Raw genomic sequence first — 139096 nt, forward strand, 5'->3', positions numbered from 1 at the left:
CAGCTCCCAGGACGCTGTGCCCTCCCCTCCCGGCGCAGCCTCTGATTCAGGTGTCTCGGGGCCGTGCCGGGCTGCACGTCCTGCCCGCTGCTCTGACGCGGCTCGGCAGCCTTTGTGGCCTTGTGCAACACCCAGGTGACACGGGGTGACCCAGAAAGGCCCGTGCAGGGCTCAGGGGACAGCCGGGCCGGCTGGACACCCGGCTGGGGAGAGGCGTGTGCCCTTCGTGCTCGGGCTGCCTGCTGCAATCCGCGGGAAATGCAGGAGCAGCGTGGATAACCCCGGCTGCGAACGGACGGGACGCGGCTGTGGGGACAGAGGTGGCCGTGGCTGTCCCAGCTGCGGTTTGGGACGCGGCTCCTGCACGGGAAGCACGAGGGCATCCCGGCTGCCGCGCCCGCCGCTAATGACAGCCCGCAGCTAATGACAGGGCAGGAAATTAAACACAAAGCCAGCCGGAGTATCGGGGCAGAGCCGGGAGCTGCGGGGCACGGCCCGCCCGGGGAGCCCTGCGGAGGAGCCCGAGCGGCCCGGGGACACGGGGGGGACACGCCGGGCACCGGGACAGCGGCGGGGCAGCCCCCGGAGGGACACGCTGTGCCCAGCAAACGGGGACTGAGAAAGGCACGGCGGACAGCCACGGCCGTGGAGGCTGTCAGCTCTCCTGAGTTCGCTCGGGGCCAGCGGGGTCCCTGTGGGAGCTCCTAAAACCTCTGTTCACGGAGCTCCCTGCTCCGGGGACACGCACGCTGTGCGGGGAGAGAGGCAGCGGGCGCGGGATGCGGAGGAAGGAGGAGGAGCTGCCCCTGCCCGCTCCAGAGCTCGCCCGCAGGCAGGGATGACCAGGGAGCCCGAGGGATGGATGTCCTGAACCCCGAGGGATGGATGTCCAGGGAGCCCGAGGGATGGATGTCCTGAGCCCCGAGGGATGGATGTCCAGGGAGCCCGAGGGATGGATGTTCTGAACCCCGAGGGTTGGATGTCCAGGGAGCCCGAGGGATGGATGTCCTGAGCCCCGAGCGATGGATGTCCTGAGCCCCGAGGGATGGATGTCCAGGGAGCCCGAGGGATGGATGTCCTGAGCCCCGAGGGATGGATGTCCTGGGCCCCGAGGGATGGATGTCCTGAGCCCCGAGGGATGGATGTTCTGAACCCCGAGGGTTGGATGTCCAGGGAGCCCGAGGGATGGATGTTCTGAGCCCCGAGGGATGGATGTCCAGGGAGCCCGAGGGATGGATGTCCTGAGCCCGAGGGATGGATGTCCAGGGAGCCCGAGGGATGGATGTCCTGAGCCCGAGGGATGGATGTCCAGGGAGCCCGAGGGATGGATGTCCTGAGCCCGAGGGATGGATGTCCAGGGAGCCCGAGGGATGGATGTTCTGAACCCCGAGGGATGGATGTCCTGAGCCCCGAGGGATGGATGTCCAGGGAGCCCGAGGGATGGATGTCCAGGGAGCCCGAGGGATGGATGTCCTGGGCCCCGAGGGATGGATGTCCTGAACCCCGAGGGTTGGATGTCCTGAACCCCGAGGGATGGATGTCCAGGGAGCCCGAGGGATGGATGTCCAGGGATGCTGAGGGATGGATGTCCTGAGCCCCGAGGCAGGGACCGTGTCCATGCCCGTGCCTGGGTGCGCCCCTGCCGGGGTCACCGGGGACAGAGCGGCGGGGGACGGGCAGGGGGCAGTTCCCGAAGGCCTCAAAGGGAGGAGAGCGGGACCACCTCACCCCGGGGACTGCCGGTGGGATGGGGGCGAGCGGGGCGGGGGGCCCGGGGGCGAACGGGACGCGAACCAGCGGCGGCACCGGGGAACGGCGCTGGGGACAGGCACCGGGGAGCGGCACCGGGAGCGACACCGGGGAGCGATACCGGCAGCGGCACCGGCAGCGGCCCCGGGGACAGGAACCGGGGAACGGCACCGGGGACAGACACCGGGAACGGCACCGGCAGCGGCCCCGTGGACAGGAACCGGGGAACGGCACCGGGGACAGACACCGGGAACGGCACCAGGAGCGGCCCCGGGGACAGGAACCGGGCAGCGGCACCGGGAGCGGCAGCGGGGACAGGAACCAGGGACAGGAACCGGGGACAGGAACCAGGGACAGGAACCGGGGAGCGGCACCGGGAGTGGCACCGGGGACAGGAACCGGGGAGCGGCACCGGGCAGGCCCCGCCCCGGCCCCGCCCCCCGCCCCGCCCCTCCCGTGACGGCAGCGCCCCGCCCCCGCCGGCTCTTGCATCACGCGCCGGCCTCGCCCCCCAGTCCCCGGATGAGGCGGCCCCGGCGGGCGCGCGCGGCGGCGGCTGTGGCAGGGGATGCGCTCCGGTGAGCGGCGGGGCCGGGCCGGGCCCGGGGCTCCCCGGGTGGCCCCGGCGAGCCGGGCCGGGCGCGGCGGGCGGGGGGCGCGGGGCGGGCGGGCCGGGGGCCGGGGGCGCTGCGGGCCCCGCTCCGCGCCGCGATTGGCTGGAAATTGACAACGGGGCAGGGCCCGCCCCCGAGCCGCGCCATTGGCTGCGGGCGCGGCGCCGCCGCCTGCCATTGGCTGCGGGCGGTGTCGGTCACGGCGCGGCCCCGCTCGGCCGCCGCCCTGGCAGGTCCCTCCGCCGGGAGCGGGGCCGGCCCGGCCGCGCCGGGGCTCGGAGCCGCCCCGGGCCCTGCCCGCCGCTCTGCCGGCCTCGGCCCCCGGCCCGGGCCTTTTCCCGTCACTGGCAGCGAGCTGGACGCGTGGTTTGCCTCCGTTCTCGTAAAATCCCCGATCGATCATACGCCCGTTTCTTTTTTTCGGGAAGAAATTCCTCCCGGAATCGGTGCCTGGATGCTGGAGGGGGCAGGGAGTGGCGGTGGAGTCATCGCCCCTGGGGGTGTTGAGGGCAGGCCGGTGGAGCTCAGTGCCCTGCTGGCTGACAAGCGCTGTTCGCTCCCCGGCTGGACTCGCAGGTCCCTTCCTGTCTCCCGCCGGGTGTTCGTCCCTGATTCCCTCGGTAATTGCTGAGGGTTTCTCCCCGATTGTTTTCCTCCCCGAGAGCCCCGTGTGCTGTGTCTGAGCGGGCCCTCACGGCTGATGAGCGTGACCCGAATTGCAGCAGACGGGCTGGAAGGATGCGCTGGGAGCAGAGCAGCGACATCCCCGAGCCAGCCCCCTGCTCCCACCGGCACATCCCGGCAAGGACAGGGATGGGCTCTCCCACCGGCACATCCCGGCAAGGACAGGGATGGGCTCTCCCACCGGCACATCCCCGGGAACGACAGGGATGTGCTCTCCCACCGGCACATCCCCGGGAAGGACAGGGATGTGCTCTCCCACCGGCACATCCCCGGCAAGGACAGGGATGTGCTCTCCCAGCGGAACATCCCTGTCCTTCCCTGGGAACAGAGCCCTGCTCTCCCACGGGCACATACCTGAGCAGAGCCCTGCTCTCCCCTGGCACATCCCTGAGCAGAGCCCTGCTCTCCCCTGGCACATCCCTGAGCAGAGCCCTGCTCTCCCCTGGCACATCCCTGAGCAGAGCCCTGCTCTCCCACCCACAGCTGCTCTGCGCTGGGAGTGACTCAGGGCTTCTCTCTTCCCCCTGCCTTGACGTGCTCACAAGTGCAGGGGTTTGGCTGCCTGTGGCATTTGTTGCCTGAGAGGTGGTTAAATACAAGAAACTGCTGTAGAAGAGTTCCCTGGACACTTCACAAAGTGTCTTTTTTATTCCTTTACATTTTTTCCAACACCCTCCCCCCCAGGAAACAATTCCTTGTTGAGGAAGGAGTTGTTCCTGCTGAGAACTGCTGGCCTTTCCAAGGTCAGTGTTTTGTTGGAGATACCAGTAACTGTAACAGGAAGAAGCTGTCCCAAGGCAGAAAAGAGACTGGGAAGATTTTAGATATTTTGGAAGGGGCTGCCCAGGAAGGTGGTGGAGTCCCCATCCACCCCTGGAGGTGTTTGTGGAGCTCCTGGATGTGGCACTCAGTGCTCTGGGCTGGCTGACAAGGTGGGGATTAGTCAGAGGTTCACTTGATGATCTCAGAGGTCTTTTCCAACCAGAATGATTCTGTGCTTCTGTGTTTATTTATTTAAAAGTCAGTTTGATGTGTTCCTGGCTGGCTGCACAGACGGGCTGGTTGATGGTGCCAGTTACCTGTGCCTGCACAGGATGTGGCAGAGGCGGGTGAGGAGTGTGGCTCTGGGATTAATGGCTCTGCTCTGGAGGAGATCCCCTGTCCTGTTTCCTGCCTGGGCTGTGCATTTCTCTATTGTGGAATACGTGGAGGCAGAGCCCCGGTGAGAAGGTTTAATAATTTAATTAAACTTGTCACTGGGAGTCCTAGACGTGAAGGAAGAGGTCAGAGGCAGTGTTTGAGTCAGTGTTGGTCAGCCTTCCTTCCTCTTCAGGGGAAAACCCTCCCTTTTCTCCTCCTGACTCTTTAGAGTTTGCAGATGCCTAAGACAATTCCTCATTTGGTGGAGAAGGACAGAGAAGAGAAAGGAAAACAAGAAAGTGGAGAGAAAGCACGAGACTGATGATGTCTGTGACCTTGGTGTCACAAGGAATCTTGTCTGCTGCTGGCAGCAGACTGCCAAGAAGCACAGCACCAAAGCACAGTTTATGCCCTCAGCCCATTCCATTGGTTTTTTGAGGTGCCAGGAAAGTCAGAGTGCAGAAAGGAAATGGCATTTTTGCAGCCCTTGATGTTTGCGACACCGCAAACATAACCAAGAGGAACTGGGGAGTGTTCACAAGCTGCCTGCACTGCTCTGCTGCCCTGGCCCCGGGCAAAGCCAGAGCCATCAGAGCAGATTTTTCATGATGTGCTTGTGTCCCTGCAGGGCTCTTCTGTCCCCACAGCTCAGTGGAAGGTTGTGCTGGTTCCTTCTCCTGATCAACAGAGAGTCTGGGGGGTTACTTATGATATTCTGTTTAATATTCTGTTTAATATTCTGTTTAATATTCTGTTTAATATTCTGTTTAATATTCTGTTAATATTCTGTTAATATTCTGTTAATATTCTGTTCGGAGCCCCTCTCTTCTGGGGGCTGCTCTGGGATCCATTTTGGGGGGTATTTTTCAAATCCATTTTACCCCCCCAGCACTGGTAGAACTTCAGAGCTGTGAAAGCCACATAATTCAGTGCTCTTGGCAGAAATCCTGCTGAGCGCTTGTCCTTGGAGTTCCCTGGTCACTGTGTGGTGTGCAGAAGCATGTCACCCTCTGGCCACTGCCTTCCCAGGAGGTGTTGTCACCAGGATGGTTTGGATTGCTGGGGTGCCAGGGAGGCCCAGGGGGCTGGAGCTGTCCCTGGTGCAGGCTGTGTGCCACATCCTCCCGGGTAAGCCGCTGCTGCTGCCTGGGGTGCCCCGGCGTTCCTCAAGGACTGAACTGAAGGCAGCAGAGCTGGACGAGGTGCAGGTGGCTGGGTGGGTCAGAGGGGTTCAGGTCCTGGCAGCCTGTGCCAGCTGCCAGCCTGGCGTGGGTGAGGGTCAGAGCTCCTGCTGCCCACCACGCCTCACCAGCCTGCCCAGGAGGAGCAGAGACTGAGGCAGGGACAAGCAAATCCTTCCCACAGGCTGAACCTCCTCAGTTTGCTGTTTGTTCCTCTCTGTGTGGATCCATCCCTCTGGAGTTCCTGGGTACAGAGCTGGGAGCAAATTGTCCCCGTGCTCAGGCCAGGGTGTTGTGGGACATGCCCATCTCAGGGAGCCTTTCCTTCCCCTCTGCAGGTCCTGAAGCTGCAGCAGCAGCCCCAGCCTGTCCTTTTTTAGTCACCTCAGTCAGGTTACTTGGGAAGGAGCAGAGGTCAAATGTCTGCGACTTCCCATGTTTGTGAAAGCAAGAAATGTTTTTAAATAGAAAATTCTGATACTTTTGGTAGTCGTAGGTTGATTTCTGAGAAGAGGCTTTTTGCATCAGTGCCTTTCTCCTGGTTTCTTCTTCTAACCCAGGGCTGGCTCACTCTTCAAGGGTTTTCCTGTGACTGGATATCAAATATTTACCAGACAGATGAGTCCTGGCCATGTGGTGCAGAGCAGACATGTTATATTTGATTAACGAGGCTGTTGAGATAACAAGGCTTTGCTGTGTGGTGCTTGGTTTATCTTAAAGGCTTTTCTGAATTTGGCACCAAGTTCTGCAGGTAGGATTGGTTATCTCCTGCCTCCTGTGCTGCCCAAATGGGAGATGCAGGATTTATTACTGCAGCAGAGCGAGGAGCGTTGTGCCGACGCTGTGCTCGCTGACTTTCTTCTCTTGCTGAAGGCTCCCGTGCTGCTGTTGTGAGAGAGGAGGAGGCATTTGTTGTGGTTCACTCGAGAACATTCAGTTCAGAAATAGAACTGCAGGAGAAGGTTCACTTCCCAGAGGTTCGGTTTCATCCCAGCGATGGATGCCGGCGCACGTCCAAGCGTGGATGGAAATCCGCCGGCTCCCGTTCCAGCACGAGCAAAACAAGCCCAAATTGATTGGTGAAATCTGATCTGTGCCTTCTGCTTGTTTGTTTTCCATCTTCCAATAAGACAACGCATGTTTGCTCTGAGTTTTGGCTGAGCTGCTTGCGTTGCCTTGCTCTGAGTCTTGGTTGGGTTTGAGGGGAGAAAACCAAGAGCTTCAGGAGCTGGAGGTTACCTGTTGGTCCTCGTGGTTTGAGAAGGTGAAGAATGATGGAAACAAGATTTCTTCTGCTTTTCTGCCTGTGAATCATCAAAAAGGGGGAAGAGGAAGAAGAGCTGGCTGTGGACAGTCCTTCCTGCTGTGCGTGGCAGCTCTGGATGGTGCCAGCGTCATTGCCTCCGAGAGGGGGGACTGGCAGCCAGCAGGCACTTGGACATTTTGTGATAGCCAGAGTGGGTCGTTATCTCCAGAGCTGAAGGCCACATGTGAGCTTGGCAGAACTTCTTGATCAAGTCCTGTTTGAGCTGGTTGCTTGTTTAATTCCAGAGGTCAGTGGACACTTGTGGTGCCTTGAAGGGAGGGGGGATCAGCCGAGCGTGGCTGGGGGAGTTCAGCCCTGTGGTCGGTCCTGTTTGAGTGGCCTTGCTTTGCTTCTGCTTTAATTTTCATGTTTGGTGTCTGAAAATATTGGGCAAATGGGGTTGTGAGGAAGACAGCAGAAAAATACACAGAAAAACAACCTGTTCATGAAGATCAAATAATATTCGTTCTCTTTATATGGCAGTATTTATGAGCTGGTTTTAGATGGGAGAGCGTGAGGCCATTAAAATCAGGAGGAATTCTTTCTGCAGCCACTTGAGATGCTGCAGGTACATCTGGGGTGAATTGCAGTGCTCAGAGTCATCCCTGCCGTGACGTGTGAGGGACCGAGTGCCTGTGAGAGCAGGGAGGAGTGGATTCCCGCAGTGGGAAGGGGTGGGTCCCAGCTGGGAGTCGTGTTGGGTTTCAGGCCGAGTGTTTTGGTCTTAGCTTTCATCCCAAGCGTCGCTGCAGTCCCATGGAGAGCCTGGGGAGCTTGTTTAAGGTACTGTGTTACGCTTCAAGCCGTGGTTGTGCTTTCATGGCTTAGCTGGAAGGTGGCTCCAGAGAGGTTTGGGGTTGGCCTTGAATGCAAGATTGCTTAAATTACTAGAAAAATCCTGTCTGCATGTCAGTTTGGTTGTTTCTGGTGCATTCTTGAGCCTCTGGCTCTCGTGATATCTGCAGGATACTGCTCCTCTCAGGTTAAGGATGCTTTCGAGGTGGGAAAACAGATCTGTCCTGTACAAACCCCTCTGGACTTAGACAAGCTCTTAGCCTCCACACTGTGTTTTTTTAGAGTCATTGCAGCGTGGAGAAGTTCTTTCCTTTTCTCAGTGGAGTGTTGCTGGGTCCTGCTGCCATTGTCGGGGGGGCTTGAAAGGAGCCCCCGGTGGTCTGAAGGTAGTTCTTGTCTGGGAGCAGCTTTGGAGCTGGAGCTGTGCCCACGGAGCTGTGTTTTCCCAGGGCACTGTGTGAATGCTAAGCTGTGTTGGAATGAATTCGAGTGGGCAGCAGCATAAGCCTGCTCTCATTTTCCCTGGAAGACGCTGCTGCATTGTCTTGTCTGCTCCCTGAAAGCCTCAGTGTTGTTTGTCAAAGGCTGGATTCTGCAAGTGCCACGTATGCAAAGAAGCCCTGAATAGGAAGGACTGGCCGTGCTGGTTCTCAGCTCCTGACGGAATTCCTGGGGCCAGGACAACAGGCAGCAGGCCGAGGCAAAGCAGGTTTTGTTAAACTCTTGGTATTCCGTGGGCATCCGCTCTCCCACGCCGAGATGTGTGCAGTTGTCTGCCTGTGTTCTGATAACTCCCGGGATTTGCTCTCAGCTCGCACAGTCCATGCTTTTGTGGATCGTTCGGAGGGAATGGGCAGAGGCTGGCAGCGTGAAGGATTTTCCCATGGCCACGTGTGTGCTGGGAGCAGGTCTGGAAGTGTCAGCATCTCCCGGCTCCCAGGTTGTGAAGCACGGTGTTTGCAGGGTGGCTGTGTGCTCTGATCCCTTTGTCCTGCCCCTCATGGGACACCAGTGACAAAAAGCAGGGTAGGGTGCTGGAGCTCAGCGGTGCACGCTGGCGTTGGCATCTGCAGCAGGGCTTCATGCAGTCAGCAGATCCCAAATCCCTGCTGACGGCACTGGCCATGGGGGGACTCGTGGAGCAGGGGCAATCAGGACCCACCACCCCCCTCACCAAGCTGGATGAGAGAGCTGGGGAAGCTCTGGGTGGGTTGGGAAGGAAGAATTCCTGCCCGGAATTCCTGAGGCAGTGCTGGGCTGAATCTCCTCCCTCCGGTGTGTGGAAGGAGAAGGTGCTGGACAAGGAGTGGGGGGCAAACACACCTCCTGTCCTTGGGAGCCCCAGGCCGCCCCTCCTGGTCTTGCACAGGCTGCTGTGCTTGCAGGGATCCCTCACATGCTGATTTCCCAGGGTGTGCCCCGTGTGAGCAGACAGGAAGGAGTCTTGTGCCTTATCTCAGCTACTTCTAGGAAATGATGTAAGATGCTTCTTTGTACGAGCTTTTTTTCTAGCCACATCCTGAATTTTACTGACAGCCCGCTTGGCTGCTCACCTTTTGGGCCCAGCTCCTGCTGAGCTGCGGGAGCTGAGCCTGTGTTGTGTTTATCTGGTTTGTTCTGGGGTGAATGTGCTCCCTGCTGGTCTCAGCCTCTCCGGTTCAGAGCTGGTCAGGGATTGTTGGAGGGATTTGTGGAAGGGTTGGATCAGTGTTGACAAGTGCTAGGGACAGCACCCAGCAGTGCCCCGTCCTGGCAGTGGGAATCGCTGCCCAGGAGCTGCTGGGCACACCTGAGCTGTGCCAGTGTCTGCTCTGTGCTCCCACCGTGGGACTGCAGCAGCTGGGGCAGGAATACTGAGCTCCACATCCACAGCTTCTGCCCAGGGCTTGGGATTCGTCCCTGTGGAGTGACTGAGCTGCCTTGGTAACGGCTGATGCAAGTTCTCCCAGAGAAAACCCTGTCTGAAATTTGTGATGGGAACAGCTCCACAGATTCTTTCCATTTTCTCAGTGCAGGAGGGGAAACACCATCCGTCCTCCCGAGCCCTGACACGTTTGCTTCTGCAGTAGAGCCGTGCAGTTGAATGAACCCAGTGGGAGATTTGGGGTGGTTCTGAGGTGCTTGGCACTCCGTGCATCAGTTTGCTCTTGCCTCGTGGCAGCTGCAGGCTCAGCTGGAGAGCCAGTGTGCCAGTTCTGCCTCGCTGTGCTCGGCCTGGCTGCCCTCTGACGGAAGCATGGGATTGTTCTGGCCCACTTGGAGGTGTCAAAAATGTGGGTCACTGAGATACAGAACACATCAGTGTGACAATTTTAGCCCGAGGGGACAGAGTTGGCCGGGAAGTGATGGCTGTTAGAGTCAGGGCTTTTAGGTCAGCTCTTCTGATCAATGGGCTTGGTGCAGGCGTTGCTCACGGCCTCTGCTTGGAGCTTGGCTTCACCCCGTTCTTTTTTGGGGTGGTGAGGACACAATTTGAGGCTTGGCTTTTTGAGGGGAAAAAAAATGCCCTGAAGAGCTGTGGGATTGCCTGGGGAGGGCTCAGCAGTGGTGCATCTCCTGGCTGGGCTCTGAGCATTCTCCTGGTCCTGCTCTGCATTTTATCTCCTTCATCACCTCTGAGACCTGGCATGTGCTGAGGCCCCTCATGTCTTGTGTCCCCTAGATCATATAAAACCATAAAACCATACCAAAGGTCTGTTTGGTTGTGTTTCTTGTGCTGCCTGATAGCCTGGGGAGGTCCAGGAAAGCAGGATCCTCGTGGAGAGGGGATCTCCAGTGCCTTGGTGTGGGAAGCTTCTGTGAACACCTCCAGGCTGGGAACACTCCTCTGTGACGTGACCATGTCGTTTCAGGGACAGGCTGATCTTCCTGTGGCTGGCTGAGGCAGCAGGACCACGTGGATAATTCCTGTTACCTGCATGTGACACAGGGGGGAATTAGCCAGGACTTGCTGCAGGAAGAAGTTGAGTTTTGACCTGCACACAGAGCTGTTTGTGCTTACCTCACCTGGAGAGCTCCTCCTCCTTCCCTGCTCTCCTTGCAGCTCCAAAAGCTGCTGTGCTGCACTCACGGTGAGGTGGCAGGAGGCAAAATCTCTTCAAAACATTTCATGAAGTAAGGTGGAAACTGACAGCTGTAAATCTGAGTGTGTGACCAGCTGTGGGCCTGAGAGGGCTTGTGGCACCGCTGCAGTTTTGGTGGCAGCTACAAAACACAGCCAGACCTCCCGCCATCCTTTCGGGCTGCTCCACAAGGCCTTGCAGAGGCTGGGTGAGGTCCTGGGGCTCCTTGGGGCAGCTCTGTGTGCTGGATGAGCCCTGGAGGGACTCCTGGCACCCTGGCTGTGGCTGCCAAGTCCTGGTGCCCGGGCTGGGATGCCCAGGACTGGGTTTTTGGGGTGGTCTGCCCAGGTTTGTCCTGAGCGTATCCCTGTGTCTGTGTCCTGCAGGTCGTGTTGATCATGGACAGTGAAGAAATCCCTACTTTTTCCAGTCCAAAGGAGGAAACTGCCTATTGGAAAGAGCTTTCCTTGAAGTACAAGCAAAGGTATTGTGGATTTGCAAGCTGAATTTGGTTCTTAATGACCATAATTTGGATCTTAATGATGGCTGTTTAATCTGTTCCTCTGCGAGGCCACACCAAGACGGTTATTAGACACTTTAGAGAAAACCTGTGAGAAAAGAATTCTCTGGAAAGGATTTCCAGCTTTAAAATTTCCATCTCTGTGGGAGCTGAGTGTTTCCTGCCCAGTGTCACCATGCCAAGAACTGCAGGCTATGTTTTGAGCGTGTTTGAGCAAGAGCAGAGCCTTTTTATGATCATGTGCACCTTTATGTAATTAAAGTGCTGCCTTGAGTGGTATCTTGATGTTTTATCATCAGAAGGCGCCTTTGGGCTTGCCTCGTATCATTCCTGTTCCCTCAAGCTTCTTCTAGTGGAGTTCCTGGTATGAAAAGTGCCTGATTTGGTGTCTGCTGTGTTTTATTTGAGTGTTCCATGGCTCCTGCTCCTGCCTGTACCCGTGGTTTGCCTCTCTTGGGGGACACAGGGCTTTGGCACCACAAGTGCCCGGAGAAGCTGCAGCTGCTCTCTGGAGCAGTGCCGTGCCTCTGGAGGGACTGGGGAGTGGGCTGAGGGGTTTTTTTGGAGTTAAATCCCTCTCAAGTTTAAAGAGCCCAAGGTCCAAGTGGGTTTTTTTGTTTGGTTTGGGGTTTTTTGGGAGGGACATGTTGGGAATGTGGAGGGGCCTGTCAGTGTGGAGAGCCCTAAGCTGTTCTTGTGGGTCAGAAATTCCATCTGAGGCACCCCTGGATGTGTTGTTGCCCAAAGCCTCGGTGGTTTCCTCTGCTGCCTGCTCAGGGCTCAGCTATTACGTGTGGTAAAGATGCAAATTTAATAAGCACAGTATGTGAGGTGGCTGCTTCTGGTATTTAATAACTCACAGTGGTATGAGGTAGGCATGTCCTGCCTTCCTGACTCTGCGTGATTTTTACAAACTTTAATTTTCCAGCTAGTGCAGAGGTGCAGAAGCTGTTGTTCTCTCTTTAGCTGCTGACCAAAATATGGTTAAATGTTTGCTTAATTCATTGTCTGTTCCATAAAGTCTGCCAGCAGCGCAAGCTAATGAGCTCAAAGTGCTTCTTGAATGCTGGAAATAGCTTTGATTCCACACAGGCATTCAAGGTGGCTGCTGGGTTTGATGTAAGAGAATTAATTTCCTTCAATAGCTTAGCTTAATGCAATTTCTCTATTTTCCCATTTTTCTTTTTCCCCTTAGAGGTCTATGGATGACACTTAAGTGCTTTAAAACTCCCGTTTTTCAGCTTTTTCTTCTAGAAGAGCTTCAGGTTTTTGTGGTGACTTGGGAGATGCTGGCTTTCCCACTGATGCAATCCTCTCCTTGCAGCTTCCAGGAGGCTCGTGAAGAGCTGGCTGAGTTCCAGGAGGGAAGCAGGGAGTTAGAGGCTGAGTTGGAGGCACAGCTAGTGCAAGCTGAGCAGAGGAACAGAGATTTGCAAGCAGATAACCAAAGACTGAAATATGAAGTGGAAACATTAAAGGTAGGTTTTCTCTGTGGTAGAGCTGCTTTTCCTTTCAGCTACATCTTGGATCTCTTCTTGGATCGTCTGGGCTGCTCTTGGGCTCTGAATATCCAGATTAAAAAGGAGTTGTCTGGTTAAGATCCACACTGAAGCATGGCATGTACCCCAAATAAGGCCAGGGACGTTTCTGGCAGAATTTTTCTTGTTCACGTCATGAAAGTCGGTCCTGGAGTTTGTGCTGCTTTGAATTCCCCAGGCTGTGCCAGGAGGAGCTTCATTTGTTCCGCAGGGACAGCAGCATAGCAACAGGGCACAGCACAAGGGGTTTGGCAGGCCACTGCCTTGTCACCGTCTTTGCAAGCCAGTCTTGTTGCCCTCAGGGTCTCCTTGGCTTCACGAGACCCCAGAGAAAGCAGGAATTGGGTGATTGTGCACATCTCCAGGGAGCCCCCAGTCCATTCAGGCTGTGTCCGTGGAGCCAGGAGCTGCTGAGGGATCTGCACGTGCACAGGGTGCCTCTCAGGGGATGCCTCTGTGCTGGCAAGTGCTTGCCTCTCCTGAAATCTTGAAAAAGCATCATTTGGGGCAGTCTTGGCTTATTCAGTGAGGACAGAGGTTAGGAATTCACTCGGAGGAAGGAGGGTTTATGGGATTGCTTTGTGTCTCCAGTCCCAGCTTGCAGGGTCAGGATGTGTTTTGTGAGCTCAGTAGTTTCTCCATGGGCCTTCAGAGGGATTTTGGCAGTGAATTCTTCTGTGGGCCTGGAGGTTTTGTGGCAGGTTTCAGTGGCCCGTTTCTGCCATTGGACACATCAGAATTTCTGCCCTCGGGGTGGGTGCTGTCAGGGCAGAGGCACAGAGGGGAGGCTGGGCACTTGCCTTTCTCCCTGCCTTCCTGGAGCAGCTGTCAGTGCAGGCTGAGGGGAGCAGAGGCAGGGATGCATCCCCGAGAGGCAGCTGTGCCCTGGGGAGGTGGCTGCTGTTCTGCACTGTGGCCAGCTCTGGGGCTCACAGCGTGTTCCTTCTCCCTCTCCAGTTTCTGCTCAGCATTACCAGCAGTCCCAAACCAGCATTCTGCACACAGAGTGACACTTCTTGTCCCCTTTTCGTGCTGATGGCTTGGCCGGTGCCAGCAGCTGATGTTTATCTCCCTGTCCTTTGTTTCAGGAGAAACTGGAGCACCAGTATGCCCAGAGTTACAAGCAGGTGTCGTTGTTGGAGGATGACCTGAGCCAGACAAGGGCCATCAAAGACCAGCTGCACAAATATGTGAGGGAGCTGGAGCAGGCCAACGATGACCTGGAACGTGCCAAGAGGTGAAGGCTGCAAACCTCCTCTTCCCTTCAACTTTGCACCACAAAGATCTTTTCTTTGCTACTCAGCTCCAGCATTTCATTGCTCCTGAAAGGGAAAACACCAGAAAAACCCCAAACAGCCCCAAATTTCAGATTCTTTGAGCAGTGCAGTTGCCCCTCACCATCAGCTGGTTGCTGTTGCAGCAGGAAGGGGCAGCGTGGTCTGTGCTCCTGTGAGGAACAAGCCCAGAGCCAGCCAGGCCACTGCACTGCCCAGCCAAGTGACTGATCTGTGTGTTCCTGCTGCCTCAGAGCCCCTTTGAAGTCAGAGCCTCCTGCTTTCCATAGTCCCTGGTAGATCAGCCAGGCCCGAGGAGTGTCCTGGTGCCTTGCAGAGCAGCTGGAGGGAGCAGCCCTGCCCTCTCCAGGTGCTGGAATGAGCAGGCTGCTGCTGGGAACACCAGTCTGGGAGGAGGTCATGCTTCCCTTCTGCTGAGTGGGAATCCTGCCATCGGTTCAGGGAGAGCAGGAATGAGCCTCTGGCCATCTGGAAAAGAGGTCTGAGAGCTGAGCCCTGTTTGCACAAGGCTCTTAGGCTCGTGGCTGACTTGGCACTGGTTTTGGGAGGAGTTGGGTCTGAGGTCGTGTCCCAGGGCTCTGCTGCCCACCTTGCCGGGCTGTGCCTGTGCAGAGCCCTGGCAGCACAGCCCCACCTGAGCTGGGCCCTGCTTGATGCTCAGCCTGGGAGCATGGCTGGGGGAAAAGGAGCCCTGGGCTGGCTCTTTCCCACATCCTTGGTACATCTCTGAGAGCCAGATGCTATCGTGTTCTTCCCGTCCTTGTCTCCTGTTTCTTTGATGACTCCTTTCTAAGAAGCTTTCAGATCTTACCTTGAGCACAGCCCTGCTAACATTTTCCTCCTGTTATGCTTTTGAATGAGCTTTTATGCTGGCTGAGCCGAAGAACCTAATATTCTGGATTTTGTTTCTAGGGCAACAATAGTTTCATTGGAAGACTTTGAACAAAGGCTGAACCAAGCTATTGAGAGAAATGCATTTTTAGAAAGTGAACTGGATGACAAGGAGTCATTGCTGGTCTCTGTGCAGAGATTAAAGGATGAAGCAAGAGGTATGGCTGGTCTGGGTGGTTTGGCTCCTGGTGCAGGGCTGGTTTGCTAAAAGAGATGTGCAGCAAGCACAGCTCATGTTTCTAGAGAGCCTCACATGATGAGACTTGAACTGCTTGCTTTAGGTTTTGCTCACAGTGTGTTCTTTGTATGGCCAGTGTCGCCAAAAAGAGAAATTTCCTCACTCAGGGCAGAATTAATAAGTGATGAATTCAGGATTTTTAACACAAAAATACTCTGTTCCACAGATATAAGAGACTTGAGGAAGTTGCTTCACAAGTTCCTCTTGCTGTGGGTTTATAGGAAGGGAAAGCACAGGAAATGACAGGGAAATGCAGGATAAATGATCGAGTAACTCTTAAAAGAAATCTCTCCTGTGTTCCTTCTAAGTCCCTTGGAAATTGCCTTAAATATATTATTTAAGATATTCTGGTAAAGGCTGTTTTTAGACCTGTGGGAGATGTTTGGGATGGAGTTCTGGGATAAGATCAGGAGCTGGGGATTCCCCAGTGGATTTCACGTTGAGGATGCTGGGGAAGCATTTTTAATGGTGCTATAAACTGGTTTCTCTAGCAGTGGGGGTGATCTGCTCATAGGCCTGTGCCAGCCAAAAATGGCTTTAGAGACTGGTGGTTTGCAACTTTGTTCCCTAAATGAAGCTTTCTGAAATATTTCCTCATCTAAAGCCTGGAGCTGAGTGCAAGAGCACACCTGACAGCAGGCTGGGATTTTTTGTTGTTGCTCTCCTTTATGAACCTTTTTCAAGCAAGTTTGTGCCCCAGAAATTGAGAGCTCTATTGGAAGCACGGGGATTTTGAAATAAATATGAAGAAAGAAAGTTTCTGAGGAAGTGTATGTATTGTAATGTGAGATTAGGGCAATAAAACTGGAAAAACCAGCAAAACCCAGGGGGCTGTTTTCTAGAACACTGGAGCAATCAGCAAAACAGACATCTTGTTTCTTAGATGAGTCATTTGGACATTTTTAGCATTTGTGAATTATTCCCCCTGTCAGCAAGCAGGAACAGTAGCCTCTAAAAGAACTGGTACTGTCCAGCTCAAATATGACATTTCTGATTGAACAGCCTCAATCCTCTGCTGGGAGCCCAGGCAGATTTTCACTTCAGCTCTGCTGTGTTACCTAAAATCAGCTGTAAATATTTGTTACAGCTTAAAAGCTGTGGTGTGCAGGTAATTCTGCTTTTGTACCAGACTGAGGAATCAGAGGTCTGTGAAAATGAAGCTGCTCTGCCCAAAAAGAAACATAATGTAATGTTTGCCATGTTTGTTTGGATCCTGCTGAGGATTTGAGAGATCCATTGCTGGGCTGTGCTGGCTGTTCTTGTAGCAAAAAGCTGTGGAAAGGGAGGGGATAAGCTGCAGTCTGGGGAGGAGGTGTGAATAAAGCCAGGCTTTTCTAAGGCCCAGTCCTTTGGACTGACCTCCAGTCTGCTTTTTACAAGGCACCAAGAAAGTGGGTGCAGCCCTTGGACTGCCTTTGGCTCGTGTGGATTATTAACTGGGAGGAGAGTGTAGGGGATGGAAACACGGGAGCAGCTCGCTGCTCTGCTCCCCCAGGCTGTGTTAGAGCAGGAGCTGGGCCCAGCAGCAGCAGCAGCAGCAGCTCCTCTTTGTGTCCAGCTGCAGTTTTGGTAACGTGGAGCTCACCCTGCAAATGGGGAGAAATCCTGAGGCAAATCAGCTGCCCCCATGCCAGGGACAGGGAGCTGTGTGGGGCAGGGCTCTTTGCTCTGGGATGATGGGATGATGGGATAATGGGATGGGGCTGCTCTGAGGGGTGACCCCACTGCTGGAGGAAGCAGCAGCAGGCACTAACCCAGGGTTGCCCCTCCCAAATGAACAGAGAGTTTGTGAGAGAACCAGTCACTAATATGGGATTTTGTGGGGTTTTTCCCTTCTCTCAACCCCCAGACCTGCGGCAGGAGCTGGCCGTGAGGGAAAGGCAGCAGGAGGTGACCAGGAAATCAGCACCCAGCTCCCCCACTCTGGACTGCGAGAAGATGGATTCAGCTGTCCAGGCCTCTCTCTCCTTGCCAGCTACACCCGTTGGAAAAGGATCAGAAAACAGTTTTCCTTCCCCTAAAGGTACCACCGGTGGGAACGGGGTCTGGTTGTGCTCCTTAAGGAGCCAGAGGTGGATGGGTGAGGCTCTCCCTCACTTCCAGGGCTGTGTGTGAGCCCCAGGCAGCAGCAGTGCATTTCAGGAGTGAATAGCCTGGCAGAGGACCGTGGGGCTGGGGCTCTGCCTCTGGGGGCAGCAGGGCTTTGCACTCTGCAGCCCTGGAGGTATTTGGGAAGGCAGGACAGTGCAGGGACTGATAATTCTGCTCCAGGGGGCAGCAGTGCTGGGTGAGCAGGGTCAGGAATTTGGAGTCTGGCCACTCTGACTTCTCAGGGCTCCTGTTTCCCGAGTGGGGCAGTGGGATCTCGGTCCAGCCCCGTTCCCATCTGGGGGCTCTGGGCAGTCACAGGGATTAGCAGTGGGAGTTTCAGGGGGGCAGGGGCCGTGGCAGAGGCAGCTCTGGCTGCTGAGATGGATTGCAGTCAGTAGCCTTGCAGATGGAGAGGGCATGAGCTCTGCCTGGGGGGCTGCTGGCAGCCAGGACAGCGGGCAGGAATTAAGCTTTATCATTTTCCTGCCTAGTGATCCTGTGGTAATTGTATGAAATGTCTGCAGCAAGCCTGTAGATATGTTTGGGTTTTGGTTTTTTTTTTTAATGTAGAAGCTGATTTATTTAAATTTTTGAAAAACCTGAGCTGTGGAGGAGGGAAGTAATAAGAGGTGTCTGTGTTTGCAGCTATACCAAATGGGTTTGGTACCAGCCCACTCACTCCTTCAGCTCGAATATCTGCGCTCAACATCGTGGGAGATCTGCTACGCAAAGTGGGGGTGAGTGCTCTGAGCTCTGCCTCTCCCTGGGGCTGCTGTCCCCGTGCTCGGTCACAGCACAGCCTTGGCCCCTGCTGGCTGCATTCTGGAGCTGCCAAATCATCCATTCACTGCTTCGGAGTTGATAATGCTTTATTTTTAAAATAATATTTTGATTTTTAAAGCCCAATCCTATGGTTTTTAATGTTTTTTTAAAATGGATTATAATTTTTTTTAATTTTAATTTTTATGGTTTTTAAAATCCTATGGGTTTTAAAGTCTGGTTCTATGGTTCATCCTATGATTCATATGGTACATGAATCCAATTTGGGGTGACAAAACTCATATTTGGAGTAAAAATTTTTCAAGTTAGACACTGCCAACTTGTTCTTACCTTAACGGGGCAGCTTGCTCTGCCTGGGCTGCAGAGCTGGGGCTCAGGCCCTGGGGGAGCAGGAGCTGGGGTCACCCTGCCAGGGTGGGACAGCTCCTCTCCCCCTGAGATCTGCTGCAGATACTGAAAGAAAAACCAGCCTGGAAACCTTTGGTAAGAAAGTGAGAAAATAAATGAGGAGAAAGCCAAACGCTCCCATCTGTGGCTGCTGGGGGAGTGAAATGCATGAGCCTTTAAAGGGATTACACTGCCAGCAGAGAGGAGCTGCTCTGAACGTCTGCGGCAGGGCTGTTCAGCACCCAGGCTCTCCCCTGGGAAGAAGAAATGCCTTTGGAGCTCCAGGAGCTTCTGTGAGCCGTGGAGGTGGGAGTGGGAGTGGAGCTCGGGGCAGCTGGGGCTGGCTGTGCCCTGTGCCTGGAGCCACGCTGAGCCTGCCAGGAGCTGCTCTCAGACAGCTTTACAGCAGGGCTGGACATGAGCAGTGCCTGGGAGCTCCCCTGACAGCCCAGCAGTGCCCTGGGAGCCCAGCAGTGCCTGGCTGTGCCCTGGGAGCTCCCCTGGGAGCCCAGCAGTGCCTGGCTGTGCCCTGGGAGCCCAGCAGTGCCTGGCTGCTCCCCTGGCAGCTCAGCAGTGCCCTGGCAGCCCAGCAGTGCCTGGCTGCTCCCCTGGCAGCTCAGCCCTGGTTGCAAAGGGCAGCAGGACAGCTGGGGTTAGCAGTGACACGTTTCAAAGGGGATCATTGTGAGGAAGAGTCTGCAGGGGATTTGGGGAGCTTAGGGACAATCCCTGGGATTACTCTGCCAGGACAGGAAATGCCAAATAAGCAAGCTGCTCTCCCAGCCTGCCCTGAGCCACGCTGGCCCCGAGACAGGGCTCATGCTCTGCTCTGGAGCACTCGGGGGCTGCTCAGCTGCTTTGGGGTTCGGCTGGGCCCCATCCCAAGCGTTACACTCCTGTCCCTGCAGGAGCTCTCCCCTCTGCCTTCCTGCCTGCAGCTGAGGCAGGGCTCAGGTCACACTGCTGTGGCCAGGGGACAGCCTGTGACACCCAGAGCTACCTGCAGCTGCCTGCGTAGTCCACAGCCCCTAAACAATAATACATTCTTTTCATATTATTATTTATTTTAATATTATTATAATATACATTGATATATTACTATTATTATATTATAAAAATAATAAAAATAGTAATAATAAATAAACGTGCATGGATTCCTAGGAGTCTGCACAGGGCTCACTCACCTGTGGCAGTGTGTCAGTGCCCTCTTAATGGAATATTCTGTGCAGAGCAGCCCCAAACTCCACACCTGGGGAGATGAATTTCAGGCTCCAGTGCAGGCATTTGCAATGTTCTGAAGGCTGTAGTGAGTGAGGACTGTCTGCTGCGCCACATGGATCTCCAGGATGAGGGGGATATTCAGCCTCTGATGGGGGCAGAAGGGCAGGTGATGCTCTGGCCAGGAGGACAGAGTCAGGATGTTGCTCCTCCTTCCAGGAGTCACTGGCACTTTACAGGGGAAAAAAAACCTCACCAGGCCTGTTTGGAAGGCTGGCAGTGAAACTTTAGAAATTTACTTTATTTTGCAAGCCAAGATTAAGAAAGAAATCCCAGGAGGCATTGTCCTGGTGAAAAGAAGCCACTTTCCACGTGCCCAGTCCCTCTCAAAGCCTGAGGATTCTGCTTTAGGCTCTCATGTTCTGAGCAGCTCAAGGCAGCTGCTGAAGCAAGAAGTCTGGGTAACTTCTGCTGGGATTTGGCTTCCTTATCTTGGGTAATTATTTCAGAGTTCATCTGTTCTGGAATCCGAGCCCTCGTGGAGCTGAGTAATGTCTGGCAGTCTGCATCAGCATCCGTGTGTTTCCTTTGTGCTGGGTGACGAGGAAATGACAGCTCTGTTCCCATTTTTTTGCCAAGGGTGATCACACTGGAGTCCTGCTCGTGGCACCCTGGGGCTCGTGAGCAGCAAAACGCTTCCTCTTCGTGGTATCGCTCTTTTAACACTGTTCTTTCCTCCCTTCCCACAGGCCTTAGAATCCAAATTAGCTGCTTGCAGGAATTTCGCGAAGGACCAGGCATCACGGAAATCCTACATTTCAGGGAACGTCAGCGGCGCCGTGCTGGGCAGCAGCGGCACCAAGTACCCAGGGCACACGTCCTTCTTTGACAAGGGGTGAGTCAGGCACAGCTGTGCCCCCAGGAGCCCTCTGGGGCGCTGCTCGAGGCTCCTCCTCAGCCCCACAGCTCAAATGGAGGAGCAGCGGCTCCTGGAGCGAGCGCTGCAGGGCATTTCTGTGAGGCAGAGAGAAAAGCGGGTGTGAGGTGGCAGTGCCAGTGCTGCCCCATCTCCTGGTGGCTGTACCAGCCCCAGATAGTGAGCAATGGGCATCTGAGGGCATCTGCCCCATCTCCTGGTGGCTCTATCAGCCCCAGGCAGCGAGGAATGGCCCTCTGAGGGCATCTGCCCCATCTCCTGGTGGCTGTACCAGCCCCAGGCAGCGAGGAATGGGCATCTCAGGGGCAAGGAGGGGATGCCCGAGCTGCAGGGTGCTCTGGGGAAGTGCAGAACCGCAGCTGGAGATTCCCTGGCAGAGCTGAGAGCAGGCAGGGGTGTTCCCGGGAAGGAGGGAGGGAGTCCTGGTGCTCACACCCCCTGCGGCAGGGGAGGGATGGAGCCCTGGCGGTGGAGTTGTGCCTCCTCCCGGCTGTGGGCCAGCCTTGAGGCAGGGATTGCTCTCCTGGGAGCAGGGACCCCGTGTCTGCCGTGCTCAGAGCTCCCTCTGGGATGCTGGCAGAGCTTCTGCAGGAGCGATTTCCCAGCTCCTCGCTGCTCAGAGCCCTGGGGGTGTTCAGAGGTGGAAAGCACAGAGTTCTCCAGTGGTGCTGAGGGCAAACAGCCTCCGTGTGTGTCCTCATGTTAAACCTCAGTGCAGTTCAACGCTGACACTCAGCGCCTCCTCAGTCCTGCATTTATTTCAGAGAATGAACCCAGCTGGTTCCAGCTGAGCTCCCCAGGTGCATCCTCAGCGGGGCTGTGTGGGGAGCAGGGCAGGCTGCACCTCAGAAGCTGCCCTGGGAGCTCCTGCAGCCGCTGCTTTGGGAAGGAAGGGTTCAGAGGCTTGAAGCCCCGTGCAGATCAGCCCTTTGGGCTGTGTGTGCTGCAGGGCTGGGGTGTGCCTCCCCCAGCAGCGCTCCCGGAGCAGGGCAGTGCTGGGGAGGGATTAGGGCAGCTCCGAGCAGGCAGCGTGGCTATATCGGGGTGTGGTGTGACAATAAGCTGATTGCTCTCTGGGGTGGGGTCACTCTCAATTATGCAGATTGCCATCACGCTCCTCACCGGGCTGGCTGCCTGGAGGGAGGAGCAGGCTGGGGCTGGGGCTGGGGCTGGGCAGGCCGACAAAGCCCGGAGGGAAGTGCTGCAGCCGAGCTGAGGGTGGCGGTGGACAGGAACGGGGCTGCAGGTGGTTCGTGTGCTTGTCTGAAAGTGGGAGAGGTGCTGCACGGCCCCAGTGTCCTGTCCTTGTCCCCTGTGCTGCTCCCAGCTGTCCCTGCAGGCACTCTGAGCCAGGAGGGGCTGGCAGTGCCCGTGCTGTGCCCCGGGGCTGCTGTGCAATGCCTGCCTTGGCCCTGGCACTGGGCTGGGAGAGCAGCCCTGACCCGGGTGAGAGTGTGACCCTGACCCGGGTGTGACCCTGACCCGGGTGAGAGTGTGACCCTGACCCGGGTGTGACCCTGACCCGGGTGTGACCCTGACCCGGGTGTGAGTGTGACCCTGACCCAGGTGTGAGTGTGACCCTGACCCGGGTGAGAGTGTGACCCTGACCCAGGTGTGAGTGTGACCCTGACCCAGGTGTGACCCTGACCCGCGTGTGACCCTGACCCGGGTGTGAGTGCAGCCCTGCTGCAGGTGTGACTGTGCTGCAGGTGTGACTGTGCTGCAGGTGTGACTGTGCTGCAGGTGTGAGTGCAGCCCTGCTGCAGGTGTGACTGTGCTGCAGGTGTGACTGTGCTGCAGGTGTGACTGTGCTGCAGGTGTGAGTGCAGCCCTGCTGCAGTCTGCAGCCACTGCCCAGGAGCAGCTGCTGGCAGGGTGCTGAGGCTGGGCAGAGATAACTCAGCCTCAGCATTACAGCTCTGTTTGCTTTCCTCCTCCTGCCATGTCACTGAAGTCTTGGCGGTGTCTGCAGCTCGTGTCAAGCCCCTGCTCTCAGAGGGGAGCAGGGCAGCCCTGCTTTAGGGGGAGCCTGGCTGCAGGACTGGGGGAGTCCGGGTTTGCCTGCTTGTTAAAAGCTCAGCAGTGTCGGGTGTAGGATCAGTTTCCTGCAGATTTGTCCCTTCAGGAACACGCAGGTTCTGTCCAGGTGCCAGGGAATGGCAGAGCAGCACCTGAGGATGGTCCTCAGGATGGATACTTGTGTCTTGTATTGTTAATTGGTTGTTAATGTCAGTCCAGTTTTGTCCAGGAGACAGAGCTGCTCTGGGCTCTGCAGGCCCTGGCCCTGGCACAGCCAGCCTGAGGTGCTGCTTCCCCTTCCTGAGTCCTGACTGCCACTGTCCTCACAGCTGGGTTTGTTCTTGGCTGGGTTTGTCAATCCCTTGGGCTTTGTTGTAATGAGGGGAGCTGAAGTTTAATGTGAGAAGTGCCTGTGCTCTCACACAGCACTCAGAGGCGTGTGCACTGTTACCCACAGCCCCGACCAGGATTCCAGGCTGGGAAATCTGAGTCTTTTCCTGACCCTGAGCCCCTGACCTCCTGAGAGGTTTCCTGGGACAGGGGAGCTGTGTGTGGCTGAGCTGCAGTGCTCTGTGCTGTGCTGGATGCCCATGCAGAGCTCACCAGGAGAGCTCTGCTGAGCCTCGGCTGGGCACCTTTGCTTGGCCCCGGCTGCTGCCCCGAGGGCTGTGCTCAGGAATGTCATTTTTGTGTGCATAAACTTTCCCTTTCTCTCCACTAGGCGTGAGAAGGTCATATTCCCCACCTTGGTCATGGGTAAATGAATTCATTTGCACTGCTTGGCTGCATGTGCTGTAACCTGGGGCTTGGGGCAGAGCTGGGGCTCTGCTAACTGCACGAGGGACGTGGTAGTGCCACACTAACGGCCCTGATCGAAGCCTGGGGCTGCACTTGCTCTTTCTCCTGACCTGACATAAACCTCTCTGCTGCTGTGACCCGTTGCAAACGTCAGCCCGAGTGCTGCTTGCCTCTTCATCTGTCCAGTACCTCCAGTGGTGCATGTTCCTGGTGGAGCTGGTCACAGCAGGGGGCAGGGGAAGCGTGGTTCATGGATGGAGTTGGTGTCCAGGTTTGCCCTCTGCTGGGGTTTTCCTTCGGCGTTCTGTGGCTCGTGGCCTGCTGGTGTGCAGTGCAGTGGTTGTGGCTGGCAGGGAAGCAAACAAGGGAGATGGCCAGGCTGCAGCAGGGAGGGGACAGTGTGGCTGGGGACAGCAGTGTCCCTGCTCTGTGTCACTGCCCCTGCCTGTGGGGCAGTTGCAGGTGTCCAGGTGTGCTTCACCAGTCCATTTCCCCTTCAGGCCAGGCTGGTCCCTCCAGAAGAATCTTCACTGAGGAGCTGTTGGATACTTAGAGCTGAGGGAGTCTTGGGCATGAGGTGCTAAGTACAAAATACAGCTTGAAATGCAGATTAATGAGTCCAAATCAGTGATCAGGGCAGAGAGGGGTCGGTTGTGGACACGATGCCCATGGCACTGCAGGGACAGGCAGTCAGAAACATCACTGCAGGACATTTCCAGCAGGGAGTGCTGCTCCTGGCTGGCTGGGGCCTGCAGCTCCTCCCAGGAGATGTGCCAGAGCTCAGGTGGAGAAGCTGCTGCACCCGCAGCTCCTGTCCCAGCCCCAGCAGGACGCTGGGGAGGGCAGCTCTGCATGCTGGGGTTCAGGTGCTGGGAGCTCCCCTGCAGCCCCAGTGGGGCACAGAGCCAGCTCTGCTGGGCTGGGACACTGCTGAGAGTGTGTGTGTGTGTGTCCTCTCCTGGGACACGGGACAGGGACAGAGGGACACAGGGACAGGGACACAGGGACAGGGGGCTGTGCCCAGGCTCCAGCACAGGGCACTGTGTGCCAGGGAAGGGACAGGTGGAGCCAGCCCTGAGGGATGCCCTGACCCTGCTCAGCCCCGTGGTGAGCCCCAGCAGGCTCTGTGGCCACTGGTGCTGCTGGGACAGTCACCGTGCCAGCTCCAGCCCTGGCACGGGCACCGAGCCGGGGCCGTCCTGCCCGGCTGCCAGGGATGGAGGAGGGAGGGAGGGAGGAGCAGGGTCAGTTGCAGGGCCTGTCCTGGCTGCTGCTCCCCTAACGGGCTCTCTCTTGTCCCCAGGGCAGTGAACGGCTTTGACCAGGGCCCCCCGGGCCTGGGGGGCTCCCGCCCGTCCTCGGCGCCGGGAATGCTCCCCCTGAGCGTATGAGCCCGCAGGGCTTGGACTCGGAGGCTTTTCTCAGCCCACCTCGAGAAGAACTGCTCCTGATCCCTCCTCCCCATTCCCACCCCGCTGGAACGTGACCCTGAGAGGAGACCCCGAGCCCACGGCCCTCCATGTCCTGTCAATACAGTTTGTTTTCTGCTCTCGCTGTAGTGGACGTTCTCTGCCCCGGCCCACGAGCTGCCACCCTCTGCTCTGCCTGGGGACACCGGGTCCTGCTCTGCCTGGGGACACCGGGTCCTGCTCTGCCTGGGGACACCGAGTCCTGCTCTGCCTGGGGACAGGCCCAGCCTCGCCCCCTTGGCTTTCCCTCTCTCTCCCTGAGCTCTGACAGAGCCTTGCTCTCTCCTGTGACAGGCTCCCCTGTCCCTGTCCCCTGCCAGCCCTGCAGCTGCTGCTCTCAGAGCCCGTGGCAGTGCCCTGGGGTGCCAGCAGTGGCCTTGGGGCCATTTGCCCTTGGGAGGCAGCCCCAGGTGCTGGCTCAGGGGCAGCTGCACCCAGGGCACTCGGAGCTGGGGGAGCAGCTCCAGCCTGGCCAGGCCGGCTCCATCCCCGCTGGACAGCTGGACAGCTGGACACACACCCAGAGCCAGGCTCTGTGACCGTCCCACCCCCCAGGAGGGCCTGGCATGGCTGAGCTGCTCTCCCTGGGGCTGCTGCCCTGCTGCAGGGTGGGCAGTGCTGTGGCCAGGAGCTGTGCCCTCAGCTGTCCCCAGGGCTGCCCCACAGCTCCCTGGCCCTGCTGGACTCGGCCTCCGTCCCTCACCCCACACACAGTGACCCCGTGGGAGCTTTGGGAGCTGCTGCTCCCCCGGCCCCAGGCCCCCCTGCCCGTCCCCCCCTGTGCTGTAGGACTGGACTGTGCAGCCTCCCCGGGCTGCTCTGACAGTGTGGGGCCACTGAACCTCGTGGGTCTGTCAAGCAACACCTTTGTGTGGTTTCTCTGTCCATGTGCCTCGGAGTCAGTGGATTTTCATTCTGAACCAGCAATGGAGCCAGGGTTGGAGCTGAGGGTTCAGCGGTCGGCGGCCAGGGGCTCTGCAGCTCCCAGGTGGTTGAGTTACAGATGCTGAGGAAAAAACCCCACTGGCCCAGCAGTGGAGGTGGGATTGTCCCTTTGCCATTAGGGTTTGTATGGTCCTTCCTGTGCATCCTCTGCTGCATTTGACTGTTTACATTTGTTTTATTGTACATAGATTTGTAAACATAATACCTTTGCCTGAGGTCTTTGTACATAACTTGGGCTTTGTAGCTTTATTTATTCAGCCTCTCTCTGGCATGTTTCCATAGGATGTACCGTTCCACCCTGGTGCCACTGACATGATGTGGTTGCAAAAGAATGAAAGCAAATGAGAGTAATCTTCCAAAAATAAAAGTTCTTTTAATGTGGAATCAGTGGATTTTGCAGAACCAGTGGCCGTGGCTCTTACTTTGACCAGCAGGGTTTTCTGCCAGGCCCCGGGGGTGGGGGGCATTGTTCAGGCAGTGCCACATTATCCCACACCCCTTCCCTTGGGAATGTTGCTCAGTTTGGGCACAGGGGACCGGGCACTGCAGGGGCCATCCCAGCCTGTGCTGCTGGCACTGAGGGGGGGACATGATATTTCACTTGGGGACGTCTTGGAAGCCTCTAACTGAGCTTTCCGGGGGATTTTTGCTTCCTCAGAGCAGCTAGAAAGAGTTTCCTGTGCCCAGGAGCCAAACTGGGGCCCCTCCTGGGCTGCTCCATCCCATCCCGGGCTGCTCTATCCCATCCCAGGCTGCTCCATCCCTCCCGGGCTGCTCTATCCCATCCCGGGCTGCTCCATCCCTCCCTGGGCTGCTCCATCCCTCCCTGGGCTGCTCCATCCCTCCCTGGGCTGCTCCATCCCATCCCGGGCTGCTCCATCCCATCCCGGGCTGCTCCATCCCTCCCTGGGCTGCTCCATCCCATCCCGGGCTGCTCCATCCCATCCCGGGCTGCTCCATCCCTCCCTGGGCTGCTCCATCCCTCCCGGGCTGCTCCATCCCATCCCGGGCTGCTCCATCCCTCCCTGGGCTGCTCCATCCCTCCCGGGCTGCTCCATCCCTTCCCTTCCCGGGCTGCTCTATCCCATCCCAGGCTGCTCCATCCCATCCCGGGCTGCTCTCTCCCCCCCAGCCCAGCGGGGTCACCCTCCCCATGCCCCCCTCTCCCTCCTCCCCTCGCACCTGTCCGGGGCCCACCCTGTCCCAGAGCCAGCCAAAAGCTCCCACCTGGATGGACTCCAGCTCCTGCAGCTCCCAGGCCTTTCCTGCCCAGCCCCAGGGCAGGTTCTGCTCCCCAGGACCCCAAAAAAGGGGAGGCACCTGCTCAGGGGCAGGCGGGAGCCCGGAGCCTGGCAGCAGCCGGGCTCACAGTGCCTGTGTGCTCCAGCCGGGCCCTGCCAGAGGCACTCAAAAGGCAAAGGCTCAGCTCGGACCAAGCCAGTGAGGCTGTATTTAGGTCAAAATAAAAGAAAAGAAAAAAAAAAAGGCAAGCAAACAAAACAGGAAGAAGGGAAAAGGCAGCGTCCAGTCATATCTCGTTTATTAAGGTCTATGCCAGCCTCGGGAGAGCTCTTCCAGTAAGTAAACAGAGCAGGCGGCCGCATCTATAATGAATAAATTTATTGTCTTACAAAAATCATTGTCTAGAAATATGGGTATACAAGAAAACAAGATATTTGCAGTCAGACGCCTGGTGGTCAACAGCCAGTTTGATTAAAAATATCCAAACACACACAACAAAACCTTTGCGACAGATGTTAAAGCTTTTAACCAAAAAGGGAAATCCGTGGGTTTTGAGCATGTGGCAGAGGAAGTTTCCTAGTTAACACTGATTCATTGTCACTAATATCAATAATACCACTTGGACTAGAGAGGTACATGATATGAAGCACAGTCAAAATTAATACATTAAATCATTGTTATATAGGCAAATTATATATGTAACGTTGTCTTAGTACTGTAGTGTCTAAGGCACTTTCTGTAATGTCAGTTTTCAGCTATTTAAACAAAAAGAACGCTAACTACTCACTGTAATACTGCTCAAAATAAAAAAACAACAACAAAACAACAACAAAAAAAAAAAGGATTCACATCCACTGGCATGTTAACTGTAGGCAGGCAACATCCATCCATCCAGGGCGGGAGCCCCGGCCCCAAGGACCCAGGCCCGGAGCCTCCCGCGGCCCGGCTCGGCCTCACATTAATAAATTAGTTTTGCCTGTGCTGTGTGTTCATTCCCCACGGTGTCCACTGCCCCGGACAGGACAGCCCCCGGGCTGCGCGGGGGACAGGAGCCACCTCGGGGTGCCTGGACTGCATGGACACGAAGGGATGGAGCGGGCGCTGAGAACACTTCAAATGGGACTGCGGGATAAAAACGGACACTACTCACTCATCCCTACACTTCCCTCTAACACTTCCCAAGGCCGATTTTCACAGTTCACTCGGGGCTTGTGTGCGGATCACAACAATCGGGAGAAAAGAAAGAAACGGGAGCGGTTTGGTCTTCACTGATCCGAGAGGCCGCGGCCAGCCCGGAGCCTGAAGGATGCTGCTGGACACGAGGCATGCACAGCCAGGGCCAGGGGTCTGTCCCGGCCCCCCGCCCGCTGGGAATGACGCTTCTGGATCGATAAAAAAAAGTTTCATCCTTCACATGATGCTTTAGAAAATGGCTTTACAATGAGTATCTGGAAAAGAGATGCACTGAACAGAGACGATCCCGGTTGTTTACTATATATAAAAAAGCAGTTGTACCTATATCTGAAGCAGGGTACAGTGTGGTGAGGCTGGAGAGCCTTAAGACATGGTTGACCTATGATAAGGAACCTTGTAGCACATGCCGAGGGTCGTAAGGCAGCTTTCCGGCCACAAGGCGGTTCCGAGGGCGGGGCAGGGCGCCCGGGGCGCTCCGGCCGGGGCTGGAACGGTCTCTGCATGCAGGCGGGGCCGGGCGCTACTCGGCGGGGGCGGCCGGAGCCTCGTTCACGTCGCTGCCTTTGCTCTCGGCGTCGTCGTCCGACAGCTCCAGCGAGGCGCCCTCGATGTGCAGCTGCCGCCGGCCCGAGCGGCTCGACGAGAAGGTGATGGGGCCCCCCCTCCTGCGAACGGAGAGCAGCGCTGGGAGAGGCTCCTGCACCGCCCCGCCCGGCCCAGGGGCACGGCAGGGGCTGGGCTGGGCTGGGCTGGGGGGATCTTAGAGCTCAGCCCATGCCACCCCTGCACTGTCCCAGCTGCTCCCAGCCCCGTCCAGCCTGGCCTTGGGCACTGCCAGGGATCCAGGGGCAGCCCCAGCTGCTCTGGGCACCCTGTGCCAGGGCTGCCCACCCTGCCAGGGAAGGACTCCTTCCCAATATCCCATCCAGCCCTGCAGCTGTCAGGAATATCCCCGTGGAATACCCTTGTTCTCATCACCAGGCTCCAGTCTGAGCCACCCCTATCCCAGCAGCTCCCCAGCTGGATGCGCCCAGGGATGAGGCACCCCTGAGGGTCTGTGGGCTGCTCAGCTCAGTCCCAGTCCCAGCGCTGCAGGGGCACTGACCTTAGCCTGTTTTTGAGGGTGCTGACCTCCCTGCTCAGCCCCTCGTTGGCCTCCGTGGCGTCGTCCAGCTCGCGCTGCAGCTTGCGCCGCGACGCGTTGGCGCGCGTGGCCTCCTCCTCGGCCTCCTCCAGCTGCCGCTTCAGCTGCTTCATCCTGGCGTTGGCCTTCTCCATCTGCAGCACAGCCAGCACGGGGGTCACCCCATGGCTGCAGCCCCCGCAGGGATGCAGCACAGCCCCGCAGGGATGCAGCACAGCCCCGCCTGCAGTGCAGCACAGCCCCACAGGGATGCAGCACAGCCCCACTGGGATGCAGCAGAACCCCACGGGGATGCAGCACAGCCCCTGCAGGGATGCAGCACAGCCCCGCAGGGATGCAGCACAGCCCCTGCTGAGGATGCAGCACAGCCCCACAGGGGATGCAGCACAGCCTCGTGCAGGCTCCAGCCTGGACCTGGAGCACTGTGGAGCCTGGGAGAGCAGGGTGGGAACGGCCCATCCCAGCAGAGCTCACACACACACACAGGGAGAATTTCCCTGCTGGTTTCATCACCCCTCTCATTCCCTTTCCATGACAGTTCCCCTCACAAGCCCTTCCCACCCCAAGGAGGTCGCTCTGAGCCCTCACCCACCTGCTCCTTGTACTGGTCGGCGTGGCGCCGCTCGTCCTCCACCTGCATGAAAACCTCCTTGAGCTTCTTCTCCGTGCGCCTCACCAGCTTGTTGGCAGCTGCTCTCTCCCTGCAAGAGCCCAGAGACTGCTGCTCCACTGCCCAGGGCTGGAAGCGCCAGAGCTGCCCCAGTGCAGCTGCACGGAGCTCTGAACGAGCCAGGCACAGCAATGCAACCCATGCATGTGCCAGGGGCTGGCTGGGGTGCAGGGATGCAGGGATACAAGGATGCAGGGATACAGGGATGAAGGGATACAGGGATGAAGGGATACAGGGATGAAGGGATGCAGCTCTCAAGAGCACAAAGCCTTAGCCCTGGGGCAATGTGAGCATGGCTCAGAGGGCTCAGAGGGTGCCTTCACAAGGAGATTGGACAGAGCAGCTTTAAAGTTGCTGCTTAACCAGCAGCACAATCCTGCTGCAGAGCCCAGAGCCCAGAAAGGACAGAGGTGCTGGAAGGACAAATTCCACCTGCAAATGGGGTGAGGAAGCATCTAAAAAAGTGAATTTTAAGAATAGGATTGCAAGGACAGATGGATAATTCACTGCAGAAAGACTTCTGGAAAGCACAGGATTCATCTCAAGCTGTCCCACATAAACTGTTCTGCTAACCAGGGGACATTCCACCTTGTCCCAGGAAACTCCTGCAGCACCTCGTGGCTCTGGGACATCAACACCTTGCGGAGTTCATGCAGCTGGCAGGAAGCAAATCCATCCCAGAACTCCCAACCCCAGCTACTCTACAGCTGCCTTGTTAAAGTCTGTGCCCTGAACAGGAGTCTCCAGACAATACACCCAAGGCCCTTCGGACACGTCCAGCATGGAACTTTCAGCCACTCAACCCACACAGGCAAACCAGGTCCTTTCCCCTTACTTGGCTTCCTGCTCGAGCTGTTCTTCAAGCTGTGCGATCTTGGCTTCTAGAGTAGAAATTGTTGCCTTGAACTTGGACTTGACAGAGCCCTCCAGCTCCTGCAGCTTGGCCTTGAGCTCCTTGTTCTGCCTCTCCAGCTGCTGCCGCGCGTTCTCGCTCTTCTGGGCCGCGCTGCGCTCGCCGGCCAGCTCCGAGTTGAGCGTGTCCACCTGGCAGGGAGGGGACAGGGGTCACGGGTGCCACCTGAGCCTCCGTGCACGCCGCACCCAGCAGCAGCTGGCCCTGGGCTCACCTGCAGCGTGGTCTTTCGGAAGCGCTCGTTGAGCAGCTCCATGTTGCTCTGCTCCTCCTCCAGCTCCTCCTCCAGCTGGGCAATGCGAGCCTCCAGCCGGCGCTTCTCGTCCAGCAGGGCTGACCTGCACGGGGGAAGGGGTCGGGGCGTGTCCAGAGCCAGCAGAGCTCCCGGGGAGGTCGCTCAGCATCGGGGCACCTCCCGAGCTGGAAAGGACCCACAAGGATCCGGCTCCCGTCCCCGCACAGACACTCCCACCCTGGCAGCGCTGTCCAAAGGCTCCTGGAACTCTGGCACCTCGGGGCCGTTCCCTGGGGAGCCCGGGCGGTGCCAGCACCCTCTGGGGCAAGGACCTTCCCCTGAGCTCCCTCCTGCCCTCCCTGGCCCGGCCCGACTCACTTCCCGGAGGCGCTGTTGGCGATCTCGTCTGCCAGCTCGTCGCGCTCCTGCTCCGCGTGCCGCCGCGCGCGCTCCGACGCCGCAAACTCCTGCCGGGGTGGGAGACAGTCAGGGCAGCCCCGGGAGCCCCACAGCCTCTGCACACACAGCCTCCAGCAGCCCTGGGAGGAGCTGTGAACTGCGATGTCCCTGGGTTTCATGGGAAAGGCAGCAGGACACACCAGTGGACGCTCCCTCGCTGCCCTGCGACTGCCGTGCAGGCACTCCCCCCTGTCCCTGAAGCCTCCCCCACCCAAAGCCAAGGGAAAAAATCTGTGAGGATCAGTAAGTGCCAAGCCCTCAGCAGCAGGAGAAAGCGCTGTGCCCCACGCTCTGACAGACACGGTCAGGGTAAAGGAGGTGCTACATCAGGCAAATGCTTTAGGTGCTCACAGAGTTCTCAGCATGAAGACCAGAAGAGAATAAAAAAGCTTCAGCACGACAGCACTGAACCTCAGATTATACCTCTGCACTAAGGGGCAGAAACACTCAAGCATTTCCCAAGGACAATGAAATGCTCTACAAATGCCACGCTGAGGTCTGAAGGCCACCCAAGTCCACCTGGAGCAGCCCCCAGGCAGTGCCAGGTGATCTGTGCAGGCTCCAAGGGAAGAGTGGTGAGTGGGCAACTGCTGCAAGCCCTGCAGCTGAAGCAGACAGGAGAGGCACAGGGTCAAGGAAAAAAATCTCTTGGGTTTCCATCTCACCTCTTGGAGCTGGAGTATTTCTGCTTCGAGACTTTTGAGCTTCTTCTCACTCTCTTTGGACTGGGCAAAGATCTCATCCCTGGATGCTCGAGCCTCCTCCAGCTCCCGCTGGTAGTCCTTCATCTGAGCCTGCAGGTGGAGAGCAGGGTGAGGAGCAGCCAGGCTGCGTCAGGACAATCACAAGATCCATTCCAGCTCTGAAGCATTTCAGCCCCTTTGCTCTCCCAGAGTGGCTTCATTCCACTTCCAGGCATTTCCAGTTCTTCTGTATTGTAAAATTTCATTTTCTCATCTTTCCACCCCTCAGAGAAACATGAGAAACATCACATTCCAACACTTCAGGCATTCCACAGAATTACAGAATGGAATCTTAGAATGACCTGAGCTGGAAGGGTTCTTAATGATCATCAGTGCCACCCCTGCCATGGGTAGGGACACCTTCCACTGTCCCAGGCTGCTCCGAGCCCTGTCCAGCCTGGCCTTGGGCACTGCCAGGGATGTGGAAGGTGGTTTTGTGACAGGAGTTTGGAACAAGATTAGCTTCAGGGTCCCTTCCAACCCAAACCAAGCTGTGATTCTGTAAAGGGATGAGTTTTTCCCGGGGATTAATCCAGGCTGGACACTGTCAGACCATCAGTGAGTCTGCCTCTGCTCCTGCCCCCCGCTGCAGCCGCACCCAATGGAAGCAGCCCCCGGGCAGCTCCAGGACAGAGCCCAGCTCCCTGCCCAGCTGCGCCCACCTGGAGCTTCCTGAGCTGTTTGATGGCTTCATCCCGAGCCTTGTTTGCAGCCTCTATCTGCCCCTCCAGGTCCTTCAGGTCCATCTCCAGTTTCTTCTTGGCCGCCACGGCCAGCGCGCGCTGCTTGCGCTCGTCCTCCAGCTCGGCCTCCAGCTCCCGCACCTGGGCACGAGGGCATCAGCATCAGCCCCTGCCAGCCAGGGCCAGCCTGGCACCCAGGGCACGAGGGCATCAGCATCAGCCCTGGCAGGGCAGGGCCAGCCTGGCACCCCAGGGGCTGCCAGGGGCACAGGGACACCAGCTCGGCCTCCAGCTCCCGCACCTGGGCACGAGGGCATCAGCATCAGCCCTGGCAGGGCAGCCAGGGCCAGCCTGGCACCCAGGGCACGAGGGCATCAGCATCAGCCCTGGCAGGGCAGGGCAGCCAGGGCCAGCCTGGCACCCAGGGCACGAGGGCAGCATCAGCCCCTGGCTGGCAGGGCAGGACAGGGCCAGGCTGGCACCCAGAGCCTGCCCAGGCACGGGGACACCTCCCCATGGCCAAGGCTGTGCGATGGCAGCCGGGGGAAGGCACAGGGCAAGGCCAGGTCCCACATGGATCAGAGATCTCTGCACTGAGCACAAGGGAAGCCCCAGGGAAGGACTCAGCTTCTGGAGCATTTCCACTTCAGCCCCTGCCCAGCACTGCCATGCAGCCCAGGGGATGGCTCCAGGGCAGACGGAGCTAACTCTGATGGAAAATAAGAAGCAGAATCACCTCATTGTCTCAAGGAAACAATGAAACCATTCCCTTTGAACAGCCTGTTACTGGCACTTCTACACCAACAACTTCTTTTCCCAAAATAAAACAAAACAAGAGTGTGTGAACGGCCAGGCAGCATGGGCTGAGCCAAACCTGTGCAAAAACAAACTGAGCCAGAAATGCCACAGCTTGCACACGTGAAAGAATATTCTGTTTTGAAACAAATCTCCCTCCCAGTGCAAGGTCAGGAGTCCTTGTCCAGTTCAGATAACAGCAACTTTGTCCTGCAGTGACCTTCCAAACCCTGCAGGCCAGGTTTATTCCTAGGGTATCTCTACACTGATGATCCTCAGGTTTTGTTTTCTTGGGATAAATACTGAAATATTGGCTGGTTTGTTCCTGAACACTTAATGTTGATTTAGAACTAAGCAGGATCATCTAAATGCATTTCTTGAGGCTCTTCTGATCTCTGTGTTCCCAGAATTCTCAGGTCTGGCAAACCTGGAAGCTCTGCCATGGTTTGCATTTAGGAAACTGTTCACTCCATTTAAAAGTTTATCTCAGCATTCATGGATTTGCTCCTGGACATCAAACAGGATGGGCTTGAAAACGCAGCTGAGGTGTCCCTGTCCTGGGAATGCACCCAGGCAGCCACAGCCAAGCTCGTGGGGTGGCTTTGGAGGCCACCAGCACCTCCTGACCCTGCCTGGGGACAGTGGCCAACCCTCAGCCAGCACTACTGCATGGTTTGTAAAAATGCTGGTTTGGGGCTTCCCCTGGGTGGAATCTCTAAGCAAAGGGGTTTATTTTTGGGGTAGCACAGAGGCCCAGAGCTCTGGCCAAGCCCTTCCTCCCTTCCTGACTACAACACAGAGTAAAACACACGTACTTGTTTCACCAGCATCCTCTTCTTCTCCTCGTTCTGTTCATCTCTGGCTTGCAGATCTCTGTCAAACTGGGCCTTCATGGCCTGCATGTTCACCTCCAGACGGAGTTTGGCATCTTCTGTGGCCTGCAGCTCATCTTCCAGCTCCTCCAGCTGAGTCCTCATCTCCTCCACCTGCTGCTCCAGGGTTCTCTTGGACTTCTCCAGCTCGTGGACCTGCAGCACAGACTCTGCTCAGAGCCTGTCCAGCAGCAGTGCTGAGAGCACGGGGCAGTGACTGCCCCTGGTCCCTCTGGGCTGGGGCTGGAGCAGAGGCCCCTCGGTGTCAGGGCACAGCCACTGCCCTCACCCAGCCTGGCAGAGGGGCAAATCTTGGTAAGGATGTGGGGCTGGGACACAGTGACACAGCAAGGACCAGCAGGGAGGGCAGGGGCCTTGCTGCTGCCTCAGCTGGGTGCAGGGGGGAGGACACTGAAGGGACAGAGTGTGTCCCTTGGGTCCAACCATGTCCTGCAACTCAGCTTGACCAAAGGACACAGAAATCCTCGTTCTCCCTCATTTACACACAATAATACACCCAGCAACACAGAAATGGGGAGGTGGCTGCCCTCATCTGTCCCAGCTGCAGCACAAAACCAGCTCTGCCTGCCTGCAGTCCCACCCCCACTGAGCCAAAGCATAAAACGTATCTGGGATCTCCACGAGGGTGGGAATACAGCTCTTGAAGATGTTAATTATGCTGGGCATTAATGCCTCCAGCATTCTGGGTGAGCCTCAGCCCCTTCTCCAGCCAGGGAGCTGTCCCTGCTATTCCCAGTCTGCACTAACAGCCTGTGCAACCACACTCACGTTTTTGCCCACATCATCTTTGGAGCTCATCAAGTCTTCCATATCTGCACGCAGCTGCTTGTTCTGCCTCTCAAACTCCTCCTTGGCTTCCAGGGCCTCCTCCAGGGCCCGGGCCAGGGACAGGGCTTTGGTTTCCTTCTCCCTGGCCTCTGCCTCAGCGCGGTCCCGCTCCTCGGCGTACCTGGCAGAAATGTTCTTTTCTTCTGCCAGCATCTGGACATGAGAAACAATGAGTCCATCTCCAAGCTCCAAACCAGGCCCTTCCTGCCTCAGGTGTTCTACTCAGGAAGAGGTTCATGCCCTCAGTTTAACTGGCCTTCAGCAGCTGTCTGCTCCCTCAGCTGGGATCCAAGGGCCATGAGAGAACAGCCACAGCTCCCCTGGGATGAGGGGAGGGAAGCAAGCTACTCATCGAGACTCCAGTTTCATACGGTTCCCATCTTTCACTCTTTCCCATCTTTCACTCTTTCCCATCTTTCACTCTTCAGGTCCTTTTTTAGTCTACCTTTTGAGGGATTACAATAAAACTCCAAAGTTTTTGTTCCAGCACAATTCTCTTTTCCTACACGCAGAGCTGATCGCTTGCTCTAAGCTCAGAGGTGGCACCTGGCTCCCAGAGCTGGGAGTGACAGACTGCTCTAACAAAGGCCAGCTGCTCACAGAGCCATCAGCAACCACAGCCCACCAGCCAGACCCTCCCTCACACCCCAAGGTGCCTTTTCAAAATCCTGGAAAGGCTGGAAGGTGACAGGAGAGGGATCAAACAGTACCTGATCAAACTTCTTCTGCTTTTTCTCCAGGTTGGAGACGATCTGGCGCTGGTGGTCCAGGTCCACCATCAGGTCATCCAGCTCCTGCTGCAGGCGGTTCTTGGTCTTCTCCAGCTTGTCATAAGCCAGAGCCTTCTCCTCCAGGCGCTGGCTTAGGGACTCCATGTCCTTCAACAGCTTCTTCTTGGCCTCCTCCAGCCCTTCAATGGTTCCCAAGTCATCATCCACCTTCTTCTTGGCCTCAGCCAGCTGAAATTCAACAAGAGCAAGTGAAGTCCCTCAGAGCATCACGAGAGGGAGGAAAGGCTCGGGGCAAAGTGCAGCAGGAAGAGCTGCTCCTGCAAGCTCAGGGGACACCAAACCTGGCAGCTCTCAGAGGCCCCAGCCCTGCCCACCACAGTTCAGGGGGCACAGCATTACTGCAGTGCAGACCTGCTCCAAGATCTGCTCCAGCCCCCGTGGAAGGGCCATGATGTGTCCCCAAAGCTCTGGGACACCAGCCTGGGACAGCTCCCCACACAAGTGCTGCCACTCACAGCAGCCTACCTGGGCCTGCAGGGCCAGCATCTGCTTCTCCAGGTTCTTCCTGGCCTCCTCCTCCTCCTCCTGCTGCTCCTGCAGGTTGTTCTTCTCCTCCTCCAGCTGCCTTATCCTGCTGCTGAGGTTGAGCTTCTGGCGGGTCTCCTCCTGGAGCAGCTCCTGGGACACAGGCACGGGCAGGGCTGAGTGTGCTCCCAAACCCCCACAGCTCCACATGGGCACCTCCAGGTTGGTTTCCCCTCAGGTTTGGGGACAAGGACGTGCTTTATGAAGACATCTGTTATTTGGGTTTTCAAAAAGCCACGGGCCATTCATTTTGGGCACACTTAAACCTTCATAAAGCAGATTTCTGGTCAGGGAGCCCATGCCAGAGGCTGTTCTAGAAGTTAAGGGATGGTACTTTCCCATCTTTCAAGGGACTGGCACAGAAGTCACCTTCAAAATGTATTTTTTCTTTTTTTCAGATAAGCACAGAGCACCTATTAAAAACCACCTGGGAAGAAGATGGAGCAGCAAATCCTGCAATGGCAGCATGCTTCCAGGTTTCCTGCATTGTTTCAATGTAAAGGTCACTCTAAAGGTGGGAACTTCTGTCATAACAAAGCAATGGAAGGTGTAACCCCCATCCCACCCCTCTCCCCCATCCTGCTCCCTACAAACCCCTCCAGCTGTGATCAACATTATTCAGAGTTAAGTGGCCACTTTAGAACTTTAATACAGGCAAGATAAAATATATTGAAGTGATGATTATCTGCAGAAAGCTGCATTTTCTTAATTAAGAATCAAAACCTGACAGCTTGAACTCCAGCTGTAAGAATCTGAAGCTGTCAGTAGAAGACTGTTGTTCCTCATACATCCCAAGGATATTGACATTAAATTCTGCCTGGAAAGGGGTTTTTTATTTGATTCTTATCTCCCTCAGAGACAAAGACATAAAGCAGAGCTACCAGCTATCAGGAAGTGAAGCTCAGATAATGAAAACCTGGTTCCCCCTGTGGCTGATCCCAGTCCATCCCACCTCGCTGGGCTGAACAGGAAATTCAGCTCCTGCCCAGGGGACTTTCCAAGGCATGACTGGAAATGTGTTTTCTGTCAGCAGTCAGCACTTCCCCGAGGAGCAGAGCCCCATGCCAAGCTCAGCTCTGCTGCACACACACCTGTGTGTCCTGAAGCTGGGATTCCAAGCTGGCTGCATCCTTGGCAAACTTGATGCCTTTCTTCTCTGCCTCCTCCAGCAGACTGGAGACATTGTCCAGCTCATTCTGCAAAGCAAGCAGCCCAAAGGTAAGAGGCCAGCCCAAATCCCACTGGGGCTGGAGCTGCACAGCACAGAACCTCAGCAAACTCTGCCACAGAGCCCAGCAGGGGCAGACAGCAGGCTAAAACCACTGGAGTCTGGCTACAAAAGAGGAAATGGAACGTCAGTCCTGAAGTGCAGTAACAAAAGCAGAGCTAGCCTCCTGAGCTCTGATATTCAGCACTTTGCTCTGATCCCTGCATCCACACTTTAATGCTGGTTTTAACTCCAGGGCCATCTATTTCATGCAAGCATTGATTCAGGGATCCTCAGGGTGGCAGCTGGGTCTAAACAGCACTGCAAGAGAAAAGGTTTCTGCCAGCTGCCAGCTGATTATTTTGGGCTACTCCACTTTTATCTACACTGAGAGACAGCCTGAAAGCTTCCCCCACAGAGAGCTGGGCCGTTCCCTTCTGAAGTGCTTCACCTGGAATCACCTGAAGTCCTCATTGCTGGGTTCAGAGGCCAGCCAAGGCTGTATTTTGCCTGTTTGCTCCATTTCCCAGAAAAATGGGCCTGTGCTTGCAACCCCTCCCTGCCAGGCTCCCAGCCTGGAGCCCCAAACCAAACCAAACCAAACCAAACCAAACCAAACCAAACCTGTGGCCACCACCAATTTTCATTCATCCCCATGGAAAAGCTCAGCCTGGTCTGCTCAATTCCCAGCCCAGGCAGAGCCCGTGCTCAGCTGGCCTGGGCAGAGCTCCCTGCAGGATCTGCTCCCCAGGAGGGAAGGCACATCCTTCAAAGCCACTGCAGCTCCCACACAGCCCAGGACGTTCAAGGTTGATGTCACTGCACCACTTTGGGGCCTCCCAGGTCCATGAGAGCCCTTGCTGAGGTCACCTCCCACATCGGCCACAGGCCATTTCTGCACATGTTTTTCCAGGATTTTAGGACTTCCAGAGCCTTACCTGCAGCTTGTTTGCCTTCTCAGCCAGCTCCACCCTCAGCCTCTCCCCTTCTGACACCTTTGCAGTCAGCTCCTGCACCTGAGCATCGAGCTTCTTCCTCTTGTGCTCAGACTCTGCCTTGACCTGCTGCAGCACCTTCACCTCGCAGGCCAGCTCCTTGTTGTCAGACTCCAAGCCTTGCTTGTTCTTCTCAAGGTTTGCTTTGAACTAGGGAGGACAGAAGGGAAGAAGTTCAGCTCGGTGCTGCAGGTGGATGTTTCCTGCCAGAGATGATGGTGCAGCTCAGGTTTCCATGCTCAGATGGAAGCCCAGGGCTCAGCAGGGTGTGAAATGCTGCTCTGGAACATTCTGTGTGTGTCAGTGAAGGCTGAGGGAAGGCAGGGCTCTCCCCCAGGTGAGGGTGAGGAGCAGCAGGCCAGGATCTGGGATGGCAGCTCTGGAAATGACTGTTTGGGAGCACTGCAAGGAGCAAGGAATGTGCCCATGACCAGATCAGCATGGCTCATCTCACAGGAATAAAGGGAAGATATGAGCCAAGGCTGCCCTGGTTTGAGCAGCCAGAGCAGCCTGGAAGTGCAGAACAAAGCAGTTCTCAGCACTGACATTTGTCAGAAGCCTTTCAAAAAGCAATCACTGGCAGCAGGGATGTTGAAGTGTCATTCCTGCTGTGTCACCAGAGCTGACACCATCTTGTCACAGGAGCTTTGTTCCAGATTGCAGGGTACCTTTCCATCTTTTCATGCTCCTATTGAGAATATTTATTGAACAAGGAGCAGAAGACATGCAGGAGATTTTCAGGTGAATAAAGCTGGTGAAAATCATAATTTAACTACTACATTTCTCACTTAATTTAGAATACTAAGGAAGCTCGTGCAGCATTCACAATACATAAAAACACCACCACGGGATAGGAACAGTCCACACACACATTTGTGAATGACCTCAGCTGTAATTTCAAACACTAGACATTTATTTTTTTGGGATAATTCTCGTTCTGAACCAGACCAGGAGCCATGGGATCCACCTGTGCCTCCTGCTGCTGGTCACCAGAGGACACAGCACAGATGCACTGTCAAACCAAGGTGACAAATCTCAACAATTGGGATGGATTTTAGAGGCCAGCTTAGCTCTGTGACCATGGAGAGCCTCAGCTCAGGCCTCCTGGAAGGAACCACGCTGCCTCTGGTACTTATAACAACCCCTGGAGCAGAAAGCTCATTTTCCTCTCACCCTTTTGGCCTGCTCAAGCTGTTCAGAGAGCTCCTCCAGGGCAGTGGCATGCCTCTGCCTGATCTCCTGGATCTGGGCTTCGTGGTTTTTGGTTTCCTCCTCAATTGCTTTCTTCAGCTCAGCCACCTCCTGCTCTCGCTTTGTCCTGGAGGAAGCACAAGGGGTCATCCAAAAATCAGCATTTCAGCTTTCTGTAAATCACAGATGAATGTCAGTGGTGCTTTCCTACACAGACCACGACCCTACCTCAGCTCTTGCTGTGCTGCAGTGGTATCCAAAGTATCTTCCAGTTCAGTTTTCAAAGCCTCCAGCTCTTCACTCAGATCCCTTTTCTGCTTCTCTGCCTTGTTCCTTGATGCCTTCTCAGACTCCAGATCCTCCTGGAGCTCTGCAATCTGAGCCTGCAGCTCCCTGATCACCTTCAGGGCGTTGTTCTTCTGCACCGCTTCCTCATCCCCCCTGTCAAACAGGCACCACAGTCAGGGACTGCAGCTCCCCTCAGACCCTCCTGCTTAAATCAGCTACAGACACAGCTTAACTTTTCCACCAGAATAAAAGAAATATCAACAATTACAGAACCAGCTTGGGCTGGAACCTTAAACATCTCCAATTCCCACCCTGCCACGGGCTGGGACACCTTCCACCACCCCAGGCTGCTCCAAGCCCTGTCCAGCCTGGGCACCTGCAGGTACCACAGATAAAGCCAAGGTGCACTGCAGAATTATCAAGCTTTAGTTTAGTCAAGTATTCCAGTTTTGTAGCTCTCGACACTGCCCCAGAAATGCTCCATCTGTACAACTTTCTCTTCCTGCAAAATTATACTTAAAAAAGACAGGTGGTGCTCAGGGTAACATGGACTGCAGGAGCATCACACATCCCAGACAGAGCCTGTCCTGCCCAGCACTTTGTTAAGACCCACTGAGAAATACACATTTTTCCCTCCTGAGGCCGAGTTTTGGGAGATTAAAAAAGCTTCCAGAGCCCAAACACTGTTACACCAGGTGAAACTTCTTCTTTGTGCAGGTTTGCAGAGCCAGGATGCTAAGGGATGCCTGAATTCCTGTAAATGTGCCCTGTCTGTGCACAGCACAGGGCTCCAGCAGTGGCTGCCCCCCAGCCTGACTGCAGCAGGTGAAATTCACTTTGGGGAGCAGCTTTGTCCCCCCCTGACCTGGCCACAGCAGCCTGCAGCTCCTCCTCCTTCTTGGCCAGCTGGATCTTCAGCTCCTCAATCTGGGCTTGCAGCTCAGCTATTTGGTCCTGCAGGTCTGTAGTTTCCCCATCCAGTTTTCTTTTAGCTTTTTCTAACTCTTGGCGGGTCTTCTCCTCCTTCTTCAGGCGTTCTGAAGGAAGCAAAGAATTAAATTCCTATGGAATTGTCCCTCTTGTCACCCTCAGGGACTTTGGGGGGGCAGGAAGGGTGGGAAGTTTAATTTATGCTGCCTCAATTCTTTCTCTGGCCTGCAGAAAAATGAAACAGCAAAGGAGAACTGCGTGACCTAGCCAGGAAATCAGGGGAAAGTTCTGACAGCTGTGAATAGCTTCAGATGAGGCAACAGAAACATCTTGGTAGAAAATAAGGAGTGGGATCTGACAGAGCAGCTTGAGCTGTTAGGCCAGATAATCACAGACATCAGCACCCAAAAAAGAAGATAAACTGTGGGCTGGAACAGTTGCACGGCTTTGGAAGGGCTAGGCCACACTCCAAAAAGTCTGCTGGAAAAAGGCACAGCCTCAAGTAAACTTGAATAAACCATTTCACAAGAGTCTGTGCTGTTTAATCACATCCCTTCAATATTTAGCAAAGCTCTGCAGCCCTGAGAGCTCCCTCCCAGCGATGCACTGAGCAGCTGGGACAGCCCTGAGGAGCTCCCTGGGACAACAGCCCCAGCAGGGCCACAGCAGACCAGGCACTGCCCTGGGGCACAGCCCTGGGGCACAGCCCGGGCACAGCCTGGCACGGCTGGGCTGAGCAGGGCTGAGCAGGGCTGCAGCAGGACCCAGCTTTGCTGAGCACAGCCTGGCTGGGCTGGGCTGGGCTGAGCAGGGCTGAGCAGGGCTGCAGCAGGACCCAGCTTTGCTGAGCACAGCCTGGCTGGGCTGGGCTGGGCTGAGCAGGGCTGAGCAGGGCTGCAGCAGGACCCAGCTTTGCTGAGCACAGCCTGGCTGAGCTGGGCTGGGCTGCCAGGAGCTGAGCAGGGCTGCAGCAGGACCCAGCTTTGCTGAGCAGAGCCTGGCTGGGCTGGGCTGGGCTGAGCAGGGCTGAGCAGGGCTGCAGCAGGACCCAGCTTTGCTGAGCACAGCCTAAGCCCAGCTCTAAGGGCATAAATGGCATAAATGTACAATTCTAAGGGACAGCAGGACCTGGCTGTGCTGCCCAGAGCTGAGCAGGGCTGCAGCAGGACCCAGCTTTGCTGAGCACAGCCTGGCTGGGCTGGGCTGGGCTGCCCAGAGCTGAGCAGGGCTGCAGCAGGACTCAGCCACAGCAGGATTTGCTGAGCACAGCCTCAGCCCAGCTCTGAGGGCACCGGCACAAATGGACAATTCTAAGTGACAAAATGCACAATTCTAAGTGACAAAATGCACAATTCTAAGTGACAAAATGCACAATTCTCAGCGGCAGCAGGAGTCACTGCCCTCGTTCAATCCTTTGTGGCTCCTCAGTGCACAGATTTCCCTCTCACCCTTCCCAAAGCTCCTTCTGGACTAGATGGACAGGGAGCCCTGGTCAGGAAGCAGCTCAGGGCCACCCTGGGCTGTCTGGGGTTTTCCAGCCAACCTAAGGTAACACTGCTTTTCTGCAAGCACTCTCACATTCCCACAGATTGGAACTTTCCCTCTGTTTTCACATGAGGCTCCTGGTGAGTGACTCTCACAGCACTGTCACAAGACCCAGTTTTGTAATTGAGAGAGTTCACGGCAAACTGAATTAATTTTTTTCCCCAAATATCAGTGCCTAGCAGTGCCAAGACTCTAGCAGAGAGACCTTAATGGCTTCTTGAGTCATCTCCAAGAGTAAATATCCTTTTACTCTGCTTTCCTAGCCAAGAAATTGCAGGCCTCAAATGTAAGCTTCCATTTCCACTCTAAGGCCACCAGGCTTGGAATGGCTCTGTAGCCAAACACATCTGTCAAGGTCCTAGTCCTGGTTTAAGCACAGAGCTGCCCCAGCATTATTTTCCAGTGAGTAAAGCTTACCTAGACCCACCTTGAAGTGTCTGAATGCAACTGCTCAAGACAAGGCTCATCAATCACTGCTAGCCCTGCTGGTTCAACACCTGCCTACACAGATAAGGGAAACTCTGATATCCTTCCAGAAGCACATCAGCCCTAAACTATGCACCAAGGCAGGCCCCAGCACTCCAAGTGCAAGAACCATTCCCAAATTAGGGCTCAGAGAACAACTTTCTCTATTGTTTTGCAACTTTTGACTTGGCAGCTCATTAATGTTGCACAGTATCTATAGTAATTAAAATAAAACAACACAAAGTCAAGAAGGGCTGCATATGGGGCAGGTTTAACTTGTGGCAACACTGGCAAAACAATCAGAAATAAATGGCTAAAGGAATGAAACCATTTTAGATGGAATCATGGAATGGTTTGGGTTGGAAGAGACCTTAAAGCTCAGCTCATTCCAACCCCTGCCTCGGGCAGGACACCTTCCACCAGAGCAGGCTGCTCAGTAAAAAAAAAGCACTAAAAAATAAAATATATCTATAAATATAATGAAGATCAATATAAAGAAAAGCAAAACAATCGAGATTTGCTCATTGCAACACAGTCCTGGAAGCCTGAAGAGTGCCTGCTGCCATTCCTGCAGGAACACATTGCTCTGGTGGCAGAGGAAAGTGGGAGAAGCTTCCAGGAGCCAGGATGTTTTCCCTTGGTGCTAATGGATACAGGCTACAGCAGGAATTTCTGAGTTATAAAGGACATGGATTCTCAAAAACGAAAACCTGACAAGTTCAACAGGAGAGAGACTGAGCAGGCAGATGCAACACGCCTTGCCAGAGACAGATTTCCCCCAGGGGCTGGCTGGAGCAGCAGCTCTGGCTCTGCACGGCTCAGGCTGCACTGCTCGGGCTGAGCAGGCTCTGCCCCAGGTGATCCATCCCCTCCTGGGCTGCTCCCAGGCACAACAAACCTTCCAAATCAGTGATCATCATTTCCTGCTTGTTCTTCAGCTTGGCCAAGTTTTTGGCTTTTTCTTCTTCTTCAGCCAGCTGAGAAGAGCATTCAGCAATCCGATCCTCCATCAGCTTCTTTTCCTGGGGAGGAGAGAGGCCAGGGAAGAGAACTTCAAAATACTGCAGCACAACTTCCAGAGTCCCTGAGCAGGGCCAGTAAAGGAAGGGACAGAAGCCACAGAGGGCTGTCAGGGAGCACAAAACTCCATCACAGATTCTGTTCCTATTACAGATTTCATTTCAAGTGACTGTCAATATCAAGGATCAGCTGGAATTGTTTGGAGCCATGAACATTTATTTTCCAAGAGAGAGCTGGAATTCAGCACACAGCAGGCCTGGCTGTAGGACAGCACTGGAAATCTGTTTGCAGAGAACAATGGCAGCCATAAACCATTTCTGAGATTTGGGAGAGTCATGAAACTGGGGGGAGGGCATGACCAGGTCCCTCTGGAATGTCAGCCCAAACCCATCTCCAGTGTCTCAGCTTTGCCCGGCTCACACCCCACAGTGCCCAGCTGTCCCAGCCCCTGTGACAGCAGCTTTGGGAGCTGTCCCTTGGCACCTCCGCCCTGCACACTGCTCCCACCTTCAGAAATTTGGAATTTTGGTCCTCCAACAGCAGGATCTCCTCCTCCATCTTCTTGATCTTTGCTTCAGCTGTCACTTTTTCAAGCTGCAGCTTCTGCCGAGCTCCCTCCTCCTCATCAAGCTGTTCCTCCAGGTCCTGGGAAGAGAGAGACAGCTGCATCTGTGCATCTCCCAGCTTATCCAGGTGCCAACATTTAGGCTTTGTTAACTTAGTGACAAAGACTTTGAAAAGCCTCTTGCCCTGACACACACCACAGCCACGTTTGCTGGGTTAGATTCATTTACAGGATCCATGATCTGGGAGGGAATTGAGGGCCAGGGGACACACATGGAATTTTTGGTGCCAGGGCACCCTGGCTTTGCTTTCTGTCCTCACCTGCCTGAGACCACACAGAGCTCATCACACTCAACACAGGGAGAGAAGAGAAATTATTTCATCTTATTCCGCTCAGGAGCCAAATCCCTCTGTCCTGTAGAGAAGCTGAGGGAGCTTCCCCATCCTACTTCCCCACTTCCAGTCTCTGAGAACTATACCTGGATATGGCCCTGCATTTTCTTCTTCTCATTCTGCAATATTTGGTTTCTTTCCTCCTCCTCCTCAACCCTGGACTCCAAATCATGGAGAATTTCTTCCAGCTCTTGCTTTTTGGCAGCCAAGCGAGCCCTCATCTCCTCAGCCTCTGCAAAGAGCTCTGTCTCAGCCTGGAGCTGCTCTGCAAGGATGTTCTTCTCCTCCAGCACCTGCAAATACAAAAGGCAGTGGAGCTTCGAAAATGGCACTTCAGAGACTCTCGTGAGAGATTACACCTGTGACAGCCACAAAGGCACTTCAGGGCCACGTTCTGCTCCAGTTCCTGCCTGCCACAGCCACATCCCAAACCAAGGGCTTCCAGAAGAGGCTTTAGCAGCATCCAGAGGAACCAGCCCTGGCTCCAGCAGCACTTCCTGCACTGCTCCCTGCAGAGTGGCAGAGCAGTGCCATGGGCTGATCCTGGCACTTCTGGCCAGTCCCAGTCCCCATCCCTGAGGATGCCACTTGTCACTGGGCATGGAGGCACTGCCTGCCACCCCTGGAGTGCCCCCACCCACGGAGGGTCCATCCCTGAGCTCCACATGGGACACTGCCAAAGGTGACACTGAGACTGCTGTTCCTTTATTCACCCAACTTCTGGCAGCACAGAAAGCCTCCAGATCTGTAGAGCTGTCCCAAGTGCTTGCCCACAGCCTGCCCAGCCCAGGCACACACTGACACTGCCCCTGAATTTCTCCTGCAAACCAGGGAAGGCCACAAAGTCAGGTTCTGTGTTGGTAACATGTTTCTGCATCCCTGTTCCACACTCCTGGCCTGTATCTTCCCATTCCACACTCCAGCAGAGTGGGATCAGCTCACCTGGCCCTCCTTGGCTCCCTCACACAGGACAGAGCAATAACCCATGTCCTGCATATCAAAAGCTGATCCTGGACACAAACCTGTTGATGTTTCCTTTCCATTTCCTCAAGCTCTGCCTCCACCTTTGTCTGTTTTTCTTTCACCTTCATCAGCTCCTCGTCCTTGGCTTGGAGCTCTTCTTCCTGGCGAGTGACCTGCAGAAGAGGCTTCACCTGCCAAGGTGGGAGATGAAAATGTCAGAGCCTGCATCACCCGTTTACAGGTGAATGGAACAGACAAGAACAGAGCAGAAGGAACCTTGGTGAAGACTCTCCACCACTGCCAGTGCCTCAGCTTCAAATACGCAGCACAATTCCTCTGCAGGATTTTCAGTGCACTCAGCTGCTGCTGCTTCTTTGCAAAGGCCCTGAGGACAGCAAAAAGTTAAATAAATAAATGTGTTCAATACAGCTGACCATCATTTAATTTTTGGGTTACCCAACCCTACAACACTTACAGACCATAAACAGGCTTACTTTTAAGTTTCAGTAACTACACTGAATTTATGAGTTCTTGCTCCTACAGAGTCAGAGCAAGAGCTGCATTCACCACTCCCAATAATTAAAAATGCTGTTTGCTCTTACTCTCAACAGGCTTTTTCCTTAAAAAGACAAAATCAGGATGGATTAGCCACTTCAATTTTTAAAAAGCAGCTTTCCAAAGTACTTCCAGGACCCTCCAGTGGGACAGGAGGAGAGACAAAGGAATGTGCAGCCACTGTAAAGGGCTGGGTGTGCCACAAAGGCAAGAGCAGGGAAAGGAGATGGTGTTAAGGAATGAAGGTGCAAATTCTCCCAGGCAAAAACCCTCTTAATACCCAGGGTACAATTACAGCTCCTCAGGCAACACACTCAGAAAATCTCTCCTGAAATTCAAGTCTTAATGCACAGCTCCCCAGCAGAGGGGCCTGAGAGACCCAAGGGAAGACCCAGCCCCAGGAGCACACTCACTTCCTGGCCAGGTATCCCCTGCACACTGCCTGGAAGAAGATGATGATGTCGGTGATCTTCAGGTCCCGCTCCTCCTCCAGGTGTGCCAGGACTCCAGCTCGGAAGAAGATCTTGCTCTGGCCAATTCTGTACAAGTTGGGGTCCAGCTCCAAGGCTCTGATCTGAACAGACAGGCAAGGGCGTCGGTGTTACTCCAAGGAAAGGACAACTGAGGGGAATTTTTCAATGCCCAGACAATATTTAGCTATGAACACTTACCATACGCTCACAGGCCTGCTTACCATCCATGAAACCTTTGGGAATTGCATTGGGAGTGAGGATCTCATACCTGGAAGGCAAATGAAAAAACACCTTTACACTCAGCAATAAACAGTGTGAATTATAGTATAAACTTATAGCATGAATGAAAAAACACCTTTACACTCCCCAATAAGCAGTTTGAATTATAGAATAACCTTATAGCATGAATGAAAAACACCTTTACACTCCCCAATAAGCAGTGTGAATTATAGAATAACCTTATAGCATGAATGAAAAAACACCTTTACATTCCCCAATAAGCAGTGTGAATTATAGTATAAACTTATAGCATGAATGAAAAAACACCTTTACATTCCCCAATAAGCAGTGTGAATTATAGTATAAACTTATAGCATGAACAACAGTGACCAAGTGCTCAGTTAGGGAATTCCTCCAGAAGCTTTTCCAGCAGCCAGTTTTGGATTGTTTCCCCTTGCCCACTGCCTTCAGCATAAACTGCAGTAGTTAAACACGTGAAGTTCAAGGCCTCACAATCAGGTTTTGATTTTCTTTGAGCTGTGCTGGGGCAGAAGGGAGGAATGTGGGGTCTTCAATTATTTAATAAGGAACTCAAAAGGCTGTGGCTGCTGCTGTTACCTCTGCCTGAATTCCTGGAACACGATCCTGTTTGGGAATCCCTGCCGACAAATCCTGATTCCTTCCAAAACCCCGTTGCACCGGAGCTGGTCTAGAACCAGGTGTGGGTCCAGTTTTCCAGCCTGGACAAAACAAAACACGGATTATTCTAATTGGTATCAGTGGCAAACTGTGCTTCCAGCTTTTCAGGCCAGAAGCCAAGTGGGTGAGTCAGGTGATGTGGTGGTTTTTAGGGTAGGTAGGATTTGGTGAAGGGGAGATTTTGACTTCATTTTAGAAGGCTGGTTTATTATAGTATGATATATTACATTAAAAAAGATTATACTATAACAATACTACAAAGAATAGAGAGAAAGAATTATTAGAAGGCGAGATAGGAATAGAAAGGAATGAATAATAAAGTTTTGTGACTCCCAGAGAGTCCGAGAGTTGCAGCCTCTTCCATTGGTTACCAAGTAGAAATATTTTATATTGACTAATGAAGAAAGCACCTGCTGCATCCCACAGCAGCAGATAACAAATTGTTTACTCTTGAAGCTGAGGCCCTTCAGCTTCTCAGGAGAAGAAAATCCTAGCAAAGGGATTTTCATAAAATATCGTAAGGACAGTCAGGGGGCGTGCAGGGGGCTCAGAGCAGACACTGCTCGGTGGGCGAGGGAAGGCAGGCAGGCAGGACGCAGGGCTCAGCACAGGGGAGACAAGGAGCAGCGAGCAGGACGGGCGGCCTGCAGCCCCTTACCCTCTTCTCGTGGTTGGGGATGATGCAGCGCACGAAGTTGGGGTTGGTGTTGCGGAGCGTGGCCATCAGCTTGGTCAGGGACTCCTTGTAGAGCTGGCCCACGGTGCGGAACATGCCCTTCTTGGTCTTGTAGGCCGAGCCGAAGGCCGTCTCCGTGATGCCCGTCACCTGGTCCAGCCCCACGATGCGATCCACTGCGGGGGGACGAGAGCAGGGCTGAGCGCCCCCCGAGGGGCCGGCAGGGCCCGGCGCCCCCCGAGGGGCCGGCAGGGCGCCGTGGTGGCACGGGGACAGCAGCAAAGCTCGGGGACAGCGCCGGCAGCGCCGCGGGGCCAGGCAGCGCAGCGGGACCGCGACGCCGGGCGCAAGCTCGGGGACCGAAAGCCACAGAGTCATCCAGCACACGAGGGCAGCTTCAGGAGGGACAGGCTGAAATATCCAGCTCTTTCCTTGCAGTTCTACATGACCAGGAAAGCTGTTTGCTGCGTTTAAGTCGCTTTCTGGAGATGTAATGGCAGCTCTCTGAGCTCTCACAGTGCACAGCGTTTCTGGGTTGAACATTTGGAATTACACTTCTGTGCATGAAAAGCCACTTATGACAATAGAATAGGTTAAATAGAATGGGTTAAACCTGAGTTTAGTTCATGTTTTAACAGAAATTTACAGAAGAGTTGGAAATAGTGTTATTTCAGTGACAAGAGGGGAAAAAGATCTGCCAGACTTGCGCTCAGCTGCTGTTTGGGAGAGTTCTTCCCATTTCCTAAATGCACCTGCAAAGATCTCCCTGCCCAAAAGACAAGTGTCAAACCAGGAAAACTCCACACCAAAGCACTTCCAAGCTGCCATAAAGCATCACAATGGAGATCTGTCTTTGATTTTTTGGGACATTTTGGGTAAGGGTCTCAAGGGTTTGTTTTTCAGAAGCAGAATTAGAAATGTGAGTGCCATTAGTAAAACCTCGAAGGTGATTCCATGTGCAGGTCAAGGATTGTTCAACAGTTCACTAAGAGATACAGAGGTGGCTTCACACCTCAGTAATTACAGCTGGAGCCTCTCAGGACTGAGCAAATCCCAACATTTGTGGGTTCTCCATGAAATCCAAGCTGGGCAGCCAGAAACAAGGAATTATTTGTAGGCTACAGCTTCACTTTTGTCACATTATTTTCAAATTCATTTAAACCAAAGCAGAGGGAGTTATGCTTTGCTACCAGAATTATCTGACAAATAAGGGACACTATTTAACTTCTTCCTAATATTCAACTGGTCAAAGGTCCATTAAAAAAGTTAAAAGCAGAGAAACACAGGGCAGCAAATCTGAATAATCAATTCTAAGTCTTGCATGTAGAGCAGAGCCTAGATCTCCCACAGGGTTTTGAACACAAGAATTCAACTTCCTAAAGTTGGAGAAATAAGTAGGAGGAAAGGTGTTCATAAGGCCATATCCCAAATATTTGTTTTGAAGCAGAATTCAGTCCCAAATCAGACATGGGATAGAGACTACAGGGAGTCAGTTTTATAGAGAATTAAATGATTTCAACATGAGAAACCTGCACCCACCAGGCCCCACTAAGGACTGCAAGCACTCAGCTTTATTTCACCTTGTGCTCCCTAAATTTGGCAAACAGACCTGATCCTGCACAGTTCTGTGCTGCTCCCTCTGTGCTCCAGCTCCAGGAGGGTGATTTACATTCCAAACAGGATGCCTGGAGTTAAATGGAAGTTCTGCCTACAGGTTTAAAGCATGAGCTGCATGACTGGGCCATCACCCCTGGCTGGAGCCTTGGATCAAAGCTCTGCAGGAATTCCTTCAGGAGCACCCCTGTTTCCTCAGGGATGGGATGCATCAGGAGTGGTGAAAGACAAACCCAAAATCTGAGGGCACAACCATCCATGTGTTTCTAAACTTGGGGGGAGGAATCCAAGAAGGATGAGGAAGCTGAATTAAATATCTAAAGTGCTTTCAAAGACATTCCAAGGGCATTTCTTGATTTCTCAATACCCCAAAAAACATCTGCAGTTTATACAAATATTAAATTTAATAGGCTTTTAAATAAAAGAACAATTCCAACAAGGCTGGAAGAAGTTGACTTCACTTTCTACCCCCACTAAAACTGCAGCACTCATCCTGATACTTTCTTGAGCTCTCTTCCCAAAAGGACACAGCCACATCCTAAAACACCCCAGAGTTTTGTCAATGTTGGACTGCAGAAAGAAGCTTGATAGTGTTCCAAAGCTTGTGCATTCTCTCAAATGCTTGCAGCTACCAGAATTGTCACTTAGAGGCAATTCTACATCTCCTCATGGAACCAGGAAGCAACAAACCTTTTCATCTGCAATGCAAAACTGGAGATGCTTGGTGTGTGTGCAGCAGCAGCTGGACAGGAATGCACTGGGGGCCCCGGGGGGGGTTACCTAAATTCAGCATGAAATGAGAAGTTCATGCAAGCCTACGAGCAAAAATGGTTCTCCTGGAGGTACAACAGCCCTGCCTTTAGTAGGCCTAGTGTTTTATATCCATTCACCTGGTGGCTCATGAAGACCAGAAATATTGTCATAGAAACAGGCTCTCTGAATATTCTGAATCTCTAAGGCAGAGAAACAGCAGAAACACAAAACAGAAGAGCAGATACACAAGACACTTGAGTTAGTAAAAACAACAGGTTCATCAATTGCAAACACACTTCACTGTGCTACAAAAGCAGTCAGGCCACAACACATTCCATGCACATTTCAACGCTCTGTGGGAACAGGGGTGGAGGATTTGGACCAACACACAATTGCTCTGTGTGTGTCCTCCAAGGGAAAGGGGCAGATCCCCAACCAAAAAAGTTCTTTAAGGATTCATTAAAGCTGCTCTCTGTGGCTGCCCAAAGAGGGAAACTCAGCATCCACCTCATCACCACCTAAATCACGAGCTTCATTTCCTCCTCAGGTAACAAACTGCAGGGTTTATATCCTGTGACATGTAAATATAGTCTAATCAGTAGACTGTCATGTCAAAAAGCAGAACAGAAAGGTCCCTGCTCAGTATTTATGTGGCTATTTCTGCTTTTTGGAGTCATTTGGTGCAAGTACTGGTAAATACTTCCAGGTGATGAGCAGGTAACCTGGCTGAGCAGCAGAGTGCAGTTAAAACTGGATTTGATTTTGATCTCAGCACTGCTACAGCTGCTACTGCGAGGAATTTTAGGAGATGTGGATTTCCAGAGTACCACCCACCACTGCACAGGAAATAACTGTGCTGGTGCTCACAGAGACAGTGTTTACAATGGTTTACCAACAGCAAGAGCCAGCCCAGCTGCTCACACTCAAGACTCCACTGCAGTAAGTCCCAACCAAGAGTTCTGGACAAGATTCCACGTGAAATTGGACACAGAGGAACAAGTAATAAGGGAGTATCAGTTCCAGTAATGAACATGAGAAGCAGCTACTCAGAAATGGTACATGTGCAAGGGACCAGAGGTGCAACTCAGCTTCCTTGGTGTACTTTGGGCACTAAGTAAGAGAGAAAATGCTGTAGGGATTTACAATGGAGAAGTGGAGGGTGAGGGAGGAACAGGCATAAAAAAACCCCAACCAACTCATCCAGCAAGGTGAAATCACCAACAGTGTGTGCTCAGAGCTCTCTTACCATCCTTCCAAAGCTCAGCCACGAATTTGTCAGAGGACTGGTGCAGGAGCGTGGCCACGTTGTCGTTCAGGGGGTCCATGTTCTTCATCAGCCACTCATCTGCCTTGTAGTCCACCTGCAGGGCAGCCAAGGGCTCAGGCTCAGAGCAGAACCAGCTGCAGTTTCTATTTCTCAGCACCAAACATCAGAGGTGCTTTCCTCTCAAGGCTCAGAATCACCAAGGAGCTCCAGGCTCAGCCCCAGCCCTGTGCCAGCCCTGGGTGCTCCCACCTGCTGGCTGAGCCTCCTCAGGACAGCTCAAAGTACCACGAGTTTGTTATGCTTTTGAAAGAGTAAATGGGGGATGTCTTTAAAATTCAGCAATCTGCTTTCTTACTGACAGCTGGGTGATAACTGCTGCCCAGTTTATTGCCAAAAGACTTTTCATTGTGAAGATGTAAAGCCAGCTCCAGCATGGACACCAATGACTTTATCTAAATTACTGGAGAGTAAATTAAGGATGTGCTGCAGCGTGATTTTTTAAAATTTCTCTACAGTATTTACATTTAAACACTTGGTTCCATACAGAAAACAAAGTCCTTCTTTAAAGGGCCAAACCTGTGGTTTCCAAATAAACCCCAGCTCAGCAGCTAAAAAATCATTGATACCAACCTGAGTTTCATCCCAGCCCAGGGAGCCCTAAAATTCCCTTATTCCCTAAAATCTCTGTAGACCAGCATGGTTCTGCTTCAACCAAGGCAAAAGTTGTCAAGTTTTCACCCAGGCTTTGGAAGGAAAGCAGAGTACTTCCCCCAGACCAGCCTTTCCAAACCAGAATTTAATGCTGAGCCCTTACCTTCCCTGCATAGTGAATAATGCAGAAGTCTGCTTTGTCCTTTAGCTGTCTTGGCTTTTGGAACTTGGAATGAGTTCCTTGCTCTTGGACCAATTTCTCCACAAATGTCTTGTCAGTAGCTTTAGGGAACCAGCATTCTTCATCCAGCAATGCCAGCACACCAGGAGGGTTTGCCTGAAAAGCAGTTTGAGAATGTGTTCATGTTTATGTATCTATATCTATATATATATATATATATATATATATTTCAAAGTTTAGTATTTCCAGTGCACCACTGAACATCCCAATAAGGGTAGTCCAAAATGCTCCAAGTTCAGCTAAAACAAGCTGTGAGGGAGTCCAGGTCAAGAAGGATGTTATGGCTGATTCAAACAAACATATTCCAATATCCATGGGCCACCACTGAGCTGACCAGAGCCTTGCTTTGCAAGGGTTTCTATTTGAAAGGTTCTGAGGGAATGCAAAGTTCACCCTTTTGGTGAGAGATGTTTCCATGTACCTGGCATCACACTTACAGAACAACTGGGAGGATAGAGGTTTGCTTTGAAATTAATAAATAACTTGAGGTGTTTTAGGATATTCACCTAAACATGTGCACACTGAGAGCAGCCACGCTTGTCCCCTGAGGCTTTTTGGAGGAGATTTTACCTTCCAAGGAGGCAGAACTTTCTCAGTTCCACACACAAAGCGCAGACCTCTGATAACTGAAAGATTTCCCTTTTCCCACAAGAAGACAGGAATGGAGCTTTTCTGCTGGTCAGGAGGCACAGCAGCACTGGGAGCTCACCTGCACCCCAGGATGCACACAGACAGGCAGGAGGAGTTCCTGCACTGCCCAGGTTTCATTGAAAAGGTTCTGAGATGGAAAGAACAAACTTTCAGGAGTCTCTGCTCTCCCCATCTGCTCCTCAGCTTCCATGGACTGAGCAGCCAGAGGAGGATGTTAAAAACCACAGTGACTAAAACCACTTTTAAAATCCTGGTTTCCTATTTGCAAGGCAATTTTCTGAGGGGAAACTCTATTCTACACGAAGTTTCAGGAATTTTGCTATTGAAGGAAGTCTACCAGAAGTCTTGGAAAAACTTTCTACCCAAGTCCCAAAGCTCCTACACCACAATGGCAGAGTTTAGTGACACTGACAGGATTAATGACTTCATTAGTACCAGGAAAAAAGGTATAAAAATAGCAGCTTCATATCTTGAGCTCAGTGTTTCACACTGACATAAGGGCAAAATCCCCTCTGGATAAATCCTTTTATTAACAATACACAGTATTTTAGATTTGAACTTCAGCACTCCAGTTAATTCCCTTTTAATGACAGCTCCACAAAGAAATGTCTCATTTGCAGGCAGCAAAAGACACAGTCAGCACTCCAAGCTCTCCTCCTCAGAGCATTTGTCATGTGCAAACTTACAGGTCTTTCAATTAAGTCAATGCAAGGCTGCAGGTCCAGGCCAAAATCAATGAAGTTCCACTCGATGCCCTCTCGCTGATATTCCTCTTGCTCCAGGATAAACATGGTGTGGTTGAATAACTGCTGCAGCTTCTCGTTGGTGTAGTTAATGCAGAGCTGCTCAAAGGAGTTCAGCTACAAAATAACATCAGTGCTCAAGAATGAGTCAGTGACAAGATCTGGGAGTGAGAAATTTGACTTTATAAGGAAATTCTCCAAAACTTTGCGAAGTTCGAATGTAACGTAAAGAAAACTGGGAAGCAATTCCACCAACCTCCATTACATAAATTATAGTAGGAACAACTATCACACATGAAGAACGATTAGAGATTAAATTATGACTTTCTGGCACTGTAATTTGGGGCTGTCAAAGCCTTTGCACACCCAAACCAACCCCTGGTGTAAGCTCGGACCACGCTGCTTTGGGCGCCTCTGCAGCTGTCCTGACCCCTCAGGAACGGGGAAAGGGAGCCTGAGCAGGGCAGGGAAAGGGAGCCTGAGCAGGGCAGGGAAAGGGAGCCTGAGCAGGGCAGGGAAAGGGAGCCTGAGCAGGGCAGGGAAAGGGAAGCCTGAGCAGGGCTGTGTCCCCCAGGAACAGGGAAAAGGAAGCCTGAGCAGGGCTGTGTCCCCCAGGAACAGTAAAGGGAAGCCTGAGCAGGGCAGGGAAAGGGAAGCCTGAGCAGGGCTGTGTCCCTCAGGAGCAGGGAAGCCTGAGCGGGGCTGTGTCCCCCAGGAACAGGGAAAGGGAAGCCTGAGCAGGGCTGTGTCCCCCAGGAACAGGGAAAGGGAAGCCTGAGCAGGGCTGGTTCCCCAGGAGCAGTAAAGGGAAGCCTGAGCAGGGCTGTGTGCCCCAGGAACAGTAAAGGGAAGCCTGAGCAGGGCTGTGTCCCCCAGGAACAGGGAAAGGGGAGCCTGAGCAGGCTGTGTCCCCCAGGAGCAGGGAAAGGGGAGCCTGAGCAGGGCTGTGTCCCCCAGGAACAGTAAAGGGAAGCCTGAGCAGGCTGTGTCCCCCAGGAGCAGGGAAAGGGGAGCCTGAGCAGGGCTGTGTCCCCCAGGAACAGGGAAGGGAAGCCTGAGCATGGCTGGTTCCCCAGGAGCAGTAAAGGGGAGCCTGAGCAGGGCTGTGTCCCCCAGGAACAGGGAAGGGAAGCCTGAGCAGGGCTGTGTCCCCCAGGAGCAGTAAAGGGAAGCCTGAGCAGGGCTGTGTCCCCCAGGAACAGGGAAGGGAAGCCTGAGCAGGGCTGTGTGCCCCAGGAGCAGTAAAGGGGAGCCTGAGCAGGGCTGTGTCCCCCAGGAACAGGGAAGGGAAGCCTGAGCAGGGCTGTGTGCCCCAGGAACAGTAAAGGGGAGCCTGAGCAGGGCTGTGTCCCCGTACCTCGAAGATCTCAAAGCCAGCAATGTCCAGGATGCCAATGAAGGAGGCTCCCTGGCGTTTGGTCCTGTCCAAGGCTTTGTTGATGCGGTGCACGAGCCAGCGGAAGAGGCGCTCGTAGGTGGCCTTTGCCAAGGCCTCCACTGCAAAGTCTGCCTGCAAACCCAAACAGCAACATTTATTTACCCTGGAAGAGCCCTCAAAAGGACACAGACGTGGATGTTATACAAATAACTCAGTCAAGGAAGAAGCTGGATGGAGTTAATGCCAGTGAGGAATGAAAACAAGCAGTAGGAACAGTTTGGAGTTTGATCAATGTGAAGAAAAATTTCTTTCTAAACTGTTCCACAAAAACAAAAGGTCTCCAAGTATTTGATAATGTCACAACATGAAAGGAGGAAACCAGGAGAAAGTCAAGGAAAGGGAAAGGTTTCTTCTATTCTACAAATGATTTTTACCATATAAGAACATTTCACAAAGACAGCAAAGCTTTAACAGAGCAGCAAACACTCAAAGCCAATTGTCTTTGTCAGGAGCTAACGAGGACGAGGCAGCTTCCCTCGGCCTTTAAAGCACCTTTGAGAGCTCACCTGTTCTTTGGTGTGAGCACCTTTGAGAGCTCACCTGTTCCTTGGTCTGAGCACCTTTGAGAGCTCACCTGTTCTTTGGTCTGAGCACCTTTCACCTTCCAGAGCTCACCTGTTCCTTGGTGTGAGCACCTTTGAGAGCTCACCTGTTCTTTGGTGTGAGCACCTTTCACCTTCCAGAGCTCACCTGTTCTTTGGTCTGAGAACCTCTTACAGCTCACCTGTTCTTTGGTGTGAGCACCTTTCACCTTCCAGAGCTCACCTGTTCTTTGGTGTGAGCACCTTTCACCTTCCAGAGCTCACCTGTTCTTTGGTCTGAGCACCTTTCACCTTCCAGAGCTCACCTGTTCCTTGGTCTGAGCACCTTCCAGAGCTCACCTGTTCTTTGGTCTGAGCACCTTTCACCTTTCAGAGCTCACCTGTTCTTTGGTGTGAGCACCTTTCACCTTCCAGAGCTCACCTGTTCTTTGGTCTGAGCACCTTCCAGAGCTCACCTGTTCTTTGGTCTGAGCACCTTCCAGAGCTCACCTGTTCCTTGGTCTGAGCACCTTCCAGAGCTCACCTGTTCCTTGATCTGAGCACCTTCCAGAGCTCACCTGTTCTTTGGTCTGAGCACCTTTCACCTTCCAGAGCTCACCTGTTCTTTGGTCTGAGAACCTCTTACAGCTCACCTGTTCTTTGGTCTGAGCACCTTTCAGAGCTCACCTGTTCTTTGGTGTGAGCACCTTTCACCTTCCAGAGCTCACCTGTTCTTTGGTCTGAGCACCTTCCAGAGCTCACCTGTTCTTTGGTCTGTGCTTTCTGCACGTAGTCCCTGCCCACTTTGATGCGGGGCGTGAGGATGGCGCGGGTGAACTCCATGACGTTCATTCCCAGCAGGTGGCAGAGCTTCTGTGCAACTGTGAGGGACACAGGGATTAAAGGGACAGAGGGACAAAAGGAGCACTGAGACCCTGCCCTGACACCTGGAGCAGCTCCTCAGCGGGAGCTGGCATCTCAGGAGCCAGCACAGGTGCCCAGGTCAGTGCCCAGCCTCGGGAGCTGTGTCCCCAAGGCTGGCAGAGCTCTCCAGAGGGACACAGCTGGATGTCCCAGGGGAGCAGGGAAAGGCTGGAACTCATCAGGTGCCAGCTCATTAACAGCTCATTTAGCTGCTTTGAAAGGGAACACATCCCTTTTCTGATGCCCAGGAACAAAGGACAGGATGGGGACATCACACATCAAATCCAAAATCTGGCTGAGGGCGGGCAGCTGTGCCAGCCCAAACCAGGGCTGTGCCACCTTTCCAGGGAGCTGAGGACTGCCCAGGCCAGGCTGGACAGGGCTTGGAGCAGCCTGGCACAGTGCCAGGGGCTTGGAACGGGATGAGCTTTAACCCAAACCATCTGGGATTCCAGTATTTTACACAGAACACCACCACAGGCATCGGTGCACTCCAACAGCAGGAGCCTCCTGATGTCACTCCATTCCTGGAATAGTGCACCAGCCACAGCAGCCCTCCAGACTCCTGCTGCATCAGTCCCTCACCGAACACGAGGCCCAGGAGCCTGGCTGGTTGTGATTCCACACTTCTAAAAATGACAGTGACACTGAAGGTATTTTTAGGCCCAGGGAAGTGTTGCCCTTTAGCAGGAAGCTCTCCACGCCACCCAGTAAGAACTTGGCCCCTTATCTTTATCATCTGATAGTTTCTTTTACTGTCAAAATGAAAATAAAAAGCTGTTTTTTCAAATCAGCCCTGGAAAACAGATGTTCATAGTAATATATGAGAGTCTCTGCTGCATTATTTTTTTTTCTTTAGTATTAAGAAAAAAACTATTATTGCTCTTTAACGTTGAGATTCTCTGTCTGGTTCACTAGAAGGGTTCATGACCTGCCACACAACCAGTGAAATCAGGGGAGTGTCACAAACTGAGCACTCCCTCACCTGGGCTGCAAACAGGAGCATTTCTGGGCTCTGAGTACACAAACAGGCACCAGCACATCAGATAAAACTCACAGCCTCAGGGGGCCAAGTAGGAAGTGCTCTCAGGATCTTTAAAACAAACAAATAAAACAGGAACTTGGGCATATTAAGTAGCCATGGGATACTGTAAAGGATATTGCAGGGCAAGGAAGGAGGGCCCCAGAGCACCCCAAATACCCCGCTCAGCTCCCTGCATAACCCAGGGACAGGGAATTTGCTGTCCCAGCCTTTCCAGTCAGTCATAAGCTGTGCTTCAGGTGAGAATAACCCCAATAAACCAGAGCAGGCGTGATCCTGGCCATCAGCTACTGAGCATGGGAGGAGGCTGCAGGCAGCACTTCTGAGGAAAGTGCTGCCACCTCCAAGGGCAAACGTGTCACAGCAGGGCAGGCTCACACTACCGCAGCTGGATCCGTCCTGCACTCTGAAATAGTGATCCTCATCTGAGGCTCACAGCATGGTTTGTGGTGGAAGGGACCTCAAATGTCACCCAGCTCACCCCCGCCACAGGCAGGGCACCTCCTTGTTTGTCTGTCATGAGAAAGGACCATCTAAAAGGTGGGACTGGAGAAAACCCTGACTGTCCTGACCCATGTTTTATTCCTGCTGGGGTTTGGAGAGAAAATTCTGAATTAATGACAAAGCCAAGCTACTGAGGAGCTCCTGTCAGAGGAGCTGAACCTTGTGAGATTGCCTTGAACTTCTGCCCTCTCAGCCACAAGGTCCCTGCCCATCCTGGTGAGCATGGATTGACTCTCCAGGCACAGCTTCTCCATCCTCCCAAGCCACAAAGGCTCCGTGGCTGCTCTGCTATCTGCATGGAACCCAGGATTTGTTTATCCCATTTACCATCTCCAGGGGAGAATCTGCTTCCCAGGCTCTCTGAATGGGTTCCCAGTGCCCACACAGAGCCAGTGCCTGCCCCGTGTCACACCCAGCCTCGGAGCAAGGGCAGGCCCTGTCACACACTGATTTCTCCAGGGGATGCAGGGAACCCCTCACAACGGGATGTGACAAGAAAAGACAGATCAGTTACCCTCAATTCCTTCAGAAAGATGCAATAACTTGGACCATATAGCAAATTCTTAAATACAAGAGGGCAAAAGTATGCTTTAATTGTGATCTGAGCTTTTCAGGCTTCTGGCTTTAGAAGTGAGAATTTTGTATCCATCACTAGAAATATCCAAGAGTATCAAGGTATTTATAGCCAGTGCTGTAATTCAGAATTGATGTCTAAAAACCAACGGTAATGCAATTAAAGTCAGGACAGCCAGGAAGCATCTCCGTCTTTCCACATGGACCATGACCTGGGGGGGTTCTCTAAACCAGCAGGAAAAGCCCAAAAAATTACCCCTCACCCATCTCTTCTCCCATTGCACCACAGAAAGTGCCAAAAGCCAGGTCAGTACCCACTGACCTTTAACCCCCCCGGGCAGCAGCCACCACCCTCAAAAGGACAGTGACAAGGACACTTTTGGGCTTAGCAGGTGACCCAGGTGCTCAGGAACTTGGGCCAGCTACAGAATGAGACAGGCAAGCAGCTGAGCTGTCCATGTGCAGCAGCTCCTGGGAATGGGGCTCCCCTGCCCTCCCACTGGTGCCAGCTCTCCAAAGTGCCTTTCAGGAGAACATTTCAGAGGCTGGCACTGCATCCTTCAATAAAACCTCACTTTTTTTTTCTTTTTCTTTTTTGGGTGGGGGAAGAAATCTCTCCTTCAAAATGCAGATTGCATGGCAGGCACTGATAAACTCAGTGTCAGCCACGCTGCCAGGACACTCCAGAAAGGAGCCTGCTCCACATGCAGCATTCCTGCCTTCAGCCACTGCACCGTGCAAGTTGTGCTTGGCTCCAGGGCTCTTATCATTGGCAACAAAACTGCTCCCAGCAACCAAAGAAAACAAACTGATTGAAGCATGAACTTCTTCCTAGGGCTTAAGTCTTCGGAGAGAGCAATAAACAAGATTACAACCAAAATACTCCCTCCAAGCTCAGCAGCAATGCAAACAGCATCAACTGCCCTGCTGGACACTTGCACCGTCTGCAGCAGGAGATGGAGGGGAGAGGTTCAGGAACTGCCTGCTGGTGCCATCAGCCCAGGCCTGGCTCCTTTTAGCCCAGAGCACTCCCAGGGATGCTCAGCACTGCTCTGTGCTTGGCGAGACTGCCCTGGGCACCGGGCACAGGCGGGGAGCTCAGCACAGGGCCAAGGACACCCTCAGACACGGGAACTCACCAGTGTTCTCTGGCATGGAGGCCTGGTCTGTGTTTCTCTCCTTCTTGAAGGAAATGTTTCCAAACTGCAGCACTGAGGACACCACCTTCAGCATGGCTGTGATAACGAGAGACATGTGCATCAGTTCTGTGGCACGGGGCTCAGCTGAATGCATTTTTCTCCTGTTCCTCGTGTCACTTTCCTTCCAGATTCCAAGGAGAAGTTCGGGGAGGAAATACAGTTTGTACTGTGCTTTTTGGGCAAATGGCTCGAGTTCAACTCCAGTTGGAGTGAAGCAAACATTCTCTTCAGGCTGTCAGAGACACTGAAGCGACACTGAATTTGGTGACCCTAAATTAGCAGTGTGTGTGTGAGAGAGAGGGAAAGGACCCTGAAAATTCCAGAGGCTCCGTGACTTACACAAGATCTCATCGTGTGAAAAGCCCATGATATGCATGGCTTCCATTGTCTCCTGGAAGTTGTCCTTGTCTTGCTGCCCAGGGATGGGGATGTAGCCATTAGATAAAAATCTGTAATTGTTAAATCCTTCGAGCAGCAGGTCAGCTGTGTGGGGGGAAGGGCAAGAGACAGAAAAATAAGCTCAGCAGTGCTGTTCACACCCACCCCTGCTCTGTTCTCACTCAATTCCCCAGCTCTGCTTTAGGAAGCCAGTCCCTCAGAAATGGCTACAAGCCAGGACAGCAGCTTCTGAAACCCTAAAAATACAAGTGCACCTCCCAAGCTGAGGCCAGACTCAGACTCTCCCTGCAGCAGCCTCCACGAGCTCTTCAAGGCATTAAACCAGCCCACAGAACGTGACCCAGACCCAGCGCCATCCCAAATCCTCATCTGGAACATCCTGAAGGGAAATCTCCACTGAAAGGTAACAGACCCAGGCAGAAATGGAGCTGGGGATTGATGATCCCATCGAGGATGTGAGCACCAGCTTATCTCCTCCAGGAGGAGAGGACAAATCCTCTGAAGTTTGTATCTTTATGAGCTTCACTTATCACAACCCACCAGGAATTCCCAAGGAGGGGGAAAAATCCCTAAAGAGAGTTGAGATAACCACCCCAGCACTGCAGTCCTGAAGAAACCCCAGGGTTTCATTAGGTTTGGGTTAAATTTCTCTGTAGGCTGGCGGAGATGGGGCTGCCTGTTTCCAGCAGGGAACTTTGCAGCTCCAATCCAGGGACTCCCAGGCAGAGCCTGCCCAAGGTGGGCTTTGGCAGGGAGGAGACACTGGCTTGGAATGGCAGAGTGGCTCCCCAGCACATCTGATAAACCCAGCAGAGATTTCAGGGCAAAGCTGCCCCGCCTCTCCTTTTAAAACTCATCATTCACAGCCACAGAGCAACTCAAACCCACCCCACACCCCTGAAACAAGCAATGCAGCACCCAACGGGTGCCACATGGGCAGCCCAGCTTACACTTGAGGTGCTCCCCTGCTCCAGCCAGGAGCTGGTAGAAGATGTGGAACGTCCGCTCGTCCTTGGCCTGACGGACGGCTCGAGACTTCTCCAGCAGGTCTGGGGTCACCTGGAGTCAAGGGCCACCTGCAATCCCTGCTTCAAAACCTCCAGAGAGCTCCAGAGCAGGGTGTGGGATCAGTCTGAGACTGCAATCCCTGCTTCAGAACCTCCAGAGCAGGCTGTGGGATCAGTCTGAGACTGCAATCCCTGCTTCACCCTGCCTCAGAGTGTACAGAGAGCTCCAGAGCAGGCTGTGGGATCAGTCAATTTTAGGAGTAATATCCAGAGCAGCTGGGGCTGCCCCTGGATCCCTGGCAGTGCCCAGGGCCAGGCTGGACACTGGGGCTGGAGCACCTGGGACAGTGGGAGGTGTCCCTGGGACAGTGAGAAGTGTCCCTGGGGCAGTGAGAGGTGTCCCTGGGGCAGTGGGAGGGGTCCCTGGGGCAGTGGGACATGTCCTTGGGGCAGTGGGAGGGGTCCCTGGGGCAGTGGGAGGTGTCCCTGGGGCAGTGGGACATGTCCTTGGGGCAGTGGGAGGGGTCCCTGGGGCAGTGGGAGGTGTCCCTGGGGCAGTGGGACATGTCCCTGGGGCAGTGAGAGGGGTCCCTGGGGCAGTGGGAGGTGTCCCTGGGGCAGTGAGAGGGGTCCCTGGGGCAGTGGGACATGTCCCTGGGGCAGTGGGACATGTCCTTGGGGCAGTGGCAGTGTCCCTGGGGCAGTGAAAAGTGTCCCTGCCATGGCAGGATGGGCACTGAGGTCCCTTCCACCCCAAACCAGGCTGGGATTCTGTGACTGGACCAGGTCCAACATGAAGTAAGAGATTTCCAGCTGGTGGAAACCCACTGCTCATCTCAGCCACCCCTGCCATGTCTGCACTCCCCTCCCTGCATGCCCCTCTCCGTGCAGCCACTGCCTCATGGATCAGCTGCACTCTGGCTGAGGGGGAGCTCCCGTCCTTCTCCATCCTCACTGCTACTCCTGATCCCAAGAAAGCAGAGCTGCTGGACTCAGGGGTCCTTTCCTACCCAAAGTGCATTTGCCATTCCTTCCGAGCCTCGCATCTCCCCACACCAATCCACGCTGCCTTCCAACAGCTCCCCCGTTCCATTCCTGCAGCAGGTAGTGCCTGATCAGCTGCCATCAGCTGCAATCTCATTTCATTTTTTTATTTCCTGGTATCCCATATTGTACAGCAAATGTAGGACGGGGATTTGAAATGACAGGGCCAAGGAAGGGCCCTTGTGATGAAGAAGAAATTCCCCAAGAGTTAAATGCTCCTGTTTCCACAAAGCCATGGGCAAAACAATTCATCTGCACTTCCCTAAAGGCTGCCTTCATTCCTGTGCTATGGGGAATGAAAAAAACCCACTTATCACTGCAGCATATTTTGAATAACTATAGATCCTTCCCAGCCTTATTGGGAAATCACATTTTCTGACAATCCCAAACATTCAATGCTCAGATCAAGCAGTTTCAAAACACAGGAACCAAATGGAAACTGAACTACAGCACTGTTTATGATCAATATTCCCTTAATGCTGTTTAGCAAGACTCCCAGCTCCATCCTTTTATGACCACTCCACTGCTATTCCCCCAGAAAACTCAAAATTACACAACACATTTTCAGCTCAGAGAAAACAACTTCAGGGAAGGGCTTTCAGTGCCAGTGTTTTTACTTGGTTCTACACTCATAAAAAAGAACAACTCTTGGAGCTAAAACTGAATTCGCTTTGCATTAATTTTTGTATTAATTACAATTAATGAAGTTAATAGAAGGCCTTGTGCTACTGAACCTTCCTGGCAGCCAGAGGAGCGGGGCTGTGGCCTGGACCAGGAGCTCCTCTGCAGGCAGGGGCTGCTCCTGGCACCATCAGAGGCTCAGCCCCTGCTCAGGAAGGCTCTGGGGATCTTCAGAAATGTCCCCAGACCAAGCACATTTCCCATGGTGTCCCCTTCAAACACAGCCTGGGTTTAGGGCCAGCCTGAAAACCCCGCAGGTTCCAGGGGGTGGAATTTGGGAGTTTAGGATTTCTGAGCTGATGGAAGATGCTGAACCTGTGAAATCTGAGCAGTTATTTTGAAACAAAGGGAGAGGTGGATGCTGTCAGAGGAATGTCCAAGCGTGGCAACCTTTCACTGCATTCCAGCGACTTCTAGGGTTAAAAGCAAAACAAAGCAGGGCAGCTGCATTGTGCAAGATGTGGCAGGAAAAGGATACAGGTCTCAATGTTGGCCCCAACAATGTAACCAGTGACATCGAAGTTAATCCTGATGAATTTGCCCTGCCAAGGAAAGAAGATTTTTTCATAATTACTTCTTTTTTTTTTTAATTAAAACAATGCTGTCCATACCAAAGATAACCCAAATGCACTCATGGATCAAGGATTTCCCAGGTTTAGAGGAAACCTTTCCCCTTCCGTGGGCTCAGCCATCATTCCAAGGGAGCACACAAACACACTCCGGGGATTGGGGAACCCCTAGGGCTTCCAAGGGAGCACACAAACACACTCCAGGGACTGGGGAACCCCTAGGGCTTCCAAGGGAGCACACAAACACACTCCAGGGACTGGGGAACCCCTAGGGCAGGTTTATTTGGGATCCAAACTCCTCTGAACTCCATTTTCCCCGAGCAAACGCTCTGGCTGAGGTGGGAAGCAATGCTGAGATTCCAGGGCTGCACATTTCTGTGGCATTTTCTGCTGCCCCAAGGGGCCTCAGCTCCTCAACCTCAGCTGCTCCTGGCCCACAAGATTGCTCCCTCCTTTTCCAAAAGGCCTCCATGGCCCCTCCTCAGCTGCTCTAAGGCTGAATTCTGTTGACAGCGTCACAGCACTGAGCCAGGGCTTTGGAAAAGCTGCATCAGAGGGAAGCAGTCAGAGCTGCCACAGAAATCCAGCAAGCCCACTCTCCAGTCCAGTACAAACCAGAGCCTGATCCCCTGGAACACAAGGGAACTGCCTTTGGTGGATGAAAAAAGGGGAGAAAATCAAATGCACCGGCCACGGGGCTCCTCTGCGTCCTGCCTGGGGCACCAGGAGCAGGGCAAGGCTGCCAGAGCTGCAGGGCTGAACACCACCACCTCTCACTTCATGGGAGCACAGAGATTTTTAAACCAGGTTTGAAAATGGCTGTTAAAGATGATTTTTTTTTTTTTTTCTGCATGAGATGAGACCATCTGGAATGAATTAGACTTGTTCCTTCATGAAAACAGAGCTGGAGCCATCAGAGTGATTATGTTCACGATGGCAATGCAGAGCTCAAAATAACACAAACCAGATGCTAACATCTTTTAGGGAAAGAAGTATTCTCATTAAATTAGTGCAGCCTCCGATGGATTCAAGACAGGTAACAAAGTGGAATCATTGTGCAGTGAAACCTGTTGATGTTATAAATCCTCTACCCAGCTTCTATAAGCACCAGGAAACATTATCAATAACAGGGCTGTGAAATTTAAAAAGCTGGATTTCCACAAAACTGTGCTCTCCCTTCTCAGCTGAAAGGGCTGATGCATTTAGTCATACAGTTTTCCAGAGCTCTTATCGTGGAGTTGAGTTCATGCATTATAAATCCAAGCAACTGTTGAAATGTCAAAGGCAGACAAGAAATCTTTCATTTGTTCTGTAAATTTTAGTGCTGTTCTCGCAAGCAAAAAGATTTAATACCTCCTGTACACTTTTGAAGTTTTACTAAAAACATCTTCCCCCTGAAATAAGAGATGGCTCTTTTTTTTTTTTTTCCCTTTCCTTCAAAGGAAAGGAAGTTCTAAGAAGTGGTAAAAAGCTATTTATTCATCCTGAGTTCCACCACAATTTTTAAAACAATGGAACCCATCAGAAGTGGTTATCAGCCACCAAAACGCTGTGAACAGCAGGCAGGGGCCCAGCAAAAACACGGAGCAGCTACAGCAGTGCCTGACACCTGGGCTAGGTCACACAGTGCCTTTTCACTTTCCTGCAGTAAATCTGTACATTTAGATGAGTTTTTTTATGCAAGCTGTGCGTTTTTGCAGAAATTCAGGATGCCCTCTCCAATCCCATCCCTGCATGAAGTCCCAGCTCTGCACAAGCAGGCTGCAGGCTCTGCCAGTCCTTGGGGCACCTGACAGCAATCCAGCAGCATTTGTGCACAGCAGCCCAGCTCTGGCTGCTGGCCTGAGAGCTGCTGGCAGCCCAGGGATGGCTGCAGCCACACTGAAATCCCTTTGCCAAGAGCCCGTGAGGAGGTGCCTTCAGTGAGCCCGAAAGCAGAAGGCATTATAGGGGAACCTGGATTCCTGGAGGAAGAGAAGAGAGGAATTGTGGTTGTGGTATTTTGTGAAAATCCCTTTGCTAGGATTTTCTTCTCCTGAGAAGCTGAAAGGCCTCAGCTTCAAGTGTAACCAATTTGTGATCTGCTGCTGTGGAATGCAGCAGGTGCTTCCTCCATTGCTCAGTGTGGGATGTTTCTGCTTGGTGGCCAATCCAGGGGGCAGCAGCTCTGGGACTCTCTGGAGTCACAGAACTTTGTTATTCATTCCTTTCTATTCCTGTCTCGCCTTCTGATGAATCTTTCTCTCTGTTCTTTGTAGTACAGTTATAGTGTGGTCTTTTTAATGTAATATATATCATAATAAACCAGCTTTCTAAAACAGAGTCAAGATCTCCCCTTCACCAAGTCCAGACTGCCCAGAAGACCCGTGGTAATAAACAGTGACCCCAGACATGGCAATGAGGAATCTCCTGAGAGCAGCTGGAGAGCAGCTGGCACAGGGGATCTGTGCAGCAGCAGCAGCAGGCTCGGGGCTCTGCAGGGCACTCACAAAGCGAGAGGAGTTGTCGTTCTTCACCGTCTTGGCGTTGCCGAAGGACTCCAGGATGGGGTTGGCCTGAAGCAGCTGCCTCTCCAGCTCCCCCTGCAAGCACAGAGACACAAACACGGCCAGGTTAACCCAGAGCACCCAGGGGCTCTGCCTCTCCTCCAAAGGGGATTCTCATCTTCCCCTCTCTCCCAAACCTGCCGTTCCTCCATCCAGGGGTGAGCGTGGCTGGATTTTGGGTGGTGTTGCTCTGGGTGAGGTTTGTTAATCAAAACACACACAGAGACACACACAGACAGAGCAGGGACCAGCCAGGACTCGATGGATGTTGAAAATCACTGAACATGGGAAAGAAAATTCACATTCAGGGCTAATGAAATCAGGCACAGACCTCTGAGTGCTGAAGGGAAGAAACCAATTTCACTGATTTAAGGTTTTAGATTTAAACTTTGTGCTGACGATACAGCTATCTCAGGACACCTATTTCCAAACTCAGAAATACCTCTTTTCAAACTTCCTCTCAGGTGAGTGAAACTGCCCTTCAGTCAGCCAGACTGAAACTCATCTCATTGCATCACCTCTGACCCGGCCACAGCAGCACAGCAGAGCTGAGCAACACCAATTACCAGCACTGGTTTCAAATTGCTCAATCCAGCCAGCATTGCTCAGGGTGCTTAATGCATTTGTTAAATGTTTCTGTCAGCTCTGGCCAATGAGTTTGGAATTTGAAGTACTTATCTCAAGGAAATTGCACAACAGCTTTTACAAGTTCTGTCCATGAGGAGGTCTGGTAACAAAAAAAGTCTGTGCTGCTTCCAAGAGCCCAGGAGGCACCAATGTACACAGGAAAATATATTGTCTTCTGGCTCTGAAGGATGGTTTGGGGAAAAAAATTTAAGTGAAGCTGTCTGGAATGTAGTCTCCAATCTGACGTTTGTGTTCATGAACCTGCTTTTTCCAATTATTTATAGGCTTGGTGAACAAAGGCCCAGAGCAAGCATCAAAGAACAGGAAGCATTAAGTCTCTTAAGGCTTCCACACGGGGTCAATTCTTAGCCAGGAATTTTTAAAATTCACTACTTAACACCTAAGAGAGTTTTATTTGTATATTGAAATGTATTTCCAGCTCTCCTGGAAACAAATGGCTGCTCCTTCTTTTATGTGACCTCAAGTTATCTGCTCAGAAGTTGCTTACTTCCAAACGTGCTCCCTTTGGGACTACACATTCCCTAAATGCTGGGGTGGGTAAAGAAGGAATAAATGCAGAAGGAATAAATGTGAGCCTTAGCCCAGAGCAGAGCCAGCAGTGCCATGGCAGGGCTGCCAAGGTGACAGCTTAAAAGCACTTTTAAACTGACAAAAAACTGCAACTGGAGAGAAACTGGATGCCTGTTAACAGCCAAATTTCCCAAATAAAGCCCCAGCCCCTGGAATGCTCCGCTCCCACCTCCCCTCTCCTCTCGCAGCTCCTGCGGGCACACCAAGACCCAGGGGAGCATTCCCCCAGCTGGGTTAAACCCAGTAAACCCAGGTTAAACCCAGGTTAAACCAGTGTGCCCAGCTAGGGCAGGAGCGTGGCACAGCTGGCACGTCCAGCTCTGCAATGTTTTGGGAAAGAGATGCCCTGAGTGCACAGGGAGTGCTGCATGGCGTGGCTGTGTGCCACCAGCACTGCCTGGGCTGCAATAAACCTGCAGTAAACCTGCAGTAAACCTGCAATAAACCTGCAATAAACCTGCAACAAACCTGCAATAAACCTGCAACAAACCTGCAACAAACCTGCAATAAACCTGCAGTAAACCTGCAGTAAACCTGCAGTAAACCTGCAGTAAACCTGCAACAAACCTGCAATAAACCTGCAGTAAACCTGCAGTAAACCTGCAACAAACCTGCAACAAACCTGCAACAAACCTGCAACAAACCTGCAACAAACCTGCAACAAACCTGCAACAAACCTGCAATAAACCTGCAACAAACCTGCAACAAACCTGCAACAAACCTGCAATAAACCTGCAACAAACCTGCAACAAACCTGCAATAAACCTGCAACAAACCTGCAACAAACCTGCAACAAACCTGCAATAAACCTGCAACAAACCTGCAACAAACCTGCAACAAACCTGCAGTAAACCTGCAATAAACCTGCAACAAACCTGCAACAAACCTGCAGTAAACCTGCAATAAACCTGCAATAAACCTGCAACAAACCTGCAATAAACCTGCAATAAACCTGCAACAAACCTGCAGTAAACCTGCAACAAACCTGCAACAAACCTGCAACAAACCTGCAGTAAACCTGCAGTAAACCTGCAACAAACCTGCAACAAACCTGCAACAAACCTGCAACAAACCTGCAACAAACCTGCAACAAACCTGCAGTAAACCTGCAACAAACCTGCAACAAACCTGCAGTAAACCTGCAACAAACCTGCAATAAACCTGCAATAAACCTGCAATAAACCTGCAGTAAACCTGCAGAGGATGGGGATAAACCCTGGGCTGCAGGGCTCAGCAGCTCCTTGCTGCCACCATCCCTGAGGAGCAGAAGGAGCAGCTGGATGCTCAGCTGTGGGTGACAACCACGGGAAGGAGCAGAGCTCAGTGCTGCACACACAGCCCTGTCACAGCTGTCACCAAGGAAAGCACACCCCTCGCTGTGCAAAAATGATCTGGGAGGTTCCCTCTCTCCAGGGACTGCTGGCAGCCAAAACCAATCCTCTCTGGGAAGAGCCCGGGTTTTGCAAAGACACTGAACTCCAGAGCTCAGCTTGGCCTCTGGGCACAGCTCCTGCACAGGCAGCTCCCCAGAAGCTCCTGGAAAAAGCAGTTTGGGAAGCGTGGGAGGAGGGAGGTCATGCAATAGCTCATGCAGGCACCACCAAGACAAGGCCAGGGACTGTCCCAGCCTCAGGAAAAGCAGTGGCTGGCTCTGGGGAGGCTGGGGCAGGCAGGGGAAGCTCCATGCTACTCACAGCCAACAGGGATCCGCTCTGGAGATCCAAATGACATTGAAACAGGGATGTCAATGATTCCATGCCTTACTCAGTATCAACAGCTTGGGATTAGCATTTTCCATGGCCACGGTTCAAATGTTCACCAACAAACGTTTCGTGTCAAGCCTGGCACGCCAGCTCTGAGCAAGAGGAGGCCTCAACCAAACATCACTCCGTCTATTTTTGGACTTGACAAATATTTTAGTAAAAACCCTTAGAAGTGACTGATGTGTGCAAGCAGGGAGGATGAAGGTGCTCACTAGGAATGTCTGCAGCTTCTGAAAAGGCTCAGACACACAGCAGAGGTCCAGTGTGTACCACACACTCCCAGGGGCACCACAGCTGCCCAGGGACTGCTTTTTGCTTCAATGGATCACACCTGGAGGCTCCTTTCCTATTGGCACTGGAGTTACACTGCACTCATCAGCTCCAGAGATGCAAGGATGCAAGGAGAGATGCAACCCACCCAGCTGGACTAACCCCTCAGTTTCCGTGGCTGGTCACACCCTGGGGAGCTGGGGCAAAGCTCCTGCTTCGTTTAAAAGCTGTGCCCAGCATCACTCACCAGCTGGGCTTAGACTGGGCCGTTTCTCTCGTGGCAGCAATTGTTCATCCCTCCCCACAGTGCTGCCCTCAGCTCCCACCTGAGCCTCCTTCAGGTGAGCTCCACCCGAGCCCTGCAATTCCCTGTCTCCCCCAGAAACTGGGGACAAGCAGAGCAGGGCCAGGGGATCAGGAGTGTGGGATGGGCAGGGTGATGTGCCCAGCAGCTCTGCCAGCCTGAGCCCTGAGAGCAGCTGGAGCTCAGAGGAGCAAACTCCATTCAGGCAGCAGACCCCACTCTGCTCACACCACCTGTCCTGGAAAGTCTGGGGAAATTCTTCATTTCAGAAGGCTTTTGGTTATGCCAGGCCTTTCACACTTGAGATCAAAGCCTTCGCTGGTGATTTGCAAAGCTACTAAAATATTCAGACAAAGCACTTAATCAAAAGAATTTTGTAGCTTCCATTAATCAAATCTTTTATTTAGTGCTTTGTTTAATATTTTAAAAGTGTTCTGCACTCTCTCAGCAGCACGTTACCCAATATACACAAAGTAATTTGGAGGAGGGTGGCTGCAGAGAGGGCAAACCTTTCATTTCAGGGCTCAAAAGTGGTTAAAATCCTTTGCAATGCTGAGAATCTCACGAGCTGCTCACTCTTCCCTCTCCAAAGCCAGGTAAATATCTCCAAAATTCTCTATTAGCTGCGTGTTCCTTCAAGGTTTCCCCCATTATCAGCACAAAGAGAAGAATACACATCAGTTCTCCCACATAACTTGAAAAGCATTAAAAAAACCCCACTTGCCTGGTGTCTGACGGGTTTGGGTGATTCGGGCTGTCCATTGCAAACAAACAAATGATAAGTTAGCAAGCAGGCATTCCAGCTGCACGTCACAGCCCACACCAGCACTGTCAGCACGTCTAACCACACTCACCTCGCAGAGAGCTCCACAGACCTGCCCCGATGTGCTGCACAGCAGCACCTGCTGCACCTGCCAGAGGCTCACCCTGCAAGGGCCCGTGACAGCCAGGGTGACACATGGCCCGGGGCAGCCAGGGAAAGGCAGCAGCTCTGTTTGGGCACTGCTGCTCCCTGGGCACTGCTGCACTCTGGGCACTGCTGCACTCTCTGTTTGGGCACTGCTGCACTCTGGGCACTGCTGCTCTCTCTGGGCACTCTTTGGGCACTCTCTGGGCACTGCTGCTCTCTGGGCACTGCTGCTCTCTGGGCACTGCTGCTCTCCCTGGGCACTGCTGCTCTCTCTGGGCACTGCTGCACTCTCTGGGCACTGCTGCACTCTCTGCACTGCTGCATTCTCTGGGCACTGCTGCACTCTCTGTTTGGGCACTGCTGCTCCCTGGGCACTGCTGCTCTCTGGGCACTGCTGCACTCCCTGGGCACTGCTGCACTCTGGGCACTGCTGCTCTCTCTGGGCACTGCTGCACTCTCTGTTTGGGCACTGCTGCTCTCTCTGGGCACTGCTGCTCTCTCTGGGCACTGCTGCACTCTGGGCACTGCTGCACTCTCTGGACACTGCTGCACTCTCTGGGCACTGCTGCACTCTCTGGGCACTGCTGCACTCTCTGGACACTGCTGCTCTCTCTGGGCACTGCTGCTCTCTCTGGGCACTGCTGCACTCCCTGGGCACTGCTGCACTCTGGGCACTGCTGCACTCTCTGGACACTGCTGCACTCTCTGGGCACTGCTGCACTCTCTGGGCACTGCTGCACTCTCTGGGCACTGCTGCTCTCTCTGGGCACTCTTTGGGCACTCTCTGGGCACTCTCTGGGCACTGCTGCACTCTCTGGGCACTGCTGCATTCTCTGGGCACTCTCTGGGCACTCTCTGGGCACTCTCTGGGCACTGCTGCTCTCTCTGTTTGGGCACTGCTGCTCTCTCTGTTTGGGCACTGCTGCTCTCTCTGTTTGGGCACTGCTGCATTCTCTGGGCACTGCTGCTCCATTCTTTGGGCACTGCTGCACTCCCTGGGCACTGCTCCCAGCATTAACCCCAGCCCGAGTCCCTGTGTGCCAGCCCCGTCACTGGGGTGGCAGGGATGAGGGGTGGTCACTGTCCTTCAGCACCCCCAGAGGGTGGAACAGCCACACAAACCAGTCAGGGGCTGCTTTTGCACCCCACTACAAATATTTAAGAAATGCAAGCCCACACTCAAGACAGGACCTTTGCTTCTCTCTTTCATGAGCAGCAGCACAACCTTGCACTGGACACTTTGCCAGCAAGAAGGACAAAGGGAACACGAAGGGAATAAAGCAAAATAAAAACCCTTCACAGTTCAAATCTGCACAGCTTCAGCAGAAATTTTCAATTCCATTCTCTCTTCCTTGGCTCAGTCTGTGAGTTTAATAATTTTAAGCTTCATATCTGAGAGCCTGAGGCAAAATATTGTGGGGAAACACACACAAGAAGAGATTTTTACAGCCAGCCAAATGTAGTCCCTCTTTGTGCGACTCTGATTTTATTAGTGCAGAATGGCAGACTGGGACAGGCGTCTGCAAAGCAGCTGGCAGAGGCCTGGCTTGCTCAGGGGAGTAAAGGGAATTTTCAAAGCTGCCCAGGAAAGAACCACCCCTCCTGGAACCACGGGGCAGGGCAGGAACACCTCGGCATTCAGAGGAGTTGCATCTGTTTGTATTTCCAAAGGATGAATTGCACTCCTGGTGCCCATCCTTGCCCTACCAGAAACAGAAGTGAGCTCCACCAGGCACAGATTTAACTTCTCTGTGTTTAAATGAGGGCAGGCAAAGCCCACCTGGGAAACCCAGGGGAGCTTCAGCCTGAGTGAGCCTGCCCGAGATCCTGCCCTTCAAAAACTAATTCTGCTTCTTTAGAAATTAATAAAACAAATTAAGCAATTTAGCATTTCACTACCGAGGCACAGGCAGCCACTGAAAGCAATCATTAATCTGAAAGTACCAGCAATGAGTCCTGAAGTCTAAAATAGCACCAACATGAAAGCTGGGTTTAGTGAAAACAGAGGCAGTTTGGGGTGAGAACACTTTGGGGAAAGCTTAAAGCCCCTTCCAGAGCCTAAAGGGGCTGGAGAGGGGCTGGGGACAGGGCATGGAGGGACAGGGCATGGCCTGAAGCTGAAGGAGGGCAGGGCTGGATGGGATATTGGGAATGAGGAATTGTTCCCTGGCAGGGTGGGCAGCCCTGGCACAGGGTGCCCAGAGCAGCTGTGGCTGCCCCTGGATCCCTGGCAGTGCCCAAGGCCAGGCTGGACAGGGCTGGAGCACCTGGGACAGTGGAAAGTGTCCCTGCCATGGCAGGGGTGTCACTGGATAATCTTTAGCATCCCCTCCAACTGAAGCCATTCTGGGATTCTGTGATCTGCATTTGATTAAAGGTTTCACCTGATGGAGAATGGACACCCTGCATTATCTCAGCACCTTGAGCCTCAGAGGAGCTCTGCTCACAGCCCTGCCAAGGCTCTCCCTCACTGCCCTGCAGAGCCCAGCCTCTACTGCCTCTGCCAGGGCTGCTGCAGCCTCAGCTGGCTCTGCCAAACCCCAGCTCCTGAAGTTTCTCTGCCACTGCTGCTCCTCCCCACACCCTGAGTGCAGTGCCCAGGACACCACCTTGGCATTGCCCAGGAAATGAGACACTGGGGCCACGGGTTCCCCCACCCAAACCCAGGAATCCTCCCTGAAATTCAGGCTGCAGCCCCTGTGTTACTGGCTCAGAAACCCAGGAATGCTCCCTGAAATGCAGCCCTGTGTTACTGACAAGGAAACCCAGGAATGCTCCCTGAAATGCAGGCTGAAACCCCTGTGTTACTGACAAGGAAACCCAGGAATGCTCCCTGAAATGCAGCCCTGTGTTCCTGGCTCCATGTCTGAGGCCCGTGTGCTCAGGGCTGTGCAGGACTCTGTCAGCTCCAAGGAAAGAGGCGTTTGGGGACACAGAAGCCTCAGGGACAAGCAGCTGGATGCCAGCCATGGCAGGCTGTGCAGGGCACGGGCAGAGCTCTCACACAGGCTGAACATTTCCCTCCACCCCGGCTGGAGGAAGCACCCTGTGCTGCTCTGAGGTGTCACTGGGGCTCCTTTGCTTTGCTCTGTTTTTACAGCACTAGGTCAGGCAAATCACAGTTAACCCTAGGCTTAGCATACAAATTGCTTTGTTTAAAAAAATAATCAATGAGGCATTCAAAGAGGCTCAGAAATACACACGTCACCGATAACTATCTGTAGCAGGATGGGAACAGACAGACTGCCAGCCACGGATTAATCCAACAAGCCTATTTAGCATCTTCTTGTGCACAGGGCAACGCACAGGTTGCACAGACTGTGGATCACCACCAGCCCTCTACAGCTTTCTAATGAATATGCAAACAGGGTTAATTGGGGCTGCTTCTATAACCCCCATTCTGACCCTTCCACCTTTCCAGTGGCACCCGTGAGGTCGGCCATTCTTTGTTCCCAATATATAAACACAAACTAATTGCTGCACAACAAGGGAGACTCATTTGTATGTTCAGAATCAGTTTGGTGACAAACATTCTGCATTTCCCACGGATACATGGCAAAGCCAGTGCCCACTGTGGTACTGCATTGAATAAAGGGCACAATCCAAGACTTTTATTCAGGACACTCCCTGTTCTTTTTGTTCACATCCCAGCTTTCCCCTTTCTTTCCTGTGCCTTCACAGGCTCCCTGAGAAGTTGCATCATCTCCATCCCTCAAGATTTTGAAAACTCAGCTTTTGTGGGGATTGGGCAATGCACTCTCACTTTGAAGGGAGGCACATTTTGAAAGGTGTCTGGACAAGAGGCTTCCAGAACTGTCTGAGGTATTCCAAGCTGTCAACAGTATATTTGGAAATACTTGCTGCAAACCCTGCACAATTCCCTTCTCTCCAAAAGCCTGCTGGCAATTTTGCTTCTGTAGAAATTGGAAAAACACTGGGTTTGTCCAAGGCTGCACAGTGGTAAAGCCAAGAACATACAGAACTCCAAACCTCACAGAAAATCACTGGTGCTGGATGCTGTCCCAGCCAGTGTCACCAGAGTCACCAGCTGCCAGCACATGCAGCAGAGCCATGAACACAGCCTGACACTGCTGACACCCCAGGGTCAGAAAAGGGACAGGATCCTCCTCCTGAGGCCTGCAGCACTCTCAGCCTGCTCAGTACTCACTTACAAAGACTGATTTTCATCTCTTCTGTGTGAAAAACCAGCACCAGTAAGTCCCAAAGCACAGGCTCACATCACTTCCCCTTGACCAAAGCAGAGCCAAGTTTCCCTGTACACTTCAGGAGATTTCTCCCTCAGCCTTTCCCTCTGTCCCACTTCAATCCTCACTGTTTTCCTTCCCAGACTGGTCCAAAGGCCCCTGGTGCTCCTGCAGGGCTCCAGCCCTGGCACGTGCAGGGATGTCTCAGTGGGCAGTGCCCCAAACTGGCAGAAATGCAGCTGCTGCAGGGAACAGCTCCAGCTGTGGCACAGGGCTCAGCCTGGAGAGCAGGAGGGATTGTGCTCCAAACTGGCAGAAATGCAGGGAACAGCTCTGGCTGTGGCACAGGGGTCAGCCTGGAGAGCAGGAGGGATTGTGCTCCAAACTGGCAGAAATGCAGGGAACAGCTCTGGCTGCAGCACAGGGGTCAGCCTGGAGAGCAGGAGGGATTGTGCTCCAAACTGGCAGAAATGCAGGGAACAGCTCCCGCTGTGGCACAGGGGTCAGCCTGGAGAGCAGGAGGGATTGTGCTCCAAACTGGCAGAAATGCAGGGAACAGCTCTGGCTGCAGCACAGGGGTCAGCCTGGAGAGCAGGAGGGATTGTGCTCCAAACTGGCAGAAATGCAGGGAACAGCTCCCGCTGTGGCACAGGGGTCAGCCTGGAGAGCAGGAGGGATTGTGCTCCAAACTGGCAGAAATGCAGGGAACAGCTCTGGCTGCAGCACGGGGGTCAGCCTGGAGAGCAGGAGGGATTTGTCCCCTGACACAGGGGGAAAACTCAGGGACTGTGCCACCAGCACCCCTGCAGGGCTCAGGAAATGAGTGAAATGATGGAACCACCCATCATGGGATGGTCCAGTGGGAACGGGGTGCTGGGCTTCACCTTAGAGGTGTTTGCTGTAATTCTGAAAGTCTCTAAGATAATGCAGTCTGAAGGTTCCAGCCACCACAGACACCAGGATTACTGCTGGAAAACCATTTGTGATTACAGCAAGACACTGTTTGGAGCAAAGCTGAATTAAATCTTCACTGCAAACATATCCAAGCGCTCCTAACAACGAATATTCAAACCCATTCCTGGTTTTTAAAAGCAAAGAATCACTCAAAATTCAGAGCAAACGCTGCAGCCTGGCAGGAAATCAGCAAGTTCTGTGTAAATCAGAGTTGGTTTCAAGCTACCAAAAAAGCCAATATTCTCAGATATAAAAGCATATACTCACTTGTTTATAGTGTAATAAAATGTGAGTTTCTAATTAGATGCTGGCTTCTAGATATAGCAAGTCTACAGCAGTTTTTAAGCTGGATGATTTTCCCATCTACACGTTAATTTTTGAAAGCACAGAAAGCTTGTTCCCAAAACTGCATCCAGTGGGAACTAAATTCAGTTGGAATTGCCTGGTTTATTGAATCTTTCTGGAAAATTTGGTTTATTGCATCAGAAAGCTTTGCTTTTATTTGTATAAAGCCTTCAATTTCACAACAGAAATGAGGCAGCTGACATGGACTAGAAATTTTGATGTAACTGTTCATTTCAGCCACTGCTAAAGAGAAAATAATGGTTGAGACAAAATCACAGATTATATTACAGTTCAATAAAAAAGTCATTTTTTTCAAATGCAAAGATGGTAATTTGCAAAAAGAGCAATGAAGAAATGAGAAAATACCCCAACTTACAGGAATATTATGGTCCTTTCTTCCTTTATGGGAGGAAGCAACATGAGCAAGGTACTGAATAACCTTCTTGGTGTTCTCAGTCTTCCCAGCACCAGATTCACCTCTGCAAAACAGGGCACACACTTCCTTCAAAATCCACCTTCAACAACTCGGCAACCCTTTGTCTACAGCACCTCTCCCATCCCATTTAAAAGCAGGGGTGCTGGTTTAAAATCCCTCCTTCACCCTAAAGATCTCCCGAGCTTCAGGATGCTGATCCAAGGTGTGCCATCAGTTTGGTGAAGAGCTTTTGGCTTTGTGCCTGAGCCCCTCTGCCAGCCAAGCCCACACGAAACACTCGTGCCCTGCCTGGATCACTGCAGACAGAATTCTTCAGGGTGCAGATACATTTTTATTTTTAAAGCATGAGATATGCACACACACTTTTACTCTTAGCACCATTTTAATACACCAGGGTTTGGTTATGGGAATTACCAAGTTCAGGGAAACACTCAGTACCTTCAGGAGCCAGAAGCAGAGGGCAGTAAAACACACCTTAAACAAGAGATGCTTTTCTTTCCACTGCTCACCTCGGAGTCTTTGCTAGCTTAAAAATATATTTAAGGCCACAGGGCTACATGAAACCACGAAGAAATTAATTTATCAGTGCAGAGTTCATAGATCAATAAAGATAGCAAATGCACATTTCATTTTTCAGCCAGAGGTAGATTTAAAGCAGACCACGTTTAGACAGAATTTATGGAGAGGTTTACAGGAGACATCCAAGGCAGGAAATGTGACCAGGTTCACGTCCCTGCAATCACAAGCGAGGTTACTACAGCTCTAAAAATGACAGTTTGGGGGTTTTTGCCTAACCTAGGTCTGATCTCCAGCCAAATCCAGCCCCAGAGGGATCCAGGGGTGCCTTAGGCAGGGCTCAAGCAGTGCAAGCCACTGAAGGAGGATTTCCAGGGAGACAGAGACTGCCGTGAGCAGCTCTGGAGTGTGGGAAGCTGAAAAGGGTTTTATTATGGGGATTTGCATGGAAAGAGTGGAAGCACTCCTGCCATTCAGCAGTTGCTCAAAAATTAACAGTTTGGAAGCCAGCTCCTTTGTGAGAATGACAAGCACACGTTTTCCCTGCCCGCTTATTTCTCCCCTAAGCTACTTACAATGGAAATGTTCATTTAGCAGGGGAATTGAAGCACATTCTTGAGCAGCCTTTTCCATCATGCACCCCAGTTCTGTAGCTAATCTGCATTTGCTCAGGGATTCAGCACCTCCAGCCCTGCTCTTGTGATCAGATGAGAGCTGAGGAGCATCCCTGTCCTCACACTGCACCCAGCAGCTGCAGAGGGGAGCTGAGAGAGCACCTGGAATTTTAAACCTGCAGACACAGGAAGGATATTGACACTAGCCCAGATTTTCAAGACTCAAAACACTCTTGTTTCTCCTCACCTTCCGGCACTCTAAAATCCCACAAACCCCACGGGGTTCCTGCCCTAGGAGAGGGGAAGCTCTGCTGAAGGGTGGTGGGATGGGCATTTCTGCAGCCAGCAGCAAGAGCCTGCATTCAGTGCAGCTCGTGGCACTCCTCACAGGAGCTCCAGGTGGAACAGCTCCTGTTTGACCTGACAGAACAGCAGCAACCCCAGGTTTGGCAGGAAAACCCCAGGCAAAATGGCCCTGCAGATGAGCTGTGGGCCAGCGCACAGCCTCAGAGCCAGCTGTGGCCTGCAGGGCCGGAGGGGTACCCTAACCAAGGGTCCCTGGCTTGTTGGTGGCATCTGCTGCTGGCTAAACCACCTGGCTCCATCCTTCCTCACAATCAGAAAATAAGGCAGAACATGGAAGATAAGGAAGCACTGCACTGCATCACCCAAAGCTTTGCAGGGACACTTCCAGGGCAGCTCCCCGCAGACCTGATGACTGGGCTGCCTTTGCTCAGTGCCTGGAAAAGCCTGGAAGGTCCTACCTGAAAAGCTGGTTGCAAAGGAGATTACTCTGGGAATTGGCTAATGGATAACTGGGTTTCCTTTCTGCCAAGATACCATCACTGTGAAACCCAGAAAGTGGGTGCACTTTGGGATGAGTGGACAAGTGGAACAACACCCTGTGACTTAATGAAAAATCCCATTTCCACCCAGCCCAGAGTCCCCACAAACAAGGCAAATGGGAATGCTGATAAGCAGAAAAAAAAAGCCCCAAACCATCAGGTGCCAATTCTTGCTTCTCAAGTCTTTATTTCTCATTTCCCTTTCACTGCAGTGTTTACATTAACATAATTCATGACCATGAGCAATAATAAAAGCAGCTTTGCCTGTTTCTGGATGTGTATTAAAAAATGCTAATGCTAAAACTATTCCAGCAGGTATGAGAAGTAAGAAGCGCAGCAAAATATACATTTACATTTTAAAACAATACAATTTGTTCTTATTGTCAGCAGAGCTTGGGAATGCACTATTAGCTGTGCTTGTAAAGCTAGAGAAATAATCTTTTCTGTCAAATCACAAGAAGAAAGTTTATTACATTTTAGAGGAGGAAAATCCCCTGTAACACAGGCAGGGCAGAGAAGCTGCTACAATAAACACAGCTCAGATGGGCAGCACAGGGCTGGAGGAGTCAGAGCCAGCAGCAAAGCTGCAGCAGCACAGGAAAGGCAGCAGCTTGAAACACATTCCTTGTGTTAAAAACCCTCTAAATCTATCAGAGGGGTATTTTAGAGAGAGTCTTTATGCAAGAGCTCATTGAAAAGCAGCACCAGCGGATGTTATCATCCCAGTCCTGCTCTCCCTGGAGCTTACAGGAATGCCAAATATTTCCTGCAGCATCGTGGCAAATAGCTCTGCTGCCACATACTATGAAAGAATTAGAAGATTTAGGATAAAGTCCTTTGCATTTACAGGAATAATGACATCTGCATACTTCAGTTCTTTCCCAGGAGTGCAAACACATGGATTACAAAAATAAATTAAAACCTTCTACCTCTATAACCTGCCCAAAAAAGGTAAACTCTGAGTAACACCACGTACAGCATTCACGGAATGGGGATGGAATCACAAAGCTGAAGCTTAACTTTTTCTAAACCTTCTTTTAATGCAACTCAATCTGCTGCCATAAACTAAACAACTCAAGCCCTGGGCTGAGAAGCAGCCTCACCTCAGCCAGTGGCAGCTCTGCTAAATGATTTCACCTCCTCCATTCCAGGCTCAGCTCCACTGGCAGGATCAAAAACTCAGCTCCAGCCATGGGCTGTGCCAAACTGTGCTCCCAAGGAAGCAAACCCTCCTGAGCTCCAGCTGGCAGCACGAGGTCATTCCACCCACCAACTGAGGGATCTCTCCCTTGGAAGCCACCTTCAGGGACGGGTCAAACAGTCTGCCAGAGACTGGTGAATCCATGCAGCATCCCGTGTCCAAGTGCTCTTCCCTGGAGCAGCAAAGCTCCTGCTTTGAAGCAGCTTCATGCACATTTAAAAGAGGAAAAGTTTAGCCAGCATGAGCACTTGAAAGTTGAACACGGTTTTGAATTCATCGCATGTAAAGCTGGAGTGTCATTTTCAGCAAAGCCCAGAACTCTCCAGGCAAATCCATGCCAGCTCCAATTTGGTTAGGAAAATCCAGGCACTGACTCAACCAGCTGCAGCTCCTTCCCTGAGCAGCCCGAGCCCAAACCCTGCACAAGAAGCAGCTCCACCATGGAACGGGCTCTCACTGGAGAACAGCTCAGAGAGGAGAGGACTCAGCACAGAGCAGGGGTGGCAGCGCTCTCCCCAGGAACAGCTCCTCTCCCCACAGCACACTGCCCGCGGCAGCATTACCCCAGACACAGGGCTGCCCCTTCCTAGGGGGCTATTCCACGAGGAAACACCGTTCCTGAAGGAAAAGAGCAGTGCAGCAGCTGCTTTCCTTACTGCCAGGCAGGTCTGAGGCATTCACACACCTTGTGACAGTGACACGGCAGGGCCACCACCCCTCCCTGGCCTGGGAACTGCCTTGTGCACTGCAGGGAAAGCAGATGAGGGTAAAGTTGTTTACTGAAGGCCACTGGCTCCTCTCCAGCTGCCTTCCCCAGAGAGCCACAATTCCACCCCACAAGGTACCAAGAGGCACGAGCAGCACGGGACACAGGGACACGAACAGCCAGAGTAAGCCCTGCAGATCCAGGGCAGGCTGTGCTCTATCCTGCTGCCTGGGCACAGCCTGCAGACTGCTCCTGAAGATGAGGAATGTGTGAGGATGGCCAGACGCAGTTGGAGATCATCCCTGTGATTTAAATTCCTGAAAAACTAACCCAAACAAAGTCAGGATTCTACATTTTGGATGGCTGGGTCACTCGAACCCTTCCTCTGCCCCAGGAATTTCAGTCAGGAAAAGGCCTGGGATGAGGAGCTGCTGTGGCAGCACTGGGTCCTGCTGGGAAGAAGTGGCACCTGGGCAAGGTCCCTGCACACAGAACCCACCCTGCTGCTCCCAGCTCCCCTGAGCAACGCCTCCTCCCGTGGAAGCAGCCACTCGCAGAAGGCCCCAAACCATGGAAATATGGAAACACGCACTTAAATTGTTCTGAGGAGAAAGTAACTGCCTATGTAAGAGCCCCAACAATGGCCTTTTGTCCTCGTCACAACAGCAGTTGCAGAGAACAGAGGAGACACTTATTCTCAGGCACAACTGAGCAGATCATCTGCCAGTTACAAATTAACAGATATTTACACACCAGACCTGTAATTAAAGGGTGCCTTCATCACCTGCCTTATTTTCTGCAAGAGGTACAACTGATAGTTTGGAAGAGTCATTAATTGGCTTTACTGTGTGTGTACCAGGCTGCTCTGGAGCTGCTTCCCTTCCCTCCTGGTGCTCCCCATCATCTCCACAGCACTTGCCATGGGAATGCTCCCAGCTGGACTCCAGCCAGGGCTGTGTACAAAAATGTCTGGTATTTGCTGCTGTTGGCCTCTAATAAGCAGCCTCTATTCCCTCCACAGCCCATCACTCCCACGGAAGCCAGCCCAGATTAGATATCCTTGTAGGGCTGCAAGCATCTGCTGAACACCTCTTTATCAGCTCCGGGCATGCCAGAGCTCTGTGTAAGAGTCTCCACTTCACACTCTGGCTTTCACAGTCACTGCAGCACATTTCCAGAGCTGACTTTCCTCAGCGTTTCCCAAATTCCTCATTACCACAAGACAAATTTCTTCATCTTGGTCATCAGCCTGGCCTGCTCGGTGAGCAGAGAAACACCAAAACTTCACAAAATAGCAGCTGCAGCTTCTCCGAGGGAAAAATATAAAAAAACCCAACACCCTGAAAAGCTCTTCAGCCCAGTTTCACAGCCCACAGAAAGAGGAAAATGTGCAGGAAGGTCTGGCAATGCTGCAGTGTTGGCATCACATCTCTGTACAAACCACTGATGGATGCTGAGTCAACACGGGCTGAAAGCCACTGCTGCTAGATACAAATATATTACCTATATTATAAATATATGCATTGCTTATAGGCTAGAAGGAACACCAATTTCTGGAGCTACACATATTTTCCTTTCTTCTCAGCAAACTAAGAATTTGCAGGGAGAAGGTCCAAAATGAACTCTCATTTGCAGCCCCACCGAGGGGGAATGATGAGATGGAAGTTGGTTGGGTCCACCTTCCCAGGAACGTGCTGGTTGTGAGGGCTGCTCGTTTGCTTTTCGTTGCAAAGCTGCATGAACTGAACCCCAAAGCAGAGGAGAGCTCCAGCAGCCTTTCTCACCATCTGTTAGTGGTTAGCAGCCCAAGATTAAACCATCCAACTTCAAAGCTAAAAAGAAACTCTCACCATTACTGTTTGCTCAGCTCCTCCCATCTCATCTGCAGCCAGGCAATAAGCTGGCGTTCACCCATGGATTGTCCAATGGATTTGGGAGCTGTCCCTGTCTCTAAAAACCCGTATTTGGGTTTCTCAGTTGGTGAAAGGCCAAAGGGCACAGAAGAAATCCCATCACTGCTGCTGAGGAACCCGGGGGATGCCACGGAGCAGCAGAGGCTGCTGGATATGGCTCTCTGTGACAAAAGCCCATCCATAACAAGCAATTCCACCAAGAAGTTCCTTCTACAACCTTCATCCCTGGCCTCAGAAGTCCCCAGCTCACACAAGCAGGTGGGGAAGGGGAGGTAGCACCACGAAGCAAGACACAGACCAGAGGCAGGACTCAGGGCATGCTCCCCACCAGTAACTCCCAGCCAGCCCTGCAGAACACCAGCACTGTCTAATCTGGAGGGGAGTGGAGAGGGAAGAGCAAAGAAGGCAACAAAGAGAGCAAGAAGCACAGCAGCTCCTGTCAGAGGCACCTCCAGCTCCAGAGCAGCAGCAGCACCTCCTGTCCCACCTGGCACTGCGTGTGGCTGGCAGAGGGACAGGCCAGTGCCAGCCATCCCTGCTAGGAACCAGCACAAGGTGCTCTGCAAACACACAGCGCAGCAGCACGGCTTGGTGAGCCTGTTTCACCTCCTCTGGGAAAATACCACTGACTTTAAACACAGCAGCTTGTGCAGGACTCCTGGTGGAACATCAGCAGCTGATGGAGCTGAGAAGGAAACCTCCAGGTGACCCACTGCCTTCAGAACATCTATGAGAGACATGCTTGGAGAAGCATCCATGCATCTGTCCCACTGCAGGCGTGCACTCAGAGAAATGCCTCAGTGAAATAAAAAGGTTTTTCTTCAGCACAGCTCTCAGAAAAAAAAAAAAAATAAGAGAACTTTGAGCAAAGTGAATTTCTCAAGAAGATGCACCTGCACTCACCTTCTTCACAGAGCTTGTTATTTACAGAGCAATGACTGCAGGAGTGCAGGCCTTTTCAGGGAAACAGACTGGTGTTTCCTAAAGATCTGCACAGGGAGGACAGTGAAACTGCCTCTACCCCGGATTTAATGACACTCTCATGATGCCAAGGGTAAAAATGCCATGTGTGCCCCATTCAAACCAGCATTCAGTTCTCTGTTGAGCTCAGAAGATCAAAGGTCCATGGTCACCTTGCAGGTGAGGTGACAACAAAACTGAAGAGCAGAGCGTTCAAAGGCTCCCAAGGTGAGCACAGGTGGAGCAGACACTCACTGGGTCAGAACCCAAGGAAGGATCTGGAGAACTGCAGAGACAATCCTTGAAGAACAAGAGCCCCAGGCTTGTCACAGCAGCAGCCCTAAAGCCAGGAACTCCCCCAAAAGCAGCACTCGTGGCTGTCAAGAAGAAAAGGGGCTGGATGCAGAGACCTGCTGAAACATCCTTCAAACACCATCGCTGGAGAAGGGACTGCCCCTCCTCTGAAGGCATGGAAGGCAAAAACCAGGAAACTTCACCCACAGAGGCAGGGGGAGGGAGGTGAAGAAGCAAAGCAGGCAGACCCCCAGCAAGCAGTGGGACAGCTTTGTCCCAGACAGCTCCTGCCCGGGCAGCTGGAGACAGGGAAATGGCAGTTACACCACAACTGTCCACGCAGCTCAGGGCACCTCTCAGGAGGTGGTTTTTCCCCATTAGCTACCCTGAACCACTCCTACTGGAGAAATGAGAAATTGTTCTGAGGGCTCCCAGCCTCAGCAAACATCAGGGTCAATCAGGTGATGCAGGTCCTGAGACAGCAAGTTTGGGATGAGAAGATGAGTCTCATGAACTGCCACAGGAGTTTCTGAAACCACCTCCGGGGTGGTTAGCACTCTCCTTGCACTTTATTTACTCCTGCCTAGTCCAGGACCTGCCAAACCAGTGCCATGAAGGGGAGCACACAGTTTACCTCCTCACCAGGACCAGCAGTGCAAGGGGAGTCCTGGAGCCCTTTCCACTCCTGATCAAACCATGGGATCTCCTCCCAGCCTGCCACCCGAGGGAGCTCCCCGTGGCCCTGTCCCACTCCCAAGGAGGATTTATACCCCAGAACCCCGGTTTATAATGCAGACCTACCAATGAAAAAGGCTCTCCCAAGAAGCAAGGTGGCTTTCTGCCGAGGTCTGCCTGTGAGGACGCGTGTCCCTCCCCATCCTCACCACCTGAGCTCCAGCTGCTCTCAAGGCAGAGCCAAGCCCAGCACGGGATGCACAAACTCCTCACTCTGTACCAGATCCAAACAGGGATCGACTGTCCACTCAGTGCAGGGGGATCAAAAGCCCACAGGAACCTCAGAGGTGAGGCAATGACAAAGCTGAAGGCAGGAGAGCTTAGAGGCTTTCCAATTTGTAAATGATCAGATTGGACATCCACCAAATCCTGCAGCACTGCCACTCCAACCTCGTGGGCTTGGCTGACCATGCAAAGGAGAGGAAAGTTCACGGGCAGACACAGAACACGAAGCTACTTCAAAACATTCACCTGGGGCAAGCACACGCTGCCAAGGCATCCACAAACATGGGAACAAAGCCTGTCTTCTCACTCTGGGATCCCATCCCTGCTTTGAGGGCAGCTTTGTGCATTGCACACGGAACAGTCATCACACAGTCCTGCGAGGAGCAGGAGCCACAGACCCAGACAAGCTGAGTTAACCAGATCAGCTTTTATCTGAGGCACAGAACTCTTTTTGCTCCTGTGTCCTTAGGCCCTCGGAATCCTGCATGCATGGTATCCATGGCTGGAAAAGGCATGGCTCGGAAGGATCCTGCCTTGTGAGAGAGTTAAGGCACTTCTGTAGGGGGCACAAGATGGAGATTCGAATCCCTTCATGTCAGGAAGGGAGCTGAACCCAGGCCTCCTTGCAGCAGGCGGTGTCCCCACGGAGCTGTTCCAGGCAGCAGGATCCCCCCAGAGCACGTCCCCAACACCAGGGCACCAAGCACTGCACCCCCTGTCCCCTGTTCCCTGAACTCGCTGTGTTCCACCCTGCAGGACAGAGCCACGGTGAGGCTCCCAGCCCAGATGAGCCACGCTGACCCCCAGGGTGTCCCCAGCAGGGACAGCTTCCCCTGCCCCTCGGGCTATGCTGACCCCCAGGGTGCCCCCAGCAGGGACAGCTTCCCCTGCCCCTCGGGCTATGCTGACCCCCAGGGTGTCCCCAGCAGGGACAGCTTCCCCTGCCCCTCGGGCTATGCTGACCCCCAGGGTGCCCCCAGCAGGGACAGCTTCCCCTGCCCCTCGGGCTATGCTGACCCCCAGGGTGTCCCCAGCAGGGACAGCTTCCCCTGCCCCTCGGGCTGGCACGGGGAGTGCTGCCCAGGGAGCTGAACAGCAACAGCTCTGTGCAGCTGGGGCCGGGCCAGCCGGGCTCCCCGAGCCCAGGGAACCCTTATCTCCCCCCTTATCTCCCCGGCCGAGGCTCCCAGCAGCAGCACAGGAAGCTGCAGGAACACTCAGTCCGCGGGGGAGAGGGCAGGAAGCTGGGCCAGCCTGCCAGCTGCACTCCAAGCACGGCCAGCCTGCAGTGCCTCTGGTGCTCTGCCTCCCCAGGCACACCCAGGGAGCTCAGCACAGCAACAGCTCTGCTCAGGTGGGAAGGGAACCCTGGTGCCACCCCTGGTGGTGCCACCCTCCTCAGGGATGCCCCTGGAGGCAGAGCCAGAGCTGAGCTGCTGCTCAGGGTCTCCAGACCCACTTCTGGATCTTGGCTTCCCCAGGCCTTTCCCACAGCACTTTCCCACAGAGAGAAACTTCTTAAAGCTTTTGGGTTGGAGGCAGAGCTCTTCACTGACGTTTTTAAATCACACTTCTTAAGCAGAACATGCCTAGAAAACCCAATAATGTGAATTACAGCATTAAAAGACTATATCCCCACACAAACCATCACTTCATGCTACATCTTTTCCCACTGCCTGTCACGACTGAAGACCCAGCTTTGCCTCCCACGGCTGCATCAAAGCCCCCTCTCACAACACAGATTCCCCAAAGCCAAATGAAAAATGATCACTCACGTGCAGAGAATTGATTGGTCCTCACGGTCTGCAAAACAAGAACAAACACAGTTATAGGGGTCTGTAATCTGCAAAACAGTTCCTTTTAATTGAATATTTCTAATGTTCATGGCTTCAGCTTAACGACTGGAAGGACACTCTGAAGCAATTTCAATAATGTCCCCATTTCACACGCACACGCCCCTCAAACAACAGCTTGGAAGTTCCTAGAAGCCCTGACATTTCAGATAATGAAGTCAAAATTCGGGTTAAATTTAATAATAATCCACAGGAAGGCTTTTAACTATATTTTCACAGAAACTAGCCCTAACACTTCTTATTCTAAATGCAGTAAGAATGTGAAACCTTACATGAGGAGAAAAGCAGCTTCAAGCACACAACACTGCCAGCCACACACTTGGAAAGAGCACTGCCATCTCCAGCAAACAAGTGCTTTCCTCCCCAGCATTCTGTTCTCTGTTTTAAATGAACACGCAGGCCTGAAGAGCTCCCACAGCTCAGCTTATTCATGAAAGCCTTGTCTAAAGGACATCCAGGGAAAGCAGAGCGCTGCAGCATTTGCTCAGCACTTTGTGCCACGCTCACGACCTTTGGGAAGAACTCCTGAAGGTCAGGAGCAGCCTGCGAGGGCTGTTTCATCACGCCAAGAGCTTCACAGAACGTATTTCAGCACCATATTAAAAATTCTCCCATCAAAACATGGGAATGTACCTGCAGCAAGAGAACATTGCAGCTGAAGCCTTCCAGAGCAGGCAGGTGCTGCTGCACGCTGCCAGCACAGGCTGAGCCACAGATGCCTCCCCTGGCAAGTTCTAGACTGCCTTAACACCAAGGATGACAAAAAATGGAGCTGCTTGCTGACTGAAGAGCGTTAAAAACACGCAGGCAGCTGTGCTTGGAGCCTGCTGCTCAGAAACACCAAGGACCAGCAGTGCTGGCCGGGCCTCTGCAGAGCTCTGCCTCACCAGGTGAGCCCTGCAGCCCGTGGCTGGGCCTTGCAAGCAGCCGAGAGCTCCAACCACCCCTCCTGAGGGTAACAAACAGCACAATGAGGGCAGGAGGCCTGAAGAATGTTAGCTCTGATTATTAAAAGCGGGAGAGAAAAATCCCAAGTGTTGGAGACCCTCCTGGCAAGGCTGCAGGGATGCTCCTGGATCTTTCCCTACAGCTGCAGACCAAAAAAAGGAACAGGACTGTAAGAAAGGGGGGCAAAAGCAGTGGGAGTATGACGACAGAAACATGAGGAAAACACTCATTTATGTTCCTCTGGGCTTGACACCAGGCAGCAGGTCTCACAAGAGCTATCCAAAAGCAGTTTGTGGTGGCAGCAGCAGGGCCAGGGCAGGGCTCGGGTGCAGCTGGGGTCCTGCAGAGCCAGCTCTGCCCCCGGGCTGCTCCCAGGGCAGCCAGCAGTGCCTCAGGGCTGCAGCAGCCCTGGCCAGCACCAGGACAGCACAGAGCACTTGTTCTTGCAGAGGAAACAGCTGAGTGAGAGCCAAGCTGGGACCGTGAGTAGAGCTCAAAGTTAGTACTTCTCAGCTTTAGTATTTACTGAGGCATTTCTTTCAAGTGACAAGTTGATTTTTCCCTTTCTTACTTCCCAGAAATAACTTCACCCTAATTTTGGCACCGTAGCTGGGCCATTACCTCAAAAAACACAGCCTCCTCTAAACTAGACCTCTGCAGTTTAGCACTTCAAAAAGTTAGCACAGCTAGATTCGCCTTGAAGTTTAATTGATTTAAAGACAGTGTGAGCTTGTCAAGGCTCTGTATCATGATTTGTTACCTGAGCATTTACCATGCAATGCTACTGTGCCACAACACACAAGGCACACTATAAATGACTCTTCTCACCTGATTCAATTCAGAGAAAATCTGCAAGTCCAGAAAGCTATTTATTTATAGCTTTATTTATTTATTATATTACTTATTTATTTATTTATATTCAGAAAGTATTTACTTGCCACTGCCAGAAGCTCCAGCAAGCGCAGCCAAGCTTTTTGACTTTCTGTGTGCAGGAGCCTGAGCTGACACAGCCCTTACAAAGTCAAGCCTGCCACTCCAAACCCATTTCTCAGTGCCCAGCTGGGCTCTGAACCTCCCAGGCCAGGAACGTGGCAGGAAGGCAGCAGCAAGCCCCAAGCTCTGCCCTGTGGTGCCTCCCTTGTGCTGCTGGCCAGCTCCAGCACCCAGCCCTTGCCAAATGCCAGGTGCCCCCTGGCCCAGGAGGAGCTGATCTGCCCAGAGGCACCCTGACAAATGCCCCACATGGAAGGGTTATTTATGGTTTCTTTAGTTCCTTCTCCCCGCAGACAGCACAGGGTGCCTGTTACTATGGGACACGAAATGATGACACGCTCACTGCTGTTTTCCAGGTGAACGAAAAGAGGGAAGTTTATTGTCTGATTCCAATATTTGTAGTTTTCTAAAAGTGACAGTGGATTGGAGGGTGACAGTGCCACCTCTCCAATGACACTGGACAGACCAACAGCCTATCAAATCTCTTTTCTTTAATGAAAGAATGCAAACCAATAAGTTATTTACAGAATTGTGTGTGAGAAAGTTTGTTACAAGAATGCAAATATCAGAAAGTTTAACAAAATCTTAAAAAATTAATTTAAATTTTAATTTGATTTAAAAAATTAAAGAAACAGGTGCCTGCAGCCCTGATTTCAGAGCAGGAGCTTCCCCTGCATCTGCTCAGCCTGTCTGCAGGACAGCACAGCAGCTCTGTCCCAGAACAGCTTCCAGGCACACAGACCCCAGGCTCTGCAGCTGGCTGTGCCCCAAGCACCCTTCACTACACTGATATTTTAGGTGCTGCAGATGTCCAGATCCCCCTCACCAACAGACTGGGGATGAATGGGAGGAGGCATGTGGAGCCCCCTCAGTGCCCAGCCAGAAAGGCATTTTTGGAACTGGCACTCATTCCCAGACCTAGGAAAACAATGCCACAGGTGCAGGTGCCTTCCCTGCTCTGGGCTTGCACCTCTCTCTGATTACCATTCCTATCAAACAGTGACTCTTACACAGACACTGACTGTCTCACAAGCCCCTTCTTTAAGGGGACAGCATGAAACAAGCGTGCCAGGGTGAAAACAGTTAAATCTGCTTTCCCAGCTCGGGCTGGAGAGAAAGCAATGGGCTCCCACACACCCAGCCAGCAGAACAGCACGCGGAGGAAAACGGTTCCAATCTGCAGGATAGCATTGGTCCTTCCTCAAACCCAAGCACAAAATGCTTGTGGATCATTCACTCTGGCATAGCCTTTCCTTCTCCCTGTCCAGAGCCAAGTGCCACCCCTATTTATGGAGCAGACATAAAAAAAAATCCTGCTTCTTTGGGAGGTGGAAGAGGCAAGTTCTTTGGTATTTCTCAAACAGCAGAAATCATTTGCTTTCTAAAAAGAGCCCCGTGCAGGGAGCAGAGGGCTCCTGTTTATTTGTAGGTGGTGTTTCATCCTCAGGTGCCAGCAGCCCATCCCAGGACAGGCTCCCTGGCTCCCTGTTTGTTGTGGATGCAGCTCCAAGGAGCTGCTGTGTGTGTGCCCTGTGCTGTAGGTGACCAGGCTCAGATATCCATCTAGCCAAGGTCATTTAAAAACTGCATTCCCGACAAGTTCTGTGAAAACAGGGCAGTGCCTGGGGGACAGGGACCTTCCCAGCAGCACAGATTCTGCTGCTGCCAGAGCTCTCCCAAACTGGTCCATGAATGCCACATGACAAGGACACGCACAGGTGTCCCACAACCTGCCACTCCTCAAGTCCAAGCTTCCAATTATTCTCTTTTTCCTATTTTCCTGCCGGGCTGATAAACACGGGAAGAGATCTGGTTACAGAGATGGAGCATGCCTTTTTAATTTGTGTTTGCCTTTAAAATGTTGCCTGGTTACTCCCTAAACTGTCATCAAACACTTAGCACTGTGCAAGTGACTCCCCACAGACACCTCTGCCCAGGGCCAGCAGAAGAGTGACAGGCACAAGTTTGTTTGCTGGGCACCTACCGGGCCAAATGTGCCCTGACACACTTGTGGGCACCACGAGAGCTCTGCTTACCCTGCATTTCACCTCCACGGCAGCTCGCTCCTCCTCAGTGCAGCTTCCCAGAGCAGGAATAAACCAGCACTGTGCCCCCAGTGACCCACCCAACAGCCCAGGGAGCTCTGCAGGAAGCAGGAACTTTGCTAATAACACAAAGCTGATATTTCCAGTTGTAACACCTAAATTCCACCGAGTTCGAGGCGTTTACAGTTTTAAAGAAGCTGAAGCTGCACGTGGCCAAGGCACCTGATGTGGCACACCCAGCAGCGCTGGGCAGTATCACTGTCACCCTCCTCGGCAGGGCTCAGGTGACTGATGGATGGAAACACCACAGGCATCTCCAGAAAGGTGAGCAGGATCACTGCACTACCCTTCCAGCCGCTGAAAGGAAGCTCTGGAAGTGAGAAACACTCAAGGACACTTCAGGAGAAGCCATCTCTCTTGGCACACCTTCAGACTCATTGATTGGTTTTCTTCTTGCCCTGTCATCACCAGCTCGTTCATAAATTGGTGGGGTTTTACCTCCAACCCTTGTTTCTTTGAAACTGTCAAGCAATGGACTCCCAGAAATCTCATTCCTTCTCCTGAAAGGTGTAACAATAGTTTATACCAGAGGAAAGATCAAATTCAGATGCAGCCCACTCCTTGTGGGTATCCAGTGGCTGTAAGTCCTAGAATAATCATGTTTATCAGCTTGGCTCCATCAGTGCTGCCCATCAGACACTTTTCCCTCAGAGCACTGAAACTGCTCAGACATCACTCCTCGAGAATCACCCCAACCCTGCAGCCCAGCTTCAAGGCCAATCCACAGGCTGCCCTCAGTCCCTGAGCAGGTGCCAGCCCTGGAGTTCACCTGGTGCTTCCCACTGCTGCTGAGAGCTGCCAGCTCCAGCTCCACAAACCTTCACCAAGCAGCCCTCCACTGCTGCCGGGCACCTCCAGGGCTGCAGAAGGGTCACAACACCTCCTGGCTCAGGGGTGGAGCACTGATGTAAACACTCGAGGTGTCCCTGCCATTTGGGAAGTTAAAATAACAATAGCTTTTATTAAAAAGGAAAAAAAAAAAAGCGGTTCTGTCCCTTCCTGTGGAAGGTCTGAGATAAACCACAAGAGCCACGCTCCAGGTCTGCTGCTGGCTGAGCACATGAGGTTAATAATTAGCAGTGATACATGGCAGAGGTCACCCAAAGCCCAGGCCTGGCTTACCCTGCGCTTGTTCCAGTGACCCACAGCTCTGCAGACAGGGATTTTTTGCATGTCCCCAGCACGCGAGGTGGCCACGCTGGTTATTCCTCAGCCAGCACAGCCCCAGCCTGGCAGGACTGGAGCTGGGAATTGAGACTGTTTCAGAAATCACGAGTGAGGCATTTGCAACATTAGCTCGAAATTCCCCAAATTCCTGAGGAGAAAAGTGTGACGTGCTCAGCTTGCCAGCCAGGGCTGAGTCAGCAGCAGAGGACAAAACAAACAGGACTCTGTCCTGCCCACTGCAGCAGCTTCCCACCACGCAGCAGCCACAACTGGCACTTGATTTGACTTTTCAGCCCTAATTCAGTTGCAAGAACCTCAAATATGGTTTAGTTTTCACTGTCAGTCTTTCACTGCCTTTATTAATGATCATTAAGGGAAGCTTTAGTAGAATTAATTCAGGAATTACAGCAGAGCTGCTGTGTTTGTGAACAGCAGCTCGTGGGTAACGTGCTGCTCACCTAGCAAACCCAAGCAGGTCTGGGGAGATGGATGCAGCCCTTTCAAACAGGGCTGCTGTAAGCCAGGAGATGAGCAGAGCACACAGGGCAGCTTCAGGCTGGGGGAAAGCAGGGGAAGCTGCTGATGCCCACAGTGCCAGCTCGGGGCCAGGCACAGCTGCTGGGCCCTGCTCACTGTCCAGGGGCTCCCGGGGGGTTTCAGCAGCTCACTGAAGGGCACTGACAACCCAGAGGGAAAAACTGCCCTGGCCAGAGCTGCCAGGACCTGATCCCTGACACACAGGGGAGCAGATCTCTGCCTCCCTCCAGCCCTCCATTCACCCAAGGAGCCCTCCCAGGAGAAATGAAAACCCGCACAGGCCACCCCTACACTTACTCTTCAGTCCTTATTTGCATTCTGCTTAGCAGCAACCTAAGATTAGGAGCTGGCAAGCCACAGGCTGGACAAGGTTTATTTGGACTGCAGAGCCTCAGCACAGCAGTGGTTTCCATTCTCCATCAACCCTGCTGAAGTTGTTCTACTTCCCACGAAGAATAATTTTGTTTAGACAAAGATTACACTGTCCACTGAGACGACGATTCAAGGAGGCCCTTTGGTTTTAGGATCTGCCATGTAAGCTCACTCGTTTAACTTTTGCTCTTCTCCTTCCCAAACAAACAATCAAGCACCAACCACTTAAAAAGGGGCTGGCAACTTCCACTGCAGTGACCTCCTGCCCAAGCTGCTCGATCTGCCTGAACTGAGTCTGGAGAGACAGCATGTGTGACAGCAGTGCCACAGCAGGGCCACGCTCTGGGGCTGTGCTCAGCCACACAGGGCACAGGTCACCCCCCAAAGGCCAGCCACGGCCAGCCATGGCAGCCACCAAACCCTCCTGCAGCTCCCTGATCCATTAATTCCTGCTCATGTGCTCCTCACCCAGCCAAACCCTCCTGCATTCCCTGATCCAGGTATTCCTGGTCATGAATTCCTCACCCAGCCATGGCAGCCACCAAAACATCCTGCAGTTCCCTGATCCATGTCCTGCCACTCCATCCTTTGTCCCCCTCCAGCTCCCTTGGAGCCCCCAGAGCTTCTTCTTTTCCAGAATGAAATAACTTCAGTTCTCAGAGCATCATCCTGGAGCCTCCCCTGGCCTGGCTGCAGCAGCTCCAGGTCCTTCCTGAGCTGGAGGCAGCTCTGCAGGTGAGCTCTCACCTGTGTTTGTGCTTGGCATGCACTCTGTCTATATACTCTGAAATATTACATTAGTATAGATTAATTATATGTATTATGAAAATAGAAACAAAATGTGTCGAGTCTATGGCAAAAACATTCCTTAGATGGATCCCTTTCCACTCACTCCTCACATTCTGCACCTGATTTACAGCCAGAGCTGCATTTAGATGTGCCCAGACCCCTCATCCCTTCAGCTCCTGCTCAGGCAGCAGCAGCAGCTCCGGCATCACCGAGGGAATTCTTCTTTCCCAAGATGTTTATGCCCAGAAAGCACAAACATGAATGCAGGTTCCAGCAGCAGCAGCAGCTCCCAAACCAGAAAAAGCACAAGACAATGGGCAAGACTGACCAATCCTTAACCAGCTCTTTGCCCAAATGAAGGTCTTTCCTCACACTGCTTACAGCCCCCCTCTGGTTAGGATTGCTATCAGACTCCCTCTGGGAAGCTGATCATGAGCACAGGGGTCTCCAGATTCTGAGCAGGAGCCTCAGAGATGGCACCAGCAGCTCCCCCCCGGCTGCTCTGCTGCCAAATGTTTGTGTGCAGCACAGTCCATCAGCCACTCCAGCTCTGAGATTCAGGATTTGGTTCTTGCAGATTTTCTATTTTCAGCATTTTCTGTTTACTAACCCTTCAGAGAATGATTTCCTGCTCTTTTCCTCAAATTTTCCACAAGAAATTCCCTGAGCAACTTCACAGCAGATACACATCAACAGGTAGGCACCTGTTTTCTCCTGCTTTTTGTTCTGCATTTTCCTTCTCCACACCACCTGATGGCTTTACCACCAGGTTGAAAAAGCCCTAGCACAGGCTGGATTTGAATGCCCAGGGCCATCAGAAAGCCATGAGCTTTTATTCCCCTTCCTCTCTGAAACAGATGCACAACACCTCGCAACTCTCCTGGAGGAAGGCTCCCAAACCTGCCAGGAATGCCTGAGAGCATCGAGCCTGGAGATGAGAGGAGGCTGGAGACACACCGAGACAGAAACTGGGAATTGTGCTGCTGCTGTGGGCTCCGAGCCAAGCAGCAGGACAGCAGCAGCCTCACCTCTGCCCTGGCCAAGGGATAAACCCTGCTGCTGCTCCCTTGCCAAAGGACAACAACTTGAAGAGGAAGGGGGAGGAAAAAGAAGCTGCAGCAAGTGCTGGCAGTGGCAGTTAGGGCATAGCTGCACTCTCAGCTCGGCAGGAATGCAGGCAGGGCTGACAAAACCCAGCTTTGTGCACGCCCGGCCCGGCTCTCCCGCTGCTCCCCAGATTAGAGCACATTGGAGGTTTTGTTTCATCAAGGCATTGCTGCTTGTGCCTGTCATCCCCAGGCTTGGGCCAAGCAGGAGCAAATTATCCATTTCACAACTAGCTAGAAATAAAAGGAGTTTAATTTAAAGGAAAGCTTCAGTGCAGGAGCAGGTGCTGACTGAGTAATCGCACAAAATGATTCATCTCATGGATGATTTCCCAAGTCGGGTGCACTTAGCCTTGAATTCCTGTCTGTAGGCACAGTCACTATTCAATTATAAGGCCAGCTTGCATAGCAAGTTTTGAAATTAAAGTCATCTCTGCTCGCTCAGAATATCAACCACAAAAGCCCATGGAAGTGGCTCATCTGCTGCAGCACTGCACTTCAGGAGGGGGAGGAAAACCCAGGCACTGAGGAAACTAAAAATTCCTTATGTAACAATTGCCACTTCTGTGCCATTTGTAAACACAAAGTTACTGAAATTACGTAAAGAAAGATGTCAACTTCCAAGCAATTAAGCCTTCAGAGAGAGCTGCTCGCTGAAAGAATCATCATTCCTAATTAAGTGCCCAACCTTGAGCTGAACAATCAACAGGGATCCGGCCACATTGTGACACAGAGAAGGACAGGGGTCAGTAAAGCGCCAAAACTTTCCCAACAACAACAAAAAAAGTTTAAAATGCAGTTTCTAGGACCAGCTTGGGTCAGCTGAGTAAGTACCTGCTGCTGGTGCCACTCACAGCTGGCCAAGCACGGGGCAGTGGAGTCAGTGACCTCCCAGCCCCTGCATCCCACAGTTCAACACCCAGAGACAGAACACCAAAGGGAGGGAAGGAGATGAAACACTGCAAAACAAGTTCAGCTGACAGAAGGATTTATCGTTTTACCTCAAATTCAAAAATAAGGAGGCAGGAGACTTTCAGCATGATGGATTTCAGTTTTTTCTACTTGGTTTCTCGCTTCAGGAATCTCCCTGCACTCAGGCACTCCTGGAGGGGTACGAGCAATCTGGATGCTAATGGTGCTCTCACCTGAGTGTTTATATTCCACACCTGCCCGAGTGGACCACGTGAAAGGCCAGAATTCTCAATGTAATAATAAAGGGACCTGTAAATCCTTCACATGGCATTTACCAAGCAGCCAGTTCTGCTGGGATCACCATCCTGCACTCTGTAACTCGTTAAAAGCCCTTGGGGACCCTTCTGGGAAGTCAAGATGTAATGAAAACACCAAGAGCATTAATGGCACATTGATCAGGTCCCATCTGCTCCTCAGAGCAGAGAACACCAACCATCACTCCCAGCTTTTTCAGTCTCAGAGCAATTTTTCCCTCTTCCATTTGAAGATTTAATGGACCTTCAAAAGAAAAAAATTGTCTTATTTTAGTTTCAATTCTTTTCTTCCGTATCTGGGGGTGGATTTGCCCCCAAGGGAGGACTTAAATCAAGATTAACTACAAATATAGCTCAAGAAGATGTTTTGAAGAGAGAAGCACTGCACCTGTAGGCAGTTCTGGCTTCTCCAACACCAAGTGTTCCCTTTCCCTCTTAGGCTGTTTCCGATAAACCTTCTCTGCAACAGGATTAAAGGCAGGCCTAAAATATCAGTGCTAATTTGGTGCTCATCAAGATGTCCTCAGGGAAACAGGATAAAAAGGAGAGACTAAGCATAATTATACAAGAGTAATATTAACAGGCAAGCTGGGCTTTAGCAACAAAAAGTCAGCAAGTTTTCCTTCGCATTTCTTCCGAAGCACTTGTACGTCACTGAATAAAGAGGCACAGCAAAACAAAGCCACACTTCCTCTAGAAATCCAGTGGGAAAAGTGGAAGGGAAGAGGGAAAAGAGAAAGTCAGCTGTGGAAAAAGCACTAGAGAACAATTTATGAGTGCTGCTTTTGCACAATCAAATCTCCCTTGCTGGTGAAGGGCTGTCCCAGCCCTATCAGCCCTAGAAAATTCATTTTCTCAAAGCAAGTCCTGCTCTGTGGCAAATGTGTACAACCCATAACTTTGAGCAGGGCTGAAGAACACCAGCAAGGCTTGCAAATTGTATAACCAAGCAGAATTAAGGTCAACATTGTCACAGGGATTAGGACAGCAATTCCTTATGGTCATGTCAGCAATGCTCTGTGGGGCCAGCGCAGCCCTGCCCCAGTGCTGGGCTTTACTCCAGCCCATCAGCCCAGCCATGGGTGCTCCCTGCTTCACCTTCTCCTCAGGGAAACGAAGGGAAAGTGCAGGAGAAATCCACTAAACCACCTGTGAAGTAACACCCTACTACCACAGCACTTTGAAAAATAATTACTGGGGGAAAGAGAGGGGAAATCCAGTCTGGAGAGCTGAATTGCAGGTTATTATCTGCTGCGGTCAGGCACTGGGTAATGAGGCTTTTCCTGAAGAGAAATCCTGACTGGCATAACTAGAATGCAGCCCAGCTCCTGCCTGCCTCAAACCAGAGCATCTTCAACGCAGCTGCTGCAGCAAGGGCAGCACTGAGCACAGCCAGCACTGCCTGAGTCTGCTGCTCCCTGCAGAACCTGCCCCAAACCCCTGCTCCCTCACAGCTGCCCCTGTGCTCATCCACGGAGAGCAACCCTGCAGCTCCCAGAGCTCGCTCTGAGTCCCTGGGGAATCCATCCCCTCCAAACTGGGCTCTCAGAGCCCTCTGTGTGTCAGAGCTCTCCCCCAGCCTCTGGAGGGGATGGATTCCCCTCCAAACTGGCTCTCAGAGCCTGCTGTGTGTCAGAGCTCTCCCCCAGCCTCTGCTGGGGAATCCATCCCCTCCAAACTGGGCTCTCAGAGCCCGCTGTGTGTCAGAGCTCTCCCCCCAGCCTCTGCCCTGCTTTGGCAAGCACTGACCCACATTCCCAGCCCATTCTTCCCCACCCAGAGGGCACAGGGAGGGCTGACCCGGGCAGCCAGGGGGGCAGGAGGTCCCCCCAGACAGGAAATTCTTCAGGGGGCCAAGAACAGAGCGGGGTTTGATGGCTGGCAGGCAGCAATGCTTCCACACAGACTCTTCCCACCATGGAGAACTGCAGGGATTCGTGTGTATCCCCAGTGTAGGAAAATTCAGAGTGCTCCAGGAATGTTTAACACAAGGAATAACTATGGAGATGCACACACACCAGTTCTGCTGACCAGAAAACCCTTTGCTTTCATAATCTAAATAAAAATCTCCATTTCCTTATTTAAGCACAAATATTAAACATACAAAACCTCAGCAAAGCAGAAAGTGGAAGCTGAGCTGTGACTCTCCGGGCTCTGAATTAGAGGCATGAAAGCACCGAGAACCTGAGTAACACTTTACTCACTGAGCCCAATTCCCAGCACAGTAAAACTGTGGTTTCAGAAATCAGGCTGCTCAGAGTCACAGCTCAGGTCCAGGTATCCTGTTAATCACAGTAAACAGCTCACAAACACCTGGAAATGAGTAGTTTGTGATCAGCTGCAAGGAAAATAAACATGATTATACTGCACAAAACACCACTGAACAGGCCAGGAAAATCCAGCCAACCACTTTCATTAATCTAGATTAGTGGCCAGGATATTTCTATTAGGGGAAGGTCATATTCTGCAAAGGAATTGCATTCCTATGGTTTCAATTTCAGGTTTGAATCCTAATAATTAAACTTCAGACGTCAAGCACTGGGAACACAGCAGCCATTCCTATCAAAAGGAACCCATGGACACGCTGCACCAGCAGAAGCATGGCTCCAATCACACTGGAAAAACCCCTCTCCCTGCCACCCCAGCTGTACCTGCCACCCCAGCTGCGTGCACAGGCACAGACAGGAACTGCACAGCAACACTTTCACAAGCATGTGTCAGGAACTTATCAGCAAAAGCATCCTGGCCAGGGATTCTGCTGCACATAAATGCTTGCAGACACCTCTGATGATTAATCTGAAGCGTTTTGATTAAGCCAGCTAGTTCTTGGTTACAGATGTATTCCTGACACAGATTTGCTGTTTCGTTGCTGCCTAAAACACAAGGCAGAGTCAGAAGATGAGAGACACTTTGCACATTGTGTTAAATACGTGACAGGGAAAGCCCATCCTCACCAAACCCTGGGCACACTCAGTAGCTGACCTTGTGCTGCCACTGATAACCAGAAACAAACGGAAAAATGTAATCATCTGCTACTGTTAAGACAAATATTATTTGGTGCTCTAATGACTACAAAAGCTTGGTTGTTGTAACTGCAAGTTTTATTTACACAGAGACAAAGTTCCCTGAAGTGTCTCTCTGCCCAGGGGCCCTGGAAGCACGGAAGCAGCAGGGTCAGTGCCAGAGCCCCCACTCCACACCTGGCACAAACACTCATGCTCCCCCTCTGCAGCACTCATGCCTGTGCTGGAGTTTTTCTTTATCCCTGCAACGCAGCTGTGCGGACAAATCATCCATGGGAAATCCACTAACTCCTGCAAACCCTTCCTGAAATAAACAGGGAGCGGCTCCATACAGGTGAAGCGCACTAGAAACACAGATCTAGCCACCCTTAAACAAGTTTTTCCCTAAATAATGGATCCCATGGCATGGGTTTCATCTACTCTTATTCCAAGCTATGCCCTCACTAGCTCAGATGAGAAGAACTCAGGCTATCAAGACCAAAAAGAAAGCAAGCACGGGGAGATTTGATACAAAATATAAACCTCCATCAGAAGGAAAGAAAAGAGGACTGTAACCAAACATACATCACCATGTGCATTTCTTTTTTATTCCACCTTCCAAAAATAGTAACATTTGTCCGTGCAGCAGGATCTCCAGAGGCACAAATGAGGTCCAGCAGGGTATGTGAGCAAATATATGGAGCACCCGGAGTGTGCTAACTGCTGACATTGACTTACTTTATTGGAGGACATTTGTCTCAAGGACATTTCAGTGTATTCTTGAGACCATTTCAAGAAGTGCTTTCAGATTGGGAAGCACTTAATCACAATCCACTTGAGACTGCTACAATAAACTCCTTAAAATAAACCTTAAGGTTTGCTCTGCTATTATTCCACACGCACCTATTAGGGGGGCTCTGATCTGAGCTGTTAGAGGCTGCTGTTCTGGTCAAGAAGTCAGAGTTTCTTTGACAAAAACACATGAAAACAGAGCCCCAGGTATCCACTGGGAAGCAGAACAACTCTCGGTGGCCCCAATTTGCTGCTCCCCCCTGGCTGTCCCTGCATCACCCCACTCTGCTGGCACAGCTCTCCTGAGGTGAAAGGACACTCAGCAACCTGTAGTTGATTATTAAGCAGCCCTAAAGACAAAGTCACAATTCAAGAAACAAAAACTTGTGTGATGTATTTAAAGATGTCAAGTGTCTAAAAAAACCAAAAGTTAACATTTAAATGGTTTAACCTGGTAGCAGGAACAGCTTTCCCTCAGTTTGGGTGAAGTAGGTCAAACAGCTCTTCCCCTCCTTCCAGCCCAAACTCTGAGCACAACACACAGCAAGGGGTGCAGAGCTGGCTCCTGGTCACACACACCTGGCTGCAGACAACTGTGCTGTCCCCACACCTTCAACAGCCCCCTAAGTATGAATCAGTATTGGAATGAGCTGTGCTTCCAAAGCCTGGGTCAGAAATGCAACAGTTCAGCAGCCCGTGCTCATTGCTACCACGTCAGGTTCAGTTTTCATGTTTGCCCAGCACAGCCTTAAAGCCAAAATTCAAACCATGAGCCCTCCACAAACTCACTCTATTCTACTGCAGACACACATCAGTTAGGAGAAAAAGAAAAATTCCTGCAGGTTAAGTATTTCCCTGGCCTCTTTTTGAACTCAAACCCCCATTGTTCCATTGTCACCTCGGATTATTTGCCAGCTGCCAAACACCAACACTTTTACAGCACTGCCTTTTCAGTCCCACTCTTTCACTCTTCCTTCATCCACAGCCAGGGCACATCATCTTTGGACATGCAACTTGGCTCCTTTTTTTGAGGAACACAGTATTTCTGACACAACCCCCAGCGCAGCAATGGCCAGCCCAGCCGTGCTGGTGTCACACAAACTGTCCCCCCTCTTTAAAACCCCGACTGCACGTGGCTGGGGAAGGAAAGCCCCAGCTGCAGGCACACGAGGAGCTGCCAGAGGCCAGCCCTGCTCTTACCTTGCAGCATGCACCTGTAGGCAGACTCGGAGATGGCGTAAATGTGCGGCGGCATCTCGTGGCGCTTCTTCCCTCTGTACATCTCAATGATGTTCTCCGAATAAATTGGGAGGTTCTTGTAAGGATTTATGACTACACAGAACAGCCCTGAATAGGTCTGGGAAAAGAAAAAAATAGCACACATTTCTGTTAGTAAACAGTATTGAAATGAAGTCGTAAAGAACAGAAAGCCTTTTCACAGGCTCTAGAATATTTATCTTGAAACAAAATTGAGGTGCTTTTCGTAGAGCAACTCAAAGTACACGCCGTATTCAAATTATTGGTTTCTAGTTCTCTTAAAAGGCTCTTTAATTACCGGCATAAAAAGTAATTCAAAGATAATAAGGGTAGGTAAATTTGAAGAGGAGTATCTGATCTCTTTCCCACAGACATTTAAATCTCTCTTCCGTTCGCCAAGTTCCAGCTCTACGGACACCTTTTGATGTTCAACTCCTTCAGTAAAACGTGCATGCCAAGGTACCTTCATTTTGAACAAACTGATAATATCCACTGCTCTGGTAAATAACCTGGATGAGGGAGGAGCCTGTGCCAAACCACATTTCTGCTGTCCTGTCACAGCCTCGTAACTGTCCATCCTCCCTGCCCATCAGCCCTTCTCCTCCCACAGAGGGCTCACTGCCTCCCTTCCCAGCCCGGGGGCACAGCCTGGCACCCAGCCCTGCAGATGTTCCACACCCTCCCTGCAGAGCTGACCCCCCACAGAAGCAGCCATCACTGAACCAGCACAAACTGGACGCTGCTGGTTGCACTGAGCCATTTCTGCTCAGCCAGAAGGCCTCGGGAGCGAGCCCACACTGCAGCACTGCCCGGGGGCTGCACATCCCTGTGACCAATGCCTGCAGCCCTGCTCCCTGCAGCTGCTCCTGAGCGATGCTGGCAGAGCAGCCCTGGCAGAAGAGCACGGGCAGCCTCGGACTCTGGGTCAGGAGGGAGCCAGCTGAGCCTGGCTCGGGATCAGGATCAGGATCAGGATGGGGGCTCTGGCAGGCACTGCTCCCTGCACACAGCACAGCTCTCCCCCCGGCTGCTCCCTGCCCAAGGAATCTGCCTGGCCCCAGCCCTGACTGCTCTGAAGAAGGAATATCTAATCTCGCCATCCCCTGCTGCCTCCTCACACGCTCACACAGAGTGCTCCTTTTGGTCACTGCTGAAATTCCCATCTTTCCCAGCTCGGGAAGGGAGCAAGAGAGAGCAGGTTTGGCAGAAATAGGAAGGGTATCTTTCTGAATGTCAGGAAAACCATGTTTCTTACCTCTGCAGGTTGAGAGAAAGAGGATGGGGAGAATAAGCAGAAAGCTTTAACAGCTGTTGAGAGCCCAGAGTACTCAGCAGGTCACTCAGGATAAAACATTGGTGCATTTTAAAAAGTATTTCTGCTGCATTGGTATGAACACGGTAGCTGATAGTCCCAACCTGCCTCTTTTTTCTTTTGTAAGTATAAAAGATTTTTCTCTGGAGGAAAAGGTGCCCCCCTGTCCTTTCCACACCTCCAGCAGCTTCTGGAAAGACAGGCAGAAGGTGTTCTCTGAACTGAGTCCAGGAGCACCATCAGCAAAGAAAAAGAACTTGGTTTTCAGCCAGATGTCCTGACATGGGGACATCTTATGTCCTTGCAGGAAAATACTCCCTCTGCTTTGGTCAGATCTGCTGGATGATAACTGCAGGGCCTTCCCACCTCAACAAGGTATTTGTTTCTCAAGAGAAAGGAAACACATCTTATCAGGGCAACTGAGCCAAGCATGAAGAACAACTTATCAGTCATTAACTCAGCATAACACGGGGCTGTTGGCAAGTGGGCAGCTCCTCCCCAGCCTCCTTTCCTACCACTGTCCCTCCTGCCAGCACCAGTGCTCTTGCCCTTCCTGGCTGACCTGGATCCTGCTGCAGAGAAATGTCACCCAGAGCTGGCTGCAGACAGCAGCCCTGCCCTGCCCAAACCCCCTCCTGCTCCCTGCTCAGGCTGCAGGGGAGGGAAGGCAGGACAGTTATCCCAACAGCTTGCCACAACCATGCAGGGAGCCAAGGAACTGCTGAACAGAGGCAGCCCTTGCCAGCACCCTCCCTGCGCTCAGCCGAGGTCACCCACATCCCTCTGTCACCAGCACCAGGGACACAGAGGCTCTGAGAACTGCCACAAGCCCGCCTTCCAGTGAGGGTAACCACAAGAAAGAGGATGTTTGCCAAGGCCACCACAGAATCACAGCCCAGACCAGGGAGCAGCACCTCCCCTGTGCTCCCCAGCGCAGGCACAGCTCAGGAGGAGCTGCTTACTGCTGAGAGCAGGGAGAGAACTCCCAGGGCCAGAGCCCAGCCCGGCTGTCCCGGCACAGCTCAGGAGGAGCTGCTTACTGCTGAGAGCAGGGAGAGGAACTCCCAGGGCCAGAGCCCAGCCCGGCTGTCCCAGCACAGCTCTGAGCAGGGCCCTGGCACCAAAGCAGCTGAGGCCAGCAGGGCTCTGCCCTCCGGATGCTCACCCTGCCCTGCTCCTCACCCAGGCAGCCCCAGACTGGCATTTCCCTCCTGGGCTGCTGCTCCTCACCTGGGCACCCTCAGAGACTGGCACCTTCCCTCCTGGGCTGCTCCTCACCCAGGCAGCCCCAGACTGGCATTTCCCTCCTGGGCTGCTTCTCCTCACCCGGGCACCCTCAGAGACTGGCACCTTCCCTCCTGGGCTGCTGCTCCTCACCCGGGCACCCTCAGAGACTGGCATTTCCCTCCTGGGCTGCTGCTTCTCCCTGAGCAAGGACAGAGCTCCCAAAGCAGAGGCTGGCTAAGCTGGGAGGGAATTACTGCAAAACCCACCTGCACTGGTGACCCTCCTGCAGCACAACACCTCGACTTCTCTGCAAGTTCATCCACAACTTTAGCATTTTATGTTCCCAAAGGAAAGCTGTTGCTTTCACTGCCCTTGCCCAGACATAAATAAATTGCTCTGGTAAATAATTTAAAAAAAAATCTTAAGCACTGGGATAAAACAGCTCTTTGAAGGTTATCCTCCTCTCCTCCCTCCAGTTGCTTTGGCATCTCCAGTTTCTGTCCCCAGCACAGACATGGAGTAAATGTCACTATTTTAGCTACAGAAAGAATTGATAACCTAGAGAAACAACCCTAACAAACCTCTGCTGATAATACCTGAGCTGGAGGCCTGGCCAGGCTGTCTCCTGCAGCAGCAGCTGATGAACCTGTGAACCTGGAAGGAATGGAATAAGCAAAGCCCAACATAACCAAACCAGAGAAGGCCAACGAATACCCTGGGCAACTGAAAAGGGTCAATTGAAGAATCTTCATATTGAACAGGGCTGAATTAGAAGTTATGAAGCACAAAATTCTACATTTTGCCAGTGCTGGGGTTCATTTATTTAAAGCTAAATCTAAAGGAGAGGTTTTTCTCCCAGGCCATTCCCTCTGTGCCATGCAGCACCTGAACTCCAACACCCTGATTTCCTGAGAGTGCTACCCAGCTCACTCTCCTGCTGCTTCCCTGCAGAATTTCAAAATGAGACCTTTCCCAAACCAGCACCACCCTGCCCAGCCTTAATTTAGTCACAGGAAGATGGAACTGAATTTTCCCAATTTCCTGACTGTCATCTATTGCAGAAAGCAATAGATGAACATATTGGTGGGCTGGCTTCATGGCTTGGCAGGCACAGAAACACAGAAAGGATGCTTTTAATGAGCCAAATTTAATTGGGAGGGAGCAAATGGTACCAAAATCTTTCACAGCTGTTTTATAACTGCAAGACTCACAGTGAATCACCGTGCCTAAAAAAGCAGGGAAGGGCTTTGTGCATGGAAACCAAACACAGGGAAAGCAGAGACTGCTCAAAACCCCTCAAAAAAGCTTCTTGGTGAGCAGCCCCGGGAGGAACGATCAGGAATACACACACATCTGCCTAACAAATGGACAGCCATTTAATGAACTCTATCCTGGGCACGCTGCTGGAACTGCCAGGTGGGAATAAGAGCTGGGATCAGCCGGGTGAGCTCCAGTAACAGCCCAGGCTGGATGGAGAAGCAGCCTTCATTCATTTTTCAGCTGACAGAGGTAGATGAGCACATGAAGAACTGAAAGGCAAGCAAAGATGCTGATTCACCTCGAGCTGATGGATCAGCTGTTTGAAGACATTCCTGCTTCACCAGGAACAGGCAGCACCAACCCACAGCCACAGGACACCTGGGATGCACTCTCCAGGCAGGGCTCCAGACACAAACAGTAAAGGAGAGCTCTGGCTGAGAGCTTGGTTACACAAGCTCCCCTTCAGGACACTAAATGTGCACTCTGAAGGTTTCCAGATGCTTCCAGCCTGTATCCAGTAGTTTATCATGCAGTAATTTGGGTTCTGGTAAGCCGTCCCGACCTGCAGAGCTCAGGATCCCGGCACTGGCCTGTTTCAAACCCCATTCCATCCCTGCACCCTGGCAGGGAGCTGGCTGGGAGTGACCAGCTGGCACACAGGGTGAATTCCCAGCTGCAAACACCTGGGAGCTCAGGCTCCATCTGGAGTGTGGCCTCACAGCCTGATCTCCCCACAAGCACAGCACCCCTGCCCGTGCACGCACAGGAGGAGTGCAGGGCAATAAAAGGCCTGGGGCTGCCCCTGGCAGGAACTGCTCCTGCAGCCAGGGATGAGCTGCTGTGGCTGCTCTCCTCTGCCACGCCGTGCACAGCCCTGCTCAAAGCAGCACTGAGAGACAGCAGCACCGTGCAGGTACAGCTGGGCACCTGAATAACCAGCCTGCACCACCCCAAACACAGGCTCAACACTGAGCTCCAGTTCTTCAAATAGAGAAAGTGACAGATCCACGCTATTCCTACAGAAATAATTAAGCTGAAGTAAGCATTTAGACAGCTCTCATTATTATATCCCAGCTGAAACAGAGACCAGCATTCCCAGCCCAGCACCACATGCTTTAAGCACTGTCCCATAACTAAGGGAGTGGAGCTCTCTCTCCAGTTGATAAATTGCCTCCACAGAGCATTTTCTCTGCCTGGCTTTCACTTCCTGAGGTTACACACTCACCTTTCACACTGCAAGCTGAGTTCCCCGAGCTAGACATGGTTTTCTCACAGAGCACCTCTTCCCCCTGGAATTACCCAAGTCAAGCCCTAAGGAAGGAGAGGCAGCTCCTCAGCCCCAGAGGGATGGAGGTGAGGCTGTGCCCTGGCTGGGCACAACCCTGGAATCAAAGGGTGCCCCACAGGGGCAAGGACCAGCCTGGGAAGGTCAGGGCAGAGAGGCTGGGGGTGACAGCCTCAGATTTAATCAGGGCAACCAGCAGGAGAATGAGAAAGGGAAGGAGCCCAACACACACACCAGCTGGGAATGGAAAAGCTCAGCCCACACTGGAGCTGATGTGTCTGGGAATGCCTGCACAGCTGGGGCTCAGCAGGGCTGTTTCCTCACTCACAGCCCCCAGGTATGTGCTCAGAGAGAACCCCCCAGCCCAGCAGTGCAGGCCCTGCCCTGCCAGCTCCCCCTCTCCCACAGACACGCTCAGGGCCACAGCCTGGGCTCCCTGCCTCGGCCACAGCCAGTGCTCAGAGCTCACCCATGAGCTGAGCTGGCAGCAGGCCCACAGGAGCATCACCATCCTCCCAGCAGCTCCTGCAGAGCTGCATGCCAGAGCCCGAGTGCCCCACAGACAGCCCTGCAGCACCTCTGACACAGGCACACTGCACCCAGCTGAGCCCTGCACACAGAGAGCAGTGCAAGCTGCTGCTCCTCTCCACACTCCTCACCCACCCTCCTTACAGAAACACAGCTGGACAAGAACAAGGCCTTTGTCACACCTCTGCTCACCTGGTTCACTTCCTTGCAGTCCCTCAGCATTTCTAACCCTGCACACAGAGCTCCCTCAACTCGAGCACATTTATGAGTCTTCCAAAAATCAGAGTCAACATAAAAAAAAGTTCTTGTGTCAAGGCAGTTCCTCCAGTGAGAACCCCAGCATTTCTTCTGCCACATGCTGGGTATTAGATCCAGTGACTGGCTTGTGGTGGGAAAAAGAATGAAGTAACAAACTCCACTTCTTGCAGGTTTCTTTCAATACCAATCTTTGACACTCGGTAACGTGAAACATTCCCAACTGGACCAGCAGGAAAATGAAAGCAATTAGAACACAGGTGCTTATATAATTCCACGGATTGTTCTAGGTTACACTCAGGCCTCGCAGGAGGCAGCAGCTTAACAGAAGGAACAGCTTAAAGACAGCTCCTCCAGTGCAGGGCTGAAGAGCTGCCACCCACAGCAGGCTCTGCAACTGGGGACTGTGGCACAGCTCCCATTCTTTCCCTCTCCTCCTCCAATAAAACTGAAAGTACATTCAGAAGTGAAATAACAGGGCTGCAGACCCATTACAGAGGTAACACTTGCAATTATCAACAAATACCTGCTGCGGGGTTTTACTTGCACACAGTGAGCACGTTTTCTACTTCACTGGTGCACAGAAAAGCCAGCAGCCCTGTGCCAGGAGAGCTGAACCAGCAGGAGGCTTCCAGGAACTAACTCCAAGCCTCACATAAACAGCTTCCAATGCTTTTTCAAAAGTCTTGGCTTAAAAAAAAACCACGGGGGAGTGGGCAGGGAAGATAATGCACAGCTCGCTGGAGTTTGGGGACTCTGAAGCTGAATCTAAACCCTTCCTGAGGCTTTGCTGTCCTTCCTCGAGGAGCAGCAATACTCATCACTCTGGCCTGACTCACCCCAGAGCGCACACACCGTGGGTACCTGTCCCCACCTGAGCCCCAAAGGCAGCCCAGGGCTCCCCACATTCCCCAGCAGCCACAAGGGCCCATCTGGACACTGCACGGAGTCACACGAGTGAGAAATTCTGTCCATTTTAATCCTTCTGACTGAATGGGGCAGCAAGCAGCTAAGGAGAAGCTGCAATCATTTCTGGGGTATCACAAAGCCACACAACCACCCGTGGGCAAGGCTTTCCTCCAGCAGAGCTGGGCCTACCACAGATGTGGCTGCAGCAATGGTTTTAAAATAAACGGCTATAAAGCACATTGAATTTGGGACACCTCGGGTTTTACTGCAGCTTAGCTACACCCTGTGTGAGTGAGCAATTCCCTCATGCCACCCTGCTGCAGTGGGAACTGCACAAGCCAGACTCGTGGCCCTGCCAGAGCATCAGAAAAGGCACTCAGACTCCAGAGTTTACAGAGGCACGGAGTGGGAGACGTGCCATTTACCCCAGAACTGCTCCGTGCTCACCTGCACTCACAGTCAGAGCATTCAAACCCAGCCACGTGCAGCTCAGCTCTGCAAAAGCAGAACCTTGTGGCAAAGCTGTGCAGCCACGAGAGACCCACGGGCTTTGGCAGGACATTTCTGTCCACAAGAGGTACACAAGGTGATGTTTCTAGATTTAAAATACATTTTTAAAGGTGAGATTGAAGAGTCTTTCTTGCTATCAAAAGGGCTTTAAATTGCTGGGTAAAGCATCACCTAAAATCAAGTGTGGTCTTGAAAGAGCAGTGTGCAGGGCTGAGGGACCCTCACCATCCACCCTTCCCAGTGGATTTCATTTCTCCATCTCATTCTCTGATTCAAAGGCTTCTTCCCCCCATGAAATCATGTTCTGCAGACACAGCTGAGCACAAACCAAGCTCTAGGGCTGCTATCTAGAAGCCTCCACAGTGGCATTTCACACGCAGGTCATGCAAGAATAAAGATGTTTCCTCACCCAGGGTACAGAGCTAAGAGAGCCAAAACCTCTGACCAGAACTACTCCTTTCTTAAAGCCACACCCCCAGAAAGTCACCTGGAACTCAGGTCATGGGATGAGGATATTCAGGAAGCACCATAAAACCAGTCTGAGCAAAATCATGTCTATTGCAAATCTTCAAAGGACCTCCTAAGCCCGTGGGTATCCACTGGGTGCCCTCCCCGTGAACCACCTGCAGCTCCTGATGTGCAGCTGAAGCATGTCACCAATGCAGCCTGAGGCCAGGGTGACAGCTGGCCTCTCCAGAGCAGGGCAGCCACAGCAGTGCATTCTGAACCGGAGAGTCCATCACAAGCACTCACAGGAAGCAAAGCCCACTCCAGCAGCATACCAAGATCAACCCAGAGCATCAGTGACACAAATGACAGGTGAGAAACACTGACATCCCTAAAAAAGCACAGGACTTGGGGAAGCTCAGCCATGAAACACAAGGGAGAGTGCAAGCAAAGGCAGAAACAATGAAAAAACAACTAAACTAAAACTAAAAACACTAAAAACTAAACTACCTGCTGCAGGAGGCTGCACCTTCACAGAGCCAGCACTAACACTCCAAATAAACCTTGTGGCAACCAGTGGAACAGATGATGTTAAAAGTGGAGCAAGCAATTAAAGTTATTTCATCTGCAAAGCAGAACCTGGGATCACCACAACTGACACTCCAAACACCCTCCCCAGCATTCTTGTGCAAGTCCTGCTCCTTTCCACGTCCTGTGCTGCCATGAGCAGAGCCCAGAGGGACAGGACACTCAACACCATGCCTTCACAAGCCCTGACCTTCCATGTTGTCCCCTTGTGTTCACCTCCCACAGCTCAGCAGTGGTGCTCAGAGCCTGAGATCACAACACTTGGCAGGCAGCAGAGATGCTGCAAGTTCCAGAAACTGCTGGCCACCCCTACTTGGATGTTACATGAAACTCTTGGAGGGAGCATCAGTGCCCAGGTCACCGCGGGCCTTAGTCAGCCTCCTGTTCCTGCAGCAGCGTCATCTGGACACAGATCACGGCCAGATGACTGCAGCCACCAAAGCTCGCTCCTTTCCTTTCTAGGGACTGAGAGGAAACATGTGTCTGCTTCACTTGACATTCTTGCATCTTTCACTTCCTAGAAAGGCAACACCCCGCGCTGCCTGTTGGGAAATTCCAGGACACCTGATCAGATTCACCACCCGCACCTCAACTGCTTGAGACCAACACCAAAAGATGCAATTTTCATTTGGTTATTATGGGAGTACTACCTGGAGATCCAACCAGAGCTGTAACCAGCTCCCATCGGCACGGCCAAACCACCAGAACTCCCTTAGCTCAGCTCAGCTGGGCTCCTTTGCTTACACCAGGCACACCGTGGGCAATGGCTCTGGGCTGTGGCCACGTTGCTGAAGCTCAGGCTGCCCCACAGAGCCCCCAACAGCTCCAAAATTTCCCAACAAAATCACCCCAAAATTGCCCCAAAATCACCCCAAAAAATCCCAAAATTACCCCAAAAAGCTTCCCAGTGCTCCCAGTTTGGCTCCCAGTGCTCCCAGTCCCTGTGAGCCTCTGCAGCACCCAGTCCTGCACACCTTCACCACGCCAGGCTCCGTTCCAGCCCAGAAGGCAATTCCTACACTGAGCAGCGCTCTGGGCAGAGCAGCATCCCTGTAACTCAGCAAACCCAACAAGGGCTGGAGTTTCTCAGCCCAGCCAAGCTCCCAGCTGGGCAGGGAGGGCTGTCACAGACCCACAAGCACTGTCCCCCCGCGTGGCAGCAGCAGCACAGCCAAGGAACGAGCTGCACTCTGCCTCAGCAGAGAGGGATGAACCCTTGGGAAGAGAACAAGGCCAGGCACCTGCAGGACCTCCCAAACTCCACCTGCCTGAGCAGCCAGGCTCTCTCCAAGGGTGACAGTCCTGTGCCCTGCGTGCCAGGTTCTGACAGCACCCCAGAAACGCCTGGGCTGTGCTGGCAGCCCCTGCACTAGAGCTTGCTGTGACATTCAAGGCCTGCAGGTTTTTAACCTCCACCATGAAATAGAGCTGTAATAGTCGTAATGAATTTCCTAAGCCATAATTAGGATTGATACACAGACTGGAAACTTTTGACCTATCAGCCTGTTTACGTTTAGTTTTCAATCCATTATTTATGCAATTAGTTTCCTTATGCAGGAATCATTCCAGAAGTATTTTTTCACCAGCTCTGCAGTGAGCACCTTGGTGTAAGGCCTTGGAGGAGGAAGCTGACAAAGACACACAAATACAAAAAAAACCACTTTGTAGTTGTACATCATTTCAATAAGTCCCACTATTATCAAAGCTCAAGCTGAAAATGTACCCCCTAATCCCCATATGGAGGGGAAAACGAGCCAGCTATCAGGACTAAACAAAGTGGATTTAAGCTTTAAGTGTTTATAAAAAGTGAAGCAAGCATTTCAGCAGATGTTCCAGTGTCTTTTGAGACAAAGTCTCCTTGTAGCTGTTCCTGACTCCCCGACCCAACAAGTCACAGTGCAGCCAGTCTGCCAAGAGAGCAGGAGCTGCTCCCGACTGCAGGCACAGACCTGGGCCAGAGCCCAGGGGAGGAGCAGGGTCAGACAGCACCAAGGGCGCTGTGATTCCCAGCTCCAGAGCAAGATGCTGATAAGCCAGATGTTCAATCAGTGCTTCAAAACCACTGGAAAAAAACAACCTTTATCTTATTGGTTTATTTTAAGCACTTGAACACATCCCTTCCTGGCCACTAGGCTGATATTCAGTTCCAAAAAGACATTTTGCACTCCCAGTACTCCCAAACTTCATATTTTAAATACCAGCAGAGCCTCTTATTGCCATTTTTAACACGCAGCAAGTTAAAACTAGAGATGTGCTCATTCACACGAGCAGTTAAACACAGCAATCCAGCAAAGCGAGGCTTTGTCACCTCCCTCAGCTCAAGGAAGCCACTTGCCACTGCTCACGGGATCAGTTCAGCAGGAGGCAAGTGCTCAAGGAGCAGCACAGCAGAGCCCCCCAAGCTGCCATGTCACATTCTGTGGCTGAAAGATGCTCACAAAAGTCTATTATTTGTTTTATGACAGAGCTCCTGACCTGCACACAGCATGGAAAAAGACTTTGGACTCATGCAAATGCTGGGGGTACAAAGTATTTAGGCTGCCAAAATCAAAGCCAAGAGCTGCTGTAACAGAAGGGATGGCAATCAGGTAAGGTCAGCTGAATTAGCACCCAGAACGGATCCCATAATTACTACTTACATAGATGAGCCCGGAGTAATAGCGATCCTTTAAATTATGCAACACAGAGGCTTCATTTAAACAGGTTAATTCTGCCATGTCTTCCACTTTAGAGAACTTGGGAGGATTCATCTTCTGAACATCATCTTTATTGACGAGCGCCTTCTTCCCGTTCTCCGCCAGCTCAACCAACACCTCGTCCCCTTTCTCCTCCTTGATGCTGGCTGCCTCGAAGCCATGGCGCTCCGAGGGGATCCACACCAGCTTCTTGGCAGTCCAGTCGGCCTGGGTGGCAGGGTTGTAGATGACAGCCCTGTCCACGAAGAGGTAGCGCTCCGGATCCTCCTGCCCCGACCTCTGCGCCATCCCGGCAAGAGAAGGGCTCTGCTCCCAGTCACCCTGCCACAGAGAGGGAGAACAAGGAGCACGTTACACACAGCCCCAGAGCCCGGGGAGCCAGCAGCAGCTCCCTCTCCAGCAGCAGCTCCCTCCCTGGGACAAGCTCCCAGCCTGGAGAAGCCGCTGCACAGCCCCTGCTCAGACACCTGTGCCACACAGCAGCTCAGTTACCTGTCAAGTGTCACCCAGACCCAGGGCAGGACAGCCAGCAGGGACTGGGGTTCCAGCTGTGCAGCAGCAAGGGAGAGACATCACAGCGAGAGCTGCGGGCAGGCAAAACACGCACCTGTGTGCTGGGCTCAGATAAGGAACCAGAGCAAACAGAGCAGAAGCTTGGCAGTAAACTCAGCTGTGATGGAACAGTGAAAAACACAAATACAGAGATAGATACAAACCCATAAATCTGCTCAGTGGATTCTGCTGCAAAAGCCAGAAGGCGGCAAGGATGAGGTTTAAAAATGTGGATTTGCAGCTACAGACAAGAACTTGGGACACTTGGGGTTTCTGCAAGCCACCCAGGCAGCTAGACCTTGCTCATATTCTTCCTGAAAAGCTTTGCTTTTCTACAGCCTGCTCCCGCTCTCAGTCCTGAGTGCTGACATCACCATATTCCAAAAAATGTCTCCAGATCTCAAGTTTACCTCCAGGCTCAAAACACTGCAAGGAATGATGCTGGATTTTCCAAGAGCTCCACGGGTAATTTGAAGCAGAGAGAAAAAGCTCTGACTGACAAGAGCCCCTGCACACTCATTTTACCTGGCTGCCCCTACCCAAGAGAGGCCCCAGCCCCTTCCAGAGGCACTGCCATCAGAGCCAGGATTCCTGGAGCTGGCAGATCCATCTGCAACTGCCCACAGAGCGCCAAGGCAAAGCCTGACCCCTGCTCCTCAGACTTTAGAGGGCTTGGTTTGTAACACACACACCACCTTCCCTGCTGAAGAACCCCACACTGGCCACGGAATCCTTTCCCAGCAGGGAACCCAAAGGCCAGCTCGGGAACAAAGCCAGGGAGGTTCCCAAACTGCATTTGTCACGTTTCCTACCATGGCACGCGCCCTGATGGAAGCTCTGCAACCCAACCCTCCCGAGAAGAACGTGTAATTAACCGGGATAATTGTGTGTGCAGCTAAGAGAGAGAGATTTGTTACATTGTCCAACTTCAGTGCAAAGCAAGCCTGAAGTCACCGAACCCTTCGGAGGTGTGAGGAGCAGAACTCTTAGCACAGATGGCTTAATTCAAATCAAGAGATGATGACTCAACATTCAAAGTATTTTAGAAGAGCCTCTCAGAGAAAATTTCCATGAACAAAGATGGAATCTTCGAGGGGACACCTCCAAGCGACAGCTGGACTCCTCCGCCAGGAAACTGAAGGTTTAGTCAATGAATGCCACATTTGGCTGGAGAAACCCACAGATGAAATCAGCGAGCTTTGAAACCCACGTGAGAAAGGTGACTGTCCCCACCGTGCCAGGCTCCAACAAAGCCCTGGCAGGCCGGTGCCACCCCGGCGTGCCAATGCCCCTCGGTGTCAGGCTGGGCGCTGCCGGGCAGGTGAGGCACAGCCCCGGCAGCCAGCGCTCCGCTCCCGCACACCAAGGGCCACTGAGAGCTGAAGGTCAAACAGAGCTCGTACAACGAAATTACCCATCTCTGCGGCCCAGAGGAACGGAAGGGTGGAGAGCGAGACGAACGCGTGGGTCCCCGAGCGCGCTCCCCGCCACACCGGCACGGCGGGAGCGAGCGGAGCAGCGCCGGAGCCCCGGAGCAGCGGGGAGCACCGGCACCGCCCGGGGCCCGCGGCCGCTCGGGCTGCAGCCCCTCGGAGCCCCGCACAAAAGACCCCGAGCAGGAGCAAAGCGAGCTGCAGCTCACCCTACCCAGGGCTCCTCCGCTAACAATGGCATTCAAATGAAACACACAAATGAGCGCATTTATCATGCAGGAATCCAGCACTCCCAACAGACGACGTGCGAATAAAGGAAAAAAAAAGAAAAAAGAAAAAAAAAAAAACCAAAACCCTCACGCGCGTTCGGAACAAAAGGGGGGCGGGGGGCGCGGCGGGGCAGGGCCGGCGGGGCAGCCCCGGGCCCGGGCAGCGCCCGCGCCGCCGCCGCGCTGCCCCTCGCCGGGCCCGAAGGACAAAGACGCGGCCGCGGCTCGGCCCGGCGGCGCCCGCAGCGGCCGCGGCCCCGCGCCCCCCGCCCGGGGCCCGCGGGGACGGCAGAAAATGGCCGAGACCGGCCGAGACCGGCCCCCTCCTCTCGCGGCCGGGGCCGGCACCGGCAGCGGGGGGGGGGGGAGGGCGGCGCGGGCGGGCGGCCCAACAAGGGGGTCTTTGTGTGCCGGGCCCGCCGCCCCCGCCACACCCCCGCCGCGGGCGGGCCCCGCCGAGCCGCCCCCCTCCCGGTGCTCCCGGCCCCGCCGCCGGCCCCGCCGGCTCACCTGTGCAGCGCCGGCCGCCGCCCGCCCGCCGCCCGCCGGCTCCGCCGCGCCCGCTCCGCCCCGCGCCCGCCGCGCTCCTTTAGCGCCGCGCCGGCCCCGCCGCCCCCCGCCGCGCCGCCCGCCCCCGCCGCCGCGCGCCGCGCGCCCATTGGCCCGCGGCCGCGTCCGTCAGCGGCTCCGCGCGCTCCCATTGGCCCGCGCCGCGGCCGCTCTCCGGCCACAGCCATAGCAACCTCCGCACGCCGTGGGCCGGCCCGCCTCCGCGCCGCGCCCCGCCCTCTCGGCGCCCATTGGTTCTCGTCACTCCGCAGCGCCGCTTTGATTGGGCGGTCTCCGCGCCCGTCACGGCGGGGCCCCGCCCCGCGCTGCAGCACGGCCGGCGGGGGCGCGTCCCCGGTGCTGCGGCGAGCGGCGGGCGCGCGCCTCCCCCGCACCCGCCCGCGCGCCCCCGCGGCCCGTCCCCGTCCCTGTCCCTGTCCCCGGCACCGCCACCGCCAATGCGACCGGGATCGGAGCCGGGCTGTGCAGAGCCCGGGCCCGCTCCCCCCGCGGCCCGTCCCGCGGCGCCGGCCGCAGCCCTCGGTGACCGCCCCCGGTCACTCCCCGGACGGTCGCACACTCGCGGTGTCGCGGCCGAGTGTCCCCGGGCCGCCCTGCAGCCGCTCGGGGCCCTGCCCGGCCCGGCTCCTGAGCCGTGTCCCGGGGCAGCGCCGGCGGGAGCGGAGCCTCCGAGCGCCCCGGGGCTGCTGCGCTCCGCCGGCGCTGCCGGGGCCGGCCATGGATGGATGGATGGATGGATGGATGGATGGATGATGGATGGATGGATGGATGGATGATGGATGATGGATGATGGATGGATGGGTGGATGGATGGGTGGATGGATGGATGCCCCGGGGGCCGCTGGACCCGCTCCCCGGGCTGTCCCCAACCCTCCCCGCCTGTCCTCCCTGGCCGAGCCTCCCGGGGCCCGCCCGGTGCCTCCAGCCCGGTGCCTCCACGCCCGAAGCACGGCTGTGCGAGCCCCGGGGCTGCCGCGGCTCCCGCCCGCCCCGGGAGAGGGGCTCGGCGTTAAATGTGAAGGGAATTTGTGTTGGATCCTCCTGGCTGCGAGCGAGCGGGGAGATGCGGCAGGAGCGAGCATCCCAGCTGGAATCTGCGGGATCCTGGCTGGGCTGGGGACAGCAGCAGGGATGTGTCCCCTTGTCCCCGTGCTTGGGAAGCAGGACTGTCTGTGATCGGGAACAGAAGTGTTTCAAATCACACCTGCCTTCACAGTCCAAGTTAAAATTTGGGATGGGTCGCAGCGTTCAAAAGGAGGCAATCGGCCAAATGTGGGGTGCCAGGCTCTGGCACAGGGCTGGGGAGCACTGGCTCACCCCAAAGGAGGCAATCAAACAGGGGGTGCCAGGCTCCTGGGGATCCCTGGCTCACCCCAAAGGAGGCAATCAAACAGGGTGCCAGGCTCCTGGGGATCCCTGGCTCACCCCAAAGGAGGCAATCAAACAGGGGTGCCAGGCTCCTGGGGATCCCTGGCTCACCCCAAAGGAGGCAATCAAACAGGGGGTGCCAGGCTCCTGGGGATCCCTGGCTCACCCCAAAGGGGGCAGTCAGACAAACAGGGGGTGCCAGGCTCCTGGGGATCCCTGGCTCACCCCAAAGGAGGCAATCAAACAGGGGGTGCCAGGCTCCTGGGGATCCCTGGCTCACCCCAAAGGAGGCAATCAAACAGGGGTGCCAGGCTCCTGGGGATCCCTGGCTCACCCCAAAGGAGGCAATCAAACAGGGGGTGCCAGGCTCCTGGGGATCCCTGGCTCACCCCAAAGGAGGCAATCAAACAGGGGGTGCCAGGCTCCTGGGGATCACTGGCTCACCCCAAAGGAGGCAATCAAACAGGGGTGCCAGGCTCCTGGGGATCCCTGGCTCACCCCAAAGGAGGCAATCAAACAGGGGGTGCCAGGCTCCTGGGGATCCCTGGCTCACCCCAAAGGGGACAATCAAACAGGGGTGCCAGGCTCCTGGGGATCCCTGGCTCACCCCAGCCCATCACTGCACACAGAGCAGCCCTGCGCAGCTCCTGGCGCCCGGGTTTCTCTGGAAGTCTCCCTGGTAATTACCATTGCAGTGGGAGGTCTTGCACGTCCTGTTTCTCCGAAAAATCAGGGTGTTGACTCGCAGGCAGATGAAAGGCAAAGGGCTCAACTGGTTCCTCCCCTGCGTTTGGCTGCGCGAGGGCTGTGCCACTCCCGGGCAGGGCAGCCCAGCTCGGTGGCCACTGCCCCGAGCAGCCCCAGGCACCGAGTGAGGCAACCCCACGTGGGTTTGGGGTTGCCTAAACACGGGCATGTCCCAAGATCTCCACTTTTCCCTGCTCAGCCATCAGGTCTCCGTGAGATGAGGCGCTCGGCCAGTGCTCACAGGGCAACACCAGCTCCCTGGCAGTGCCAGAACTTTCCAACAGAGAAGTCCGATGAGCTCTCTGCTCCCTTTGGAAAGATCACGGGCACCAGGAGCAGCAGCATCACCCGTGGTCACCCCTCAAGGCAGCCAAGGCCAGGGGATGGAGCAGCATCCAAACCTCGGCGCCCTCACACCCCAGGGCAGCACCTCCACATCTCCCTGCTTCCAGAAAACTTCCATTTTTACACATTCAGCACCATTTAAAAGAGAAATAGAAACACCACCCAGAAAACATTAATCTAGGCACAAGCTGTTTGAGGAGTTCAGTTTCTTCTAGGAAATTCTTCCCATGGAAAATCTTGGAGGATCCTGCAGATGCCATGTGGAGCGTGGCAGGGTATAGCACTGGTTATTATTTTTATCACACAATTATTTTTATCCAAGCTCTTGTTAGGAAGGAATTCTCCAAATCCACTCAATGCCTTTAACCCACGGAGGGGAAGAAAATATTTCTGTCCAACCCAGGAGACAGCAGAGGCTGGAGAAAGCAGAGAGAAACATCATCCATACGGGATTTTTATTTAAATAGAAACTTAGCTGGTCATTAATGCTAAAATTGCCCCTGTACCTTTACACAGAAGTCTCTTGATATTGTGGCTACCAGGGCAAGCTTGAGGCAAAGCCTGTCCCACCAGGCAGGTCAATAAGAGCCACTTGAGCCTGAAGCAGCACTTGACATGTTTGAAACAAGACAGAGAATTTAAGCCAAAAATGCTCCATTTGTTCCTCATGTAGAGGTCTCGCTGCTGCTGGCGTGTCCCGTGCAGCCCCTTTCCACACGGGGTGCTGCTCCCTCCCTCCCCAGGCTGCCTGGCACAGCTCCAGGCAGGACAAACTTCTGCAAGGGGAAGACACCCCTGGCACCCCAACGCTGCTTGTCCTGTCCCATGGCCCTGCAGCACCCACAAAACCCCCTCGTTCCTTGGCTATTTGGCACTTTTGCCTCCTGCAGAGGTTGGTGCCTCCCTTTCTGTCTGTGGGAGATTTTGGGTGCGTCTCCAAGAGTGACAGACCTGGGTCTGGCCCCCCAGGAGCCCCTGCAGAGCAGAACACCTCAGGATTTCTGGGTCAGATCTGTCCCCCATCAGTCCTGAGCAATTTTGAGCCAGGGTTTGGATTCAGTATTTAAATGCAGGGGTCTCATATGCACAGAACGAGGTCTGAGCTCAGTGGTGACAAGGGGACACCTAAATAAAATCCATTTGAATTCATTTCCCAGTTCAAACCCTGACCTGCTGTGGCTTTGGGTGGCCACAGGGAAGAGATGTCACCGTGCCCATGGCAGAGGTGAGGTCACACTTGAGGCACAAAGTGCTGTGACTCCTTCCAAGGAAGGTGGAGGAAAAGGCAGAACTGCCCCTGCACAAACTGCTTTGTTGTGTGGGCTCAAAACAGAGAGGTGTAGGGATAAAAGATAAATTATTCCACGAGAAAACTACTTTATAATAAACATTTCTATGTGAGAGGCATGAAAGGAATGGGAAATTCAAGCCTCATGCTTGATGCCTGAGTTTCAAAGCTTTCTGAGCTGTACTAAATGGCAGCCAGATGAGGTTACATTTATTTCTTGCAGCAGACTGTCCTCCAGGGCCACACCACTGATTTCACCTCGTGTGTCAATAGGAAACGTTCCCAAACAGGAGGGATCAGCACCAAACACCAGCTCCATTGTCTCACCCAGCATATATTTCAGTCCTGGAGAGTTTGAAAAGTTCTCTAAATCAGGAATGGAAAGTCTGCTCCTTCCTGTCCAAAGGGATTGCACAAGGGCTGGCTGGCCAGGCTGCAGTGCCCCTGATGTCACAGCAGCAGAAATAGCCCCTCTGCCAGGCTGAGAGGGATGGATTTGGGGTTTGCTCCTGGCACACCTGGCAGCCGAGGCATTCCACAGAGCACCCCGAGCCTCCTGGAGCTGGAAGGGATGGAGCTGAGGACAGGCTGAGATCCATCCCACACACAGAGTAACAGAATTCACAGAATCTCTGGGTTGGGAGAGACCTCAAAGATCATCGAGTCCAACCCAGCCCCAGCCCCTCACCTAAACCCTGTCACCCAGTGCCACAGCCAGGCTTTGTTAAACACCCCCAGGGATGGTGACTCCACCACCTCCCCAGGCAGCCATTCCAGAACTTTATCACCTTTCTGGGAAAAACTTTTCCTGATATCCAACCTGTATTTCACAGCTTAAGGCTGTGTGCTCTGGTTCTGTCAGTGCCTGGAGACAGAGCCCAGCCCCACTGAGCACAGGCACCTTTCAGGAGCTGTGAGAGTGATGAGGGCAGCCCTGAGTCTCCTTTTGTCCAGGCTGAGCACCCCCAGCTCCCTCCGTGGCTCCTCTCAGGGTTTGTGTCCCCAGCTCCCTCCGTGGCTCCTCTCAGGGTTTGTGTTCCCAGCTCCCTCCGTGGCTCCTCTCAGGGTTTGTGTCCCCAGCTCCCTCCGTGGCTCCTCTCAGGGTTTGTGTTCCCGGCTCCCTCAGTGGTTCCTCACAGGGTTTGTGTCCCCAGCTCTCTCAGGGCTCCTCTCAGGGTTTGTGTCCCCAGCTCCCTCAGTGGCTCCTCTCAGGGTTTGTGTTCCCAGCTCTCTCAGGGCTCCTCTCAGGGTTTGTGTTCCCAGCTCTCTCAGTGGCTCCTCTCAGGGTTTGTGTTCCCAGCTCCCTCAGTGGTTCCTCTCAGGGTTTGTGTCCCCAGCTCCCTCAGTGGCTCCTCTCAGGGTTTGTGCTCCCTGCCCCTCTCTAGCCCTGTTGCCTCCTCTGGACACGCTCCAGCCCCTCCAGTCCTTCCCAAACTGAGGGCACAGAGCTGGGCACAGCACTCGGGCTGTGCCCTCAGCACAGGGGAGGAATCACTGCCCTGCTCCTGCTGGCCCAGTCCCGATCCAGGCCAGCAGCACCAGGATCCCAGATCGTGCTGGATCAACACCTGCCTGTGCAGGGGGACCTGTGCTCAGCTGCTCCTGCCTTCCTGCGTTCCTTCTCTCCACCCACCCCTGGGAAGGAGTGGAAGCTGGGAAGGCAGAGCAGGATTTTCACAGCCGTGCCTTCCACTCTCGGCACGAGGGTTCGGCATGCAGGGCTCTTCCCTCAAGGAAAAGGAGGGATCCTTCTCAAATCTCAGCTTAAACCCATCCAGAAACCTGAACCTCCCTTCTCTCCTCAAAGCAGGAATTTGTCTGCCAGATCTGCCCTCTCCTGCCCTGCTCAGCACGCCCTGGGATCGGAAATGTCCCAGGAAAACCACGTGTGTGGGTTTGGGAAGCTGCCCTGGTACTTGTGTCGGACTGAGGGCTTTCAGTTCTCATCCCAGGCACACCAGCCTGCACTGCTGAAGCACTCCTCCCTTGCAATATTGCTTTTAAGGGAAATTTTTTACTTGTTACACGGTGGAAAGGCCAGAAGGAAGTTTTGTTGGGCGTCTTAGAATCAGAGGGTGAATCAAGCTGGAATGAACATCACAAGAGCACCTAGTTCAAGCTAGCTAGGATTTTGCAGTCTTAGATAAAGAAAACGGTGGGAGCCTCCCATGGATCCACTCGCAAAGGGCACATCTCCCTGCCTTGCCCAGGGCTGGCCTTTACTCAGCACAACTGCAGGATTAGGTGTGTGGATGCCAGCAGCATGAGCCTGTCATGCAGAGCTCTCCCGATGGCAAAGATTCCCCTCCTCACATTTTGGCTGTGGGGTGTGTTTGTGGCCTGCTTTCTCGTGTCCCATCTTCATTTCCCACACACAGGGCTCAGTCCCACCCTGCCTGGGAACCCCATCTACCCCTGTCCCTCTGCCCGCACTGCTGGGGGAACTAAATGGCCCATAAAGTGGGGAAATAATGCCCCATAAACCAGGGAAAGAAGTGCCCCATTTGTACCCAGGCAATCCCAGCAGGATTGTCTGACATTTGTCACATAAAAACACCAAAGTGGTGCCAAGGCACACGAGCCCCCTGCGTGGCTGCCCTGGTGGAACAGGATGGGGCCTCACTGCCAAGCAAGCCTCTCCTGCACACCCACCTGCTCCCCAGTGCCCACATGTGCCAAAAAGAGAAAAACCCCTCAGAGCCCCCTCTGAGGAGCAGACACCCCAGAACTGATGAGGACAGCATCCAACAGAGGAGAACCTTGCAGCAGGAGTGGAGATCTGATGGCTGCTGGGAGCCTTGGGAGCCTGGGCCCCTTTTCCAAAGACAAATAATGCATTTGGGATGTGTCCCTGCCTTGTGAGAAGCTGTGAGCTCCTCAGGGCCCACCTGAGAAGGCATGGACGCTGCCCAGAGCACCAGCAGCTCCCACCACACCAGCAGTGTCCGGGGCCAGCAGCAACCTCAGCTCCTCGAGACCTGACCACAAGAGCTTGTGTCTGCCTAAAAAACCCCAGAGGAGCATTCCCAAGCCCTGCCTCGTGTTTGGGCAGGGGCACAGGCACTGCCAGCTGCCCTGACCCTGTACAGCCCTCTCACACTTCAAAGTGTGTGTTTGCCCAGCCAGGCTCCAGCCCTGCACCTCTGGCCAGCTCCAGTGCCCTGCGAGTGGCAAGTGGTGGCGTGCAGGGTTTGCCCAGGTGATTCCAGTGTGCTGGGGGTTTTCCCAGCTCCACTTGGAGCCTCCTGGTAGGCTCTGCAGTCTTTAATTGGGGCTGATTTACGGCATTTTTATTGCTGCAGACAGCCAGCAGTTGGCACAGCAGGCAGCTTTAATATTACTTTTGCATTTTGTTATTGAATCACCAGCTTGGAAGGCAATAGTGGGGCTTTTTATAGCTGCAACCTGGCAGCACAGCTCGTCGCTGGGCTCTGGAGAGCTCAGGGTGTCCCTGGGGGCCAGCGGGAGCACGCCAGCTGACCACAGCACACCCGGGCTCCAGTCTGTGTGAGCAGCTCAGGGAGACAGCCCTGCTCCAGCTCCTGCTCCACGGCCCTGCTCAGCCACTCCCTGCGGCTCGTGGTGCCTTTGCTGGCCCGCAGGGCTGGCCCTGAGGTTCTCACCTGGACATTTGCACCCTCGCAGAGTGCAAAACGCAGCTTCAGCTGTGCAACAGGGGATGCAGTCCGGGCTGCACCTCGAGCTCTCGGGCACTCCCAGCTCAGGACAGCTCCGAGGAGGCAGAGCAGCATGTGCCAGCTGCTGCCACCCTCCTGTGTCCAGCAGGGACTGTGACAGGCACAGTGGCTTTGGGATGTGCCTTTTGCTGCAGCTCACACTCTCCATCCAGGGTACCTCCATGTTTCAGGCTCACAGGCGTGCAGGATCTCTGTCCTGGTCCAGCTCCCCTCTGTGAGGGGTGTGATAAAGTGTGCCTGAGAGGGATCAAGGTGGTCTCTGTCATCAATCTGTTACACACAGTTGTTTCAGCATGTTCTGGAGGAGCCCATTCACCTTCACAAGTCTCCTCCCTGGTCATTCATCTCTGGCTTGAAAGCAGCAGGGCCCAGCCTGGTGGGCACACACAGGTCAATGCCAGCTGCAGAAACCCTCTCCCCTGGAACCCAGCAGCTGAGGGCAGTGCCTGCGAGCTGGAGATCAGTTCTGGCAGGGGAATGTCCCTGCAGTCCCGTTCCTGCTCCCACCCCGTGGCAGTGCCCGGCTCTGCGTGCAGCAGGGAGTTCCCCTGGCAGCCCGCAGGCACCTCTCATTCAGGCTCATTCCATCCGATTTAATGATTGACTGAACCCTGCTGCTTAATTACCCAGCCAATACTCAGCTATCAGTTTGTAACTCATACACCGAGCCCTGGCCCGGGCTGGGGATCGATCCCAGCAGATCCCAGTTTATCCCAGCAGATAGATCGATCCCAGCAGATCCCAGTTTATCCCAGCAGACAGATGCCCTGGGGCAGTGAGGATGAGCAGGGTGAGGAGCAGTTAACCCGGCACAGCCCGCACGGCTCATGGCCCTGCAGAGCCCAGCCCCAGCTCACAGCAGCTGCCCTGTGCCAAGGGGAAAAGGAGCTGGCACATCCCTGTGGGGGTCAGGCCGTGTCCCCCGTTGTGGCCTGAGCACTGGGATGCTGCTGGCAGTGTCTGTCCTCTCCAGACCCCAGGAATGTGCTCTGCAGCTTTACCTTGTCCCCAGGCACAGCCCTCAAAGGATCACAGCATCACCAGGGCTGGAAGGAACCTCTGGAGCCCATCCAGTCCCCCCCTGCCCAGGCAGGGTCCCCCTGAGCAGGTGACACAGGAACTCAGCCAGGTGAGCTCCCAGAGCCTTTGCTGATGTGGGGAGCTGTGCCCAGGCGGCAGAGGGGGACCTGCAGCAGCTGCCTGGGCTGGCTGGGCAGTGTCAGCCTCCCCTCCACGCCGTGAGCAGCCCAGCAGTGGCGAGGGGCCGGAGCACAGCACCCCCTCACCAGCCCCAGCAGGGACAGCTCAGCCACGGGATGACTTCTGAAATATCTTCAGCGCTTCCTCCCACCCTGCAAATGGCTCTGCTGGGGGAAAATGGAGACGCTGCCATGGAAGGAGTGGGAGAAAACACAGCCCGGAGCCTGGAGCTGTTGGGTAGCACAGAAGTGGGTGCAGAAATGGCATCGGGGCTGAAAGGGCAGAGCACAGGAACCAGGGTGCTGCCAGCACGGGCATCCCAGCCCTCTCGCCAGCAGAACCTGATCCCCATGGTCATTTCCCAGTTCCTCTGGGAACATTTTCATGTCCCTGTGAGCATCTCCCCATTCCCAAGAGCACTGCCCTGCTCCCACGCAGGCAGCATTCCCAAATCCCACCTTGGCAGAGGCACAGCCTGTGCCAGTGGCACGGAGAAGCTGACATGCTGCTCAATAATTGCTTCCAGCTCCCAGACAGAGGAGGGCAGAGCACCACAGAGGCCATGCTCAGCAGAGCTTTAGGATGAAGAAGACAAAAGGCGATTTGCAAATGATTCAATGATTGAGTTTTTAATTGGACTCGTGCCTTTCCTCACCTGTTTAGGATGGATGAGATTGGTCTGAGCCTCTGGATGGCTGTTTGTAAACCAAACAAGCAGGCTATTAATTATCCTGGATGTCAGCCTTGGCTGGAAGGCACTGCAGGAAGGTCTGCTGCTCCTCAGGGATGAGCCCTGGTGGGTTCAGGTGCTGCTCCTGGCGCAGGGATTTGTGCATCACCACAGCAGAGGCTGCTACCAGCTCTGTGTGACCCCTCCGGAGCCCAGTGGCACCAGTTGGATGAGCCTGTCTGGCACAGAAATTGAAGGGCATCTGCAGAGGGAGCCATGTGACCTCCCCCACCTCTGCTGAAGGGTCCTGGGGCAGCATTTTTAGCAGACTCCCTTCCTGTGCATGCATTTACACAGCAGGTTTAAAGAGGCTGAAATGAATGTGTCTTTGGTAGCTCAGCTCTTTGTCATGGTTTATTTATTAATTATTTCTTAGCTGTCATTTTATATGTGTGCTGTTGCTCAATCACCAGCAGGGTGGAAGCTAAACCTGGTTCTAGAGAGAATCAAATGCCCTTTTTCTGTGTTGTTTTCTACTGGAACAGCCTCTGCAGGTGCTGCTGTGCCTGAAGGGCAGAGAGTCGAGGGATTTTTCAATGTTAAATCATGTGGAAATCAGCATAGAGGGGGAGTGTTCCTACAGGGGCTGTGCTTGAGTAGTGCTGAGCAATGATGGGTTTGCACGGTGCAAAGAACACCAAAGGAGATGAAACAGCACAGGAGGAACCAGCGGAGCTTTGAGGTGAAGGAATCCCTAATTCCAGCCCTGCAGCAAAGCAAGGAGGAGCCACTGACAAAAACCACTGGGCCACTGCACCCAGGGGCCACTCTCAGCTCTGGGGGATGGAAATACCCGGGGGCAGCAAAGCCGCTGGTTTAGGTGCGTAAAGGGGCAGCTGTGCCACATCCAGGCAATTCCTGAGCATTTTAAAGGAGGGCAGCCCATGCTGGGGGAACAGAGCTCGTGACTCGCAGCAGGACACACAGCCAGTGGGGGTTTCATACACACGTCCTTGTCAGGAATTTCGTTTTTCCGTAGGGCTCTCTCCCCTCCATCCTCCCGTTTCAATTTAAATTCCCTGTCAGTGTCCCAAAAGAGGCCAATCTTCACCCCCAGCTGAACGTCTGCAGGACCTGTAATGAGTTAGGGCTGAATTCCTGCCAGCCCTTCTGGTAACGTTTAGAGAGGCCCTGGCTCCCGGCCAGGCCCAGCGCTGGAGGAGAGAAAGGCAGAGCTCGACAGGAGTGAAGATATTGCAGGATGTCTGGGAGACAATCCCAGTCCGGGTACGATCCCAGCCCTCTGCAGCCCCTTTCCCAGCATCTGCAGCCCGGTCCCGCTGGCACAGCGTGCCCTGGGGCTGCTTCAGCCCCGTCCTTGCGCCCCATCCGAGGTGTCCCCTCTGGACCTGCTCCTCCCAGGCACTGGGGACAGCAGTCGGTCCCGTGGCAACACCTGGCTGTCCGGGAGCCACCTGGCGTGTCACAGCTCCTCCCGCAGCCTGTCCTGGCAGGAATGCAGCAGCTGACAGCTGCCCCAAGCGGCTTTTACCCTGCTCTAGTGCCCGCTCACTCTCCTCCTTCCCTCCTGGGAGTGGGGCTGGGAGCGCCTGGTGACAATGCGGGAAGATAAAGGGCCGCTGCCAGAGAGAGGATAAATATCTGTCATTTTCCATCAGTCTGGAAGAGGCGTCCAGGATCACAGGCAGGCCGCAATTAAACCGGATTCCGATGCGATTAACGCCGGCTCTGCCGAGCTCAGCCACCCGCGGAGCCGCGGCTGCGGAGGGGTTAACGCTGCTATCCCCGCGGCTGCGGAGGGGTTAACGCTGCTGTCCCGGGGCTGAGGAAGGGTTAACGCTGCTATCCCCGGGGCTGAGGAAGGGTTAACGCTGCTGTCCCGGGGCTGAGGAAGGGTTAACGCTGCTGTCCCGGGGCTGCGGAAGGGTTAACGCTGCTGTCCCCGGGGCTGCGGAAGGGTTAACGCTGCTGTCCCCGGGGCTGCGGAGGGGTTAACGCTGCTCCAGCCAGGGATCTGTCCCCGGGGATCCCCGGGGCTGCGGAGGGGTTAACGCTGCTCCAGCCAGGGATCTGTCACCGGGGATCACCGCATCCCCGGGCTGCTCGCGGTGCTCCGCCGCCGGCAGGGCTGGCTGCAGACAGCGGGTGACAGCTGGAGGTGGGGACGTGGCTGTCCCCAGCCCCTCCGGGCACATCCCGGGCTGTTGGCAGCCCGGCCGGGAAGGGTGGGCTCCAGGGAAGTCTGTCAAAGGTTTTCTTTTACTTCTCGTTGTCCTGCTGTGATTTTGCCAGCAATAAATTCCGTTAATAGCTGCAGTTTGAGCCCGGTTTGCCCGTGACGGTATTTGCTGAGGGATCTCTCCCGGTCCTTATCTCAAGCCCATCACAGCCCCTCAGTTTCCATGCAGTCACCCCTCGTGGGGCTTGTCCTGTGTCCCTGGAGCTGGAGGAGCCTGGAGGAGCACTCACTCCTCGTGGGGCTTGTCCCGTGTCCCTGGAGCTGGAGGAGCCTGGAGGAGCCTGGAGGAGCACTCACCCCTCGCGGGGCTTGTCCCGTGTCCCTGGTGCTGGAGGAGCCTGGCTGCAGCTCCCCCGTGCCCCTCAGCACCAGGGCTGTGGCTGCCAGCTCCTGCTCCCAGCCAGCCCCAGCAGTGTCCCCACCATGGTCTGCTGTCCCCTGTCCCCACTGGCTTCTCCTGGGCCAGTCCCCACTCTGACAGTGCTGCTGTGTCCCCGCAGCAGAGACATTTGCCCCCCAATGGGGACAAATCCTGGCTGAAATTCCATGGGAAAGGGCACGGATGGAGCCAGGGCTGGTCCCAGCAGGGCTCTCCCTCTGACACTGCAGCACCCCAGGGCTCAGAGCACCCATCCCCAGCTCTGCCAGCTCACACTGGCTGTTCACATTTTCAGCCTTCCCTTCATAGGCACAAAATTTAATTTTTTTTCTGTTTTTCAGTCCCTCGAGTCTCCGGTTCTCTGAAACATCCTCACTGCTGCTCAGGAGTAACCAAAAGCTGGATGTGTAGGGGGAGGAACGTGTGCAGGCAGGCTGGACCACACACAGCCCGGGCCACGAGCTGGGAGAAAATGGATTTGTTCATTCCAAATTCCATCCCCCTTTTCCTGGGCTTTGCTGGAGGTGCTGTCCCTGCTCCACAGGCTCAAGGGAATGATGTGGCTGGATTAGGTGGAACCCACTCTTACAGGCTTGCCTCATTTCTCCCCTCCCTGGTTCCACTACAGGTGTTTTGTGCCTGATCTCTGCATTCCTGGCATGCCTGGAATTCCCTGATGCTTAACCTCAGATCCGAATTTCCTGGATTATAACATTTGGGTTTAAGTGAGTAGCAATGACCGTGTACAATTATCCACCCAAACTTCTGCTGTTTGAGCCCCTCCATAACCCCAGCTCGATATCATTTTTGAACGAAACTTCTAAATTTGTTTGGTGCCAAATCAGCCTCCAGAGCCTCGGCTCTGTCCTTCTGTTCAAACCCATCTGATATCCCAGATCTGGTGCTGAAAGGAGTGCTCCAGTCGGAAATCTCTCCCTGCCTCACACTCAGGGGCTGTGCAGCTTGGTGCCCTGCAGACCCGGAGCACTCCATCCCACAGCCACGAGCGGTCCCACAGGGACAGCTGACACCTCCAGGGAGCTCTGGCTCATTCCCAGCCATCAGTTTTTCCTGTCTCAGCCCTGAAGAAGTCCCTTTAGTATTTCCAAGCTGCTGAGCTCTTCTGCTGACCAAGAGCCACAGGGTGTGAGGCAGCGCCGGAGGCTGCTCAGGGCCTGGCTGCTTCATGCCAGGCTTTATCTGCTGCTTGCAGAATTCGTGTTTCCTGGGAATAACTGCGGGGCAGGTGGGTGAAGGGTGGAAACCTGAAAGCCCTTGAAGGCAAATATCCACAGTGGAAAGGTGTGACGTCCTTCTCAGGGAGAATCTCCTCACGGAAAGGGTGGCCAAGCATGGGAAGGGGCTCCCACGGTGGTGTCCCTGAGGTGTCCAACAAACACCTGGAGGTGACAAGGTGGGGATCGGGCTCAGGTTGGACTCAGTGGCGTTGGAAGACTTCTCCAACCTGATGGTTCTGCGATCCTGTGTGTTTTAACCGTGTTTTACACCGTGGATCAGCCGCGCTCCGGGCTGGACAGGGCCCGCTGGCTCGGCAGGCCCGTGCCCCGGGCATGGACGATGCTGAGGGCTGCGGGCCGTGCCGCGCTGGAAAGGCTGCACAAAACCGGCTCTCATCCCTGCCGTGGTCCTGCCCTTCCTCCACGGCAGCTGGAATTGCCCCTGCGGGCGGCCTGGGTGGAAAATCAGCAGCATCGGGGCCACGGTGAGTCACAGCGGCACGGCCCGCCCGGCCCCGGCCCCGGCCCTGCTCGCTCAGCGCCTTCCTATCGCCCGGAATCGCTTCCCATCGCTCCCCATCGCCCGGAATCGCTCCCTATCGCCTGGAACCGCCTGGAACCGCTCCCCATCGCCCGGAACCGCTGCCTCGCAGGAGCTGCTGCCGGGGAATGGCACTCAGCAAGTCTGAGCAGCCCCCACGCCCTGCTGCAGCTCAGCCTCCCCTGAACTGCTCAGCCGGGATGGGCTGGAGAGGAGGAGGAGGAGGAGGTGGTGGTGTTGATCCAGGACCCATCCCGAGAGCTGCTGCCCCACACCTCACCATTGCCACTGTCACCTGTGGCCAGCCCTGCCAGGGGCCCTGCAGTGCCCTTTGGAGAGACCCTGGCAGACAGCTCAGACCAGGTCCCTTCTGTGCCCAGCCCAGGTCCCCTCTGAGCCCAGCCCAAGTCTCCTGTGTGCCCAGCCCAGGTTGCCTGTGCCCAGCCCAGGTCCCTTTGCCCAGCCCAGGTTCCCTGAGCCCAGTCCAGGTCCCTTTGCCCAGCAGCCTGGCAGTCCCCCGGTGCTGTCAGTGGCAGTCACTGCTGTCAGCAGCTCCCAGCTCACGTCACCCATTTGAAGTGGTTTGGGTTTTGACTTCTCCCTTTCTTTGTCACCCCCCATAATCCCATCATTTTCTCTTTCTGGAAACCACCTTTGGTGGGGAGAGGAAGATTTAGTGGCTGATAGTGGGAGAAAGGAGAAATCCAATGGGAGCAGTGGGCAGAAGTGACCAGGGAAGAGTCAGATTGGTATCACCAGGCACAGGTTGTCCCCTAGGTACTTCCCCACCCTCCAACTTCTTTTGTTGTGCAAGATTTTCCGAGCCTGGTGTGGTTTGTTGGTTTAGCAAATCTCCACAGATCGCCTTTCCAAGCACTTTTTCAGTGTCTCCTGGAATCCTGGACCTCCTGCAGACACAACTTCGGCAGGGAGTTCCCTGACCCACCCCCTTCCCAGGATGAGCACACCTTCCTTTGGACTGCCTTTGGCTCCTGGGCCCCTCAGCTGTGCAGTGCAGGGGTGATGAGGAGGCTCATCCCCATTTTTAGGGGTCACTCTGTTCTCCAAGCCCTCGGGCCATCTCCATCCGGGCTGAGCAGCTCCAGGGGCATCGCTGCTATTGCAGAATTCAGCTTGGGGGAGCTGAGGGAGCAACAACCAGAGACAAGTCACCATCCCAAACGGGTCCTGTCCATTCCTGGGCATCGCTGGATGGGGAAAAAATGGGAAGAGTCTCCCAGCCCAGTGCACCTTGAGCAGAGCCAGTGAGTGATGGGCTCTGCTCACCCATCTCCCCCCAGGCAGGGTGTGCAGGTGTCCCTCAGTCCTGTCCCACTCACAGGGGGTTCCTGCTGTCCCACCCTGCGCCACACTGGCTGTGCCCTCACCCTGAGCCCCTGCAGTGCCCTGGGGCAGGGGCAGCTCCCAGGGCACAGGGCACTCTCTGTGCCTGCGGGAGCAGGGGCTGGCACTGCGGGGTCACACACTGTCCCCGTGCCCGGGGCTGCGCTCACAGAGCCTCGAGGAGGAGCCTGGTGAGCGTTTCCTAAACCTGCCCCTTGCCTCGCTCCCAGCCCAGCCTAACTGGGCTGAGCAGGGCTGCCTGACTGGTTTCTATCCAGCTCGGCTGGTTTGGTGTTGCCTCGCTGCTTGCTGGCGAGACAACTGTATTTTCTGGTTCTGCTGGCAGCAGCTTTCATGTGGGGTGAGCTGCTCTGCTCCCCTGAGCTGCAGCCTGGGACTGGGGGAGCTCCTGTGCACACACAGCTCTGTGCTGGTGCCACCAGGCAGGGCCAGGACCTCCTCACCAGGGACATCCACTGGGGATGTGCCAGTCCACGTTGCCCCCTGCGTGGCAGCCCTGGAGGCCTCGGTGGCTCAGCTCTGCTCTGCTGCAGTGGGCTGCTCACCCAAAGGGCAGCAGAGCTCCTCGGGCTCTGTGCTGGATGGCCAAACCCTGTCTGTCCTAATGCCAGGAGGGCAGAGATTGGCCTCGTCCCTGAGAAGAGAGATCTGCCAGCCCTGGAGGTGTTCAGGAGGTGACAGGACGAGCACTCAGTGCCTGCCCTGGGTGTGAGGTGGTGATGGGTCACAGGCTGCACTTGCTGATCTCAGAGGTCTCATCCTAATGATGACGTGATTCTGTGATCACCCCAAACCTGGAGAAGCTGCTGGAGGGTTTGGGTCTAAGGAGGCTCCTTACTTGACCCAGGGCATGTGCAACAAAGCCAGGAGCTGGATGCAGATCTCCCAAATCTCCTTGGAACCTCCTCCACCACGCCTGGCTTCTTCTGCCAAGTCATGCCAAGGGTCAGTGACAGAGGTGAGAGCAAAGAACCAAACCCAAGAGTCCCAGCTCCTCCTCCCCTCTGTTTGTTTCCACCAGGCCGACTCTCCACAAATAAAGGATTAATTGAGGCTGTTACAGTTAACTTGAAAGGGCCCTGCAGCATGAATTCGGGATCCTAAACACAACCAGTTTCAGGTCAGTAATTAGTGCACTTCACTCGTTACAGGTGCACCCTGGGAGCTCTGAAACAAGTACAGGATCAGCAAGAAAAATATCTGGAAGCAATGGCAGTGATTTCAGAGAGCTCTCTGGCTTGAACACCAACTGGATTGCTGCTGCCTGCCTCATTAGGGCTGCTCCGTTACTGGAAAGCCTTTGGGCACTGGGGCAAAATCCTGATTTCATCTCCAGCCTACAGAGTGAGGGCACCCCAGAATTCCCATATTGCAGGTCTGGCTGGACCCGTTCCAGTGTGAGCATGGACAGGTCACTTCAGCCTCCCGGGGCTCATGTTCTTCTTCTCTGAAGCAGCAGAGGAGTCTCTGTGCGTTGGAGGGTGATGGGCGTCTGCACAGAGCTGGGGGAAGGGTGAAGGGATAAACTCCCTCTGCAGGGCTCTGCTTCTGCCCCTGCCTCAGGGCAGCCACCACGGAGCTCTGGGAGCATTGCTGGGGACCAGCACCCAGCATGGGACAGGAGGAGCAGGATGAATCCCAGATCCTGCCGAATCCCCCCACGGGCAAACCCTGCTGCTTTGTCCAAGCTTGTTGAGTTTAATTCACTGAGAAGGAGCCGACTCCTTTCTTCCAGGAGCTGGAGCTCTTCCTGAACAAAGAGCCACCGTGGGATGTGCTGGGCCTTCCTGGCCTTCCTGGGCAGTGGGTGCCTTTGTGCAGAGCTGGGGGCTGGAGGCTGTGCCAGGATGAGATTAGCAACCCTGGGCAGGGCAAGGGAGTTCCTCCGTGTTCCTATGGCTGGGGTTTGCACAGTGCTGGCCTTGTCCCTCTGCTCTCAGCCCCCTCTCGCCTGTCCAGCATCCTGCTCAGGTCAGCCCTGGAGATGGGCACTGGGGTTTGGGAGCTTTGCTATTCCAGCCCAGCGTCCTGTGCTGCTGCTGTGCCAGTGGCTCAGGCTGCAGGGCTGGGGCAGAATAAATCACCCGTGATGGAAACAGTGTGCCTGAGTGGGCAGCTGGTGCAGGAGGGGCTGAAAGGAGAGGGTCTGGCAGCAGCCCTGTGATGCCAGCAGGGCTGGGTGTCCCCAGTGTGGCAGCTCAGTGCCACAGCAGCAAGCTCAGCCTGCCCACAAAGGGCACTGGGCATCTCCTCCCAGGAGACGAGATCAGAGCTGCCAAGGAACAGGGGAGGGGACACCACAGAGGGGCCACAGAGACCTCCTGTGTGCCAGCCTGTGGGAGCTGGGACCCCCTTTCAGTCTCCATTGGGAACTTCCCCACAGACACTTGCCTTGTGTTCTCCTGCAACGGGCAGCAAATGTGCCTGGAGCTGGTGGTCAGGGAGAGCCAGGACAGTGATATCCATGGCCTGGCTGAGCCAATGCCCCAGGAGCTGGTGGTCAGGGAGAGCCAGGACAGTGATATCCATGGCCTGGCTGAGCCAATGCCCCTGGAGCTGGTGGTCAGTGGGAGCCAGGACAGTGATATCCATGGCCTGGCTGAGCCAATGTCCCTGGAGCTGGTGGTCAGTGGGAGCCAGGACAGTGATATCCATGGCCTGGCTGAGCCAATGTCCCTGGAGCTGGTGGTCAGGGAGAGCCAGGACAGTGATATCCATGGCCTGGCTGAGCCAATGTCCCTGGAGCTGGTGGTCAGGGAGAGCCAGGACAGTGATATCCATGGCCTGGCTGAGGAAATGCCCCTGGAGCTGGTGGTCAGGGAGAGCCAGGACAGTGATATCCATGGCCTGGCTGAGCCAATGCCCCAGGAGCTGGTGGTCAGGGAGAGCCAGGACAGTGATATCCATGGCCTGGCTGAGGAAATGCCCCTGGAGCTGGTGGTCAGGGAGAGCCAGGACAGTGATATCCATGGCCTGGCTGAGGAAATGCCCCTGGAGCTGGTGGTCAGTGGGAGCCAGGACAGTGCCCAAAGGTCCTGCTTGCCCCCTTGGCACAGCCTGTGCTGGAGCATGGAAATCCCGGGGAAGGAGAAACCAGCGGAGTGTTTCATGTCTTTATTCACAGAGAGCCAGTATCAGTGAAACCTGCTTGACAAACTGCCCCCTCAGGACTGCAGAAATACCTTTTCCATCTGCAAATGGGCTGTTAATAGGAGAAGATTTAGAGGCTCCAAAAGCACTCCTGGAGCATTTGATAAAAGTGTGTGGGAGCAAAGTCCAGAGCCTGAGCTAATGCTGCTCTGCTGGATCAGAAACACTGTCTGGGCTCTGGCAGGATGCAGAGAGAGCCAGAGCTACTGCTGGGGAGGCTCAGGGAGCTGCTGGGCCACTGTCCCAGCACTGATGCTCTGTAGCTGGGGCTCTTTCTACCCACTGGGGGCTTGTCTAAAGCCTGGTGATTCATGAGACAAAAATATGGTCTAGAGGAGAGATGGTGTTGCTTCAGTGCTGGAAAAATCTCAGATAAAGGCCAGAAATGTTTTAAACTGAACTCCAGCAAGCGCAGAGATAGGGAAGGATGTTAGGGCTCCTTGCATGTGCCAAAAATAGAGCACATCAAGGAAAACAGCCTGGAACAATGGTGCAGGAAAAGCTTATCTCCAGGAGCAAAGCAGCACAGGTTTCTTTATAGTGTCTGAAAAAACCCGACGAAACAAAACAAAACAAAACAAAACAAAACAAAACAAAACAAAACAAAACGATGGCCTTGTTCTAGATCCTGATTTCAGCTTTCCCAGATCCAGCAGAGCTGCAGGATGCAAAGCACCGAGGGTGGAGGTGGCTCACCGGGCCAGGCAGGGCTGGCCCACACGTCAGGGCTGGTGTAGCTCAGCAGTGAGCAGTGGAAATGCAGAATTTAATCTTCATTGCCTCAGCTCCTTAAACGGGAGCAACCCGAGGAGCCCCGTGGTGAAACCAGCCCTGGGGCCAGTGCAGGCGGCTGCCAGCTGCCAGGGAGGTGCCAGAGCTGGTGCCATGGGCAGGGTGAGGTCTGTGAGTGTCAGCAAAGTCAAGGTGCTGGTCCAGTCCCAGTCAGGGTCTGCCTGAGAAACCTCTGGTCACATCTACCTGCACACAGTGATGTCCTTCTGGAGGCTGCTGCAGGAGCCACCCTTGCTCACTGCTCTGGGTGGGGGCCCAGGAAATCCCCAGACCCCTTCTGCAAAGCTGAGAGGAGGGGAGCAGCAGGTCGGGGTTCATCCAGGAAGGCATGAGCACGACCTGAGGGGTGTTTGGGTACGAGGGGGTGGGATGGACAGCAGGGGGTCCGGGGGGAAGAGCTGGGATGCACAGGGAGCTGCTGGCTGGGGTGGGATGGATGGAGTTGCTGGAGCCACGAGGGCTGGTGGCCTGGAGGGGACAGGCAGGTCCTTGAGCATGCCATGGCAGCCTGGGGGGTGTGGCTGTGGTGCACAGGCCCTGAGCAGGACAGGCAGAGCTCCCTGCCAGCCCCCCTGGGCAGGACACGGCTCTGCCATCACTTCTGTCTGTCAGAGTGGGCAGAGGAGGGAGGGACAGGCAGGCACTGCCAGGGGACACTGCCAGGGGACACTGCCAGGGGACACTGCCCAGCTCCACCCCTAGCCAGGTGCCACTGTAGGGTTCCCACAGCCCTGGGCAAGGTGGGCAAGGGAGCCTCTGGCTCTGGGGTGTGCAGGAGCAGGTCCAGGGCCCCGTGCTGACCGTGCTGGGCACAGCAGGGTCCAGCAGGCTCTGTCCTGTCCAGTGCTGGGCAGGAATGCAGGTTGGAACCTGCCTGGCCTTTAACTGCTCCAGTCCAGCCAGGTGAGTGGGAGCTCTCCCTCCCAGCCCCAGTTCCATGGGTGTACAAACTTCCATGGGTGTACAAGGCTTCCATGGGTGTACAAGGCTTCCACTGGTGTACACAGCTCCATGAGTGTACAAAGCTCCATGGGTGTACAAATCTTCCATGGGTGTACAAGGCTTCCATGGGTGTACAAAGCTTCCAGGGGTGTACACAGCTTCATGGGTGTACACAGATCCCATGGGTGCACACAGCTCCATGGGTGTACAAACTTCCATGGGTGTACACAGCTCCATGGGTGCACACAGCTCCCATGGGTGCACACAGCTCCCATGGGTGTACACAGCTCCATGGGTGTACAAGGGTTCCATGGGTGCACACAGCTCCATGGGTGTACACAGCTCCCATGGGTGCACACAGCTCCCATGGGTGCACACAGCTCCCACAGGTGCACACAGCTCCATGGGTGCACACAGCTCCCATGGGTGCACACAGCTCCATGGGTGTACACAGCTCCCATGGGTGCACACAGCTCCATGGGTGCACACAGCTCCCATGGGTGCACACAGATCCATGAGTGTACAGTTCCATGGGTGCACACAGCTCCCACAGGTGCACACAGCTCCCATGGGTGCACACAGCTCCAGGGGTGTGCAGAGCGCACACAGGGGCAATGCAGGAATATCAGGGGTGTAAAAGGTTGGGCTGAAGAGTAAGAAGGGCAGATGCTTGCAGCCTTCTGAAGTGGTCTGGTGTTGCTCTGTATTGGTTGAAGCTTTCTGAAGTGTTATGGTGACACTCTGCGTATCGTGGTCATCTCAACTGTGACATGTGCTGTGACACCCCTGGGCACCAGGGCTGCAGAGACCAGCTCGGGATTTGCTCTCCTGGGCTGGGGCGATGCTCGAGGGGCACCTGCTGCAATCAGGACACCACAAAATCCCTGGTGAGTGCACTATCGTGAGGATTGTGTAAATATTTTTATTAACTTCACCTTGAATCTACGTGAAGGGGAGATTTTTATCACATTTACTGACAAAACAGCTTATTCTTTTTTCTGGGAGGGAGGAGGAGGATGAGTAAGTGCTAGAGCAGAATTCCTGCAGTGATTTCACAGCAGATGAAAGCAGCCAGATAGGAGCTGCTGCTGCCTGGAGCAAGGGGACAGCCACCCCCAGAGCATGGAGGACTCACAATGCCTGGTGTCTCCTCTGTGGTTCAGCCACTTGTGAATGCTGTGCAGGAGAGATCTCAGTGTGCCTTTGGCTCTGAACAGAAGAATGGATTTCATGAAAATATGGTTCAGGGCATGAAAAGGTGTTGGGGCAAAAATAGAAAACATTTGGTAAGTCCCCCAAAAGCAGAAGTTGGACTATTTCTCCCAAAGAGTTAAGATTCTTAAGGGGAAATTTGCTTCCAGCTCAATCCAACAAAAACACGGAGGCATCTTCTGCTGCATTTTCTGTGCATGGTATCACTGGAGGAGTGTGAGACACGCGGCTGCGGTGTGGGGAGCTGCTGGGGACACTCGGGGCTGGCTGTCCTGAGAGCAGAGCTTTGGGGACACTTCTGGGCTTCCTCTCTGCTGGAGGAGAAGGTGCCCTCCACGCCTGGGGCGCAGGGGGTCCCGCCTTGCCGGCAGGTGAAACACTTCTGGGAAAGCTCCTGCTCCTTTCACCGCGCTGCTCTGGGGGTGTTGGCTGTGCGGCCCCGGGGACACGCACAGCTGTCCCGGGGTGAGGCCACCTCGGTGGCACGGCAGGGCTGGAATGTCCCCGCAGTGCCCCGGGCACAGGGGACACAGCCCCACCATGTCCCCGGTCATTGCACAAGCCCTGCTCGTCACCAGATGGCCGAGATAAGGGCAGGGACAGAGCAGCCGCGCTGGCAGGGAGCCCTGGGGACGGTGGCTGTCCTGCAGGTGACTCCTGGCTCCCGGGGCTGCTTCTCCTGCTTTGGAGTCTGCAGCCCCAAAAAGCCACAGGGCTGCGGCAGGGGAACAGAGCCGTGCCAAAGCACAGGGGATGGGCACTGCCCCACGCAGCCCTGGCACCGGAGGGACAGAATGAGATTTCCAACCAGCCCCAGCCACGGGGGACTCCTTCAGCTGCTTCATGGACTCCTTCAGCTCCTTCAAGGACTCCTTCAGCTCCTTCATGGACTCCTTCAGCTCCTTCATGAAGTCCTTCAGATCCCTAAAAAAGGACAAGGTGGGGGTCAGGCTCCTGGCCCAGGCAACCAGCGACAGGCCAAGGGGAAATGGCTGTGCCAGGGGAGAGTCAGGTTGGATTTTAGGAAACATTTCTTTGCTAAAAGAGTGGCCAAGCCCTCATCAGGTCTGGCCCAGGAATATTCTCAGAGTTCATGAGTTTTAGGGCTGTTTCCTCTCTGCCATCTGTTTCCTCTCTGTTGTGTTTGCCTCCAGCCTGCAGCGCCCCGAGAGCGAGGAGCTCCCCATCATTTCAGATGGAATTGCTGCACGAGGAACATGTTTGGCCTTGGCTGCAGGGCCCGTGCCCTGTTGGCAGGACTCTGCTGATTGTCACAGGTGGGAACCCCCACCCTCACCTCAGGGCTCCCTGGTCCCCCCGGCAAAGGTGAGCTGCTCTGGGGGCACAAACCAGCAGCCCAGGAGTGTGCAGACAAATCCAGGCTCAGCTGTGCTCCAGCCCTCGCCCTGCACACCCTCAGAGCCTGGCTGCTCCCCGAGATGTGCTGCACAGCAATTCCCAGATGCCAGCCCTGCTCCCGGAGCATCCCTCACTCTGTCCCGTGGCTGCCCCGGCACCCCAAGGAAAGAATGCAGCTCTGCAAAAGCAAGGCAGGAACAAAGCAGAAAAAGAGCAGTTTGGTATTATTTTCTTTTCTGGGCCATTTTGAATTAATTAAGGAATGTGATCTAAACTATAAATACCCTCCTTCACGTATGATTTATGGCCTGTTTGTTCTGGATTGGTATGTGCTTAATCTCTAATTGTGAGCCCACCATCTGTTTTTATTGATCTGCTTGCCAGGAGAGTTATTGCTCTCCTTGGCCTTATATGGGAAAATTAGGTATGAGCTGAGGGAGCCCGAGCCAGGGCTGCCCTGACGTCAGCCTTGGAGCTGCTCGCTCAGGCCTGTGCTTCCCAACTCTGCTCCCTCCCCGTGTGAAACTGCAGCTCAGGGCCCCCAGAGCCCCGTTATCTGCAGCTCAGGGCCCCCAGAGCCCGCTATCTGCACAGCCCCCTCAGCCCATCCAGCTCCCTGTGCAGCCATCCCTTTGCTCTGCCGGGGGAAAATGGTGAGAAGAAGAGGCTGGCGTGGCTTTGGTGTTTTTGGCCGTGAATCAGGATTCTGCCAGCCCAGCCTGAGTGCTTTCAATGGTGGGAGTGTCTCCATGAGAAAACAGGGCTTATTCATGGGACCTGGAGGGCTCGGGTGTGTTATTAAGTGGAGAGATAACAGAG

At 53.8% G+C, this 139096-nt stretch overlaps 3 protein-coding genes across 10 annotated transcripts; 2 read left to right on the plus strand and 1 right to left on the minus strand.

The window, feature by feature from the left end:
• The first annotated feature begins 1747 nt into the window (after positions 1–1747).
• Positions 1748–6755, plus strand: LOC119709600 (fibroin heavy chain-like). The gene is made up of 3 exons (XM_038157572.1): positions 1748–1979; positions 2333–2983; positions 6242–6755. Exons 1-3 carry the CDS (start codon positions 1748–1750, stop codon positions 6442–6444), a joined length of 1086 nt encoding a protein of 361 aa, XP_038013500.1. The 3' UTR covers positions 6445–6755.
• On the plus strand, positions 2200–26056 carry NDEL1 (nudE neurodevelopment protein 1 like 1). Of its 5 annotated transcripts, none has more exons than XM_038157278.1 (10): positions 6953–7457; positions 10918–11015; positions 12376–12529; positions 13678–13826; positions 14797–14933; positions 16863–17036; positions 17750–17841; positions 20239–20384; positions 23167–23201; positions 23744–24464. In XM_038157278.1, the coding sequence occupies exons 1-10, from the start codon at positions 7431–7433 to the stop codon at positions 23794–23796; spliced, it is 1065 nt and encodes a 354-aa protein (XP_038013206.1). In that variant the 5' UTR covers positions 6953–7430; the 3' UTR covers positions 23797–24464. The 5 variants fall into 5 exon arrangements, with proteins under 5 accessions (XP_038013207.1, XP_038013208.1, XP_038013206.1 ...); XM_038157281.1 differs by lacking the exon at positions 23744–24464 and adding an exon at positions 24547–26056 and having other exon boundaries at positions 6955–7457; XM_038157279.1 differs by lacking the exons at positions 6953–7457; positions 23167–23201; positions 23744–24464 and adding exons at positions 2200–2327; positions 24547–26056.
• A 1124-nt stretch (positions 26057–27180) lies between these two features.
• On the minus strand, positions 27181–115721 carry MYH10 (myosin heavy chain 10). Of its 4 annotated transcripts, XM_038157017.1 has the most exons (42): positions 115665–115721; positions 112844–113221; positions 101827–101983; positions 87512–87539; positions 77668–77770; positions 67266–67358; positions 64686–64749; positions 62426–62524; positions 61416–61559; positions 61017–61112; positions 57597–57715; positions 56233–56385; positions 54819–54992; positions 53404–53577; positions 52569–52683; positions 51460–51522; positions 48938–49131; positions 48199–48320; positions 47560–47629; positions 47302–47462; positions 46610–46718; positions 46393–46524; positions 45457–45663; positions 44921–45058; positions 44292–44415; positions 41319–41490; positions 40394–40606; positions 40148–40292; positions 38918–39124; positions 37864–37968; positions 36713–36865; positions 36167–36415; positions 35397–35609; positions 34551–34763; positions 32920–33081; positions 32180–32308; positions 31434–31522; positions 31035–31158; positions 30743–30951; positions 29830–29938; positions 29199–29371; positions 28614–28758 (listed from the first exon to the last, which is right to left on the minus strand). In XM_038157017.1, exons 2-42 carry the CDS (start codon positions 113186–113188, stop codon positions 28614–28616), a joined length of 5994 nt encoding a protein of 1997 aa, XP_038012945.1. In that variant the 5' UTR covers positions 113189–113221; positions 115665–115721. The 4 variants fall into 4 exon arrangements, with proteins under 4 accessions (XP_038012946.1, XP_038012945.1, XP_038012947.1 ...); XM_038157018.1 differs by lacking the exon at positions 115665–115721 and having other exon boundaries at positions 27181–28758; positions 112844–113188; XM_038157019.1 differs by lacking the exons at positions 51460–51522; positions 115665–115721 and having other exon boundaries at positions 112844–113188.
• Positions 115722–139096: the final 23375 nt, after the last annotated feature.

Source organism: Motacilla alba, chromosome 18, assembly GCF_015832195.1.
Source record: "Motacilla alba alba isolate MOTALB_02 chromosome 18, Motacilla_alba_V1.0_pri, whole genome shotgun sequence".
In the NCBI taxonomy this organism is placed as follows: Eukaryota; Metazoa; Chordata; class Aves; order Passeriformes; family Motacillidae; genus Motacilla; species Motacilla alba.

Bases quoted from the DNA above. Each gene is read 5' to 3' on its own strand.
- LOC119709600 (XM_038157572.1), top strand. From the start codon at position 1,748: ATGGGGGCGAGCGGGGCGGGGGGCCCGGGGGCGAACGGGACGCGAACC. The intron at 1,980-2,332 runs GCACCGGGGACA...CGCTCCGGTGAG, and splicing joins TGGACAGGAACCGGGGAACG to CGGCGGGGCCGGGCCGGGCC. The intron at 2,984-6,241 runs GTAATTGCTGAG...CTCTTGCTGAAG, and splicing joins GTTCGTCCCTGATTCCCTCG to GCTCCCGTGCTGCTGTTGTG.
- NDEL1 (XM_038157278.1), top strand. From the start codon at position 7,431: ATGGAGAGCCTGGGGAGCTTGTTTAAG. The intron at 12,530-13,677 runs GTAGGTTTTCTC...CCTTTGTTTCAG, and splicing joins ATGAAGTGGAAACATTAAAG to GAGAAACTGGAGCACCAGTA. The intron at 17,842-20,238 runs GTGAGTGCTCTG...CCCTTCCCACAG, and splicing joins ATCTGCTACGCAAAGTGGGG to GCCTTAGAATCCAAATTAGC.
- MYH10 (XM_038157018.1), bottom strand. From the start codon at position 113,188: ATGGCGCAGAGGTCGGGGCAGGAGGATCCGGAGCGCTACCTCTTCGTG. The intron at 45,059-45,456 runs GTATAGTTCTCA...CTCTCTTCCCAG, and splicing joins AAATGCAGGGCCATATCCAG to GACCTGGAGGAACAGCTTGA. The intron at 34,764-35,396 runs GTGAGTGTGGTT...TCTGTGCTGCAG, and splicing joins AAGATGATGTGGGCAAAAAC to GTCCACGAGCTGGAGAAGTC.